Here is a 138,656-nt window from a genome sequence, read left to right on the forward strand (position 1 = left end):
TTGCTACGCTACCCCTAAAAAGTGTATTTTTGCGCTACCGCTAACGCTAACCGCCATTTTATTTAGCAATGGTTTGCTACGCTACGGAATTAGCGCCGCTAATGTAATTTAGCGTAATAGTTGGGGTGTTGATTGCACACATAGAAGCTGCATGTTGTTTGTTTATACTCACCCAATTTACTTGATTCCAAAGCTTGAATTATTTATTCATAAACTTCATGATCAAATAATCTATTCTTTGGAAGCAAAATACTAGCTGAGGTTTCCAGCATTCACCCACTCTGGAAAAGTCTGAGGTGATATATTGCACAAATTCCGCACATGAAATGGGAAAAACAGTGATTCAGTTCTGATTGGTGAGTCAGGTCATATGCCTAGGAAAAATGCCTGGAGAGATCATAGGCTCAGGTCTTATGCGTGAAATGCTAGAGCGCCGATTATCAAATGCTCTCGAGAGCCAGGCTGATTCAGACGAAAGTATGGGATCCGAAAGAAACACAAGGATACATGATGATCTACCAATCACCTCCATTGATCTAGGCGAGTGCAAAGAGGAAGACAAACTGGCCCTGGTGAAATCAATCCTTGATGAAGAGCTCTCAGAACATGAAGCCTTGATGGGATCCTGGGCTGGAGATGTCGTTGAACTCTGGAAAACTATTTATGGGCCAACCCCACTCGATCATCCTTGGTTCTCACTGGTGAATTCCCTTCCACCGCCGAGGTTTCATGCTACGGACAATGACGAAAGCAAAGACAGTTCAGAAGCTATACTTGCGGGAATTGACGAGGGTGAAGAGGACGCTGGCAGCAATGTAGATGGCGAAGAAATCAGCGCAGGTGACATGTTAAATCTCCTGAACATTGCTAACGAGAATCTGGCAACTAACAACAGTCACCAAGCTGATTAAGCAGAGGAAAAACCTTGTATAGTTTGTTGTTTCATTTTTCTCCTTGGCATCTGTGTGTTGTTTTTTACTTTTGTATAATTTTGGCCTCGCTGTGCTGCGCGAATTCATTTCCCTCCTTTCCAATCATGATCAAGATGATTGTTTCTTTTATTTTCTCACATGTGCAACAGTAAAACTATTGCGCCGAACGACAACAGAAAAAAATGTGATTGCAGCCAAGGTGTGAGTATCCCGCGTTCAAAAGCGAGGAGAAACACGTGTACGGTTGATTGGCCAAAACAAAACCTTTGGCCCATGGAACTTGATACTGCTGAGGGGGGGAGTGAGAAAGAATGAAAAAATGAAAACAAAAGGTGGCGGTGGGGGACCTCACTGCATTGCCTGAGTTTATCCGATCAAGAGTTGTACACTTTTCTCGGCCTGGGCTGCAAGCTTGTCGGACAAGCTCGGTCCGACAAGAGGCTCGGACCAAGTTGACCGATCAGATAGTTCGTGTACTTTGAGTTGGGTGGACTTTGGGAGGCGCCCGCGACCCAGATTCCGTGGAATCCATGGAATCCACGGAGCAAAAATGTCCCCCCAGAAAGGCTCTTTGAAGCCTCTCCTGTGCGCGAGTCTGAGGCTTCAACATACTATCTTATAGGCTGTTCACAGGTGCTCCAGTCGCGGATCGGTCCCAATGCGTAGCTGGAAACTATGTACCTGCCAAAAACAGGGCTCTGTGTCCTTCTGCCTCCCAGCCAAGAAAAAAAAAATGGGCCCCACAATCCAAGGTCAAACTATGTAACAGCACAGCAGCCGTCCGACGTAGGGATTGCAATCGAAAAGTGTAAGAATTTTGTGAAAATTTTGTGTTTTTGGCTCATTCATGTGGGGCTGCTTCCTCCGAAGCACCTGCCTGGCGCGCCGCCCCGAGTTGTTGGCACGCGTTCGGGAAATCCCAGCTTCAACTTTCGAGTCAGGAAGACCAACGTCATTCCTCGCGGATAGGTGCTTCGAAGGCCATCTTGTCTCGGCGGGACACAGCGAAGAACACACTATGGTCGGAGGCGTTGAGTCGATTCTTCTTGTGCAATGGACAGTCGTCTTGACCTGATTGTTGACCCACACAAATGCACCCACTACGGGTACTGGTTTCTTTTGAACAGAGAGAACTGACGATATATGCGATTGATGTCTCCCCGTCGATGTCCACGAAGAGGAGTGTCGTGGATCCAACCACTGGCGAAACCACATCGGTGACTAACTTGGAGCATGGGTTGGAAGTGGTCAAGCATCAAGTCGCAAACATGGTAGACTTCCCCCCTCCTCAAGATCCAACCCGTCAGTTTGAACCTGACCCATATTTCTGACTTCGTCGATTTTTTTTTTGTATGTGTAGCTTCTCGCTGGCTTGAAAACCGTTCACTGTGGAATCGTCCTTTTCGGAACAGACCGTGAGTGGACCGATGTTACTGTTTCTCGCACCCTTTTCCCTGCAGCTAATATTCTGCCCCTGCCTCCGAAGATACCGACAATTCGTTGTCGGATAGTGGATGTCAGTCGCTGCTCGTTCACAGAATCGGCTTGACCTTAGGGCTGATATGAACTCCTCAGATGAATACATTTGGGAGTATGTCGCCCCAACACAACCCCACGCCCTCACCCTTTCACGTATTACTACTATCCGGGATCATTTGACCACATCTGAGAAACCTTTCAAAGGAGATTGTACGCGGAAGAATTTTATCTTCTGATTGACACGTCTTTCAAACTCCTTTTTCTTACATGCGTCGTTGACTAGTGATTTTAATTTTTATTTCTTCTTTGGTCTGGTCTATTTGGCATTTTCATTTTACCCCAACAGTATTATCGGCCATCATTTTATGCAACCATCTCATGGGCGCAACTTTAGGAGCCAAAAAGTGGACTCGGAAGCTTGTCTTAGTCACAGATGCTCAAACCGAGACTGATTGGAACGGGTGGAAAGAACAAAGGGACCAAATGAAGTTGGATGATGTCAGATTGAACGTGATGTGAGTGGCTGGCGATCATGAAAGCCTTCGCGTTTTCTGTTGTTCTCACCCTTGTCGTTCAAGTAGTATCTGATTAGTCGAGCTGGTTGGGTTGGTGCGGTTTCGATGGCAGCGGCGTTGACTTTGACGACCCGGAATACGGTTATATCCAGCCTAACAAGCCGGAAACCAAGGCTAGTCAGATATGCTCTACTAGCATCCTTTATTACTTGCTTCTGACATCGCCATGCTTATGTGCAAAACAAATTTGACAACAGGGTATCAATGAAAAAATACTTTATAAACTATGTAGAGGTCTTGCCAATACTTCTAGCTGTTCGACAGCCGAGGCAGCCGTCCTGAGCGCTCAATCTCCCCAGCCGCGTGTCTCGAGCAGTGTCCCGGCTCCAGTGCTGCTTTCTCTGGGCTATCCTGACCAGGAGACTTCAGAAACCGAAGGCTATGATCCGCAAGAGACTCTTTTTATGAGGTGCGAGTTGCGGAAATGTACTACCATCGTAAGACCGATGTCTGCCAAGAAAATGAGCAAGTTTGGCGTTCCGAGCGAGATTGAACGGAGGCGCAAGGACTTGGAATCGATGAATGCAAGGAGCCAACCGGGACACCAGCTTCCGGCGGACGATGATGAGGACGATGAAGATGGTCTCCTGGGTCTCTTACAGGTCAATCGGAAACATGTCTACGTCGGCAAGAAAGCCCAAGATGGCCCGTCCAAAGGCGCCGGCCCGGGCGACGACAGCGATGACCTTGACATGCAAGACTCGAGTGACGAGGAGCCGGCGCCGACCGCAGGCCGAGAGGCCGATCGAGAAAACTTAGCCAAGGCTTATAAATATGGAGCAAGTCTGGTGATCGTCGATCAAGAAGACGAGGCAGCGATTCGCCAATCTTTCACGGAATCTCTGGAAATTACAGGATTCGTAAAACTTTCAAACGTTAGCATACTTCTGAGACTAATCATCAATCAGCTCTTAACTCTCAGAAGAAGCTAATATTCCCTATTTTAGGTCCCTCGGGATCACCTCCTGAACAATGTTTATTACCTATATACCATACGAACGGACTATGGCAGCCAGATCACCTTTTCTGCGATTGTCCGGGCCATGCACACCGCGAAGCGAGCGGCTATTGCTCGATATGTTAGTCGGTCAAAGACGGCCGAACCTAAGATGGTGCTCCTCATTCCGGTTGTCGAAGAGACGATTCGATATTTTCTATTCATCCAGGTAACGGCCACTCCACCCGAATCCAAGATGAATGATGGAGCGCAGCGAACACTGATGTCCACGATGGCGCTAGGTCCCCTTCGCAGAGGATCTGAGAGAATACGACTTTCCTGCGCTTGCATCAGTCACGATTCCGCCGGGCAGAAAAATTCCAAGCCAATACGTACCGACGGCGGAGATGCAAGAAGCCATGGATGATCTGGTGGACAAGATGGACCTATCGGTGGAGGATGTGCCGAGCACATCGGAGGAGTGAGCGAGCCAGAAACCCGTGACCCATATCCCAATAAGACTGGATGTTCTCTGACTAACCGAGTGTGCCTTCCAGCGACAGGACTCGACCATGGCTGAGGCTCGAAGAGACCTGCAATCCAGCCATCCACCATGTCAAGAACTGTGTCCTCTACCGACTCAGCCATCCCACATGCGTAGACTTGGCTCCCGTGCATCCGGAATTGGCCAAGTGCATGGCTCCACCTCCGCACGTTGCCCAACGGGCAGCCTCGAGTCTGGAACGCGTCAAACAGCTGATGGAGACCAAGACTGGTAAGCATCTTTTTTATAGGGTTTTCTCAGGCTGGGGACGGTTTTGTTGATGTGCTTTGGTCCGATCCCCGCAGTGCCCGCTCTACCTAAATCGCAGCGGAGGAAGGTCACTCGACAGACTGTTGCAGACGGCGATGATGAGATTGATCTGGATGACATCCTGGGAGATGCTTGAGAACAAACACAGTCTGCGGCTTATTTTAGACGTGAGCTCATTGGAGTTGGCGATGAGGATTGTTAGTGGTCGACCATGTGGAAAAACTTCGGGGATTTATGTGCTAATGTTGTGTTAGTTTTGACCATGCCAAGTATGATGCTTATATATACCTGTGTAATCTGTATGATCTCCAACTATCTTAATCAGGCATCACCACGCACAAGATGAGAAGAATAAGTGGCAGATGACATGAAGCCAACTTCAGCTATTATTCCCACCATATGCTTAGCACAAAGTGCTGGAATCTCTGATGATCCCAATGAGGCCATGAGGGGAGTGCTGTCAGAGTGCTGTGTGCTGGAGCTTGAACAGATGATAAGAAAGATCTGATGCATCCACGATTTCAGCAAAATAGCCTTTGTGTGGCACTTGCAGGCCAGGTGGTGTTACAGTTTCCTGGTGGTCCCCAAGGGTCATCCAAATCATCCAAATCACAACTTGATAATGACCATCCACCCAGCCTGAATATGTGCTGGCGCTGCATGGCCAGCAGCTTCTTTGCCTTCGCGGGCTGACTCAGGCTGGGATGTGTGTGTGAATCCATGGGATGGTTGCTGGCGTGCTGAGAAATAGAGTTTCGGAAGTTGCCCAGTTTTTGCCGAACTCGGTAACTTCATGACACCACCCCTCGATCCTCAGCATCTTCCACTTTTCCCATCAAACTCCCCTCGAAGCTCTCCAGCAGCGTAAGTCTCCATCTCTCTCCATGTCCCCATCACCAGCAGCCAGCGATCTAACCAAACTACCGCTCCAACTCACACAGACCATCCTCGCGTTTGCAGCCAATGGTACTCGCTATCCTTGCACCGGCGTAGAAGGAACGAACACATTCCAATCGAGCAGCAGGGGACCCTAGAGACCGCGTTCGATCAATAAGAGAAAGAAAGAAAGAAGAAAAAAAAACCAGCAAAACGATGCCATCGGCACCTTGGAAGGCGTACTGCAACACCTTCCTCGGCGAACTCTCCTCGCTTAGCTTCGATCCCTACACCGACCTACTCTGGACCGCCAACCCCAGCGGCACAGTCGTCTCACACTTCCTACCCACAAGCAGCCTCCCCTCCGATCAGGACCGACGCATCACCCGCTACACCTCCTTCAAATCCCACACCTATCGATCCTCGGCCACCGAACTCCTACTCGCCGAACGTGGCGTCTTGAGCTTGGCCGACAAGACCCTCAAGTTCACTAACCGGAGAGGCATTCCCTACTGGTTCCTATCGTTAGTTTCGCTCGCTAAATGCTCTCCAATTTCTGGCCAGGGCAGAAAGTGCTTTCTGTATTGACCTGAATTATTTTAGAACGGCCTTTCAAGATGCTTGCTCCATGGCATTCACCGCTCCCAAGTCCGCCGAACTCGTCGTCGGGGGCGCCAAACCGGAGCTGGTCCTCCTCAACGCCAGCACCGGTGCAGTCGTTCGCAGGATCGACATCAGTCAGCCAAGCACATCCACCCTCAGCTCAACGCAACCTTCCACCGGGTTCTCGCCCACGACCCACCTGCGGAGGTCTCAATCCCTCATGTGCTGTGGCGCGCGCTCGGGCACAGTCTCTCTACGCGATCCGGTCAGCCTCAAGGAGGAACACTCGATGATGGCCCATTATGCCGGCTTGGAACAGATGGAAACTGAAGGTAACTATCTCGTTACATGCGGATATTCACTCAAGTTCGTCATCCCACTCAGCCTCACAGTCTCAAAATTTTTTGATCGAAATCAGACATCCCCCACCCCCACCTCACCCTGCGTTTGTTCGAATTGTTTACCTCTCCTATCTCTCCCTCAGGCAGGGACACCCCGTACGTGACCCCCTGGTCAAGGTGTTTGATGTTCGGGCCCTCAGACCTCTACCACCCATCACCTTTTCCTCCAGTCCGGCCCATGTTCGCTTCCATCCTCGGATGTCATCCACCCTCTTCATCACCTCTTCGACCGGTCAACTTCAAATCATCGACTTGGCCCAGCCAATCCCAACCTCCTCCTTCTACCAGCTCGATGTCGCCACTTTCATCACCGACATGTCCATCTCGAGCTCGGGCGACGGGCTGGCGTATGTCGAGGCAGACGGCCTCGTTCACCTTTGGACAACTGCTGTGAGCGAAATGGATCTGGGGGACGAGAGTGTGCGAAGTAACGCAAAGCCCATCAAATGGAGTCGAGGCAATATGCCGATTGTCTTGCCAGATTCGATCGAGGAACCTGCGCCGGTCCAGTGGACAGACGAAACTCCGCTCAGTTCGATCGGAATGCCCTACTATTCAACCGAGCTATTCTCAGTCTTTCCCACCGAAAACTACATCACCCCATACTCACCTCTTCACCAGCGCAGAGCAGTCCCAGATACCGATCTCTCTCTGGCTCTCCAACGGGCCTCTCACCATCAGTCCTCCAATACGACCCATGAAGTCTTCGACGGGGGCGGGCAGAAATTCGAAGTGCAATATATCCCCAATCCGAAGAAGACCAAACGCTACCAAGCCAGTCTGCCCACCAACCCAGTTGTATCCTCCTCTGGCCGATCCGCAACTACCAGAGTCGGCTCACCCTCCCAGAACCTGGGCCAATTGGTCCCAAACTCGAAGCGGAAACTTAGCATCCCTCTCTTCAGAAGCGAGAAGGAGAAAGAAAAGGCCAAGACTCTCGGTCGGGGGAAGGCTCATATGGACGCCAGCCTCGTTGGAAACGAGTCCGAAAGAGATGATGAGATTTCGTTTGACATGAGTCTCGATGACTTTCATGAAATGCCTAAATGGTATCGTCAAGTCGAAATCAAATACAGTAAATTCGGCATCGAGGACTTCGACTTTGGGTGAGTCCCCTCCAAGTTCTCCTCAAGGGGATTAGCAGAAAAACACAACTGATCAATGACTCGTTCACTCTAGCTTTTATAATAATACTCAACATAGTGGCCTTGAGACTCACATTGTAAATTCATACACCAACTCGTTGTTGCAGGTTCTGTACCACACCCTCCCAGTTCGGAAAGTAGCAGAATCACACATTGCTTTATCATGCACGACGCCGAATTGTATGCTATGCGAACTAGGGTTCTTGTTCAAGATGCTCGATGACGCCCAAGGAGTAAATTGCCAGACCAGCAACTTTTCACGGGCTTTCTCGATCAATCAACGCGCTATCGCCTTGGAGCTAATGGACCACCAGCATCAAGAGTTTTGCTTACATCAAAGTCAAATTATGCCGCGACTGGGCGACCAATCGACGAATACCCAGAAGATCCCGATCTCAAGCAAATCATACTCGAGTCTGATCCAACTCTGTCACCACTTCTTGCTAGACCAAATCGCTGAGGACGCCAGTAAGATCTCAGCCGATCATCCCTTCGAGAGTCTGCGTTCCCATCCGGTCAACACGCAAATCAAGACGACCAATACGACGACTTCAGTGGCCACGATCTCCAACCATCTGCTGCCCTCACCGATCGCAGACATCTACACGACTCGCTGGCAGACCACCCAGAGCTGCCCGTCGTGCCACCACCAGATCTCACGGACCTCGTTCACCAAAGTGATCGAGATGACCTACCCGCGCAAGGCGCTCTCGAACGAGCCCAAGCCGAACACTGATTTCTGCTCGATCCTCAAAAACTCGATGATCCGCGAGACGACCGCCAAGTCGCTCTGTTCGAACTGCAACCAGTATACCCACCAGCGCTGGCGCAGACAGCCCGACGATCTCGGCGCCGGGAACAAGGCCCTCCCTGCCGTCCTTGCCCTCAACACCGGCGTGACCAACTCTGAACAGTTCGAGATCTGGCTCGATCGGCGCGCCAAACCGGCCGCTGTCCCCTCAACAACATCCAAGCCTGCACATCTTGAAGACGACAGCGCGGCCGCCAACGACCACTTCTTGCAGCCCGAGATCGGTATCTCTATCGAGCCCCTCCCCGATCTTCCGCAGGACACTACCTCCTCCCGCATCTCCGTCGGCGACAATCATCCCCTCAAGATGCCCCCGAACGCCGTCGTCTATGAGCTCAGAGGCTTGATTGTCCAGATCCAGGCCGACGACGAAACCCCCCATCTGGTCTCGTTGATCAAAGTCAACAATACTCACAAACTGGCTACTACTGCTACCCACAACGCCGAAGAGAAGCCGCGGCCTGATACCGGCGCCGGTGCAGGGTCGTGGTACCTGTTCAACGACTTCTTAGTCAAGAAAGTCTCCCAGGAAGAGGCCTTGAGTTTTCCTGCCTGTTGGAAGGTCGGCTTTTCCCCTCTATCACTGTTCTTTTCAGGACGTCATCTTACCACCTCATATTTTTCATGTTTTTCGGCTGTATGCGGCGTCATCAGGTGCCGTGTGTGCTCTACTACGTCCGGAAAGACTTCGAGGAGGTCGTCGACTTCGCCAAGCTGCCCGCAAACACCGTCGATAGATCGATCCTCCTCAACGAAATCAATTTGTCAAAGTAGGCTCCCCTCCTCACATCTATCTTCTCTCTTGCGTCCAGGCGATCACCAATTGATGGGTTTTCTTTGGTTCGGTGGTGCCCGTAGGTGTAGGGACGTCAATAAGATTCGACACGAGGTTTTGACTGAGGACGAGTTGCCGAAAAAAGGCGACCTGGTAGCGATCGATGCCGAATTCGTGTCTCTACAACAAGTCAATTGCCCCATAACCATACTTCCTACGATAACTATCACAGTGGTTTCTGAACAATCGCTGCGGTTTTGGTTTATTTTATTTTTTGTAGGAGGAAGTAGATTACAAATCCGACGGGACTCGCTTGGTGCGAAGGCCGAGCCAGATGACGCTTGCCAGAGTCTCAGTGCTCCGCGGCGAAGGCAGCAAGACGGGGGTGCCGTTCATCGACGACCACATCCAAACATTCGAGCCCGTTGCCGATTACTTGACCGAGTTCTCCGGCATCCGTCGTAAGTTCTTCTCCCTTCCTCCCTTCTTTTCCTTTCGAAGAAAGTTTGCTGAAAAGGGGCATGCTTCTTTTTTTTGGTGGGCGGGATTTAGCGGGCGATTTGGACCATAACGCGTCCCCGCATACCCTCGTCCCTCTGAAAGTTGCGTATAAAAAACTCAGATTGCTCGTCGACTTGGGCTGTATTTTTATCGGTCATGGGCTCTCGAAAGATTTCCGAATCATCAGTAAGTGCACCGAAGAATTCTCGATTAATCCTTTGCTGACCGTCTTTGCTGTTTGCTTCTAGACATTCATGTGCCGCCCTCTCAGATCATCGATACCGTGGACTTGTACTACATTGCCTCTCGACAGAGGAAGCTTTCGTTGAGGCTCCTGTCCTATCTGATCCTCAGACATGACATCCAAAACGCGGGCACTCATGACTCGATCGAAGACGCCCGGACGGCATTGCAGCTATACGATATCTACCGCCAATTGAACAACGAAGGCGTTTGGAAAGATGAGCTGGAGAGTGTTTACAGAAAGGGCAAAGAAATGGTCGGTGTTTTACTCTTTTTCCACTGAAATTATCGTTGTGTGTAGTAATAAATGCCATCTGATGATGTTTCTCGTTGCTCAAAGGGATGGAAAGTGCCCGCCGACAAGCTCCGCTCACCGCTTCCAGCTCCCGCCATCCCACCAGTGCCTTCTTCAGCCCCGTCGGCAACAGCGAAACCCGCATCAACAAGTTTATCTGGGTTGGGTAGGCGCAGTACATCAGTACAGGTCCCGCGGTTCACTCCATCGACACTATCAGCCGCATCTGCTACTTATTTTCCCCCCGGAGGTACTGCAGCCTCCAACTCTAGCAAAGCACGCCCCTTGCAACCTGTCGTGAGACAGCCCCTGTCCTCGACCACCACCACCTCCCCAGCGGTCGATCAAAGCCAAACACATTCCGAGCCGGCGGCCTCGTTCTATCGGTCTATCCCTCAAAACGCACAGACGAAAGCTTCGCCTCCAGCACCCAACTTCGGCCATGGCGTCCTTGGGACGATCAACCAGACCGGACCTACACCTTACAGTAACACCAGTAACTCGCGGACACTGGCAGCAACGGCAGTCTTCCAAAGATACGCCACTGCACCCCCGCCGGTCTTTGAGCCGAAGAAGAAGCCGCCTGGATTCAACCCGATGGCGCCCAGCTTTGTGCACTCTTCCTCCTCTTCCTCGTCCTCCTCTTCGACCACCTCGACCAATCGGCCGATGACGAACAGCGCCAATTCCGGGCCGGCCTACGCCCACAGCGGGGCTCAACACGAGCAGAAGAGCCATGCGGGGCTACCCTACCATAACCATCAGACCAGCCTGAGCCATTCGAGCATCGGCTCCGCCAGCCTGCCCGGCTCGTCCCTCGACACCCACTCGTCCGGCTCCTCGCTCGACTTTTATCCCGCTCCCAACCCGCTCATCGGCCATCCCCCCCGACCTAACGCCAACAACGAGCTCTACTCGTTCCACCATCTCCCCCACCATCCCCACCATCCCCAGCACCATCAACACCCTCACCAGCCGCCCCCGCCCCACGGCTATCCTTCCCCCAACCCGCCCCCGCCACACTCTCCACACCACGGACTCCACCACCATCCTAGCGAGTTCGCCTTCCATCACCACCATCCCCATCTCCCCCACCACCCCAACCATCTCCTCCATCAGGAACACTTCCCCATCCTCTCCTCCACTCCCGCTAATCCTCCCGCCTCCGCCGCCCTCTCGGGCCACCTCCATTCTCCCCCTTCCGCCACGCCTGCCTCGGCTAACCTGCCCTCGCTCATGCCTGGCTCTAATGAGTTCAACTTCGTCGGCTAACCCCCTTCCCCCTTCTCGTCGCTTTGTCATTGTGTGTGTGTGTTTGTAGTCTTGGTCGGTCTTGGTGCCTCGTCACACTCTCTTTTTCCTCGGCCGAGTTTGTCTTTGTCTGTGTCTCTCTTACGGTTCCTTTTCTCTCCTCCTCCTCTCTTCCCCATGCACCAGAAACCTCTCTCTTATCCCCATTTTTTCCTGCTAGCATGCTTCATCCGCCTGGTACTGTCCAAAGTGTGTGCGTGTGTTGTGTGGAGGCTACTGGTAGACACTGTGCGCTTGACCCAAAAAAGCTCAAGCGAAAATTTTCAAAACATTAGAACGGAGAGGGCGCGATGGATTGTCTGTTGGATCGGGCACGGGGCTGGGCTCCTTCTTGGGTGGTCTTTCATGCATTGCGATCTTGTGTTTTTCGCGGCTTTGGTGCGTGGGTAGGTTGTGCAGCAAGTATTGCAAGGTGGGGTCAGATCTTAGGGGCTGGTTCTGGTAGTGGCATATTGCAGTGTTTGGCAAGTTCATCCAATTCCATTCATGCACCCTCAATCACTAGCCATGAACAATGGAGTGGTGGAGGATCTAGATGGAAGTCCCAATATGTACAGTGTTTAATCCAAGCTTATCTATGCCTCTCTGATGGATTTATCACTTTTTGAAGCAGTTTGTCTAATTAACAATGCACTCTCTGCAAGTTTCAAGCTGGAGGTGATCACAAAATTGTCGATGATCTCTAGCGTGCAATCAATGTTCCCTGAGGCTGAGAATATTATGGTGGATTTTATGGCGGTCTTTTAATTAAAACAAACTTATAGGATTGAAACAACCATTTGCAAATGCAATGAAATACTTTACCAAAGAAAAGAAACTAAACTTCTTCTCTTGGCCATTAAAATTTGCATAAGGAGAAAGGAAAAAGCAGGAAAAACAGAGGAAAGAGTGACTCAACTGCAACAAGATTATTTTGTGACTTATTTTCTAAAGGCAGTCAGACTAGGATCTCTAAGAAGTTGATAATTGTCTAATCCTTCAGCAATTCTTCTGGTATGGTTTTCAATTGAGTAGTAGAAAATCATATTGAAAAATGTCTCGGCATATTTCATGTATTTCTTTTTTTTGGTTAGTAGATTGTGCAAACTTCTTCTATGAAGTTTCATCCAAAAATGGAGCAATTTCCACACAGCACTTTGTACGTCCATATAAGTGTATCGGGAGTGGATCCACTGTTCAATTTCAGTCCTTTTGTTGTGAAAAAGAGTTTCCTCCTGTGTTGGATGTTTGGATAGTGGAGCAAACATTGCTTCAATGAGTTCAGCTGCTTTTTGTAACTGATGGGCAACATTGCTCTCCTGTTTGATTGGGCTAATAACAGTTGCTGTGATCATCTCAACATTGAATAAGAATACCAGAACAAAAACCTGCCATCTATATTTTTCTACTCCAATCAAATTGCCAGGAAAATTTTCAAACTTGTACATTCCTAGCTTTTGCCAGTGGTCATACCAAATCAGTGACTTTTCAGAAATTGTTTTGTTTGCTTCTGATTTTAAGTGATCTCTTTCAGATTTGAGGGCTTGTTTCTCTAGATTGGTTTGTTTGTGTCCCCGTTTCCTTCCTTTCCTAGTTCCACACTTAAAGAGCTGATCTACAAGTGATTCATCCTCTTTCAGAAAAAGTTCTCCTTTCTTAGGTTCATCCAATATCATGGCTGAGAGCTCTTCAATCTTTTTGAGATCAACTTGCAGTGGTTTAGTGCCAGTCAACATCCCTTTATCAAACTTTAACTTGTGCGCTATGTTCTGAGATAGATGCACTTGACTGATGGAAGTTGAAAAGACTGGTGGAGTGGTTGTCAGCTCTTTGCTTGGATGATTGTACTTCATGTTTATCAACTTGGCCAGCTTTGCCTTAGTGGTCAGGGTAGCAGTTGCTTGGAAACTGGTTTGGCTGCTTGTCTTTCCAGATAATGATTTGTTTGGATTGGTTGTACTCCTCTTGTCTGCTTTTTCAGCAAGGAAGACATTTGGCTCTGGTTTGGAGGGTTTCCATGTTTCTTTAGTCTCCAGAATCTGTGGACCTGGTTCCCCACTAGTTACTATGTCAAAACCCATCAGTTGCAAGGTTTTTTTGGGTGGTTCTTCTGGAAGAGACGTAGTAGGCAGCACTAGAGAATTTGAATTGGGGTGATGGGATACCAATGTGGAGCTTTTGCGTTTTGAGTTTTGAGGGGTTTCTATTCTTGATGCTGGATCTATCACAAGGGGTTCTTGTGGAATCTTTTCTGTATCAAAATACATACTAAGTCCATTTCCTCTTTGTTCTAAATTATAGAAATTACTGATTGCTGGAGGTTCCCTGAATTGAAATAGTGGAGAAAAGCTAGCAGTACTTATGTCTGTTCCTTGAACATCTTTGGGAAGTGAAAGAAATTCATTATTCTTCAATTCTTGTCTGTTATAATTCAAGAATGGAATGTCTGTGGGATTAGGAGGCAAAGTTTGATTTTTGACCCTTGATGAGGGAACTCCCACTTGGCCATTATGTATGTTTTTTGCAGGATCACCTGAGAATTTTTCAAAGGCATAGCAGAAAGAAACTGAGTAAAAGACAAGCACCAGGTATCTTCTGAGGGATTCCATCCTATGTGCTCAGATGATCTATCGATTTCAAGATTATTATTGCAGGTTGGAGGGTCTTCCTTATGATAAAAGGTATTGAAGAACAGAAGATTGAATTCTGTGCAAATGAAGTGAAGTTGATTCATATCTGTACCATACACTGTAGGAGCAGCCTTGGAGATGAGTCTTAAAGCAGGCCAATAGCTGTTATAAGTGGAAGAAATATGCATAACTCCCAATCAGTTTGCTGCCCAGTTTTTTAAGAGCTCAGCCATCCAAACAAGGGGAGCTCTACAGCTGAAATATACACTCTCAGTGAAATCAGAAAGTTCTTGTTTTAGCAAGGCCAGGATTTCAATATGTAATGTAAGTGGTACTTACACTTGATGAGTGCTGTATGTACAGCCTACAAGATTTCTCACAAAGCAGATAGCAATTTAAGTCTTTGTGCTGTTACTGTTTATGAAAAGTCACACTTCAAAAATACATGTATGCATTTTCAAACCAATTAATTAAAACAGAATAAAATCACCTTTTTTTATAAAAAAAAATTGTCTGAGCCTGGTTCTCTTACGTGATGGCAGTATGAGGACACAAGAACTTCTAGGTGATTCTAGAGATATTTTAGGATACAAGATAAAAAAGAGAAGTAACAAAGAAGAAAGAGATGATTTAAATGATGATGATCTGAGTTTTATACATATAATTATGGGAACTAACATCCTCTGGAAATGTTAAAAGCTGAAGGGTTGGGTTTCAATCCATGTCAGAGACGCAACAGCCAACCCCTAATATCACATTGGCCCTACAGACTCAAGTTTTTCTTTTAAATGCCTGCTATTTTTTTCAACATTTTTTTGAGATAGTTTTTTGGAAGATTTCAGAGGGCTAATAAGAGATTAATTAGATAATATAATCTTCAAAAAATATTAAAAGAAAAAACAATAAAGTCTTGAGGTAGAGATTTACCTAAGATCAGACAAGAAGCCGCTCTCAACTGAGAAAATGTTGAGTGACAGAAATATAGGAAAAGTGCAAGTTTGCAAGTAAGTTCCTTCTGATCTAGCAATTGATCTGTACATAAGCAAGCAGCATTAGCTTTAGTTGGTAGACTCCTGGGTCCTTACCCAGAAGACGCCAAAGGCTCCCAAGATCTGGTTTATTGAGCTTTGTAGAAATGGTGTATGAGTCATGCAAATTTATCTGTTAAAGATTTTTTACTCTTCTAATCAGCTTCTTGTTTCTTTTTTCCAAGCTCAAAAGCCTAATTGCTTACCAATTTTTCCTCGTCCTTCTTGAGCCAAATTGGTTCAGAAATTCTCTTCCCTGTAATTTGTCTACAAGAATGGGATGAAGTGTTAGCTAAACATCTTGCCAGCAACAAGTGAGAATACCAGATGCTCAAATTTGGTGCTGGCTGATATTTTGTCTTTGAGTGACTGAAAATTGGGATTAACAGAGGTTTAAGCTCTTATACAACAGAGGTTGTATCTGCATGCACCATTGAGATGTCATGAGTTTCTTCATCCTTGCAAGTCAGGTCTCCCCGGTCATTTGGCTCGAGTCTGTAGAGCCAGACATGCCACATGCAAGTCCATCCTTGGGAGGTTTCTACGCTCCCCGAGGACAGTCTACTTGTGTTAAGTTTGAGTTTTTGTTGTGACTTGGGTCACTGGGTTACCTGGCTGCGGCTCTCTGCTGCGGAGAAGACTATGTCTCCTCGACCAGAGGCTCCAGTTGAGCCTGTTATCTTATTACAATCAGATTCTACCGCATCACCAGTGTTTCCAGAGCCCCAGTCTCCACTGTTATCTGTTCTTATCCGGTCATTCAATGTGACACCCGCTGGCAAGACTCAAACCAGAACTCGCAGGGCAGTTGGAATGGATTGCACCCATCTAGACATAAAGCTTCTAGGGAATGGTATACTCAGTCAGGCGGATCTTCATGGTGTCATGTCCGCGGAAATGATAGCCGTAGAACTGCTCGGCTGCTGGCCGGGTCCGTTTTGCTCTGCTTGAAAGGATCCTATGTTTGCTTAATCCAGCAGTCATCAATCCTTTTTCTTGGCAAATTTTAGTCAGGCAGTTGGGCAATTTACATACACACACAGCTGTAACATTGTTGTACATATTTATTTATCATCTCTCTTGTTTCCTTTGGGTCAGATGTGATTCTTGTCCGACCCTTGGGCGCGGACCACGACCGGTGGAAACAACTTCCAGAGGTGGCTCCTCTGGAATGGGTTTATGAAACGGACTACATAAAAAATACATAGCCCCCCCAAGGCAATACCCAAAGATGGAACGTTCTAGAGGAGATAATCAAGATCAGCTTGGTGAGGCTTGGTGGCGACGATATTTGCATCAACTTCCAACCGCGGCGGGTCACAGTGATGGGTCAGCAAGACGCGGGCTCGGGTACTCGATCACCCCGATGGTGCCCGCACGTTCGGGGCCGAGTATATATGCTCCCCAGCGGCCGCTGCGACCCAACTCCTCCCAGAGTCCAGACCAAGCCACCAAAAACCTTCACCTCCATATCCAACCAGCCACATATCCATCCAGCTCTGTTTAACGCGCTACGTCCAAGATGGTTGTCTTAGTAACGTGAGCCTCCCTCTTCCTGATCACCTGGACATATCAAATAATCGAGGGGTTCGCTTCGATCAGTGGCCAGCTCACCCATAAAAATCGGTTCCTTGTCCGATCGTCTGACTGCTCTTTCTCCCCAGATCTGATGGCGAGCAGTTCACCATTGACCGGGAAGTCGCGATCAGGAGTGTTCTGATCAAGAACATGATCGAAGGTCAATTGCTTATTCATTCCTCTTATCTTCGTTCGACTTGAATCAACTTCAACTCACTAGGCTCTTTCTTGAAAAAAATAAAACAACAGATGTTGGAGAGTCTGACAACCCGATCCCACTGCCCAACGTCTCAGCCAGTGTGCTGAAAAAGGTCATTGAATGGTGCGAGCACCATAAGAAGGATCCCGAGCCCTCCACCGAGGATCCCGACGACGCTCGGAAACGAGCTACTGAAATCAGCGATTGGGATACTAAATGTGAGACTGGTTCTCGGTCTCAGCTTGCCTTACTTGTTCCTCATGAATGCTCTCCACCCTCTCGTTGGATTATCAACAGTTATCAACGTTGATCAGGAGATGCTTTTCGAGATCATCTTGGCTGCGAACTACTTGGACATCAAGCCTTTACTGTTAGTCCGCTTCCTTCGCAACCTAACCGGTCGACATCAAATGTTAATTCTCCCTCCCTTCTTGATTGTAGGGATGTCGGCTGCAAGTCGGTCGCCAACATGATCAAAGGCAAGCAACCCGACGAGATCCGGAAGCTCTTCAACATCGTTAGTCCCGATCCATTTTTTTCTTACTCTGCTTGGGTGTATCCAGACTTTTTTAAAATCATCATCCTCCCTTTCAGACAAACGATTTCACGCCTGAAGAAGAGGCACAGATCAAGAAGGAAAACGAATGGGCAGAGGTGCAATCTGTTTCATTTTCTAAGACTCGTATCCCTTCATGTTGACTAACTCGTTGCCATCAATTCGATTTGCAGGACCGATGAACGTTTCTTTTCTTCGCGTTCATTTCTTTATTTTGTCTACACACAATCACGAAAAATAACAAAAAAAAACTGTCCAGGTTGTGGTTTGCTCGATAAGACTTGTTTGGAGTTTGACGGGAAAGAGACTGAATTTGCTGCCATGATTGATCATATCTATGATGTAGTAGAGACGCGATACTCCTTTTCACTTGTATTGGCCAATGAGAAGATAAATAACGACTTATCCCCTGTGGGGGTATACCCCATGATATGCAGTAGCTGTGACAAAGGCCCCGTTTGGCAGGGCCCAGCGTCATATGTGGGAATAAACCGCAGCGTAATAATCCGAATAAGCTTTACTAAACCTTATTTGTATTATTACTGGGCTTACGCAATTATAGAGGGCCGTTTGGGACGGCCATCGTAATATAGCGACAGCAGTCCTGTCTGTTTGGTGCGCCACTCAAAAACAAGTCCGGCCTGCGCTTCTCTCCTCCTCAAATCCGATGCCACGATGCCCCCACCGGGCTCCGCAACCCTCGACAACATCCGCCTCTCGCCTCGCTTCCAAGACGAACGCCAGCAGAAAATCATCAAGCTGGTCATCTTGATGGTGATTGTAGCCTCGCTTCGTTTGGGTCAGGAAGCGGAGGCGGGATTGAAGCCTCGGTCGATTGGGGGGGAGGTTTCGAGGATGGAGGTCTCTTGCGTTGGGGTGCCATTGAGTCGCACGGATTCGAGGCTGAAGGGAGCGATTATGACCGCAAATTTTGGGGTCAGGGTGAAATATCCCAAATGGCGGGGGGAATAATGGAGCGTGAACTCCTGTCGTCAACTTTATGACGCTCGGTGGGCTGCCAAACAGGGACAGGGGATAGCGTAATATCCCCTGTCCCCCCAAAAATAATCTGCAAGGTTTTTTATTACGCTCCCACATTTTTGTGGACAGCAGGACCCTGGAAACCCCCTATAAATGGGGGTAATGTAAAATCCAGAATTTTGCCAAAATTCATACATTTTTTGACTTGATTCATACACATTTCATGCCTACACTCAGGGGATTTTCCAGTTTTTCATACATTTTTAATGCCTACCATTGCTGCCGAGGGGGGGGGGGGGGGTGCAGAAGAATAAAATCTTGCTTCAATTTTGCAAAATTTCCATTTTTCTTGTCCTCTATGCAAAAAAGAAAACAATAGGAGGGTTCAATTGTGGGCTTAAGAATGCCTTCTGGTGATTTTCAGCTTAAGTTTTAAGAAGTATTGAGGGAAATAAAATTGGTAAAATTGACTTTTGATGCCCTATGCCAATGGTATAGGCCCTAAGACAAGGGGGGCTGCTGAGGGGGGGAAGGGGCTTTTCTGTTGCACTCTCAGGAATTTCATACATCTTAGTTACCACCCTCCCTTACCCAGGAAAAAATTCATACACTTGAAGTGCTTACCATTGAGGCCAAAAAAGCCCATTCATACCGTTTTTGTGCCTACCATTTTGGGTTTTTGCCAAAAAATTCATACATTTTCATTACCCCCATTTATAGGGGGTTTCCAGGGTCCTTGGACAGCCAAACGGAGCCAAAGTCAGCCACGCGTGCGATCTTCGATCCCGCAAAAGTTGTAGAGCACTGAGCTCGTTTTCCATCTGTCTCCTATACAAACATCCCCCAACTGAATGGATACACAATTAACAATAACTACTGCCATGCATGTGTGTAAGCGTGTTATTCATGCATATCATTTGTAGGCCTTTGAACCTCTTTGAACCACGCAATAACTGGGGAATTCTTCACGCACCAAGCTTTTGTGACATAACTATGATTATGTATTGTGTTTTGAATAATTCTTGGACATTTGGGTAATCCCCCCCTCCATCACAAAAACACCAACTTCACTTGATGTATGCCAAAAATGGGGTTCACTCACAGATTCTACTGGTATTCAGCTACAAATGCCTCCCAGACCCCAAAAGTGTAGCTTTTAAACTTTCCGGTGCAGAACTAGTTTTGGAAAAGTGTCCAAGCTTTTTTCAAAACACAATATTCTGTTGCTCCAATTTCATCTGCACCACCGCCACACATTAGGCCTGCCTTAGCGCTCCTGTGAGCGGCTGGAAAGCAATTCGGCTGGGGGTTGCTTGGTCAGCGAAACAATGTCCAAAGTTCTGGTTCCGCCGACCGTCTCAGGACGTCCGGAAACGGTCGCGGGGACACACTAACTTTGATAGTTGTGCCTCGAATGTTCGGGAGTCGTCACCAAGACGCAGGAACTAGCTGGCTTATGAATAAGGTGATTTGTGGGTATTTAGAGTGGGGCCAACTCTTTTCCTTCTCAGAGAATCGTATCTTTGGCAACGGTAGGTCAGAAACTACACATTTCCTTTGACAAAATTTTGTTACGGAGTGAACGAGGAGGATCTTAGGGAAGCGGTGACGCCGCGGTCCGCCTGCTCGGACATGGTCGTCCAGTGCCCGATCGGTCCCGCATCCACACAACGGGGAGGAGCGGCCTAGTAACCATGGGTCCGGGGCCGGTATGCAACCGCTACTACATAGCCAGCTTACCCCAGCTCAGCAGCTCAAAACTTGTCCTTGGAAAGGATCGGGCGCGACCCGCCCGGAGTCATGACGCGCTTCCAGCACAACCACGGGTCCATCTCACAAGGAAACAACTGGAAAGTTGTCGTCGAGGTATCTTGCTGAATGCAAGCACTTCTCGCGGTTGAAGCCCGGCTGGGGCCTGCTAAATCAATTTGGCAGCCACGCAAACCACTTCGGCAGTAGTGAGAAAAAAGCGTTAGGATCCGTCATCAGAAATCTGAGAAGCAGGAGTCGCCTTATTCACAAGATAAAACCTGAGGGTGGAGACCACTCAGAACCAAGTCGCGTTCCTCCCTGTCCCTGCATTTCCCGCCTCTTACAAACTACGTGTAGCGGTTCATTTCTCCAACTAACATTGAAATCACACAGCTTGCACCAGTCAGTAATCCTGAATCGCCATCAGTATTCTTTCACACTCTCATCAGCGCAGCCTCTTATTTCTTCAACCCTAGCCTGGAGGCAGGTAAAGCTTCAAAATGGTTTTGATATCCGCCACACTCCTCCTCCTCATTCTCCATGTCCAGGTGTTTACTTTCGGTCTTGGTAAAGAGCACTCTGCGAGCGGGAAATCAAAACTCAAACTGAAGGACTCTCAAACTGTACCCACGCCTCCTGGAGAAGCCCAGCAAGCGGCAGTACCTCTGCAGCTGGTAGCACCTCCAAGCGGTCAAAGACCCCCGAGTGCATTCGATCAGGACGAAGCTGGGAACAACTTGGTCGACCTGATGTCTAAGCTTAATGCGAACTTGGAGGGAATCACCAATTACGGAAGTGATATATCCGACATTCAGGACGGGGCTTCTAGAGTAATCCGCTTGCTCCCACAAGTCAACACCATAAGGACTGCTGTTTTAGCTACTGTTCCTAGCCCCAACGCAGGTCAGCTCAACAGCGACAATCAATTCGCTGGTGAGGCTGCTGAGCGATTAGCGTGAGTCGTCTCACGATCTTATCTTTGCCTTCAACTTCATAGGCTGATGCTTCTCCATCCGGGGGTTTTCTTCTCAGGCTATCAATGACAGAGATTTTAAACAATCCTTTCGATGCAAAGTAAGTTTTGTTCTTGAAATACTTACAGGCACGGTGAGGTTATAAGGGCAGATAATCTGAAGTACTGACATGCTCTCCATCTAAACTTAGCATAATTCGAAAGGAGTACCCACATATTCGCGAAAGCTTCAGGATAATTGCCGGTGGTATGTCAAAGTCCTTCGCTGGGGTTACACTCCAGCAAGACCTCTGACTGATGGTCGAAATTAAAATTAATTGTTTCTTTTTCCTCGACAGTTTTTGGGGAGCTCGCCGCCACAGCCAATCCGCAGGCCGCCGCCGGGAACGCACGAGTTCAAGGACTAGTGCCCGGGGGGGACACTGCTACGGACATTTCCGCAAACCAGCCGGGTTTGATTTCTGCGAAGGGACTGCTGCCATCGAAGGGACTATTAACGTCGAAGGGACTGCTAACATCTAAAGCCTTGAAAGAAAATTTCGCCGAAAGGAAAACCGCCAAGCTGACGGAAAAGGCGGAGCGACAAAATACTGAAGGGGGAAGAGCAAAAAACAGGGTCTCGCAAGAATCCTTTGAAAGGAAACGAATCGACCTCAAAGAAAAGGTGGAAAGATTAATTCCTGAGGAAGGGAAGTCAAAAGATAGAGGTTCAAAAGAATCTTTCAACCAGAAGGAGAAAATGAACCTGAAGGAGAAAACCACAAAACCCACATCCGAGGAGGGACGGAAAAATGATAAGCCCTTGGTACAAGCAGCCAAGCAATTTGGAGAAAATTCCACAGCAGACTCACCGGCCAGGCAACATACCGAAGGTCCGACCATGAAAGATCGGTTAAGGCAGTTAAGCGTGACAAAACCAGCACCGAAACCGATCTCAAAGGCGTGAAAATCATGGGGAGCAGCAACGGCATCGCACGAATCGACCGATCTTTTGGGGTTTAGCTCTGACTTCTTTGTAAAAAAAAACTAATTATCAATGCTTTCTATCAACCTCTCACTCTGTTTTCTCTTGGTTTGACTTACTGTATCTTTTGAAGCGGCATTGATAACATCATTTCTTATCAAAACAATCTGGGATTTTGTTGTCTTTATAGCCCGCACATGCTGGGCAAATTTATTAAACATTTTTATCCATTTGCAATTATTCTAAATTGGGTTTGATAATTGATTCAACGTAATTACTGCCAGTAAATAAAATATAGACAAATGTATAGCATTGCGCTTGCCATCTGATACTTTGTCAAGTTGACCAAGTGGGCTTCAACATTTAAGTTCCGGAGATTTGCTAGAAAATGTCTCAGCCTCTCATGCCATTCCGATTCTCGCACCGTATTTCCCGCTCAGTTGCTCCACCATTTTCCTCCCGCTCCCCGAGGCACTCTTCCTCCTTATTATACTCGCGTAATGCAAGCAAGAGGGTCGAGATTTTTATTAGATGTTTCCTGGAAATTGTTTCTAGAACATTCAAGTAGTAGACCCTACTCACAACAGTTCAAGACGAGGATTTTGTTGCGGGAATGTTCAGGTAGAGGAAAACATATGCGTTGAGATTGTGGATTGCAACGGATCTTGCTCTGAGTCTTGGGTGTTGTGTACCGCCACGAAATGCTGGTTCGAACGGGTGTCTGGCGGGTCCTGGAAGGTGCTGGCTCCGGTCCTGTGCTGTTCCGGGCCGTGAATGCTGGCACCTTCGGATTCTTGTGATGATGATGTCCGACTACTGCCCGGACCGTCGGATCCGAGCGATATTCCCGGTCCCGCGGTCTTGTGCCGATCCACTGTGAGGTCGAGCGGGGACTCGGCGGTATGTACCCGAATTGACCGACGGATATCCTGAACTCTTCAATCGACAAACAGGCCCCTACTTCGAATCGCGTTCCGGCATCACCAACGATATCCTTACACCACTCGACCCGCTTGGATACGTTACCTTAACCGACTCACTCACTTAAAATTGATATGGCCGACCCCGAGTTAGAGGCGATTCGACAGGCGAGTGGATAAATTATCTGTATGAAGCATTAGACGCTTGCCTATCTGATGCTGACCCAATCGCTCTATAGAAACGATTGGCAGAACTTGCTAGTCGAGAGGATGGCCCCAGTTTACCATCCTCAGTTATGTCGAAACTGGGTGGCCAGCCTGCAGGTGGCGGCGAAGAAGACGCGAAGAAGGCCGAAAACGAAGAGTAAGCTTACTACATATTTCGAACCTCATCGTCAGAACTCAAATAATTTGCTATCCTTTACAGGATTCGCAGAACAGCAGTAAGTCAGATAATCGATAACGATGCTCGCGAACGATGTGGGTAAAACTTTCTCTGAATCTGTCAACCAAAACATCTTATCAAAAAAGGTCGGAGGCATGCGTTAGTTAAACCAGCTCCGGTGAACAGTATCGCGCATTGCTTTGGTGCGACCCCAACGTGCACGACAAATTGAAGATATGCTCCTAAGGATGGCTCAATCTGGTCAGCTGAGAGGAAGGGTTACGGAGGAACAGCTGATCAGTGTTTTGGACCAACTGGAGCGTGCGGAAAGTGGCTCTACTGCATCTGCCAACGAACCCAAGAAAATTACTGTGCGTTTTTTAACCTCTTGTGATGATCATCCAACTTCTTCCAAACCATTGAGTTGACGGCCATGTGTTTTCTCCCTGGAAACAGTATGTGCGGAAAGATGCATTCGATGATGACGATTGGGATTTGTAAATGATACCAGTTCCCCAAGTTCTCACTATACCAAGACTTTTTTTCTTCTTGCAGATCAATCCAGCCTCTCCATACTGTCGGTCAGCCTCCCACGAAAAGCGACCCTATCCATATCTCTGAAAAAGAAAACATTACCGCAACGGTCCCTTTATTAACAAAATAGGCGGAACTTCAGGGATCAAATCCTAACTGAAAATGATCAAACTCTCCAGAAGTCGATGTCGAATGATTTTCAAAATGTCTTTCAACTCAATCTTACAACACACGAAGGACTGATTGGCTGGTTCAGCTGATGCCTCGGCGAATGTGATGCATGTCTTGTTTCTTCCTCATCGAAATGAAATACAGGCTAGGTCTAGCTTGTTGCTCTCGCCAAACAGAACCTCGCACTGGAGGTGTCCTCAGCCCGACAAGGATCGCAGATTCATTTGTTGGCTTGAGCCTACATGTTGGATATGTACTGCCTTTGGTGATTAGCTCAAGCCTGCCGCGGCAGGCTTGGATGTATCAGCGGCTAGCGAAGAGGCCACAGCATCAGCACGCTGCTGCCGTGAGAGCGATTGTCCATTAGGAATTGACTCGTGTACGAGTCCAATGTGTACCATATCTATCACATTGCGCTCAGCTCCGACTCAGTCAAGAGGCATCACTGAATGACTGGCACTCCGGGCCTCTCGCTCGCAAGATGATAAGTTGGGCTTGCCCATTGGGCGAGGCGCTGCGTTGCTTGAGTAGAGGGCGATTGAAAAATTCCAACAATAAACAGAAACTAATGAAAATGACTCTTTCCATCTGCCCCGACGGGCAGGTACATACATACATATTTACTTGGTAACCGAAGTGACGACCGGCCCGTAAACTAAGGCGACCGAGCTTTTTTGGAAACGTGAGAGCGGACAAAAGCCAGCTCTCACTCAACCAGAAGCTACCAGCATGAACCAATCCACCATATTGCCTTCAACAATGAGTCGCGATTTTTGTGCTGTCGAGGGCTGCTACCGTGAAGTTGTCAACTGGAATTATCCAAGTTCGAGTTCGACCTCGTCATGACAGCCCGATCCAGAAACAGTCCTGGTGGGAAAGGCCCCGAACAGCTGCTACAGCCTTCAATTGTGCAACCGTAGCGCCAAAAATCTGGAAAGCGATGGAGATGCTGCCGACGACCCCGCAAAAAAAATAAAAGGTCATTTATTCATCACATTTTACTTCAATTTGAAACCAAGGTCGGGTACAATGGATTAAATGAAGGATGCTGGGTGCTTCGAGGGTTACCTGACTGCCGAGTACACCGCAAGCTTTTCAATTTGTCACCTTTGGCATGCATGTAGACAAATTTTGCTCGATGGAAATTGGTGGACTTGTTGGATATATAAGCTCAGTAGATTGACGTTCTTACCTCCCCATCTCCATCATCAGCTAACGAGTTTTCAAGAACAGTTACACTTTTAAGATCTCTAAAACCAAAAATCAATCAATTCAATTTTCAAGAGGCTGGTCTCTTTGATCGTTAAGCTATTAGATATTACTTACCACTTAGTATAAATCGACAAGATGAACCCAACCACCTGCTTTTTTGTCAAGCTATCTATCCTAGTTGCTTTATCATGCCAAGTACTCGGATCTGACCACTTCGGCGGCGACGGCATCCTTTCTAAGCTCGAAGCCCTCCACCATGATGACCCAGCCCGAAGACTTCGTCGTCGACAGATCGAACTAGGTGGGGCGACTGACCCGAAAGTTGATGCCACCCAAGCGACCGCAGCAACAGCAAAGGATAACACCAAGGTTGATGCCAAGGGCGATTTACCCGCGCCAGCTGGCGCGAAGGATGCCAACAACAAGCCCCAAAACCTCTCCAAGGAGGAACAGCTTGCGACTAAGCTGTTCGAGGGAATCATCGAGATGGGCGTCGGCTTGGAAGGCGTGACCAACTTGGGAAGCAGCACGAAGGAAATCGTCGACCAGAGTAAAAAGGTCTCCCAGATGCTCCCAACGGTCAAGACTTTGACGACCGAGTTGCTCGGCGCCGCTCCGAAAAAGAGCGACGAGCTCAACAAGGCTGTTGAGGAGTCCACCAAAGCCGGCGAGGCAATCACGTAAGTAGACGCTTCTGGCAACACAGATTCGGACCCTTGCAGAAAAAGTCTAACACTTTTTTGCCGAACAATGTGAATGTAGTAAATCCCTCATAGCCATCGAAGCAAAAGTCGATGACGCCAAGTGCGTTCACCCATTTCGCCTGTGATGTGTTGATAGAGCGAACGAAGCTGACGTCTGCTCCTCACATCATCAGCGTCATAAAGCAGGAATACAAGAACTTGGAGAAATCGTTCTTGCAAATCCTCAAGAGTGAGTCGCGTCAGTTTCTGGAGAGCGTATGAGAGGGCTCAGCAGACTGACGGCGATGAAATGGCTTGATGGGATGCAGCTTCGGACGGCCTCGCGGTCGCGGCGATCCCGAAGCTCGCCGAGCAAGCGAACCAAGCGCATGTTGAAGAAGCGGGCGGCGCGGCAGTGAAGGTGGCGGGCCCGAGCGGCGAGGCGGCCGGGGGCGCGAACGCCGCGACAGCGTTGAGCAACAAGGACGAGGGGAAGAAGGCCGATGCGCCCAAGGATGCGGGCGACAAGGGCCTGGTGGCCGAGAAGAAGGGCGACGGAGCTAAGCTCGGCGAGCTCAAGGTGGACGAAAAGGCCGCCGCCCCCGCCGCCGCTCCCGCCGTCGCTCCGGCCGCCGGTGAGCCACAGACGGCCGCTCCGGCCGCCGTTGAGCCGAAGGCCGCGGCTCCTGAGGGGCCAATCGACACCGGCGTGGTCATCCCTGGACAGTAGTCTCTTCGCAAGAAGAAGAGAATCCTGCCTGGGAACTTCCTGCCCGGAATATATGTATCTATTTCTGAATCGTAGCATGCCTTGAGCCATCACACATGTAATTAGCTATGTTCTTCTAAGACTGGACTTCCATATTTTCAAGACTCGAATACAATAATTTTTATTAGTCAACGTTTGGAAGCCGCACTCAAGTGCAGGTTTCTTTGATTACTCCAGCTCATAAGCTGCACATGATTCATGGTAAACACATGGTCCTATTCATGCACAGATTTATCCAAAACTAGTCCCCAGCAGGAAGAAAAATTCTACAAGAAAACCTAAAAAGGAATGTCCCAAGTCAATGAAAGTGAGGCATGAATGAGGGGCAACAGCTGCTCAAGTGGTATACTTAAAACTAGGGAAATTGCGGCTGCGCCGCGGAACAAAAAATGCAAAATGCACAATTGGTTAAGTTGCAGCCATCGGAAAACTGTAAATACATTTACAGAAGCCTTAAATAGGGCTCAATTCCTAAAATATTAAATGAAATTTCATCAAAAAGATGAACAAATCAATTAATTCACATAGTGGAATCACCAGTAGGCCACTACGCTATGTAAGTGCTAAGTGTTAGCATAACAGCAATTTTTTTGAGCAGGAATTCACAATACTAGCAGGATTTTAGGCTGCTAGACTAAAAACATAGTTATGGTATTCAAAATTGCATAAGATCTTTTTACATAAAATCATAAACTGCAATTTTGGCTGGGAGATGTCACTTTGAGTTTTATGCACGCTGACATCTCCCAGCCAAAATTGGCTTTATGATTTTATGTAAACAGTGACATATGCAATTTTGAATACCATAAGTGTAGCTTGTTGTTTCTGCACTGACACTTTTTTTAGTGTTAAGGCAGCAACAAATTTGCTACACTGATGGATAGTGTAGCAGATTGGCTGCTAACAGATTTCCCCCCTCCTCCAGTAGCATAGCGGAACAAATTCACCACTATGCTAGTGCCCAAGAAAACAGGCAGAAACAACAGGCCATTGTTTCCCCTGTATTTTGTGACTACATGAAAAAATGACCTGTTATTTCTGCCCACTTTTATCCCTGCAGTTGCGCGGGGACAAAAGTGGACTTTTTCTGCCCAGTTTTGTGCCCAGGAGGCGTCAGCGTAGACAGAACTACGTTAACAGAAGCATAGCTTTATTCAACGCTAACGCTACCCATGAAACATTTTAGTGTCAGCGGCTGTTAAAAAACAACCACTCATGCTATGCTAGCACTTTGTTTGCACTTTTCTTTTTCTTTTTGAGTAGTGTTAGCAAGAAATTCCAGCAGCTAACAAGAGAACCACCGTGGTGTAGCATAAAAAAGCTAAAACTACACTAAACTTCAACCATTTGCAATCATCCCCCAGGAAAAAGGGACCTTTGGGTGGGGAAAATTGGTAACCAATTTTGCAAAAAAAATGCCAGAGGCAAAAATTCAGCTATGCTGATCAGCATGTTCAGCAAAAATAAAAAAACACAAACTGAGCAAAATGGATCTGTATTCAGTCTGGAAATTTTTGGGTTGGTGCTGAGCGTGCTCAGTACAGTCGTGATGATGTCCCATTGCATGACCGAGTGGCGCCAGTATGGCTCTGGGTGCCTGTCACGCCACCGCGGCGCATGGAGTGCTGGGACGCCATCTGGACGCATCGGCTTTTCCCGATCTGCCCCGCGGTGTAGAGCACACAATCCAATGGCCGGAGTCACGTAGAAAAGGGATGTATATGGCTCAAGTGACAAAGGAATGTGTATTGGATTGGGTAACAATTGCACCAAAAACATCATGGCTGCCAAAGGGGGCCTCAGTTTACCCTTGGCATACTTTAGGATGCGCTTGACACCAGAGTGGCACCTCCGTGGTGCCTATGTACTGGGAGTCCCTGGCAGCCAGACCGCCGATACGGGCGCGTCGTTTTTCGTCAACCACCTGCAGCAGGGTAGAGTGTCAGACCAAGCGGACGCAGCAAATAGCGCGAGTGTCCCAGAGTCTCCCGGACCTAGAGGCTCGACTTACGGGACTTGAAGAGACAAAGGCAGCAAGCAAAGCCACGAAGAGCAGGTGTGTGATTGACAGCATTCTGGGAACTGTTGGAGTGATGATTGGTCTGGAGGTTAGTGCTCTATTGCCCACAGAATGAGCTGCAAGACACAGTAACAATCCACTAGAGGCTTACGTTTCTGTGTCGGCGTTTGATGATGAAGTTGGGAGATAAGATCTCGTGAGGGTTTGCAAGTGAGTGATTTGTTGGAACGACCGTGTGCAGATGGGCTGGGGGGGGGTGAGAAATGGGGAGGGAGTTGGGATGAGTCGGGGCTTATACATGTAGACCTCTTGTCTTTTGTACCTCATCCCTCTCGCTTGCCTGTCTCAGACCTCTATGTACGTATTGTCTTCTCATCCCGAGATCATGTCAAACTCAGGCTCTTCCGGCCGGGGGCCCGGGGTCACATGCCAGGCCAGCTTTCCACAACCGTGGGCCGGTCATCGCTGGTACATGCGTAAGTACACACGAGCTTTACCAGGCTTTGCCATGCCACTCCCATGCCAGCTCGAGGGCCCCCCTTGCCTTCCACAACACCTGAGAGCGCGCACGCACACGCTGACGGCCATACAGCAAACGGCTGCAACTGGGCGACGGAATATGAATTTCGTAGTTGGCTACAGGCGCGCTCGCAGCGAATATTGGGCGCCTACACCCTGACGAGACAGAAGCCGCCCTGTCGGGCAGCCGAGCGAGCGCAGGCAAGCACGTCGTCGGGCTCTCGCAACGGCCAGTCGGCCGTGTGCCTCTCGACGACGGGAGGTGGGGCGGACTGGCGTCGGTCAAGCCGGCACAGGTCTGCCGGTCAGTTGCCGGGCGGTCCACTCTGTGGCTTGACCGCAAGAAGCGTCGGTTCATGAGCATCGTCATAGTCTTGAATGACCCTGACGCACGGAGGATCAGCAGCACTCCAGAGGAGTCTCGAGTGCCGCGCCGAACGACGAAGCCCAGAAGACCAGCGGATTGATTACAGGGGACACCGGATAGTAGTACAGATCTGCGCGCGGAAAGCCGCTGCGCATGGAAGCGGGCAGGGCGTCCGAGCGAGGCGGGATGCGAAGGGGGGCGCGGCCACGGGCGCGGATCAGTAGCCTCCGCCGGCGCCGTCTTCCCGATGGTGGCCGGCGCGTTCCCTCCGTTGGGAGTCTTCGCGCTTGGGACAGTTGAGAGCGGAGTGGCCGAGCCCTGGAGGCGAGAAAGGTCAGCAAGCGCGGCAAAGAAGGAGGGCAGGGGAGGGTACGGACCGCCGCAGAACTGGCAGCCGTTAGCGGCGGCGTTAGCGCCGGCGTTGGGGTCCTCGATGGTCTGGAGGAAGTGGGGGATCCTTTGCTTGGCCTCGAGCAGCAGATACTTGAGGTCGAGCAGGGTGGGCTCGGGCGAGTTCATGTTGATGAAGGTGGTCGCGATCCCCGTCTTTCCCGAGCGCCCCGTCCGGCCGATCTGGTGCACATAGTTCTCGATCTCTCCCGGCATCGTGAAGTTGATCACGTGCTGGATCTCGGCAAAGTCTAGGCCCTTCGAGGCTACCCCCGAGGCTACCATCACATCCTTCTTGCCTGACTTGAACGATTTGATCGCATACTCTCGCTCTTCTTGCGCTGTTTAATCATCCTCATCAGCTCTTTCTCCTCTCTCTGCTTTTTTTTTGAAGGTCCTTACTTTTGCTTCCGTGAATGGCGACGGCTTCGACCCCTTTGAGGAGCAAGTATTCCTGGATATCTGGCAAGTGTATCAAACGTCAGCCAATAGACACAGTTGAGTAACTATTCCGGGAATAAACAGGGTACCATCGACTTCGTTCTTGTTGTCACTGAAGATGATGACGGGCGGGGGGGTTTTCTGGAGACATTCGAGGAGGTAGACCATCTTAGCCTCTTGCTTGACGTATTCGACCTCCTGGATGACGTCGAGGTTAGCGGCCCCGGCTCTGCCGACGTTGACGACAACGGGATTGACGAGACTGTTCTCGGCGAAGTCTCTGATCGTCTTGGGCATGGTAGCGGAGAAGAGGAGGGTCTGTCTCTGGCGCTTGAAGAAGCTCATGATGTTGCGCACGTCGTCCTCGAAGCCCATGTCGACCATCCGGTCGGCCTCGTCGAGACACAGATAGGTGCAGTTGTCGAGGTTGAACTTGCGCTTCTCGAGCATGTCCTGCAGCCGGCCCGGGGTGGCGACGACGATGTGGAAGCCTTTGGACATCACGTGGGATTGGTCGGCCATCGAGATGCCGCCGATGCAGAGCAGGGTGCCCAGCTGGGGGTATTTGCCCGACTGGGCGCAGGCGAGGGCCATGGCCACTAGGCCTTCGTAGGTCTGTCGGGCCAGCTCGCGCTTTTTTTTTTTTTTATAACAAGGATCAGTCGCGCCCTTCCGGCAAAACAGAGCGAAGTTGTTGTGGTGTGGGCTCACCGATGGACAGACGATGATCCCCACCGGGCCCTCGCCCTGGATGAACGGCAGCTTCATCTCGGCCTCCAAGGCGAGGAGCAGGAGGGGCAGGGAGAAGGCGAGCGTCTTGCCGGAGCCGGTGAATGCGATCCCGATCATGTCTCGTCCGGAGAGGGCGACGGGGAGGCCCTGGAGCTGGATGGGCGTGGGCAGCTTGATCTTCTTCTCCTTGAGATACCTGAGCACGGGTGCGGGCAGACGCATGTCCTGGAAGTGCTCGATGGGCGGGGGACAGTGGAGGCCCTCGACCAGGATGCCGAGGCGCTCCCTAAGCCTTGAGTTTTCCTGAGCGGTGCGGTTGCGGATGTAGGCGGGGGGGCTCCAGCTGGTCTTCATGGACTGGGTGTATTCGACGCCCTTGGCCAGCTCCTGGGCGCCCCCGAGCTTCTTCTTCTGCGCCGCGATGGCCTCGATCACCTTGTGTTCCTCCTCGAGCTTCTTCTGCGCCTCCGTCTTGAACGCGTCGAGCTCGGCCTGCTTGCGCTTCACCACCTGGGCCTCCTGGAGCAGGGTGGTTGTGGACCGACTGGGCAGCTGCTCCTCCTCCTCCTCCTCCGACTCGTTCGGCCGCTCGTCGCCCGGTCCGTCCGCCGCTTTCGCCGTCTTCCGCCCCGTGCTCGTCGAGGTGGTCGTGGGGGTAGTCGTGGTGGTGGTGGTGGTGTGTTGGTGGCGCGTGTCGGCCTTGCGGCTCAGTTTCTTGTCGAGCAGCTTGTTGAGCTCGGCCTCCTTCCGCTTCTTGACGGGCACGTAGGGCACATATCCGTCCGACTCCTCTCCAGGGTCGGCGGTGCTGTCGAGCTTCCTGCGCTTGGGCGACTGGTCGGAGGCCATCCTGGGGTGGCTTCAGTTCTTCAGTGGCTGTGAGTGGCTGTGGCTGCGACTGTGGGGGTGGTCGGCTCTCCCCCCAATTCACTCCAACCCATCCTCAGAAAAAAACATGAACTGTTCACTGACCGAAAGCCAATCCGGGGGCAGGGCTCCCCGGGGGCTGTGGCTCGGAGGCCCCCGCCCCCGGGAGCCAGCTGGAGCCAGGCTAACATGAGTGCAAATAAGCCAGCCTGAGTCAGACTTTTTGTCCTTGCTAAGCGCACCCAACAGTCTGACTTGTAAAAACCCCGGGGAAGGAAGAAAAGGTACCACCCGACTACACGATCGTAGCGGGCCTCAACTCTCCCCCGGAGAGGTATACACCAGGCCATAACATGACTCACCTCCATCCCTAACTTGACACAAGTCCCCCCTGGTGGGAGGCTCGCTGTGGCTGGCCGCGAAGCGGCCCCTCCCGCAGGGAGGGACTTGTGCACAAAGTCAAAATTTTGGCTGAGAAAGAAATCACCAATGGCTGGAGGAAAAATACTTAGCATCACCCAGCCTCCCCCTCAGCTCCTGTGGACCTGCCCCAGAGCCAAATTACACTTCTCAATCTCAGCTTTCAAATGGCACTGGTCTCATCTCCCCAATCCTTATCATTTTTGCTGTACTAATGTTTTAAAAATGAAAAAAAAAAACACAAAGAAATGTAAACCAAGGAATTACAACCATCATGCCTTGTGGATATTGGATTCACAAGCCTGCAGATATCTGAAGATCCTACACCTGTGGCCATCCAATTGTTGCAGATAGGATATTCAATTGTGCATATTATCAGAAAATCCAAAACTGGATCTTCAGTGCAATGGAATATCCTCCAGGATTCCTTTGACCTCCAAAACGGATTCCTTCAATCAGTTTTGGAGTTTATGGCTCAAAAACTTGGGGGAGGGTGCCCATCAGTACTGCCAAGAAAACTGTCTATTCAGTTTTTCTTGTACATATTTTGGTGAATTTTAAATTGTGTTTTTGTGTTTTTAGGATTGAAAATCCTTCCTTTGTCTGCCAGCCTGCAGACATTATTCATAAGCCTCTCCTACGGAGAGCCCTCCGGGCGGGGTCCCCCGGACCCTCCGTTCGAGAGGCTTAGTTAAGCTAGCCTCCATCCGAGGCCAGATACATATGTACACACACCGGCGATTGTCTCCTGTTTACACACCAGCCGACTTCCAGGCAGTGATGTCAGGCAATCGCCCTCAGACAAACAAACAAATAGCCATGCTCCCAAAGGGGCGCACACATCCATGCTGATGCACTCCAGAAGGGAAGGCATCCTGAGCAAGATCGTCGGCCGAGCTATGGAGCCACATTTGGTTTACAAATGGCGTCGCCGAAGCGCACGCTTCGCCCCGCCCGCTTCCCAAGCCTGTCAGGCGGCCGAGCGCTCCAGGCCTGCCCAGCGCCCGCCAAGTTCGCATGTCTGTGTCGGGCTGGTTCGTGTCGCAGGCCTGGCTAGACACTCAACTGGAGCGCCGTCTCCCCCGTTGCGAACGGCTTGGCCACTCGAGGCCTTGTACAACACACTTGGAACGTGTTTGTGTCCCACTGCCTTGCGCAAGTTCAAACATTTCTGGCTTGCGTGTTTTGCGAAAGCGCTATCTCTCTCCACACTCCATCGCAGGCCTCGTCCAGACACGCACACCTCACACATACTCATCGGCACTCATCGGCTTGCAGGATCGATTGCAGACAAAGAAAAAAACAAAATCGCCAACATTGACGTGTCTCCTCCCCCGAGGAAACCCTTCTCGAAAAGTATCATAATTATTCAACTCAACACGTATTGTATATCTCTCCACCCTCCAATAATCTTCAACTTAATACGGCACTCGCGCACACATTACACTGCCAATCCACGGAGACACAACATCGATTGTGTTCAGAGGCACTCTCTTTCCAACAAACCGCGCTACACACACTCGCCGGAACACTTGGGTGTGCGATTGGCACCGCGTTAGCCTCCGTCCCCCGTCGGCCAACGTCACCCCCCAGCAGCAGCTCACAAAGCCCATCATCCCCCCGTCTGACACACCCCAGTTTGGGCAAAGCTCCTAGTGTCTTCGCGGCGTTTCACTCTGTCTCCGCCTCCCCTCTGCGTAGCACCCATAAATACATAGTCCCTTGAATACTGCTACGCTCGCTCGCATCAGGCCCACACTGCAACGATTCCCAGTGCAGACCAAGTCAGCTGCACCAAATATCTCTTAGAGCGACGGCCCGCAGCCGCCATTCCAACTTAGTTGCTGCAAAAACACCCCGACCGAGATCGGCCATCGGCAACCTCGAGAACACCCAGCTCCTGCCGACTGGCTTTCAAACCTTGCGCAGGCCAATCGATTGCCCCGACGAACCCCCCTGGTGACTGGGTCACTCCTCCACACTTATAGACCCTACCCCCATAGACAGACGTCTCCTCTTTGGCCACTCTCTTCCCAGCCAGCCAGCCACCGAGATTAACTTATTTGCAACAACAACAAAAAAAACAAAAAAAGCATGGCACTCAAGGAGGAGGATCCTCACCATCGGAGCCCCGCCGCCGAGCCCAGACAGTCCGCCAGCACGCCCACCTTCCCGCCCTCGGAGCGCGCGGCCTCCCTCAAGACGGCCGCCCCGAAGCTGTCCGCGCCGGAGAAGGCCGGGCTGGATGACGAGGACGTGTGGAAGGAGGAGGCCTCCGAGCCCGAAGACCTCGCCACCGTCCTCCGCTATCTCCAGCAAGTCCTCGCCGACAACGAGTAAGCATCCTTGCTCCCCACACGCCCAAGAAGAAGCCGCTGACTCGCTGCCGCTTCCGCCCGGCCCAGAGACGACCTCAACTTCCCCGCCCACCTCCTCGACCGGGCCACCGAGGCCCTCCAGCCCGGCGTCCCGCCCGAAACCGTGCTCGAGATCGCCGCCGCCATCCGCGCCGAGCTCAAGCTGGGCCTCGAGAACTCGCCGTACCCTGAAGTACCTTGGCCCCCTCTCCGCCTCCTTCCTCCCGCCGCTCACTCATCCCTTCTTGTGTGTGTGTGTGTGTGTTCAACCAGGTCAGGGCGATTGTGGATGCCTTCGACGACCCCACCACCCCGGTGACCACGTTCCGGTGCGTTTGCTTCTTGCAACAGTGTGACCACACCGGCTCATGGGTTTTGGTTGCACAGGATGTGGACGATCGGGATCTTCTTGGTGTTCCTGGGCACCGGCCTGAACCAGTTCTTTACCCCGCGCCTGCCGTCGATCAGTCTCAGCATCACCTTCGCCCAGCTCGTCGCCTATCCTCTCGGATGTCCGTCCCCCCCCCCCCCCCCCCCCCCCCCTCTCTCTCACCCCTCGTCCTTAGCTGATGATTGGCGCTTTTGCCGTGCTGGTCTATAGGCTTCATGGCGCGCGTGCTGCCCGCAAAGATGTTCCGCATTGCCGGCTACGAATTCACCCTCAACCCTGGACCCTTCAAGTAACTATCCTTGCTCATCCGTTCTCTCCCGGGCCGCATTGAGGCTGATTGTCGGTTGTTTGTACCCTGGCGCTTGTAGTATGAAGGAACACATGTTGATCAGCATCGTCAGTCTACAAAGGATATTCCCCGATGTGGTTAATGTCACCCACATGCTTATCATCTTTTGCTTCCCTTTCAGATGGCCAACGTATCTTTTGGAGGGGCCTACGTGCGTCTGCTCACTTCTTTGTCTGAAATATGCTAGCACTGAGCGAGAGAAGCTGTGAATAGGTCACGGACATCATAGCGGTGCTGAGGATCCCGAGATTCTACAACAACCAAGACCTGGGCCGAGACGTGGGCTTCCAGCTGACGATGGCGTTGAGCTCGCAGCTGATCGGGTACACCCTGGCCGGCCTGACTCGGGAGTGCGTCGTCGATGGTTGACTAACGGCGACATTGAAGGCATTGACGTCCTTTCCTACGCTCTGCCCTCGCAGATTCCTGGTTTATCCTTCAGAAATGGTCTGGTGGGGCAACCTCGTCGAGATCTCGGTCTTGAGAGCTCTGCACGTCAAGGACAACCAGCCCGCTAACGGATGGAAGATCTCCCAGATGCGCTTCTTCTCCCTCTGCATGGTAAGCCCCAGAACCTCCTCTTCCCTCCCCCTACGTTTGTCTCCCTACTGACTCTTTCGTTTGCTTGGGTAGGTTGGCTACGGAATTTGTAGGTTGACCAGCGGCCTTGTCTCGCCCGTCTATCGCCCGCTAATACCAGACTTGATCGGTTTTAGACTTCATCCTCCCCGACGTGTTCTTCCAGACATTGTCATTCTTCAAGTAAGCCTCATCTTCTAAAATCGCAACGCAACTTGTCTGATGAAGTATGGTGAATTGTGCAGTTGGACTACCTGGATTGCGCCGAACAATGTCAAGCTGGCCATGATCACAGGGACAGTGAGCGGACTAGGTCTGAATCCGTTTCCGACGTTGGACTGGAACTTCATGGCCATCAACCCCGTAGCAACGCCGCTCTGGTCTATTGTGAGCATCGATCAATGAGGTGATTCACGGGGTGTCCTCATCTGACACATTTCATCCTCCATTCAGATGAATTTGTATGGCGGCGCACTGGCGGCATTCGCGGCTATCTGTGGCATTTTTTTCGGCAACGTTGCTTACACCCAATACCTCCCGATCAATACCAATGGTAAGCCAGCCATCGTCGCTCCTCTAGAGCTTGTCGGAGTCCATCTGACGATCTTCTCGTCTCCATCACAGCCATCTTCGATCGCTTCGGGTATGTTGCCGAGGTCTCCTTCCAGCGAAAGGCGAGTGACTGATCGTGCCCTGCTCCATCCCCACCCATCGCCCCTCTAGAAAACGCTTCAACGCCTCCCGCATCCTTGACTCAGTTGGCGACCTTGACCCAGTGAGTGCCGGTTGCCTTCAGTTGCTCTGAAACAGCCAAGGATTCTCACAGGTCCTTCCCCCACAGGTCAAATACAAAGCCTATTCTCCCCCCTACATGTCTTCCGCCAGCATCGTCGGGTAAGCATCCTCCGAGTAGTCCATCCACCCCGCTAAGCGGCGCGTTGCTGACCCTGCTCGGGACTCCAGCTTCACCGCATTCTTCGGCCTGTATACGAGCACGATCGTCCACAGCGTGCTGTTCTATCGCAAGCATCTGTCAGGAGGATTCCGGCTTTTTTGGCGCCAGATGAAGATCAACATGCTTGCCCTCCCGCTCGTCTCGCGGCTGATAACCCGGCGCGAGGCCAAGTCGCTCAAGGCCAAGCGGCCGCCCATCGAGGAATTCACCACCGACGTCCATTGTCGCCTCATGAGCGTGTATCCAGAAGGTCCGATCTCTCCCCGCTCCCATCCACTTCCTCCGCTCATATCCTCATTGTTTTCGATCTTCCCAGTTCCTCAGTGGTGGTTCATGATCATTGGGCTCATTGCGACGGGAATGGCTGTCTTTATGATCGTCCACTAGTAAGTCACTCATCCTCTTCCTGCTCTTACTGATACCCGAGACTAATCTGCCCCCTGCCCGTAGCGAAACCCAGATGCCGGTCTGGGGATTAGTAAGTTTCTTGTTGAGCTCTACGGCGAGAACAAGGAGCCGGACTGACGATTTCTCTCCATAGGTATTCGCCTTCGCCATTGCAATCGTTTTGATTGTCCCCACTGGGATCGGTAAGCGCCGTGCCTGCCAGTCCATCTTTCCACGTGCACACCCAATCTAACTGTCACCTTTCCGTGTCTCTAGTCAGCGCTGTTGCCTCGATCGGCGCCCCGTTGAACGTCATCTCGGAGTTGGTTGGTGGCTACGCACTGGTGGGGAGGTGAGCTTTGGCGCCTGCTCGCAGCCTGCACCTTCTCTGATTGACTGACTGGCCTGCCCGTGTCTCTAGACCCCTCGGAAACATGCTGTTTAAGAGTCAGTCTAAAGTCCGCAGCAAGCTTCCTTGTGTATCCATCCTGACATGCTTCTTCCCGCAACATAGCGTACGGCTACATCACGACTGCACAGGCTATCAGTTATGCATCAGATCTTAAGGTATGTTGCCCCCCTCCTATCTGTTTGATCACACCATATTGACCTATCTTATGTCTCCCAGCTCGCCCACTATGTCAAAGTAAGCCTCCTCCGCGGCCTCCTCGTCCTCTGATCCGAATCTTAACCGAGCAAACCTTCCTTTTCCAGATCCCGCCTCGAGCCACGTTTGCCGCACAAACGGTGGGCACGATTCTCTCGGCCTTTATTTCGGTCGCAGGTGGGTACAAAATGGTCTTGCGTGTCGGGGCTCTGTTATTGATGGGTTCGGGATACCGCTCTGTAGTGCTGGATTGGCAGCTGGCAAGCTTTCCCGACTTGTGTTCCCCCACGCAACGCCTCCACTTCACGTGTCCCGGATACAACACCTTCTTCTCCTCCTCGATCATCTGGGGTGCCGTCGGGCCGTTGCGGCTGTTCTCCAAGGACGGACTGTACGGCTTTGCCATGTACGGATTCGCGTAAGTCGTGCACAGCTCGAGTCTCGGCACGTCTCTCATCCAGCTGATGTCTCCCTTGGATCATCATCCGCCCAGTCTGGGCGCAGTCGCCCCACTCATTCCCTGGCTCGCTCTCAAAAAGTGGCCCCGATCCGGCTGGAGACTTATCCACACCGTAAGACATCAACGCTTTCTTCTCCCAGGTTTTAATCAAGTCGGGATACGACTAACAGCCTGTCTTGCGGTCATACAGCCTGTCATGTTCGCCGGAGCCCTGTCCTTTGCGCCGCTAAACTTGGCATACTTGACGTAAGAACCACATTCATGCCCCGCTCTCCATCGTTGCGCTTTTTTGTTGTTGTGAAGTGGGCTGATGAGAGCGGCCCTCCAGACCGGCAATCCCTCTAGGAATATTCTTCCAGCGCTATCTCAAGTTCCGCTACACGGCCTGGTATGGTGCGTAGCCTTCATCGCCCCCACACTGTCCCGGATGTCCTCGACGAGACTAACGCCGAGCTGTGCACCGTGTCTCCAGAGAAATACGCCTTGACGCTTACGGCCGGGCTTGGCGCGGGGGTGGCCCTCTTCGGCCTGCTGTACTTCTTCGCCTTTCAATTCAGCGGACAGGAATGGGCATGGGTGCGTCTCCTCTCGCTCTCTATCCTATCTGCAAGCCCTCAGGAGCTGGCCTGGTTGACGTGTTCTTGCTCTCTTCAGGCTGGGAACACCAAGTTCTCGGAAGGCTGCGACGGATCGTCGTGTCGTCTGATAGAAGTCCCTGAAGGCGGATTCGGCCCCTCCTCATGGTCATAACCCCCCTCCCTCCCCCCACCACCGTTTGCCTTTTTGGAAGGGACGGCGTTCGCCCGGCCCCATTCTTTCTCTCGCGCGCCCAGAAGACGCGCATTCGCTCCCTGAACAATCTCTCGCTTATTCTTGAGGACTGGAATCGGTACCCCGACATAATTTTGTGTTTGCTTCCTTCTTCTTGCAACGTCCATCTGTAATTTTACTTCATTCTTTCCTCCCGCGTGTCTGTGTCTCTCCGCATCCCACGATGGTTATATATCCCTTGGTGCATCCGTATAGACCGCTATAGAAGCCGGCTCCTCCGTGCAGTGTAACCCCCGGCACCCCGTTGTATATAGGACTCCAGAGTCGTGTGTCATTGTGACGCATGGTGCCCCGCTCGGATATCCTGCTTGCCCGGACGCACTCGGCTGTCGCGAGAGCTGCCTGACTGCCGCTCGAGAGCCCTGGGCTCTGGAGTCCCCATTCGCCTCTCCTGTTTCGTGTGTGCTTTTTGGGCGCCCGGCCGGTTTCACACACTCGGGACATAGGGGGACGACAGCACCCGAGCTGGGCCAGAGCTGTGCGGGAAAGCGCGGCGGATCGCTCGCATGCCCCTGGCGCAGAATGTGGTCGTGGCCTGGTGGACTGGCTGGCTTCTTTTGGTGGGTGGGGGCTTTTGAGGGGGCTGGGTCGGGACAGCTCCTCGCCTGGCCGTCTTCCGGCCTTCCTTGATTGATGCTGCCGGGGGAATACGGCGCGGCGACTGGAGGAGACGCAATGGGATGCTTGCCATCTTGGGTGACCGCAAGCCCCGTTGGGGGTAGAAAATAGCACTGAAAGCACCTGGAAAAGGGCGCTTGGGATCGTGCTTCGGATGTCTAGCCGCGAGGGACTTGGTTAGACTGGCGTTGCTTGCTTTGAAGGGCCGAACAGGGGATGCAGAAGATAGCCCGTGACAGGACTGTGGAGTGTCCCCGGCTGGTTCACACGCCAGTCGCAAGCATGCCACGCTTCCGGCGCCCTTGGCCAATTTGTGGATGGTCAACAAGCGACACCTGGCCAGGAGGAAAACCAAAGCTTTAGAGGTGAGTTGTTGATATATACTAAGCCAGGTCCCTCAGATACTGATGTCGCATTCTATCTTGCCGACGTCCCCGCTACCCCCGCGTACGCCGTTGGTCGTTTGATCGTGGTCGTTTACATCTCATCCTTGCTGAAGGGAAATCGGTGGTAAATCAAGTCCGTGATAGTAAGACTGTGTGAGTTGTCTTGTTTGTATTAAATTCTGGCTTGTGTTCTCAGACGTTTTTTTGTTATCTTCGCTGACCAAGTGACCCTACTCAGACTCACCGCGCATGTCAAGAACAGGGGTTTCCCTCCATTATGTCAACTTTTACCACTCCTTACGGCGCGAAAGAACACCCGGAATCAATCTGGACGGCCCTTCAAGATTTATGCTACCAGTACCTCCCCCCAACGCTCGCCCATCAGCTCGCTCGGTTTCCAGTTCTGACAACCCTCTCAATCATTGTTCTTGCTTATGCATGCTGTTCTACTTGTCTCAAAGTCCAGAGGACGGCATCGCTGCCATTCAGGTTAATCAGTAGGGCATACGGCCTCTATGAGCTCATCATAAACACATTGCCATTCAGTCCAATAGGTTTCTCAACTTTTTCATCAAAACCACTCTCAAGAAACCAGGATCTCATCCACAGGAATCCAAATTACCCCCTATCCGTTCGTCTCAAACTCATGTCGCTCTAATTCTTCACTGAGGTCGCTAACTTTCTGCCATCAAATCCATCCTTCTAGAGCCGCGCTTCCCCCTCAATCATCAGACAGCCCAGCCACCTTAATCCTGACCCTCTGGCCCAACATTTCAAAGTTTACTATCCTGGCTTAATCAACTCGTCATCAAACTCATGCTTCATCAATGCCGTCTTGCAATCTCTAGCTTCCATGCCCCACATCATCCGCTATCTCGACCTGATTCAATCCTATGATCTCCCGTCTACACCTGTTGCGAACGCACTGGGAGAAATGCTACTCGCTCTGAATACCCCGCGGGATCATCCGGTTGTCCTCAAGACCTTTCCGGTTGCGCAGGCGCTACTCGATAACCCTAGTGCTCGGCGATCAATGCTATTCAATTCAGAACAGCAAGATGCTCAAGAATTTCTCGTGACGATGATTGATGCACTCGAGGCAGAAGCGAAACTGTTGGCAGATCAATTGCTCCTCGAATACCAATCCACACAATCCAGTGAACTCGAGAGGGATCAGTTTTGGATCCAAGCGCTTGAAATCTGCAGAAGCCCGTTCAGGGCTCTCATGGCCCATCGAATCGCTTGCGGAACTTGTGGCTTCACGTCTGTTATCCGACATTCTTTTGCCGATCATTTCTCTCTAAACGTCCCCCCAAAGGTATTCACATTTATCCTATTTTCTCCAGACCAAAGCAACCTACCCTTCGAGATCTTTAACTCCCTTGGTTCAATTCCAACTTTTCTTTTTATTTGATTCTTTTCTCCCCCTGAAACTGCTTTATTTGGCAAAGCTTAGACAACATGCCGGCTCGAATCATGTCTTCAAGAATACACCAAACTGGAAGTGCTTGATGACTACATCTGTCGAAAGTGTTCTCTGAAGAAGACTTGCGAAAAGTTGAACTCTCAACTCGGAGAAATCCAACGAGCGGCCAAAGTGACCAATAACAAAAAGAAGCAACTCCAGTTGATCAAAAAAAAGCTAGCAACGTTGAAGTCGGCCATTGATGAGGATCCCGAGCGAGAATTAACGCCTCAGATCACAGTTGAAAGGGTAGCTAGCTTGACTACCACGAAACAGACGATGTTCGCCCGAGTATGTAATTTCTTCCAGCTGATCGATTGATTGAAGTCATGAGAACCAGAAGTTTGACCGGTTGATTTTGTTTTTTGCGAAAAATTGGAAATTTTGCGAAAAGCCCCCAGATTCCCTCACATTCCATATATCAAGATCAACCGCCTATGCCCGAGGAGTGTCCTTCAAGAATCATTGCCAAGTGACATACCCTGAACATCTGATACTGGACCCTTATTGCACAACATTCGAGTTGTCTGGCGACGCGACCCAGCCGATCTCGAGCTATCGACGATCGAGTGACTATCGATATCGGCTCTTCTCGGTTGTTGTCCATTTCGGCTCCCATTCATTTGGGCACTACATCACCTACCGAAGGTCTCCCCTGTCTTCGTGTCCACCCCCGAGTGCAACCCCTATGGATGGCCCCGCGCTCGAAAAAGAGGCCCATGTGGATGGGGGGCAGGCGGATGGCCCAAGCGCCGACAGACACACTTGGTATCGGATCTCGGATGAGAACGTGCAGCTCTCTTCGATCGAAGACGCCATGAGATCCAATCCATTCTTGTTGATGTACGAACGGGTCTACGAGCCCGATCAAGAGCAAGCTCGGCATTCACCAGCCGATCAAACGAACGTCCGCCATCCCACCCTCCGCTCCTCTATTCATCATCAACCCTCCGAGCGTCCTCAGAATTCACCTCTTAAACCCATCGCTAGAGAGCTCTCTTGGTTTCAAATACCAAAATAACTTCATCCAGACTTCCTTTTTGTGCCACTCTTGTCCTCTCTAATCTTTAAACTCGATTTGTTGCGTATATGTCAGGATGAATGTCACGGCGATTTTGTGGATAGATCAGATCTAGTTGGTTTCCTTTTTTTCTTACATCACTGGTTCTCTTTCTTCAATTGAATAACTTGCATGAGTGACATACAGAAACATATTCTGCTTTTGGACTTTGTCTTCACATCAGCCCTGTTTAGAGCATCCGCATTGGTTGCGGATTACGGGAGGATTGGACTTCCCATCGCCTAAATGGCTTGACTCAGGCGATGGGAAGTCATATTTAGCGTAACTGGAGGGCTTCCTGTCACCTACAAGGGTGCTCGATCCTGTACGGCCCGACATACGCTCCTCCGAGGAGCGACTTGTGTTAAGTTTGACCTTACGTGTGGGCGTTGATGCTGAGAGTTTCCTTTTGCGATGGCAACAACAGCATCGGCACGGCTCGAATTGATCGGCCCAAGTCTCTTTTGTCTCCGTCAAAAGCTGATCTACATTTCTGTGCCGGAATGCTCACGGAGGCAACAGAACGATGGGAATAGCGAGCACAACAAAAAAACCTCTGGCAAGAGTGAACACAAAAGAAAGATGGAGAGTGCTTTTGTTCGCGACGGCAGATGCTCGCTTCGCAAGGGTATCGAGATTGGAGTATAATAAGCAAAGACGCAGAAAATCTGTGCCCAATTCTTATTATCATCTCGCACACATCCTATCGTTATCTTACCCACCAGGTTCTTTACCGTGGCACAAGTCATTCATTAAACCAACTGCTGTGCATACACCCAACCTTCCTTATTATAAATTATTCTTCAAAACGTCATCTACATAAATCGATTCAAGCATGGACAGTGGTAGCAATTTCTTGGCCGAGTTTGACCACTTATTGTGAGTACTTTCCTTCTTTTTCTTTTTACAGTGCTATTGATTATATCTTTGGCTATGCATCCTTGCCGAGTCTGAAGCACTGATTTTTTTTTCCGAACTTTAGAGGCATTCCGCCGCCAACAGTCGAGAATTCAAGCGTGGCGTCCAACACCTTCCCAGACTATGCTTCCCCTTCATTTGACCTGGACTTTTGGGGGTCCATTTCCAACGACAATACGCAGTCTTTCTTCACTGCTTCTCTGGATCCCATGATCACTCTGCCAGGACTTCAAGTAGATTACCAGCCCGGCACTACTACGGGCTCCCAAAGTACTGGACTCAGTCAGAACAACCTAGCGGTGTTCAACAGATTATCCGAGTCCCATGATCCCGCGCCCACGCAGGCTGCTGCGCCGGCCAAGCCAGAGTCGTCCACCACCTCGTCGAAGCCGCGTTTCTTGCCCCCGAAGGGCCCCCGCAAACAGCACCGGACCGGCTTCCGTCAACTGCCTGGAGCCAACGGAAAGATCAAACGAGGCCGGCCTTCGAAGAAGGAGTACCAGCTGGCGGGCGTGGAGGTGGACATGTATGCGCTCAAGGGCATCACTCTCCATGGGCCGGCCAAGTCTTGGAACGAAGTCAAGGGCGGCGAAGCAATCGCCAGAAGGGCCGGAGTGAGCAGGTCCAGCCGAAAATCAAAGAGCTCCGTCTCATCTGATGTCAAGTCAAAGCCCGCACCCGGACCATCCACTTTTCCCACAATCCCGGAAGAACCTCTCTCCGAGCAAGTTCCGAGCCAGAGCTACAGCGCCCTCCAAGATACGCTCCTCCCGCCATCCGCCCAGCCTCAGGGGAATTCCGCCTTCAACTACCAGTGGCCCAACTTGGCCGACAGCCAGAACTTGGCGGATCATGAATTCCTGCCAGCTGTTCGTCCCAACTTAGATTTCTCCCTCGGCAGGAATTGGGATAGCAGCCTTTCAAGCCAGTCGTACAGCACCACCAGTAATGCCGTTGGACTTGATGGTAATCTTCTGCCTAATATTACTTACCCAGACTCCCAATACAGCACTGGAGGCTCGTATAACCCCACTCTATATTCCGAGCAAGTTCCGAGCCAGAGCTACAGCGCCCTTCAAGATATGCTCTTCCCACCATCCGCCCAGCCTCAGGGGAATTCCGCCTTCAACGACCAGTGGCCCAACTTGGCCGATAGCCAGAACTTGGCGGATCTTGCATTCCTGTCAGCTGTTCATCCCAGTTCAGATTTCTCCCTCGGCACCAATGGGGATGGCCGCCTTTCGAGCCAGTCGTACAGCACCATCAGCAATGCCGTTGGACTTGATGGTAATCTTCTGCCTATTACTTACCCAGACTCCCAATACAGCACTGGAGGCTCGTATAACCCTAACGTATATAACCAGTCCACATACCCTTCGGAATTCCCGAATTTTCAACACTAACCGCCGGCCTGTTGGCAGAGCCTCCATGGTAAAACTCAACATATTCTTGTTGTATATACCCTTCCATCGGATTGTAATTGTCGCATTGTTTAATAGTCTGTCCTTTCGTCAGCATCCATGGGACTTTCAGCCCTGGTGTAATACCTCCTCTCACATAGACACTCATTGAAAGATCGTAAAAATGTTTTTGTTTTTATTGTATACATGTATTAATCATGTTGAACTAGAAATAATAAAATGTTTTTCTTTTTTCTCATTGAAATTTATGTAGGCGGGGTTGAGGCTGGCTGTGACTGTCACACCCCCTGTCACGTGCTCGACTTGAGCCATGCCGAGCCTGGGGCCAGCAAGCTCGGCGGCGAGTCGGCTATCTTGCTAAGCGCTGCGCAAGCCCGATGCATTTTATGTTGCGCAAGCCCCACGCAACACATTTTGTGTTGCACAATGCCTGCGTCAAAGATGCGCCAATGCACTTCCATTGCGCCGGCGTTGCGTCAAGAATGTGCCGACGGCTGACCTTGACACAAGGCCAGCATCGCAAGATATGCCGACTGCGGTTCCGATCGAACTTAACACAAGTCCCTCCCTGTGCTCGCGGGGCGCGAGCACCCTCCCGCTTGTGGGAGGGACTTGTGCCTAATGTCCGATATTTGGCCTGAGGCTGCCCAGCCAAACATCTAAAAATTCCTTATATCCCCCATATCACCGTATACCCATTGGATTTCTTCACAGCCTCTGGCATCATTAGAATCAGATTTTCTTTCTACATATTCTGGTGTGTTTAACACAACACCTACCCCCATCCCTTGAGAAAAAAAATGTTGTAAAAGCATGGCTTGCGAGGCCTTGCAAGGCTGAAACCGTGAGAAAGTGTCTGTACTTGACCTGCAAATGGCCCGGCGGGTCTGTCACATTGCTCAGAAAATGCCCTTACAAGAATGGCTGCTGAGCGGCCAGTTCTTGATGAATTTACTTGAAAAAACATGTACAAGACAGCTGAGATCAAGGGCTAGACATGGCCAACTGGGATTTGGATTATGAGGTGGTACCAAGTTGTAGAAGAGTTGTAAACACAAAATCACACATTTTCATTGAAAAAACCCGTCAGCCTCAGGCCAAATATGGGACATTAGTCCTAAGCCTCTGCTTCGGAGACGCTTCGCGCCTCCTCGGAGAGGCTTAGTTAAGCTCGGGTTCCGATGGCCTCCCGGGTAGAGACATCAGGTCGTGCCGTCGGCTACAATACTGGGTCGGGTGGACGCGATTCCCCGCGTCGATCATGCGTCGACTGCGAAGCGGGGTGTACTGTACCCGACCCCGACCCAGCATCTGACGGGCCTCGGGCCTCTGTCGGGTCGACCCGGCCCACCTGGATGGCTCGGCTCGTCCGTCTTGCGGGTCTTTCGCCCAACGGCCTTGGTCTATGGTATCATGCGAGTAAGTCCCCTAGGTCCCTCTCGTGCTTCTCTTTGCACCTTGCTAACACACACTGGATGCACGTTTCAGATTCTATGTGTCGCCGAAAAGCCCTCGATCGCGCGTGCAGTTACCGAGATTCTCTCAGGAAACCAATTCACAACGGTCAGTCGAAACTGCACTCTAGGCTTTCTCCCCCTCCCATGATCTTGGGCTGAAAGTGCACGTCTCTTCCGGGAACGGGATCTCAGCGCCAATCACCGAACCGATACACGAAGAATTTTGATTTTAATTATAGATTGCCGCCCTCGCCCCGCCTGGTCGACTTCACGGTGACTTCGGTCCTCGGACATCTGACCTCGACCGACTTCGACGAGCATTACAAAGGCTGGCACAACTGCGACCCATTCTCGCTCTTCGATGCGCCCATCAACCGGTTCGTCAATCCAGTGAGCATCTTTCCGGGGAGGTTTCAGCACCCGAACTCACATATGAGGCTTTTAGAACGATCTCTGAGAGCCTCCCTCGTCTCTAGGACCACCTAGGCATCGAACGCAATCTCAAGTCCGAGGCCCGGCGCGCAGACAAATTGATGATCTGGACCGATTGCGATAGAGAGGGGGAACATATCGGCTCCGAAATCGTCTCCGTCTGTCGCGCAGCCAAGCCGGACATCATCGTTCTTCGAGCAAGATTCAGCGCGATCATACCTGCGTGAGATCAACTTGTAATTGGGAGACTGGGCCTTTCTTTCCCGGACGTTGATCGCATTTATTTCTCGGATCAATCCCAAAAGTCAGATTCACAACGCGTGTCAGAATGCAGGGCAATTGGATATGAATCAGGTCTATGCGGTCCAAGCGAGAATGGAACTTGACCTTCGCATTGGAGCTGCTCTGACGAGATGTCAAACTATGGGTCTTCAGACACGATTTCAGCAACTAGCCGACAGTCTAATCAGCTACGGTTTGTCACCCCTGAATCAAAACTTCTTCTCCTAACGCAGACCTCAGTCCTTTAACTAACAACCTTCGCGACTTGATTAGGGCCGTGTCAATTTCCGACCTTAGGTTTCGTTGTTGACCAGTACGATAAAGTGAATGCATTTGTGGCTGAAGCCTTCTGGTACATCAGAGTATTGTTGGAACGAGATGATTCGAAAGTGGAGTTTCGGTGGAAGCGACACCATCTCTTCGATTACCATGCCGCGTTTGTGCTCCATGAGATGTGCACGGACGAGCCCGAGGCCACGGTCAAGGATGTGAATATCAAGCCGACTGTTAAATGGTAGCTGGCCTCTCTCTCGAACCCATATGTAGAACGATCCCTCGAACATCTCACCGATTCATCTTCTTTGCTTGGGTTTGGTTTCTGAACTAGGAAGCCGTTACCCCTCACCACAGTCGAGCTTCAGAAATCTGGCTCCCGGCTACTCCATCTCACACCAAAGACTGTCCTAGACGTGCGTATCTTGACTTCCTTCAGACATTTCCCTGCCACCAACTAATCAGCAAATGACATCTTCAGATTGCAGAAAAACTTTACCAGAAAGGTCTGGTCAGTTACCCACGAACTGAAACTGACCAGTTTGACCGAGAGTTTGATTTTATGGGGCTGATCGAGAAACAAATGAGCGACGCCCAATGGGGCGATTTTGCAACCAGGTGGGCATCGCACCCCTCTCACCGACTTCCATATACAGCTACTGACTAGTGTTTCTGTGCCAGACTGAAGGATGGCGACGGCTTCCAGACGCCACGGAACGGGCGCAAGAACGACAAAGCCCATCCGCCGATCCACCCCACCGCACATGCAAACAACCTGAGTGGGGACGAGAAACGAGTGTACGACTTCATCACTCGCCGATACTTGGCCTGTTGTTCGAAGAACGCGGTCGGCAAGACGACCACCGTCGTCATCGACATTGCCGATGAAGAATTCACGGCCACAGGTCCGTAATCGGCCCTCCCCAAAAAATTCAGGGGAAGGGATGTACCATTCAGCAGGCTGAGTGTGGATTGCGCTTTCTCTCCCCAGGCCTGGTCATCCTCGAGCGGAACTATCTGGAGGTGTATGTGTATGACAAGTGGAGCGGGATGCTGCTCCCGGACTTCCAGATCGGCGAGAAATTCATGCCAACGACGTGCGAGCTAAAAGAAGGCACGACAAGCCGGCCCAATCTGTTGACGGAAGCGGACTTGGTGGGGCTGATGGACCGAAACGGGATCGGTACGCACTCTTTGCTCCTCCCTCTCTGCACCGGACAGCTGTGTCTGTGTGTGTGTGTGTGTGTGAGTGTGAGAGAGAGAGCTGCATTGCTGACTACTGTCCGAGAGGTGATTGCGCTTGCACAGGCACCGACGCGACGATCGCCGAACACATCGCCAAGATCATCGACCGGAACTACGTGTTCAAGATCCATGAGGGAGCCACTCAATATCTGGTTCCGTCGACGTTGGGGATGGGATTAGTGGAAGGATACAACGCTATTGGGCTGGACAAGTCGTTGAGCAAGCCCCAGCTACGGCGCGAAGTAACTCCCCACCCCTCTTTTTCCCTCCATCCCTGCCTGCCTGGATCCAGCTCCATCCAGAGCCTGATGATCATGTGTGTGTTTAGACCGAGCAGCGGATGACGATGATCTGTGAGGGCTCGCGAAGCAAGGGCGATGTGCTCACGCAAACAATTGACGAGTACCGGGAGATGTTCATCCGGACGCGCCGGGCTTTCGGGACGATTGTCGAGCAAGTGGCGCGCTATATCAACTCCGCCGGAGACCCGGATGCCGACGAAGGCGATGGTGCCGACGGTGGTCCTGGGCCTGGCGGCGGCGGCGGCGGCGGTCGTGGTGGTAATCGCAGAGGAGGAGGTGGTGGAGGGGGTAGAAGGGGCGGCGGTGGGAGAGGAGGAGGGGGTGGCGGCGGGAGGAGAGAGGATGATGATGACGATGACGATGACGATGGAGACGGGGCAGGGGGGGGAGGGAACAGCAGAGGCGGCCGAGGGAGTAGTAGAGGAAGCCGCGGGGCCAGCCGAGCCAGAAAGACGGCACCATCTCGAGGGACGAAGCGGGGCCAAGGGACGCGGGCGACGACGGCCGCCGGGACGGGCCCGTCGCGAGGGAGCCACACGAGCACGGGAGGAGCCGGCACATCGAACTACACCTGCTTCTCGTGCAACCAGCAGGGCCATCTGTCGACCTCTTGTCCCAACAAGAACGGCGCCTCCTCCGGCGGGGGAACCAGCTCTGGGCCGAGCGGGGCAGGGCAGAAGTGCTTCCATTGCGACCAGCCCGGTACGCACTCTCTCTACTCTTTTTCTCGCCGGGGTTGGTTTTGCTGATTGGGATGATGGACAGGCCATTGGGCGAACGCGTGTCCCGCTAAAGGGACAGGCAAGCCCACCGGAGGCGTCGGCGGGCCGAGCACATCGGGCCAGAAGTGTTTCCACTGCGACCAGCCGGGTACGACCCTCTCTCTCTCTTTTCCACTGAATTATTGATTGTCTGACTCCTGGGATCATTGCCCGCGTGTGTGTATGCAGGCCACTGGGCAAACGCCTGTCCCGCCAAGGGCCTCGCCTCCACCTCCGCCGCCACTCGAGGCACAGGCGCGTCCTCACGGGCTAGAGGGGCCTCCTCCGCTCGCGGGGCTGGCGCTTCTAGGTCCCGGGCTAGGAAAAGATCAGGCCCTGGTACAACGACTACGCGGGCCTCCGCGAAGAGGAAAAAAAGCACCGGCACTTGATGACGCCTTCTCTTCCTTACCATCTATCCGCCTTTTCTATACCTTTGTTCTTCTGTTGTTGTTGTTGTTGTTTTGGGGTCTTGGGCTGGGTTATCTGGTCGGACTTTCGGGACTGTTGTGTAGCATGAATATACCATTGGAATTCTCGTTTACGTAGTTTTCACTCATAACACAGCCAATTTGGACTAGCAGGCATGCCCTTGTGATCCCGTCCGAACCTAACAAAGTCCCTTGAGACTTCGGGGCTGAACTCGCGAAGCGAGCCTTCGGCCTTTCACTCAGGGCATTGAATTTGGACGGGTAGTTTGGGCGCACTAGGCCTTCGGGTCCAAAAAAGGCTGGAAAAGCCACGGAACGCCCACACTCCCGAGCCGTGGCTGGCACTTCCCTCCCAAGCTCCTCTCTGATCGAGGGGATGGTGTTAAGCTGGGGCAATAGCGCCCTCCGGGCTATAACTACCTCCCGCCGAAAAGCTCAGCCCGGTCACTCCTATAACGGAGTGTGCTTTGGCACACTCCTATAACGGAGTATGCTTTGGCACACTCCTATAACGGAGTATGCTTTGGCACACTCCTATAACGGAGTATGCTTTGGCACATAACAGAGTCAAAAGAATTGGAATTCTATTCTTCACCACAACCGGATGAACAGATAAGCAATGTTATAATTTGGATGTAGCCTCATCAGGATGTCCTTTTCCCTGCTCAAATTGCATGTGAGTATTTTTCTGTACATTGAAGAGGAGAAAAATATTTTAAGTGTCAGCCAGGCTATCATTACAGAAGCCAGCAGACTTGATTAATATGTAAAACTGACTTAGCTGCGGAAGCGCAGGAGCCTGTGGATCCTCTCCAGTGCTGGATCCAACAGAAACAGTCTGGCAACACCCATGGCGCTGGATGTTCTATCCTGCCCAGGTGAGCTGAATATTCACCAAATCCTATATTTGATTTCATCTGATCAATCATTATATATTTTTAGCCACATTGGTAGATGTGGAGCAATCATTTAGTTTTGGTCACCATTATGTTTTGGCAAACAGACACCAACTTGCGCCTCAATCTTTGAGTAGAGGTATGACTGTTGCCTTCTACTCAAAGAACAATAAGATAAAACCGGGTACCTTGGCCACTTGGAAACAGGGACTTAAAAACAAAAACAAGACTAATCAGAAGACCAAAAGAAAGGTAGTAGTTTTAGATGACAAGGAATAGTTGTCATCAGCTTTGTAAATAGTTAGTCTAGCCAATATTATTTATGGAACATTTTTTTTATTGAAAGAATATTTATTAAGTGAGAAAAAGGCGCAAAGTACCGCCGGTACCCGCCCCAAGTACTGCTGGTACCCGCCCCAAGTACCGCTGGTACCCGCCAGGCGGTGCTGGTACCCGCCAGGCGGTGCTGGTACCCGCCAGGCGGTGCTGGTACCCGCCAGGCGGTGCTGGTACCCGCCAGGTGGTGCTGGTACCTGCCAGGCGGTGCTGGTACCCACCAGGCGGTGCTGGGTGCGGTAATTGGTCCCTGCTTTGGGAAAAAAATGTACCTGGTACCCAGGTGTAAACCGTACCCGGGTCCAAATTGTCATTCCCTAAAGATTGATGTCTTATCTCTGATTTTCAACTCAGCAGATTTTGCTGAAGATTCAGCAATCGTTAGAGATGGCCCCTGTGAACCCGGGTACCTGTTTGGGTGCGGGTACCCACCAACCTTTTTGCCAAAAATTGGACACCCGCACCCGCAGAGTGGGTCAGAGCGGGTACCTGCAGGTACCCGCACAGGTATCCGCAGGTACCCGCCCCTCAAAATCAACCGGAAGGCATTCCTTCCGGCCGGGAAGGTCGTGTTAGCCTCTGCAAACGGAAGGCATTCCTTCCAATCAAAGAGGTTGTGTAGCCTCTTTGATTGGAGGGAACCCCTTCCAGCTGAGGAGGTTGAGTAACCTCTTTGACTGGAAGGACTCATTTCGGCCGAGGAGGTTGTGTAACCTCTTCAACCGGAAGGCATTCCTTCTGATCAAAGAGGTTGTGTAGCCTCTTTGACCGGAAGGAACCCCCTCCGGCTAAGGAGGTTGCGTAACATCTTCAACTGGAAGAACTCCTTCCAGCCGAGGAGGGTGTGCAACCTCTTTGACCGGAAGGCATTCCTTCCGATCAAAGAGGTTGTGTAGCCTCCTCAATCGGAAGGAATTCCTTTGGGTTGTGGACGGTGGCAGCCTCCCCATGGCCAAATAAGGGCAGGTACCTGCTAAGGATACCCGGGTACCCGCTGGATTTCTCCCAGAAACCCAACATCCGCACCCAAACACGCACGCGCTGGCGGGTACCCGCAATGGGTTTGTTGGGGCCATCTCTAGCAATCGTGGATGCTTTGAAGGTAACTTGAGGAGGGTTTTAAGTTTTGCGGATAAGGCTTTTGATTGCAAAGTATAGCAGGCAAGGATAAATGGATTTTGCAACAAGGAAGGGATCCTTGTGACTACAAGCTGTACTTTTATATCTTACAACCTGAGCTTCTAGAATCATCAAAGAAGAAGAAACAAACAGAAAAAGAAAAGAAAAAGGAAAGAAAAGAAAAGAAAATTCTTTCTGGAAAACACAAGCTTTCCAGGAAAGTTCCTAGTTGAAAACCTGTGTGTCAAAGCCTAGGAACCCTTTCTTCTATTTTTCCTCTTCATCCGTTTGTTACAAAACATGACTTACCTATTGAACTTATTTTTCTTGGGGTCATTAACCTGGTTCCATTTTTCCAAACAAATTTGCAAGTAACTCTGCAAATAAGCTGGAATTCAACAAGGAACTACTGGCCATTGTTGCCGCTTTCAAAGAGTGGTGGCAGTACGTGGAAGGAAACCCACACCGTCTGACCGCAATTTTCTACACGGACCACCAGAACCTGGAAAGCTTCATGACCACAAAGGAGCTTACCCGGAGACAGGTGCGGTGGGTGGAGACTATGGGCTATTTTGATTTCAAAATCATATTCTGGCCGGGCCGCCAAGCCACCAAACCTGATTCACTTCTCAGAAGACCGGAACTGGCCCCTGCCCCTGGTGAAAAGCTGACCTTTGGACAGCTGCTGAAGCCAAGCAACATCACAGAGCGGACGTTTGCGGAGATATCAGAATTCAAAACCTGGTTTGAGGACGAGTCCGTTGACTTGGAGGACGCGGAGCACTGGTTTGAGGTTAATGTACTAGGGATGAACGCGGAGCACAGAGAGGAGGATGAACTGGAGATGTTGGATGCGGAGATCATCACACAAATCAGGGAATTTACCCCACTTGTCACCCAACTGACCAGATGGATAGAATCCTTGAAAACCCCCCGCAGGAAACCAGAACAGATACACGGAGGCAGATGGCATCTTGTATGACAAAGGGTGGATAGCGGTACCGGCGGACCCAGCATTGCGGACGCAAATATTAAAAAGCCAACACAACAGCAAAGCGGCGGGCCACCCAGGGCAATCCGGCACCCTTGCCCTGGTCCAACAAAGTTTTGTGTGGAACAGGAAGAAGAAATTCATCAATCAATATGTGGACGGATGTGACTCTTGCCAGCGGGTTAAAGCCTCAACACAACGGCCTTTTGGGACACTGGAGCCGCTCCCAATTCCAGAGGGGCCGTGGACAGACATCAGCTATGATTTAATCATAGAGCTGCCTGAATACCGCTCATGCAATAGCATACTGACCATTATTGACCTCCTGACAAAAATGGCACACTTGATTCCCTGCAGAAAGTCCATGAATGTGGAGCAACTGGTGGACCATGTTCAGAAACTACATGGCACTCTGAAGACTATTTTCTCCAACTGGGGAAGTGTTTTTATCTCCCAAATCACCCGCGAGTTGAACAACCAACTCAGTATCCGCCTCCACCCCTCAACGGCTTACGAAAATTGGTCCCCGCTCCTTGCAACAGCGGAGTTTGCCTACAACAACAAGGACCACACACAAATTGACTGGGTTGTCACCGTTCAAGGCAAACTATGGATTCAACCCTTTGTACAGCGGAGCAGTGCATACCATCCGTGGCAGAACAACTCCTCCAGCTTGCGGAGGTGCAGGAAAAGCTCAAACACTGCCTAGAATCAGCACAAGAGACCACAAAAAGCCAGTTTGAAAGAGGAGTGTGGGACACACCGGAATGGAACAGCGGAGACAAGGTTTGGCTAGATGGACACAATATTTTGACAACCCGCCCCAGCCCCAAATTGGGACACCACTGGCTAGGACCATTCCCAATAGCTACAAGAGTTTCAAACTCCACTTACAAACTGACCCTTCCGCTCTCCATGCAGGGAGTCCACCCAGTTTTCCATGTATTGGTACTCCGCAAACACAAACCGGACAAAATCGCCCACTGACAGCGGCAGACCCCGGAACTGGTGACAGTCAACAGTGGAGAAGAGTGGGAGGTTGGCAGCATCCTGGACAGTCGCCGGAGAGGGCGGACCACTCAATACCTTGTCAGCTGGCGTGGATTTTGACTGGCGGAGAATTCATGGGAACCAGAGGCAAACCTGAAGAACAGTGGAGCCCTATTGGCGGAGTTCAACTCAAAGTTTCCTGAGGGGGCAGCCAGGTATCAGAGGACGTGGAGACAAAAGTGAGAGGGCACGCTTTTTCCCACTGGTTTTTTAATGCTGCCCAGGGACAGAATGCAGAGCCAAAAGAGGAGGAATTTTTTTATTATTGTTCATTGATTAACACAAAAAAGGGGGTGGCTTAGGCATTCAAGGGGGGATAATGTTATGAGCTGTAGCGCGGGCTCCGCAGCGCAGACTCACATGTACATAGACTACACATACATTTCACGGACCATGCTCAAGGTTTGAGAGCCTGGAGATGCAAGCCTCTTCCTCATCCTGCAATCTACCATCTTGGATCCAGAACCCCTACAACCCCAGACCCCAGACTCCATCTTCCTCTCCACAGAACACACCATACACCAGGGGAGAATTTTACACACTCTCCAGAGAGTGCCTGACTGTAATTTTATGTTGTTCTGGTTCTGATGTCAGTCAGATGTGTATTAGGAAATGATTTATAAATTATTCAGAAGTCAATTGGAAGTCTGTCATAATTTATGAGGAAGTATCACAGGACCTCATGCAATGTTATATAGAACTGTTTCATTCTTTAAGGATACCCCAATTACAACCTATAATGAAATGATATTTACTGGGTCAGCCTAAATGCACTCCAAAAATTTACTTCATGCACTCCACATTTTTGGCTTTGGGAAATGGGTACTCCAAAAATATTGGAGTGCTGTGATTTTGCACTCCAAATTCATGGAGTCTCCATATGGGCACTCCATTTATGTTGGAGTACAGGCCAGGGTAAGCCAAAACTTACCAAAATAAGGGAGTGCAGCTAGATACACTCCAAAAAAAATGGAGTATACACCCAAGCACTCACTTTTTGAGCGAAAGGTTTTGGCTATGCACTCCAGTCGGCACAATTTCAACTGGAGTGCATTGGAGTACACTCCATTCCACTCTTTTGTGGAGTGCCCACCCGGCCCCAGACCGGCCATCAAGAGGAGTACAGACCCCACTTGATGACCAGTCATCAAGATGAAAGGTCAGCAAGCGGAGGACACATCCTGCTGGTTGACCGGTCATCGGGTGGGGTACACATCCCTCGATGACCGGCCATCAAGTGCACATCCCACTTGATGACCGGTCAACCAGTGGGGTGTGTGCTCCGCTTGATGACCGGCCATCGAGTGCACATCCCACTTGATGAACGGTCAACCAGCGGGATGTTTAACCACTCGATGACCGGCCATCGAGCGGAGTGCACGCCTCGCTTGATGACCGGCCATCGAGTGCACATCCCACTCGATGAACGGTCAACCAGCGGGATGTTTAACCCACTTGATGACCGGCCATCGAGCGGAGTGCACGCCTCGCTTGATGACCGGCCATTGAGTGCACACCCCACTCGATGAACGGTCAACCAGCGGGATGTTTAACCCACTCGATGACCGGCCATCGAGCGGAGTGCACACCTCGCTTGATGACCGGCCATCAAGTGCACATCCCACTCGAATCCGATGACCGGTCAACCAGCGGGATGTGTACCCCACTCGATGGCCGGTCATTGAGCAAGGCGTGTACTCCTCTCGATGGCCAGCCATCAAGTGCACATCCCACTCAATGACCGGTCAAACCATCCCAGTCGATGACCGGTCAACCAGCGGGGTGTGTGCTCCGCTCAATGACCGGCCATCAAGTGGGGTACACATCCCGCTGGTTGACCGGTCATCGAGCGGAGCACACCCCGCTGGTTGACCGGCGAGTGTGATGTGCACTTGATTGGCGATCATCAAGTGAGGTTAGGTGAGAGTGAGGTGTGTTCTCGGCTCAATGACCGGCGATTGGGCGGAATACACATCTCGCTCGATGACCGGCCATCGAGTGTGAACATCACACTCAATGGCCGGTCAGCAAACAAGGTGTGTACTCCGCTTGATGACCGGTCATTGGGGTACACATCCCACTCAATGACTGGTCATCAAGCGTGTGCTCTGCCCGATGACCGGCCATCGAGTGGAATGTGTCTGTCGATGGCCAGCCATTGAGCAGTATGCTCACTCTAGGAGTGCATATCCCACTCCACGACTAACCATAGAGTGGGGTGTGTACCTCACATGATGAGATGACTGGTCAAGCGGAGGGGTGTGCTCCAATAGATGGTTGGTCATTGATTGGGGTGTGTACCTACACACTTGATGGCTGGCATCTAGTGTACTCCACTGGATGCTGGAGTGTGCAGGGGGCACTCCTTTTTCAGGGAGTAAAACATCAGAAAGGGAGTGCTGGGTCCATGCACTCCAATTGTATGGAGTGAACTATTGGGACACTCATTAAATTTGGTGGCAAATGGAGTGCATGGTGGCTTACTCCAATTTCTTTGGCTTGCTGGGGCCCACACTCCAACTTTCTTGGAGTGCATGCTCCATGAACTCACTTTTGGAGTGCATGAAGTAAATTTATGGAGTGCATTTAGGCTGACCCTATTTACTCAATGCCTAATTATCAATCATTTCTGGTGAATTTATTTTGATCAATTTCTCTATGTGCAACGGTTTCACACAACATAAATGTGACTAGCTGGGGCTTTAATGGCTTTCTGACCAGTTTTTACTTGTCATGGAGCTGTGAAAGTCCCCTCTGGTGATCTGTCACCCCAATGTATGCGCGTACACAAAGGTGACATTGTCAAAATGCAAAACAGCTCACATGCATGTGTGCATGGAGACATTGGAAAACAAAAAACTATAAAAATGACTCACAAGCTTATATGTGTTAAGAAGCCAAGTTTTTTGGCTGAAATCTGGTATCACAAACCTCCAAGCTTGACTTGAAACATACTTTCACCCTATTTTCATCCTTTTTTGACTCAATTATAGATGCTACCTGCCTTTTTTTAGGGAAATGTGACAATTAAGGCGGGCCTTTCACATCATTCTTACCGGTGTGTACGTGTTGTTGATCTGAAAGAGGCCCAGCCTGCAATTTGTAACAACCTTTTATGAGCACACATGAGGGGAAAAAATTAGCAAAGTGAAAACAATTAACACCTTCATGAGTATGTGAATAATATGAATTGAACCCCAATGTCAGAAAAGAAATGGCTCCACCAGGACTCGAACCCGGGTTGGGCTAACTCTAGTTGCCTGCTTTACCACTAAGCTACAAAGCCTGAGTTTCCAGATTCATAATCTAACATCCTTGTGGAATCTGGATGCTCTAAGGCTCTCCTAGACCCACTGGTGTGCTCACTCCCCTGCAGTTACGCTTGGCTCTTTGAGCTCAAGACTGTAAATCTTTCAGAAAAGAAATGGCTCCACCAGGACTCAAACCCGGGTTGGGCTAACTCTAGGTGCCTGCTTTACCACTAAGCTACAAAGCCTAAGTTGCCAGATTCATAATCTAACAGAAATCATCCCAATCAACAAACAGGTCAAGTTGAGTTATGATTTAATTGCGGTAATTGTGTCTTAGTGGTTTCAACTGTGTTCTGATTGAGTTCCAGTTGAGTTCTGCATGACTTCTGGATGATTTATGGATGAATCCAGGATCAGTTTCAGAACAGTTGTGGATGAGTTCAAGCATTGTTCATCATTTTTTACACTACTTTCACCAAAAGCATCTAGCACAGTTCTGGAAAAAGGGTATGGTATGGCACACTCTGGTGAGTGCGTCAAAATCACCCCTGGTGATAACACCTGCAGAGTTGAATTCAACACCATACTGTTTTTCACAGGCAGTATAATACATGCAAGTCATGCAACTCAGAATACTCCAATAACACAAATTTTGAAGGGGCATAGAAAGAGAGTTGTTGGACCTTGAGGTACGTGCAGTGGCAAAAGATGGGGAAGAGTGAGACAAGTCTCATGGTTCAAATGGCATGCACAGGCTAACTTAACTAAGCCCCTCTATTAGAGGGGGGACACCATCCTGCAGGGACCCTCCAAAGGAGGTACTGATGCGCTATGTTGACCCCGTGGTAGTAGAGAATTAGAAAAATCATGTTTTTCAATCCTCTCTGGACGCACCATTTGTCACCAGGTAATAAAATTTTGGGGGATCAAAATGTGCACAACATCATGGAGTTTCTTTGTACATATTTTATAATTCTTTTGGGGCCTTGGTTGCCCCATGAAGTCCTTTTTTGTGACTGAAAAGTGTCCACTTTATTGTGCATTCCACATTTTGCACTGTACAGAATCTGAAATTGATAATGTTACAACTATGATTGCAGCTCAACCAGAGGAGTTGAGGATGAGAAAAAATAGTAGAAAGAAGGGGACAGCTTAAGCCATCCCAGAAATGTAAATTAGAGAAAAAAAGGTTCAGAAACAAAGACGGCAGATTGATTTTAAAAAAGTCTCTTCCAAAAGTGCTAATTCTCTACTGCCGTGGGGTTGACATAGCCTGTAAGTCCCTCCTTTGGAGGTTGCTTTGCTCCCCCAAAGAGGGAATTAGCTAAGTTAGATGCACAGAGCCCCTTGAAGTTTGGGATCAGGTTCAAAATTGAAAAGGCACAAAATTCCCTGCAAAATTGGATTGGGAGTCTGATCAGTTGGGACACATTAGTTCCAAGTCTCTCCTTTGGATGCTTGCTCCAGGAGGGGAGCATTTTGCCAGCCCAGGCTGTACCAGGACCCTCCAATGGGCTATCTCAAGAGTGTAATATTGCTATTATGGCACTGAAGATAGCCAAATATTCTGAATCTGATGGAAATATTGAGGAGATCAGTGGAGGACTCAATCTGGGACCCCCACAGATGTTGGGCTAGACCCAAAAAGTCTAGATTTTTGGAGGGAAATCTACCTTTTTGGGCTCTAGATCACTTCTGGCAGGCCCACAGATCCTGACAGGAAGTCATCCAGTTGTTCAACTTGCCTAAAAAAACATTTAGGTACCACATTTTGAATAGTTTGTTTTTTATTCAATGATTTGTGCAACATAACATTGATGCGTCCAAACAGGGCCTAAATCCAACACCAAGTTGTGATAAGCATTTGAACATTGCTGTCATATATATTCATGGCAACAAAAAGAAAGAGTACATATAACGAGTATAAAGAAGAGAACAACAACATGGAGAACGATTTTTTTCGAGACAGAGGGATTCAGAGAGAGAAGCCAAAGAAAGGGACAGAAATAGAAGGGGTAGAGAGGTTGTTGGGGTTGATACGGCGGCAACTGGATGAATACATAATTAGAACAGAGAAAGACGATGAGGAAACTTTGGGAGAGCGATGGAAGCAAGCATGTTGTTAGTTTGGTCACTAGAAGCAAAAATCCCAGATGCAGGAATAAGGCCGACGACTACGGCCTCATGATCGCATGTTGGCCAGGTGTTGGTAGAGTAGAAACCTTACATCTTCCGATGAACGGTTGAACGACAGTACATGTTTCTTTGTTTTCTTTTTTTGGTTGGTTTGGTTTATTGGAAGATTGCACGGGCGGATCCTAAGGTCGTCTTGACAAGAGAATGGCCCAGGTTGGCTTTCTCCTCGCGCGTTTTTTGGTCGTCTTCGCCCCACCAAACCACTGCAAAAACCGCCACCCAAACAAGAAAAAGAAAACATCACATGTGAATAACAAGATGTAAGAATTATGAGAAGTGAAAAAGGACGAACAGCCAGAGATGTGCCGGAATCCGAGCTCGTCGCGGTTGCTTTTGATCAGCTTTTGCCGCGCTCGCGTCAGCCCGGAAGGGTCATCTTTGGTCAGCGGGCCTTTGACATCCGCAGAACCCCAAGTAGTCTCGACCTCGAATTCGCCCTAAGTAGTCAATCAGAAAACAAACACCAAGAGAAGTTGGCACGATCCTTGGCCGCCTGTAGAGAAAAGAAATTGGTACAAACTTCATAGGCGGGCGCATGTTCAACGTGTGCACGGCCGTTGGTAGATTTCACGTAGCTGAATAGTTTCATATCAGCCGGATGCTCGACGTAGTTCACGGCGACTGCGCCATTGATAGTGGCAATATCTACGCTGACTGAAGGCTGATCATTGCTGCCGAAAGAGAAGGTTCGATTGGAGATTTCGGATGGAGTATGAAGGAGTGCATCAGATGATTTGTTGATCGGGAGAGCCAAAGCGACCTGGTTGTACGACAAGAGTTAAGCAATGACTTTGCGTGCGTGGGACGAGTAATATTGGGCTCACATTGGCAACGATGGCCCCATTAGTGGTGGCCAAGTTCAATGCCTTGCTGATCTTGAATGCACCTTCGATGTGTCCATTGTTCGTCCTGATCGTGATGGTCTCGCTGACGAGCGCCTCGATCCTGATCGGTGCTACTGCGGTGGTGATGTCCACTTGGGCGATCGAGAGCCCGGCTAAGTCGGCCGTGGTGAGCCCGAATTGATCCGCTTGGACTGACAGCTTGTCCATCAGTGCTACGTTCTTCGGCAGATTTACTTGAATATTAAATTCCAGATCCGAATCCGGATACGGTCCAACTTCGGGCGCAGGGGTCTTAAACCAACCAATGATACGTTTGTAAGGCTCTTGATGCAATGAACTCAATGGCTATAGCGAACGGATAAGAAAAAACTTACATAGATTCCCAAACCGACGTTCCGCCCACCACCCGAGAGTTGATTTTGAGCCGGGCTAGCACTGACATGACAAACGGTCATCAGATCGATCAAGGCCTCGTCGTTGGTCAAGGCGGCCAGCTGGATCTGGATATCTTGCGAGTCAGTGGTGCCGATGGAGATGCGACCTTTGGCAAAGCTGCCCTGGCCGTGAATGAAGAAGCTGTCTCGGTCACCGAGTGGGATGGAGAGGGTGGCCTTCGATCTCAGGGTCTCGCCTGGCATCCTCGACTTGCCCATGATCGCCTGGGGAGTGTCGAATTTCGCACACCAAATCGCTCGGCCATCCGATCGAGGTACCGATGGCTTTGCACCATAGTCAGCCTATTTTTTGAAGTAAACACGCGTGGTGACAAAAAGAAAAATCGGTGGATAAATAATCATGCGGAGGTTTTTGAGGAATTGGATGGTGTAGCCGGACAAGTGAACACCTACTCGATTGTTGCCTTGACTCCAACCAGCCCGATGTAACCCAGCCCAGCCGAAGACCAGGCCGACAACAATCCATAATCCGATTCCAACCAGCAGAGCTTTTAGGAAACTGGAAGTGAGGGTGGGAAGAGGTAAATTGGAAATATTGGGATGAGCTCTTTTTTTCACGGAGTGTTAAGGCGGAGTGAAGTACCGTGAGCGAGCTCTGCCGTCGGCTGCTTGCTTGGCCTGTCGGGTGAAGGGGTCGTTGACGGAGGGGTAGATGTTCGGGTTGTAACTCGGCCTTGGCAAAAAGAAGAAGCCAGTTAGCACCACTTTGAAATTTTACGGCAATGTTGTGGGGCTCACCCGAACGAAATCTGCCCGGAAAGCCCGGACCTCGTCGAACGACCGGAGAGGGCCCTGCGGTGATGTCTGACCGTGCGCGGTCTGTCGGCCGTGGATGCCGAGGTGGAGGCCTGGGCTGTTGTTGGAGCGGGCAATCAAGTGGTCAGTCTACGAGTATGACTCCAAGCGGAGGCAGGCGTGAGGACTGACGGAGTAGCGGTTCGTTCTCGGCTGGTTTCTTGCGGTCGATATCCTCCTGGGTGGGTTGTGGGTTGTCCGACATGATGATATCTGAATGATTCTTCCCTGCGAAAGTGATGCCGGCCGATGATGGTCAGAGAGGAGGCTGTTGACCGTCCGAGCTGTCACAGATCTAATCTAGACGTGACAGCCCAGGAACACCAGCCAAGCTTAGAGCATCTCCACCGCGGGTGCTAAACTGCGTTGCCAAATCTTTGAGTTCGGCGACTGGGGCGCAGTTTTAGCAACCTGCAGCGAGGCAGCTTTGCACCGCGAGTTGCCATGATTGGCAGCTTGCGGTTGTGAAATGTGTGCTTTTGTGTTGCTGTCGGGGGAGAAGGTCAGAGTAATACATGAGAGATGCGTGATACTCGCAAGGGTGGCGCGAGGTTGGGGTGCTATCCTGTTTCCAAATTTGCGAACAGGATAGCTCCCGAGAGGCGAGTTGGCAGATTTGATGTGTGTTTGGCACCCGCGGTGGCGTTGCTTAAGCGGGTTTGGGGTGCTATATCCAACCCGGTTTAGCACCCGCGGTGGAGATGCTCTTAGCTATAGCTTAACACAAGTGCCCCCGGGGCGAGCCCACAGTGAGTCCCCCGTGGCTCTTGCAGCCCCGGCAATCCCATCGGGCTTGGTCGGGATTCACCCCCGATTCCAAACTCCAACCCCGTATCCAGCTTCTGAAGTTCTAGCCCGTCTGAGGGTATTGATCCCGGCTAAAGTTGGATTTCAGACTTAGCCAGATCCAGCAGCCCGTGATCTCGAGCTTGATCCGCTCCAATCCTCCCCGCGGGTATATCTAACTTGGCACAAGTCCCGCCTGGTGGGAGTCGCTGTGGCTGGCCGCGAAGCGGCCCCTCCCGCAGGGAGGGACTTGTGCACAAAGTCAAAAAATTGGCTGAGAAAGAAATCACAAATGGCTGGAGGAAAAATACTTAGCATCACCCAGCCTCCCCCTCAGCTCCTGTGCACCTGACCCAGAGTCAAAATACACTTCTCGACCTCAGCTTTCAAATGGCGCTGGTCTCATCTCCCCATTCCTTACCATTTTTGCTGTACTGATATTTCAAAAATAAAAAAACACGAAGAAATGTAAAGTAAGGATCCACAGCCATCATGCCTGGTGCATCCTGGATCCGCAAGATCACAACCTCTGAAAATCTCTGCAGATACGACAGACAGAATTTATTTTGCTGGTATGTAGAGCCGTTGGCCTGCTAAGTACGCCGGAGTTTTCCAAATTCCTTACGCGCCTGTTCAGTTCACCCTTGATCCCTTGAGCAGAAACCACAAATCTTTACACTATGCAACCGATTCAAGATCAAGATCAAGAAAACTTACGATCAATCCCTCTTCATGTCCGAATCATAGATATCTGTGATAGAATAAATTTGCACCAATTAACTCCAAAGAAATTCGTGTTGGCACTTCTTACAAACTCGCACGAGTCTGTTGTTAAACGCCAAATGAAATGGTCAGGGAAAGGACTGCCAACAACAATGGAACTTCTCATGGAGCTTATATCACTAGTGAAAACAAACAAAGAAGGCCACCGTAGTAGGGACGAAAAAGACACCTGTCTTGGTGTTTTACCAGTGCTTTCAAATGGTGTTTCCCGCTTTCAACCAAGCCCCATGAATAGATCATGTGTGCTTCATCGACCACCACTAAGACAAGCTTGCTCTGGAACTGTGGCGATAGATATAGCTCCTTGAAGGACTTGTTGTTGAGGAATATTTCAGGACTAAGATAGACAAAGTTGTAAAGCCCGTTCTTCACTTCATCGGCGGTCTTTGCATTGAAGTTGAGCTTTTTTAGGTTGATCGCTGTATAGCCAGCAGCAATTTTCTCTTCGACTTGGTTGTTGCCCAGAGCATCCAGTGGGTTCAGTACCACAACCACACCAACAAATTCACCGTTACGATCTCGCGCAGTTAAGTTGAGGTACATTTCTGGGATTCTCGACTTTCCAAACCCAGTAGCCGCCAGGAGAAAGGTATTTCGACCGCGAACCAGATTAGCAACTGTGTCAACCTGAAGGGGTTTGCTTTCCTGGTTGTACTTATTGAATGATCCTTCTCTGATGTAAGTCTTCAGCTGCTCGTCGTCGAAATTTGTAATCTTCTGGGGGATCGGGACCATTTTGAAGGATTGCCAGGCGGAGTTTGGAACAGCACCTCGACCTCTTTTCTTATCACACAACGGGCAGGCGTACGGTTTTTTATGTTTACATTTGTTTACTTTCTGGTATATCATGAAAATTACAATCATCTTGAAGATGGTGATTTTCAAACCTGCAAATCCATCTGGAAAGTGGAAGATGGATTGTCAGAGCAATGGGACATCTTCCAGGAATTCTTCGAGCTCAAAATGGATTCCTTCCACCAGTTTTGAAGATTTGGCCTCAAAAACTTGGGTGAGGGTGCCCATCAGCACTGCCAAAAAGACTGTCTATTCAGTTTTTGTTGTACACATGTTGTTGAATTTTAAAATGTGATTTTGTGTTTTTAGGATTGAAAATCCTTCCTTTGTCTGCCAGCCTGCAGACATTATTCATAAGCCTCTCCTACGGAGAGCCCTCCGGGCGGGGTCCCCCGGACCCTCCGTTTGAGAGGCTTAGTTAAGCTAGCCCTAGGACCGTACCCGGCGGGAACACCGCGTTGTGTGCAGCTGAGGAGACGTCCCAGAGCCCCGCTCCGCGGAGTATGTCCCGGAGGTCCGGATACCGGCTCCAGCGGCAGGCTCCTCCTCCTCGTTGATGAAAGGAGGAAGTGTTTGGCTGTTTCCCCCTGACTTCCCAGCGCAGTGCTTGAAAGGTGGGTTGATAAATTACATAGAACTATCCGAATCGACCGGAGCTTTGTGCTGGTGTGTCGGCTTACATAATCCAATGCAAGTCTCCTTACGTCATCCCCTTCTCCGTTCAACCCGGCCTGGCTCAGCCTCTCCTCTTCAGCCGTCTTTCCCTTCTTTCTTGTGTCAACCAGTGCACCTTAAAACCGGTGCCGTCTTGTACAAAAGCCAATTCCCTCGATCAAAATATTGTTGTTGTCCATTACCACTGCACAGCCCTCAGCCTCTGACAATTGGTCGATAGCCTCCTATCTCTTCTTGCTTCTTATTCCATATCCACCGCTTGTATCATCGGCTTTGCTTGCATCGGCTCGCATTCAGATTTCGAGCAAGTTTTCTATCTTCTACTTGTATAGTTTCAAGTACAACCATGACCGGATCAATCAATGCAGGACAGTAGGTTGCCACTTCTTTTCATCGGGCATTAAAGCGGTGATGGCGGTCAGCAGCGGATCGACTGATTGTTTTTCTGCAACCATGTCCATCAGAAAATCGGCAAGTTTGATTGCAATCGAAAAAAAACTTCTCGAGGTGGAAGCTCGGATTGCGGCTGATAGGTCAATTTTTATGAATTTCTGGCTGATTTAACCGCAAAGGCGTATCCATCCTCACTTCTTTCTCGGGTTGGCTCTGTTAAATGTAAAAACAACAGGAAACGAAGAGAAGCAGAATTGAAGGCAGCCGTTGAACAAGCTGGGTAAGCACATTCACACCGCTCTTGAGTTCAAATTTTTGTTCAATCTGATAGATGCTCTGCGCCCTCAGACGTGATGCCGAAGCCATCAGACAGATGAAAGCTCGGCAAAAACCCCTACACTCGTCCAATCCCAGTACTCCCAATCCACCCAAGCCAATTCCGTCACCGTCGATCCCGAATTCTACCGGCCCTGCTCGTGGTGCCAAAGAACTCCCTGAACCGGCTCTGTTCTTGTTGAGAGACCTTTGGAGTCATCTCGGCTATAAAGGCGACCCATTCGTTGAGATGCAAATGGAGATCAGTCGTGAATTGGATCGTGCGGACTTCGCTAGGTTCGAGCGAGAGATGCTCTGCAATGAAGTTATTGGTGCCCGTGCTGAGGTTTGAGATAAACTGTCTACAAGCCGTCCGCTCGATGTATTGTCAACTGATTACGCCTCTTTTCTTCCGATACGCAGATTAACATGATGAAAGAAGAACGTATCCAGCTTGTGAAAAGACTCGAATTGAATCGGGAAAACATCAGCCAATTGGTAGAGACTGAAGACCGCACATACAAGACTTTGATGGCGGAACGCGCCACGTCTGAGAACGTAATCCGAGGGCTCGAGAATGAAATCAGGGACCTCAAGGGAGAACGGCACGGCGCCCAAGAACGGATCGCAGCGTTATCCAACGAGCTTGAGCGAGCAGAGAAGGCAAGGATTTCTGCCGTGCTATATGCGCAAGCAGCTGAAGATAGAGCCTCTGCCGCCAATGCCACTGCTCAAGCGGCAGTTGAAGTAGCTAACCGACAGAAGGAGGCGCCGCCACCACCACCACCTGCTCCAACGATCAACCCCATAATTCCATTTTGGCCGGCCGCGGATGATGAAGCGTTGAAGAACAAGTTGAAGGAGCGAATTCTAGCGGTGGAGGAAGAGAAGTTGGCGTCTCAGTTGGCCTCAGTCAAAGACGAAAGAGAGAAATTGGTAAGCCCAAAGAAAGAGCAACCAATTGTAGAAGCGGCAAAGGAATCGCCCCTTTTATCCGCCATTTCCCAATTAGTTCATGATGGGTTGTTCAATTGAGCTGTCTTGAGCTGCAATCCAACGGCCCTCCGCACCTCCCCGTTCCTCAAAATTCCATATTTCTTTTTATGATTTGATGATTTCTCATTTACCATTTCTTTGTTTTCTTCCTGCTTCTGTGAATTTAAATGACGATACTGGTCGGCCATCATTTCTTTCGGTGGACCATCCATTACGACACCCCTCACACTTTGTAACACGCGGGCTCATCGAACCAAAAAAAATAATGATAACACGAATCGCTTTTTCTTTGACTGGATTACATATCCAACTGGCCGCAATGTAAATCTTGACAACGACCGACTCGCACGAATTGCTACTCGGCTTTTGTTCCACCGTCATCTCATCCTCTCGATACGCGACAATCAATCACTCGAACGATAAGTTCGGGGCGAGCCAGAGAAATAACGACTCGAATGCTACGTCTAAGGATTCCAATAATCGGAAGGAAGAAGGGGCCAACAATCAACAGAAGGGCCAGCAAAACTCGGACAAAAACAACAAGAACAAAGATGGCGATAACAACAAAAATAAGAATAACAAGAATAATAGCGGCAACAAAGATAACAATACTAATAGCACCAACAATGATAATGGCAACAAAAAGAATAACCAAAACAACGCCGAATCGAACAAGCAAAACGGTAACAACAAGAATAACAATCAGAGTCATCAAGCCCGAAAAAGTAGCATCATGGATCTTTTCTGATTTGTATTTTTATCTGCATTTGGATTGAATATAATGAGCTTCTCCTCCCTTCCTGTTTTTTCATACCTCGGCTTACCGCGAATACATAACGTCCAGAAAGATTGGACTTGTTTTTAACTAGATCTCTCAACAAATTCCAATATCTTTGTCCCCATGAACACTTCAACTATTTATTCTCCTTAGACAGGCTTTCTTAAATATTCCCAAAATCATGTGACATATTTTTTGTTGTTTTCTTGACTTGAGATCACACTCGACGTGACCCGCCTGTTTCTTCAGATACCAGTCGCTTTGCATTCTAATACTCAACGGAACATAAGTTACAAGTTGTCTATCCCTAGAAAGTTTTTTGGTTGACTGGCTTAGTTTGTGTCCGTACAGCTTTTCGGGGTATCCCACTGGCCCAGTCAGGTTGAAACCAGGACACAAAGTGAGGGAAATGGAATGCTCTCATGCCCCAACAAAACTAAAGCTGATGGCCGGCGCGGCTCATCTGTAAACGAATCCCTGTTCATCACCGGAGCGAAGCAGAGGGATGTGAGTTCCACAGGGCTCCGAGTGAAGCAATGCTGACATTGGCGGACTTGTCACTAGGCCGGACGCTCCGTCTCCAACGAGAAAGAGATCCGTTTAGAGCTCCGGGTGAAATACTCGGATGGCCCGTATGACGACAACCCAAAAGTTTACCACTCCAGCGAGTAGGCAGTAGTCGTCGGCACAAGCTCAAATGTGTGATGACACTATGCAGACCAGCAGCTGAGCTCTTCGAAGGCAATCTGCCGGCACTCGACCTACCCCAGGAACTCATCGCTGGGAGGATTCGTTCTGGGTTTGATGAGGCTTGTTTTCAAATAGGGAAGGATGAATTCGCAGGATATTTTTACAAGCATAGTTTAATGATGGCCCTTCTCGACTGGGGCGCCTTTGGGCCACTCTTCATCTTCATTCCGAATCCCGACGATCCCTTCTTTGAATTCCCTTGCCCAAAGCATTGACGGGATCCATCGATTTGGGGCTTGCATTCGTTGCTAAGGATTGCCAGAAAAAATTGTCAATTTTCGTAAATTAACGTCCAGGTAGAAAAAATCCATGTGGAAGTCAAGTCTGCTGTCTTCGTATGGGTGAAAATAGCGAAAGCGTACTTCTCTATGGGCGCTGAGCTTGAAGACGCTATAAAACACGAGCGTGCTACCTGCGATAATGATTGCAGTATTAGATCTCCAATTAGTCGGTCGAGTCCACCAACCACCAGAGGGAGACCACACTTCTTTAGGATACGGATATTGTGCCTACGGGTGCGCAAAATTTCGAGATAATTTTTCCAATTAATGAGCGTGAAGTTAGTAGGCTATCGATCGAGACGCCAATCGAATTGACCACGAGGACGGAAAAAAATGAAAAGTCAATCGTGGAATTGGAAGGTTCGACTTACTCCTCCACCCATTTTCGCTAATTTATTCTTCCTGGTTTGTCAATGTCGAGTCGGGGTCCGCTGGTCTGCGTCCTGGTGTAGTTACGTTGGCTATGTCGATGTTGAGACGGAGGGAGAAGACGAACTGATCCAAGTCCCTCCGAGAGTCCGAGAGGGCCTTTCGGGCCGGGCCCCCGAACACTCCGGAGGGATTTCCCCGCGTCGGGAGCCAAGTATCGGGCCACCCCCAATTCTGCAAACACAAAATCACTACAAACGATAAAATGAGCAAGAAAGAGAGCGCCTACGGTGCACCATCTGTAAGCAAAACCCTTGAATGTTGTTTTCCTAGCCTCACGCTTAATGACCAGTCAACATGCTTCTTTGTTTTCTGACAGGCTGGGACTGACTTGTAGGTAGCATTCGGTTTGGAATCATAAATATGCCTTACTTACTGGATTTATGAACTGTATTCCCACAGTCGAAAAACATGGGATAAAGCTGAATATGAGGCCAAGGCCAAAAAAAGAGATGAGGAAGAACGCGAAAGGATGAAAGAAGCAGATGAAGCACTTCAGAAAGGTATGGAATCGAGTTTTACACGCCGTTAAAGCTGATAGATTCAACTAATCTTAAACTGGCTTAATGAAAACAACTTCTGCTAAGGTAAAAAGCCTCGCCGGAAGCAAGTAGATCTGCCTAAACCTACGGAACTTATGAAGCAACGAGAGGCGCCCCTGGAACTAAACAAAAATGTACGGGTTTTTTATATCTTGTCAGGGTTTTTTCTACACCTCCAAACTTATCGATCGCCGCGAATTTTGATTTATGCTCTTCAATTTTCACGTAGCAAAACAAAACAATGATCGTTCAAGGGAGTTTGCGAGGTCCAGGTGCCCCCGGATTTTACTGCGACGTGTGCAGCAGAACTTCCAAAGACTCGTCATCCTACCTCGACCATCTAAATTCCCGATTTCGTCAGTACCTTCATTTGGTTTCACAGTCCGGATATACGTGGCACATATTCAAATAACATATTTCTTTGTTTGTCAGACCTGCGGCAGCTTGGTCAAAAGACACAAGTGGCAAGATCGACGATAGACCAAGTAAGGGCCAAGATCGCTGAAATGCGAGAAGCTACCAAGCAACAGGCTGCTTCAAAACAGTATGATTTTACACAGCGATTGAAGGAGATCAAAGCGGCCGAGGAAGCCGAACGGGAAGCCAAGCGGCTTAAGAAGCTCCAGGCCCGTGAAGCTCAAGCAAAGGCCAAACCTCCGCCAGGTGTTTATCAACCCGCCGAATCAACCGAAACAACGGGTGAAAATGGTGGTGACGAGATGGCGAAACTGATGGGATTTTCGGGAGGATTTAAATCTCGGAAGTAGGCTGATTTAGTTTATCAAAACTCCCATCAAGTCAATCTGCAATGTGTAAAATAGCAGGAACTGTACATCTAAAGCTGCAAAAGCAGCTCCTACGACTCTCGCAACAATCGCTTGGGAATATGACGCGAATGCGGTTTGACAGCGAAGAAACTATAAGTATTGAGCAGTTGCTATTCACTGCCTAACAATCAAGGCCATGTATTGTTGGGTCTTCTAGATGGACCACAAGAAAGTGAGAGAAACTCTAGATTTGTGAAGAACAAGAATACTTCTTTCTTGATTGCTCATAATTAGGGCGGTTTCAGAAGATTACACATTAAGTTTAACAAAAATACAAGGTATCGTATAGCTAATGATGGCAAAGAACCATAGCTGTGTATGACTTCGACCTTCAAATCTAGCATTGCTGTGAACTTCAACTTCAGAAGTTGAAGCCAGCCAGCATCTCACGTGAATTTATTTTGCGGCCCTCAGCTTCCCCCATCGACACTGGCTTCCCTTTGCAATCTAACAGATGATGGAGGCGTGCTGCCATTGGCTTCAAAAAGAACATCTATCTCACCTTTCCTAATTTTCTTGGCAAAACCCTGCAAAACCTGCGTGCGGATTGTCCTTCTGTGAATTGTGTACGACGAGAGTGCCTGGATGCTTTCCACCCGACCGGTACCTGCCGCATCCTTTTCTCATGGATCCCGACAGACTGATTTTTGACCAGGTTGACCTGGACTTCGCCAGTCCAGCTGGAGTTCTGAACGTCTTTAAACATTTGTTTCTGTAACAGCAAGGGCCAAACCTGGCCAAAAAGTGGCGGCCAGTTCAGATGCGAACTGTACAAAGACTTGCAGTTCCAATTGAAACACGTTTGTTTGGACCAGTGTGTATTTTCGGTAACAAAAAATCGCCAAGCATCGTCACCGCTTACTTAAAAGGCTCCCTCTCAAACCTCTGCCTGGCTGAAGATTTGTCCTCATCATTATAGCACTTCCTGCTCCCCTTATACCAACACATCAGTCCCCAGTCGTCCGTCCGCCTTAATCAGTCCAAACCGTTTTCAACGCAAATCACAACCTAAGTATTAGCTCTCTTAACACCCGCCCCCCTTAAACCGAATTAAACCTTTCATCCTAGTAGCTGGCAAAACCATCGTGACTGAAGAACCGAAGAAGCAATCCAATCAACCCGAAGGAGCGCTCAAGTATGGCGAAGATGAATTCCAAAGCATCCAAGGGTCTAAATTCTAAATCATTTGTGGGTTTTCGCGACTCTTGCTATCCAACACGCTGAAATTCAAAGCTGATAGGTTATGGGTGTAACCTATATGGTATTGCAGAATCCTCTTAACTTAAAGTCTCTTATTAAAGCTTTACCTTCGCGAAAAGTCCTCAATTCAATCAATGGGTCTCTTAAGTCTGAATCCCTCTCAACGATAGATTTCAGCAGTTGCGTGAGTCACTCAGAGCTTCTATAATCTTGTAGTATCATCGTCCTCATCTGACTTCTACCTGCTGCCCCAAAACCACAAAACAATTTTAACCCACAGACGATTGAAAATCAATCAGATCACCAAGTTATCCAGAAGTCCTCACATCCAAACTTGCAAGTTCATGACGCGCCAACCCAGTCGGTGACTATGATGACGTTTTCGAAAGTGGTCGATATTTTTGAAGAACTGGGGCCTATTCAAGAAATCCCGAAACCCCGAAGTCGGACTCGCCGCAATTCATTTCTGAAATTGAAGACTAAAAAATCACCTCGACCAAATCCTGCCATCGAAGCCATAATCTCCAACGGACTTTTTGAATCTGACGAAGAAATTGCTGCTCCAGAAAACCGCCAAGTCAATTACTCTGAGCATTTGGTCCAAGCAAGGAACGAGGTTCTGCTCAAAAAAGAGACTTCAAAATCTTCCCATTTGAAAACGAAAACTCCGAGTGCTCGAGAAAGTCGTCTGAAATATCGGCTCTACAATCCCCCACTTGATTCATTTGAACTACGGCGAAGAGCGATTCGACAAGGCGGCGACGCAACCATTTTCTTACCCAGACTTGACCCGAGCAGCTACGCGCTTATCATGCAAAAAGAAAAGCATCGACGCCGAATTGAAAGCCTTGCTTATAAAAACAATCCATACCTTCTCAAATCCAACATTCCTGTTAACAACGGAGTCAGAAGTTTGAAGCTCGAATGTATTCCCGAATCCGTCGGGACCTGGATAGTCTCAAAAGATCCTCGCGATCCTCGACAACGTAGAACAAAGCTGGATTATGTTCTTACATCTTGGTAATAAATATGCCAAATAACCCCCCTCGAGTAGAAGTTCTCAAGGCTGTTTCATTTTTATAGCTTAATCCCATCGTTATTCTGAAAGAAGGCTTCTCCTGTCTTTCCGAAACCATCTTTTTCTCTCTCTCTTATTGCCCTCACTGGGACTTTCCTATTCTTGCCATTCTTCTTGATTTCATTAGGCCAGAGGCGCCTGCTCGCAATTGTCGTTCGGTCATTAATTGATCACTTTCAGACCACTGTATTCTTCATTCATTCCAACAGACACAATCATTTTCTACTTACGGTCTTTTGTTTAGTTGAGTTTAGTTTAGTTATGTATTGTATTTTGATTCATTCATTGTGAGCAATAAATCAAAATTGTGGGCTTTGAATTCACATGAAAGCCAAAGCAAACATCACAAGCTTGTGTCAATTATAGCAGCGGGCCTTCTCGGTATTAAGGCGCAAATTCATTGTTTTCCACCGGGACAGGCCTCTGTCCATCCAATAAACATCCTTACATAGCACTTCCAAAGGGCTTGGGACCTCCAGTTTCATGACTAGCAAATTTTCAAAACTTTGGCAAGGTGTTCAGATCTTGGCATTTCTTGGCAATCAGAACAACTACTTCATTTTTCCAAAAATTGTTGATGAACACCTTAAAATGGGCTTCAAACTTTTGTCAATTGTATTTGAACCTCCCTAACGAAACTAATTGAACACTGGAAGAATTCCCGTGGGATCTGCACCTCCCTACTAGACCAAAGGTCCACAGATCTGTCCTCCCGTAGGCAGAAGCGCCCTCTTCATGTCCTATTTGTGAGATCCCTGGCTGTGGGATTGTAGGAAGCTTATTCACGGAGCACCTCAAGTTGGATATCATAGTCCCCGCGTGTGGATGGAAGAATATATGTCGCAGACAGCGCAAGTTGTTGTATTATTACTGCGCAGAGTGCCACCCAAACCGCACCCCCAAATAAAACTTCTTTAATTGCTAAAAAAAGGGCCTGAGAACCCACACATGCTGATCTTGCAAAGATTGTCCCACCCAGCCCCTTCCCGGTGCAAGAATGCCTCCTCGGCCTTCAGTTACCCCTCCCAATGGCCGCCGATGTAATAGGTCATCAAAGGGAGAAGACAGTGGCCATCGAGAGGACTCTCCTCCTCTAGATGTGCAGTTGGACCGGCCATCAAAGGGAGTGTTTACTCCATTCAATGGCCAGTCTCATTGTCAAGCATGTACAAGTACCAAGGATTCTGCCCGGTGGGAATGAATCATTCTTGGCAAGCATATGTGCAGGTGCTTGCCGGGGAGCAACCTTGGCAAGGATGTAGACTAGCTGGTGCATTGTAAGGAGCAATATTCCCCCCGGGCCCGGCGAGCCAAGTGAATTACAAGGAGCGATATTCTCCCCGGGCCCGGTGAGCGAAGACACCTTCCGCCGTCCGGCCAGCCAATACACATAGCTGCTGTCCGCCTGGAGTAGCCTTCCTTGGCTAGCAGGTACGGACTGCTCCATGGTGGAATCCTTCCCGATGTGCAGGTGCTCACCAAAGAAGTTACCTTTTTTTACGCGGTTGTTGTTCTGGTGGAGACTGTTGCTGATTTGTCCTCGCAACTGGCTCTCTTTTCGGAAATAGAGAAGTTTTATTCAATTCCTCACCCAAACCTTGTGTACCACCAATACAAAGCTGTCATCAAGAAGTGTATAGGAGCTGCCAAAACCCCTTCAAAGAGGTCATCAAAGGTGTCAAATTGCCCATGGTATCCCACTGGCCACCCCAGATCAATATCAATCAAGCCCCATGTTAGTTGAATTGGCCCCCACAGAGCAATAAATACCAAAAGAACAACAAATCCCTGCAAAACAGAAAATCCTTCACATTTTCTACCATTTTAGTGGAAGTTGAATTTGTATTGTAATGATTTTGGCACATTTGTGTCTTAGTCTTGAGAGATCTTTCCTTATCATAACCAACAAAAGCAGAGTTGAAGTAAAAGTTTCCAAGAGTTGGGTAGTCCAACATAATTTGAAAGCACCAGTGTCCTCCGTATATCAGATGACCGCTCAAAACTTGGTAAAAATTCCCCCTCCCCCCAAAAAAATGGTTATATTAGGTAGTTGGGGTACTAAATTCAAATAAATTGAGCAGAGGTTGGTGGAAAGCTTTCAAGTGGTACAGGTATAAAAAATCCCAAGTTGAATAAATAATAAGTTAAATAGGAAACAATAGGTTTATAATTTTGGCCCAAATTACAATAGATTAGACATTGGTTACAGATTTTCACGTTGTATAGGTGCAAGAAATACCTTCCTATCCTAGGATGTATTTTTCTTCCTATTATTCCTTATTTATTATTTTTGAGATTATCCGGATGGCAAGCCGGAGTGTAAGTCTGATAGCTGCGGGTTAACACTTTCCGCATCAAAAGGGAGTATTGAGTTAGACTCCAGTAGCTCCTTGATAGTAGAGACCTTAGGAGCCTCAATAGCTGTCATCAAAAAACGATAGGAGTTGAAGTTTATTAGTTGGGACAGAAATTTTTGAATCATGTGTGTTTTTAGCTCAGCCTATAGGCAGCATTAAAATAAAATACCACATACATTTGAGTAAATGTAGACGGTTGAAGAGTGGGTTTACCCGAGAGATCAGCAGTATTATCGAGCCAGGAGGTGATGTTTCCTAAAGATGCAATGTTGATTGTGGCATGCCATATATTAGCACCGAAGTGGTAACATTATCATAGCAAAGGGATTTATCTGAGTAAGAAAGAACTTACCACAGGCTAAACGAGTAGTGTCGGGGCCATGAACAACGACGCTCCGGCCAAGGACACTTTGCTCTGCTGGGGAGAACTTCAAGAATGGCTCGATGTAGTGTACCGAAGCGGTATCTTGGGCACTTGATATCTTTCCAAACTTTCCAGATAAATCCTACAGGCGGAATCCGTGACGTTGGCGAATGTTGATCAGTATGTTTCTCAATCGGTAGGTGTCAATTGGATCTGCTAAAAAATCTAAACTGCCTTACTCCGGCTTCGCATAAATGAGGCTGATGGAAATCGCAAGGTGTTTTGGCGCCAGCGTGAAAAGGATCGAGATGTCCCTTAGTTGCTGCGCAATTGCCATCTGCGCCCACCGGATGTGTATGAACTGCGAAAGATAACCGGCTCAGCTTCCCACTGGATCCGTGATCGGGATGACAGCGCATCTTTGATAATAGAGCGCGTAATCGAAGCTTGGAGGCGCAAATTGCAGCAGCGGGGCAGCAAAGCTTACCATGATAAGTGTAGTCACCAAAACCTGCCGGTTTTTTCAAGCCCGAAAGATTGACATCAACCACCAAAAGCTGTGCGCCAGGAACCAATTGGAAGGTCACTCGTCCTGTGATGCCGAAATTTCCGTTCAGTATAGCGTTCGCGGTCAGGGGAACATGGCAGTCTCCAGTGCCACCAGAGGGGCGCGTTTGTCCGTTGGCGTAGGCTAGGAAGCAAGTCGCGGCCGATAAGTAGGTAGATTTTCGAAACACTACGTATCTCATTCTGTGTGTTTTCCTGAGGATGATTTTTCGCTGGGGGGATTGAAAGTTGTAGGTGCGCGAAATTATCGACAAGGATGCGGACGAAGAAAAATGCCTCAAGTTAAAAAAAGGTCACCACAACAGAGGCAATATGCAAAATATAACGGAATGACGAGTGAGGAATTTCTGCTCGACTTCCTCGGTCGAATGGAAGAAGCACATGTCCATCATTTGCATCCTTCTCTGTAGCCATAGCTTTCGTGTATGTATCCTTGATCCCGTGATACCAGGGGACAAATGCTCTAGGTCGCGTCAAGATCTGCAAGGGCTGGCGAGTGACGGTGGACATTTCTCATCCGCAGTGTGGTTTCTGTGTTGTTTTCAGGATGGCTGACTGTTCTAGTGACGGCCGCTTCGCCATCGACCTGGTAGCTATGGGAGCTGGCTGGAGCACCCCGCCGGGCATAACCAAGAGACCGGCGGACGGCCTAGCTATATTCCGATCATTCCCCCGGTCGCGGGCGGGCGGCTTGTCCAACTCTTGATTGCTGCCGATCAAGCGGCTGGAATCGACCTTGGGAATACAATGGACCCGGTGTTACTCTTGTCAATCCTTCACAGCTTGGCTCCTCGGGTAAAATTTGAAACATCTGGTTTCGGAGTTACTGGATTTCCATCATCCCATCATTTCAATCATGGCTCGACAGAGATATTCCAGGCGGAGATGTCACTCGCGTGGTGTGTGATAGCTCTGTACTTAAGTCCTCACGAGCTCTGGTGTCAGCGTGCCCAGGGCAATCACCCTCAATCACCACGGTCCACATTCCGCCTTCGAACTTGCCCTCAATGGTGGCTCCTAAGCGACTACCCCGTGTTTATTGCGTCCGGCATGGTCCCACCGAATGGCAAGTTTTCGTTTGTTCATCCATGCGTTGCTACATTTTACTTATGTAATCCTTCTTTCCTCATAGGAGCATCAATGGACGGCACGTAAGCGTTCTACCTATTTCACGGCGTGCTTTTTCCTATCTCTGAGTCCGTATTCATGTTGTGAGAATATCAACCTAGACCGGGACGACAGACCTGCCGCTCACTGAGGAAGGTGAAAAAATCGTTGCCGACTCATCGGGTAGACTTGTGGGGCCAAATAGTGAGCTAGATTTCAAAAACCCCGACTTTTTATTTCCGCAGCATGCTGACTGGCTATTCTTCAATATATATTTATTCTTCTATCAGAAATCATCGATCCACAACTTTTTACGAAAGTCTTAATATCACCTAGGCAACGTGCTAAGCGGACCTTCGAGCTTTTGTTCAAAGACAACGTACCTGCGTTTGAAATCGAGGAAAATGTTCGCGAATGGACCTACGGGGATTATGAAGGTAGGAAATACTTCTCTTGCCTAAGTGGATTCCGTCACGCTTATATCTACATTTTTGTCTTCCCGCTCAAGGTCTATGGAAACACGAAGTCGCTGAGATAAGAAAACAGAAAGGGCTGCCGAGTGGCCGCGGTGGTTGGGATATTTGGGTAAGAGCCATCTACCACCCTGTTGAGATTCCTGATATTCTGGGTGACCAAGATGCCCCGGGATCTCAACACTTCACAGGTAGATGGATGTGAAGGAGGGGAAAGTCCTGAGGAGATCACAGCACGAGTAGATTGCGTTGTGAGGAAAGTGAAAGACTTACACCGAGCGTGGGTTGAAGACCCCAATCGCAAGGCCGAAGATAAAGGAGGTGACGTGCTGATCGTTACTCATGGGTAAGAGGGACAAAAGCATTCCTTATTTCCCTGGATAACTTGCTGATTTTCAAACAAGCAGACACTTTTCTCGATGTTTTGTGGCTCGTTGGCTAGGATTGCCGCTGCCTCATGGAAGCCTTTTCACCGTTGAGACCGGATCAGTCACTATTGGTCAATACTACGGCGGTAGTCTAGACTATCCAATTCTTGGAGGTTTGAACATTGGCTCCGTATAAATCTTCCTTATCTTATATAACTTGCTCCCAACATTAGTTCGCAGCTTTTCACTCCCTCTCCTTCTTGTGCCTGCCATGATAAAGAAAGGTACCACGCAAGAGAAGTCCTGGGAAGATTCCACTGAAGCATCGTTAAGAATTGCAGGACAAAGCTAGAGATATTACGTCATAAGCTGCTTCATTGGTGTGATGGCGCTTTGATTGTAAAACGTGTCTTCCCTAAAATGATTATGTCTACATACTACTCTTGTTTCACCTGTTTCGTTCTGCTTCTTTTCGACATGTTTCTTTCTTACCTTGTTATTACTGTTGCCTTGAAATAAAGCTTTTTCATAAAGCTGTAACTATCCCTTCCTCAGTTTATGTCTAGCTCACCGGAATCCTACGAGGTTAAACTTCCTCAACTATCCTCAGCTCGGCGAATTGTTCACTTGAATAAAGTTGATAGTCATTTGATTACTAGGACGAGAAGGTGGTCACACTGGGGCCATGGTCTTGACACAGGACAGCGTCTCACATGCTATTCGACGATAAGACAGCAGACAGATGTATCCTATACGTACCATGGGAAGGTCCGCGCAGACGACCTCGAGTATCGTAGGACCGCAGGTACCCCTTCTTATGGAGACGATACAGCAAGCGAATCCGGACATCCTATAGAACGGGGCTCTCATGTTTCAGCGGCCGCAATATATATTCACCCCTTATTCCCTTAGTCCCTACAGGCATTGGACACAAAAACCATCTTGCGCTTTTTCTTGGTAACCATTTCTTTAACCGAATACCACAGACGCTAGAAGCACCTTTGAGTTGAAGACCATCATTACCAACGATGGAATACGACTACGTGATCGTGTAAGTCATGGTATACGCATATCAATCGTAGTACAACAAGAAAATGCTAACCAGCATTCCTACTGCCTGTCAATTTTTTTTTTGAAGGGGCGGTGGAACAGCAGGCTGTGTCCTAGCCCACCGTTTGTCCGAAGACCCAAACATCTCGGTATTGGTCATCGAAGGCGGACCGAGCGATCAAAATCTGGACTCCGTATTGCAACTGAAAAACTGGATCAACCTGTTGAATGGTCCCCTCGATTATAGCTATCCAATCAAGGAGCAATCTCGGGGGAACAGTCACATAATTCATAGCAGAGCAAAGGTTTTAGGTGGCTGTAGTAGCCACAATACCTTGATTAGTTTCTTCCCCTTCCCTGAAGACATGGATGATTGGGTCCAAGCTGGTGCTCAAGGCTGGGAATGGGACAAGTTCAAAGTATACGCCGGAAGAGTCAAATCTCACATCCAACCCGTTGCTAAAAAGGATCAGAATTCCCTCGCTGGAGCTTTCATAGATGCGACCCACGAAGCCCTCAACCTACCCAAAATCGCCGATTTCGCCCAATGGATGAAAGCCGGAGGTCAATCTCCTTGGCGAGAGGGTGTCGGATGGCTCAGCGTCGCGTACCATCCTGAGACTGGTACCAGATCTAGCGCCAGTGTGGCCTACGTCCACGAAATCCTTGGGAAGAGAAAAAACTTGACAATTTGGTTCGAAGCCTGGACTAGCAAGTTGGTTGTCTCTGGACCGCAGAAAGCTGTCACCGGCGTCGAAGTCGAACTCAAGGACGGGCGGAAGGTTTTTGTCAAAGCGAAGAAGGAAGTCTGCTTGTGCGCCGGGGCCATCGATTCGCCAAGACTCCTACTTTTATCGGGCATCGGGCCTCGAAAGCAATTGGAAGATCTCAACATTCCGGTTGTTCACCACCTTCCAGGGGTCGGTGAAAACTTACTCGACCACCCAGAAACAAGTAAGGACGCGTATTTACTGGCTGTCTGAAAGATAAACCGAGCATAGCATGCTCACACTCCCACCTGTTGCGCAGTAATCATGTGGAGGACCGGTCCTCAGCCTTTGCAGACCGTCATGAAGTCCGAGGTAGCCTATTTCAATCGCCGGCCTGTGGCCACAGACTCACGGCCGGACATGATGAGTCACATATGTTCGTCCAAAACAATTGCAATATCAGAAAATCCAGTCACCCAACAACTGACCTCGAGATTGACCTCTGACATCCAGACCAAATTCCGTTCGCCGAGAATACCGAGCGCCTAGGCTATCCTCGTCCAGAGCACGCATTTTGTGTCACTCCCAACATGTGAGCGATATATATTCGAGCCAGCACCTAGCTATCTAGAAACAAAAGTGATATCGTGCTAATCTGGCATTTTGGCCCCTCACAACTGGAATCAAAAAGACCAAGACCGAAATCGAAAGGGAAATTATATCTTACCACAAGCAATCCAAAAGTCAAACCTGAGTTGGACTTTCAATATTTCACGGATCCCGAGGACTACGATGCTCAAGTTTTAGTTGATGGGATCAAGCAAGCAAGACTAATAGCCAAGTCTGAACCCTTCAAAAGTTGGCTGTTAGAAGAAGTTGCCCCTGGCCCGAAGGTACAATCCGACGAGGATTTGAGTCTCTATGCTCGAAAAGCTTCGCATACTGTCTATCATCCAGCTGTAAGATTTGTGGTCTTCTTCTGCACCTGTTTCCCAGCCTTCATGCTTATTCAAGAGCTGACTGTATTACCTGACCTTCCGATCTTTCAGGGGACTTGCAAGATGGGGTCAGTTGAAGATGAAATGACAGTGGTCGACCCCAACATGAGAGTTAAAGGAATGAAGAATATCAGGATAATCGACGCCTCAATCTTTCCAGTTTAGTCATTTCTAATACTGCAGATCTTTGCCCCGCGTTCATTTTTTCGGCTAATATGTCAACTTGTCCAACAGAGCATGATCAGTGTCAATCCCATGATCACAGTCATGATGATCGGGGAAAAGGCAAGCGATTTAATCCTCCAGGACTACTACGACATTCCTAGCAAATTGTGAATACAACTCCCGACGTGCACTGGTGCATTTTGGCACATCTTAATTTTCCATTTATTTGCTCATTTTACCCATTTTTGGTCCACTTATCTGCCTAACCTTCTTGTCCTGATACGATACATTCATGTTGTCCTGCCTTGAAGTTGTACTGCCGCGATACATCATCTTGTCCTTCTCTGATGTATGCATCTTGACCTTTCCCCCGGAACAGAGCAAACTATACTTTTTTGCTTTCTCAAACAACCACGGCACTTGTTTTTTCATTCAAGGATTCACAATTGTGTTTTGGCAGCCATCAATTCAAAACCAAGATTATGTATCTGTGTGCAGTAAATGAGCAATAACAGGAGACAATGGAAACGTGGAGATGTGTATAGCAAAGATTTGTACATATATGGGGGATTGTTTTTTCGGTCGGGTATTGAAATAAGAGCCAACAAAATTGCCAATGAACTCCGAGGAATCACCAGGGCCAGTCATCATCATTGTTGTAGATCATTATTGTCAAGTAAAGCGCATGTTTCCATTTCTTTCAAACGTATTTGCCAAACATGGGTATCAAGCTTTGGGCCAACGTGAAGGAAAAAATCAGTTTCGGCCCAACGACCAAAACCTAGTTTTGGGGCGGGTGGTAAAGCAATCGCGGTCAGCGGAAAATGTATAGCGAGTGAAAAGTAATCAAGGAACAACGAAAGATGCGTACTTTGGGCGTCAAGCCTTTGAAGAAAGCACCGAATCCCTCGTGCTTCATGATGTCTTTGATGACCATGATTCCACCCTGCTTGGATTCAAAGTTTTGGTTCTGTATCCGAGTCTAATACAAAATTCCAAGGTGATGTAAGGCCATGGAACGGTTCTCTTTGCGACTGAAAAAGCCAGGTGAGATGGTTTTCAAGATTCATGGAAATACTGGCATACTTTGATGACGTCCAATGGCTGCGAAATGGCGATGGATGATATACTCCCGGCAATCGAACACACAAAATTTTGACTCCAAGTAGCTTTCGAATAATCTTCCAACTTGAACAGGTATTCCTTGGTGAAAGCTGACCCGCCAAAAAGCTGTTTTGGGTACGAACACGGAGGATCAGAAGCGATTTTTCAGTGGTTCGACTCATAAACTTTCCCTGTATTGTTTCATGGTCATGTTAAGCCTGCGTGGGGAGAAGGAAGTTGACTAACTGCAAAGGAGCCAGGTGCGTTACGTGCCGCCGTCCAGCCCCATCCCCGGTATAATGAAAATCCTTCGTCTGCCACAATTTTTAAGAAGCTTCTGGATCGAAATGCCTCCGGATTCGTCCTGGAGATTCGTGGGGGTTTGAGAGAATTTTATTTAATTCCCAAGTCGTATTGAAATCAATGATAGCAGAAACGGATGGGACAGTCATCCGATGAAACTCTACACAGAAGGAAGCCCCGAGCGAAGGTAAATCGGCTCACTGTCTCTTAATCTTAAGTACATCTAATGGTAAAAGGACGATTTCGCCGATTCCCGTTAAAGATCCTGCTGCGGCTTCAGTCATAGCCTTTCCATTCTTTTCGCCAAACATGGATACGAACTTCGATTTGTGGTGTTTGTTTAGATAATCTTTGAAATAAGGCTGGCCCCCGAACCTTTATCATATACGCGCAATTTAAGCCAACATGTGCATTGAATCTTAACATCAAATGGGTGAGAAATACTCAACTTGTATATCCTTTGGAGGATTTTATATCCAGCTGCATATCCTAAACCAGGAAATAGCGACAAAAATTTCTTTCCGATCGGAGCCTCTGCATAATTCTTGAACACGATTTGGTTGAAGTTTAGTGAACTCGATTTGTTGGACATCAATCTTTTTGCCAATGTATCGACCGGGTGGAAAATCATCAATTCAGCGACGCCTATAGAAGGAAAAGAAGTAGTAAGTTGCTTGTGCGCAAATTATTGTTTTCTCCCGTGAGTGAATTCTTCCATTCATGAGATGAGTTAACCTGAAGTGCCCGAGCCTAAGAATCGGGCAGCCCCGCTATCGCGATGCTGTGTTGAGGAGAGGGGGGGTGACATGGTTGTGTAAAATGGTTCGTTGGCCCTTGAATGCTTCTCTATCGTTCCGGGTCTGCTTGAGGTTCTTTCGAGATTTGAGGTCGGGAGATATTTAAGTACATATTATGGTTATGGTGGTCAAAATTGAATATGCAAAACAATTGCGCCGGCTCAATTCTGAAACTTATTTGCGTTGGTCCCGAACTTAACACAAGCCCCTCGCTGCTGCGGGCGTCAAGCCTCCGATAGCCCTCGGCAGGAGGGACTTGCGCGCTATCGCCCCTTTTTGGCGTGCCAAGATTCTGAGTTTGGCTGGGTGGTTTCTTCAAACCATCACAGTTTCCTGCTTTCAACATGTTTAACCTTAAAAATTTGCTTGGCATAAATCCTTGCTTCTTGCCTATCATCTCATATAATCTGAGTTATGTTAGACCTTTTCTTCTGGTACAAATAAATTATCCAAGAAAATCAAACCTTGGAGTTCACTGAAGTCGAGTAACAGACATCATCTGTGCTCAATGAAATCTACATGTAGTTTTTTTTTTTCAACTTACAGTTTGTTTTCATACCATACACCAGCATACACCCCACTCGATGACGGGTCATCGGCATTGGATGGAGTGCCACTCCACTCAATAACCCGTCATCAAGTGGAGTGTACACCTAATGGCCGGTAGGGTGGGGATCCCGTAATTAACCGGCCATTGAATGGTTGTGTTGTCCAGCTACATCACGACTTATGAGCACAGTCCTCAAATGAGGGTCCGTGCTCTAATCTCACAATTATGGTGTTCAAAGCTGGTTTGCATAATTTTATGCATGCATAAATCATAAAATAATAAAAATATTTTGGTGAGGAAATTTTGTATTACATAATCAGACAGTCATATCCCCTGCAAAAAAGATTTTATGATTTTATGATTTATGCCTGCATAAAATTATGCAAACCAACTTTGAACACCATATGAATGTCTGCAAATCTGGGTTACAGAGTTAGTAACGTTCATGAGGTTTGTTTCTCTTCTATAATTTCTCAGGATACATATGAGCCAGTACAAAAAGAAAAAAATACCAGAATCAGCAGTAGCATGTTGGGCTGAGCTGGAGCAAAAAATAATAACAAAAAGTTGTGGTATGTGAGATGTACAATGAAGAAAAGGAAAACAGACCTGAAAACCCCATTCTCCGTGCGCCAGAATGGGGAGGTACAGTATAAGTCCCTCCTGACAGAGGCTTGCTTTGCGAGTTCAGCCTACCCCCCAGGGGCCCGGAGTCTTGAGGGACTTTTCCAAGTTTGCGTTGGTCCGGCAGCGGGGTTGAAAATGAGTAAGCCTAACTTTGGGTAAGTCCCTGTGTAACAGGAGGCTAACAAAACTAAATCCCTCTGATATGGGGGCTCATGATTGAATTTTACTGGAGCTAAATTCAAGGCCTTTATGGACAAAGTTTTAAAATTTGGGTAAAATGCACAGCAGCAAGTGATACTGATCAATTGGTGCAATTTATCAATTTTTTATAAAATTGTTCATACCACCTTAAAATGTGTTCCAAAGTTTTTTGAATTTCAATTGCAAACCCTCCTGTTGGAGGGTGACGCTGTCCCACAGGGACCTTCCAAAGGAGGGACTTCTAGTAAGTCTAGACTCTACCCTGCAGCCTGAGAGAATCTGGAAAATAGCTTTTTTTTCAACTTGCTGTAGCAGCACCTGGCCACCATGGGTTCTGCTTCATTCCTCATTACACAACTTGCACTGTGCAAAATCCAAAAATCACAATGTTACCACAATGATTGTAGATCAAGGAAATGGGTTGAAGAGGTAGGAGAATTGTCAGCCACAAAATCCAAAAATCACAATGTTACCACAATGATTGTAGATCAAGGAAATGGGTTGAAGAGGTAGGAGAATTGTCAGCCTTAGAGATACATTAAGTATCCAAAAGACTGCAATAACTTAGTAAATAATAATAATTATTAAATTATTATTGCAGAATCAGATTCCTCATCATAAATTAAGGGGGGTCACCCACTTGAAGTACCCCCTTATTCCTATTCCTTCATGTACTAATTGTATAAATAAGAATTGGCCCCAGAAAGCGCCCAAAAATAGTATTACATACATAAATTTAGTAAAACAAACAATGTACATAAAATTAAACTGTTGTACATTAATGAGTAATATTACTTGTGTAAAAATACCCCGTGAAAGTATTATGTAGACTTCTACTGAAGCTCTTTCACATGACAATTGGTTATAAACATGTCATGTGACAGAGTCAGGGAAATTAGTCTATTACAATACAATTAAATTACCCACAGCCAAGCCCTTTTCACGGCTACTCCTCTGGATACTCCCATAGGGAGGAAAGGACTCAGTGATTACGCCCACTGAAGTCCCCTCTATAAATAGAGGCCTATTTGGCCCTCAGGAAAAGATCCCCCAGACCATTCACCGCCCATAAACTGTAAGTTTGCCGTGAATATTCTCCTCTGCTACATTTGTAGCCACTTTTCCTTATAAACCATCCCCAGCACGTAAAAATCCACTGGATTAAACCCTTTAAATCATCAAAAATCCCTTATTAGCATATTTAAAGCTTTATCCTTATAAGTAGTTGCCGTAAGACCACCGCCTCTGTCAAGCAGCCAATCAGTTTAAGCGCTTACCACCTACTTTCACGCCAAATTAATTCCCTGTAATTAATTACATAATTAATTCCCTGTAATTAATAATTACATATTATTAATTACATAATTAATTCCTCCTCTGTTACAGAGTGTTAAAACCCTTGTAGTGGCCATATTTGCCACGTAACAAGCTTGGTAATTTAAATTACCAGTGTTTACATCAGCACAGTTATAGTGCTAGGGCCCAAAACCCTTATTTTGACGGGTTTTTTGCCCTAAGCTTCATAAACAGAGCTGTCAAGAATACTACACAGATATGGATAGGTTGGGCCCTGAATCCTGATGGAAATGAAAACTAGATAAAAAAAGATTCAAGGACAAGGACAGGGATTTTGAAACAATTACCACAAAAATTATTAATTCTCTCAGGTCGCAGGTTCCACATAGCCCATAAACCTTCATTTGGCGCAACATCACAAGTATTTTCCCATAACCACTCTGAGATCAGGAGGGAGTTACTCAGTCAAGTTAGAGCTTAAACCGCCTCTCTGGAGGTGTTACTGGGGCAACATTCTTGTGCATAGAGAGAGGCTTAAGTACAAAGTGGGATTGCAGGAGTGGCACGATGTGTTGATTACTCTAATCACCTCCTTAAATAGGTATAAGAAAAACACCATACTCCAATGCAAGAAACTTGGGTCAGATAACTCACAAGCCCGCCATATTCAAGTCATACGTCACCACTAAAAAGTCACGATTTGTCGGTACGATGGAAACTTTGCGCAGCAAAAATTGATGTTTGTGGAATTCTTACCTTTGTCCTTGGGTGCATCCTTGTTGGTCAGGAAATACATTTGACTGTCATCATTGGTGACCAATAGGTAGTTGTTGCTGAACTCATTCACGATCTTTTGCCACTTCATCTCACTCGACAGGGGTTGAGAGGTCAGGTCGGCAACCCAGAGACGATTCGAGGGGTCGGTCTCCCTGCAACTCTCCAAAATGAGGTACTTGCCGCTAGAGGAACATGAATCAGGTGAATCCAGGTGGAATCAAGGGGGGTCAGACAATGAAAACCACCCACTCATCCGAAACTTCAGCTTCCCATAGGTAGGATGGATTTGCTGGGTCCTGTGAGTCGATGATATCAAAACAATATTAGAAAATCACCATCTGATCAGAGAAACCGATCCAAAAATTTCTCACCATGACTATCAATAAATCTTTAGTCTGCGGCTCGCCAAGTCGGTGAAAGTAGAGCTATAAACAGAAACCGATTGGATGAGTGTTTGCGATGTATTCAAGCCAGTGTGGAAGGAAGGGATGGATGCTTGCCATGTGATTGAGCTCAACCTTGGTATCTCTTCCGGTATCAGCTTCGCCTCCTCCTTGTTGATTTGTACCGGTCCCGGTAGGTGGAGGCTGTTTGTCAGGGAATCTTGTATAGAAGAAACCTGATCGTCGGGTCGATCACCATGTCGTCAACAAGCAGCTCATGAATCCATCTCGCATGAAGGACTGATAGTAATAATCGTCATCTCCTCTGCCCTCAGGAAATACAGCATTCATTTCACTGACCGGAATCGTCTTTCATCCAATTGACACCACCAATCTTCACATTCTCGACCACATCCTTCATCCGCCCAGGGTCCTCACCTCTCTTTCCGCCATCGGCAGCAGTCTTTTTATGGGGGCAGTCAGTGCGACGGACGTAGATAGTGTGAGTGTCGCTTCCAAGGCGGGAGACTCCATAGGCCATGTAAGTTCCCGACTCCGAAATGGCCGAGAAAGCGAGTGCGGAGGTGCTGTCGATGGAGAGCAGGTTAGGATCGAAAAAGAGCTCCCCCACAGGGTTTTTGGGGTCGGTAGCCCGCTTGAAGGCCTCCTCCTCCTCGCCTTTCTTGATCCGGTAGAAGATCGATTGAGATTGTAGGCCTGAGTTGAAGTAGAAGTAGTAGTATCCATCGGGCTTCAGCGATGGACTACTGATACTTCCGTAGTCCATACTCTTTGTCAATGTCCGATGGAGTAAGTCTCGATGCGAGTATTTGCTCAGGTAATCCTTCGTGAAGGCCTGTTGTCTGTTGATGAATTGCTATATCAGGAAGGTACATAACCAATCAGAACAATGCTGCGAATACGGGTTACCAATACATTCCTTCTTGTTATCAGGAAGAACGTACCTGTGTCTCTGTGCTCTGCTTGGACGGCTCCTCTAGCCATCTGTAAGGATCTGGGACAGTGACCGGTCCATTCTGTTTACTCTGGAAAATGTCCGATGAGCTTAGATCCCTACGAACGATTGGATATGGTGTTGCTTTTGGGTCCCAATGATTGGAGGAGTCGGTTGTAGGACAGGTATCTGGATGATCTGGAAATAGCTGAGTTACTGGGGATTCGGGGCAAGTGTGCAAGCTGTCTAAGGTGCGCTGAAGAGGTATACGAAACCTCAGAAAGGCTACGAACTTCGTGACTAAGTGCATTTTGAATTAAGATTGCAGGGAAAACAACCAGCAAGACAGGCCGGTGTTTATACCATGTAGCCATGAAAGAGAACAAGGTTGCAGCCTCAGGAGAGAAGACCTGAGGTTCTGAGACAAGCAGTATGAGTAGTGAAGCTATTGGCCGGTACGGGACAACCTGGGACAACCACAAGGGGTTGAAAGCCCCGAAAACGGAATGACGAGAAGGCAAAGAAGGATTAAGAATATGACCTTGTCCTTTGAAGTTTGAAAGTGTACATACACGGCGGGATGAAACGGCAACTGCCGGAGCGCCCCCGGCATGCACCAGCCTTTATCAGCAACCACGGCGTCACATCACACTTCCGGGGACCGCTGGTCAAAGCCGAACTCGAACCAACCTCCTGAATGCCCAAATTCACAATGCGGTGGGAGTCGAGGAAACAACGTTGGCGATGTTGTGAAAAATAAGACTGGCCTGGCTTCCACCGATGATAATGAATTCTTAGGGTGTATGTACTGCACCAAAATGCGGACCAACACACTCGCAAGCTGATTCGCTGCGACAACTGTTAGCTAAAGCCTCCTGGGACTGGGGGTGCAGAGCACCCCGATGCGAAGCATCTCCCATTGGTTGCGCTTCGCGCCAGCCCAGGCCACCAGGCCCCCCCGCAGCGAGGGACTTGTGATAGGTCATAACAGGCCGCGGCGACGAGAAGGCAGGGCCACTACCTCCTGCCACTAGACACCACAAAAGCAGCTCAGGGCCTGAACTTCTGGCCAGCCAGCCAAAACCTCCCTCTATCTCCTCACCCTCAAAGGATGAGACTGGGCAGCAGGAATCTCCGTGCGCAACATGATTGCGGCGCTTGCGGGGTCACCCACCACAACTTCAAGGGGGGGGGGGACCGGGCACAAAGTGATTCAGTGAACATTACTCAACCAAACTTCAATGCACAGTCACTGTGCACATTGCACATGACTGTGCACATTGCACAGTGACTGTTCACATTGCACATGACTGTTCACATTGCACATGACTGCGCACATTGCACATGACTGCGCACATTGCACATGACTGCGCACATTGCACATGACTGCGCACATTGCACATGACTGCGCACATTGCACAGTGACTGTGTACATTGGACATGACTGCGCACATTACACAGTGACTGTGCACATTGGACATGACTGCGCACATTGCACAGTGACTGTGCACATTGCACGTGACTGTGCAGGACTGTGCCTAAATGGCAATTGTGTAATTACAAGTGGGATCACAATGGCAGCTTGGTTGGAGCACCCTGCATGTTGCAGTGGAGGAATGTGAGAATGAGATTGGAGTTTGCAAGGGTGATAATTGATGGAGAGGCGGAGTCAGAGTGAAGGTTGAGTGAGTATAAGTTGAAGAGACGGGCCAAGAGAAAGAAAGGGGGTCAGTCTAGACAGTTTTCACGTGTGAGAGAGGTCTGAGGACTTTACAACATGCATTTTGTGCTGCACCATTTCACACATGCAAGTATATATCAAGATTCAGGCCCTGTTTGGGAGCATTAATGTTATGTGATCTCATGCACTCACATAATGTGATACACATCACTTGTGAATTCCATACATTGTGTTTTCCAAGAAGCTTGGACACTTTTTTTTAAAAAAAAGGTAGATCCTTTCAGATCCCATATCTTTCATGTTTACTCACCAGGGGTGTGGCACTCTCTAGAGAGTGCCAGACTGCAATTCTTTCAGTAAAGTAGTCTGATGTGAGTTCAATGTCATCTGTAAATCTGTGTCAAATTAAGTTCCCAATACAAGGATAACTGTGCATGAAGCTGTTGTGGAATTATCTGCAACTCAATAAAAACACACAAACATCTCTTAGTTGAAATTTTGTGTTTGGTTTATCATGATCACAATTTTGGGCAAGAACTTCAACGCACAAAGTTTTTGGCTAAGTCGAATTCAACTGTCCTTATTCTCAAACATAAAATTTATCAAGTGACAAGGAATATTTTTCAGAGATGAATTTATTATTCATAAAGCACATAAAATCATTTGACAAAACCATTATTTAGAATATAGCAACTTTGAAGGTTCAGCCAACTGTTATACAAATACTTGCATATTTCTGCCGTGCCTATTTCTGTATGAACTTGGGAGGAAATTTGTGTGAAAACAAATTTCTATTCTTTCAAACAGTGCCAAAGCTGGGAAAATTAGTGACCTGCAATCTCCCACCCGCAATATGAAATGTGAAAAATACTGGAGGCATTTTACCCTAACACTTTAACCAGGGGATGGACCATTTCATGAGGGTAAAGTTTGAAGTGCCATCAGCTGTCCATTTGGTACCACACGACTGGAATACATGAATACACATTGCAAAATTTTCATAACTTTACCTCAACCTGATTGCAAAATGCAGTGGCTAGGGGCAAAAAGACTTGAGCTTCTCCCGCAAAAGGGGGGTAGATTGGTGGATACCACCAGGTGCATCATAATATCTCAGTGATCCTGGCAGCAGAGGGAGAAATAATTCAAAGGCTGGCCTGAGAACTCCAAGTTTAACATCCAATTCTGGAATTCCCGTGAAGATCCCAGCAATATAAGTCACAAATTTTTCCTTTCAATTGTGCATATTCACATCTTTTACCTGAATGTTTTGTCAACTATTTTTTGGTTAGCATTCCTTCATCACAGGTACCATTGTGTCCATGTGTATTGTGAAACAACATTTTGTTGATTGCTCTAATTAAATTGTACTTCAGTAGTACTGGCTGTCAGATAATGATGATGCACTGTGGACATGTATTATCTGGACCAATGAAAATCATTTTCATTGAAGTAATGGAAGTGGTACACATTGGTGGTGAGAAAAATAAAATAAAAAATCTCAGGAAGCTTCAAGCCGGGCAGAAGTCAACTACGGTGGCGGGGTGGAAAGGTGGATCTGCTTGGTATCCCTGTGTTTCCCTGTGAAATGTCCACCCTGATGTTCGCGCGAACATCAGGGTGGACATTGACCAGTGGACTATGTAACCTGGACTCAATGGACACTGATTCATGTCATCAAGCTTGGAAAGCCCCGCTCATTCAACAGTACCAAATACTAGCTAGCTTAACAAAGCCTCTTGGGCGGAGGGTCCCGGGGACCCCGCCCGGAGGGCTCTCCGCAGGAGAGGCTTATGAGTTATGTCTTGATTTAAGCAGGAGCAGAAAGGATCTGCTACATTACAAATCCCAACTAATATAAAAAAACTGAATACACTGAGTTGTAGGTTCTGTTCTTGCAAGGAATTTGAGCCACTCATCTATCTTGTAGCCAGAAAAACCACTCCTGGAGTCCCAAACAAGTGGAGCCTCATTTGGAAGACTTGTGCATTTTTGATCTTTTGAAAAGGTCAACAGATTGTGATAGAAAAATTCTGAGTAGACCAAATTGTAGAGAAAGAAAAGTAGCATAGGGTACAGGTGGGGCATATTGGTGGAGAGGCTGGGGGAGGAGCTATAAAATTTTTAAAAACCTCTCAGCCAAATGAACTTTATGCTCCCGCGTGAAATTTGGGATAATGCGCAAGTCCTCCCTGCGGGAGGGGCGGCTTTGCCGCCAGACACAGCGCTCCCACCAGGGGGGACTTGTGTTAAGTTAGAAATACTGGTCATTGAGCCTGGCCTTTCTAGGCTCAATGACCAGTATGTACTGATTTTGAGGTCGGAAAAGCCCAGATCAATGACCAGTATGTGCTGGTCATTGGTCTGGGGCTCAAAAACTAAATTGCTAGTAAACCTGGTCATTGATCTGGGAGAGGCCGCGCTTTACAGCCATAATGCCCTTAATTTCATCAATCCACGGCCACCCCGAAATCAAATTTGATGACCAGTAAATACTTATCTTCAAAGCAGGCAGGCCCTAGCTCAATTACCAGCCCATGCTGGTAATTTAGAAGGCCTTTTGGAGTTTTTTAGCCTGCATATACTGGCCACCCAGCTTGGAAAACACCAGCTGGATGGTCAGTATGTACTGTCCATTGAGTCGGGACTTTCCCAGCGCGATGGACAGTACTTACTGGTAAGTCAAGCTGGGAAGGGGCTGGATCAAGGACCAAAATGGAGTAATGCTCATTGAACTGGGATTTTCCCAGCCAAGTGATCTGTAATAAAGTGGAGGGTTGTTGAATTTTGAATTAAATCCCGCAAGTCCGGCAAGAGTGTTGAGAAGAGAAGAGCACAGTGGCTCAAGAAAAATGGGTGGTGAGGATGAAGTATTCACCGGATGCGGCTCAGGTGGGTCACATGAATTTCTATCCACTCAGTGGCTGGTAATGTATATGGTCATTAGGTGGTGACACCCTCCACTCAATGGACATCCAAAAGTCAGGGTGTCTCCACTTGATTACTATACAGCCCATTGATTAAGTGTAGGGTGTCTCTACTTGATGGCCAGTACAATGTTGGTGTAGAATCCCAATGTGCACCAACCATGGAGTGGATGTACCCTCAAATCAATTAACAGTGTGGCCACCATTGGTTTGATCAAAGTTCAGCCTCAGTTGAACATAACATCAAATTATTTGAAGCCAAAATCAAACATGTTTGAACAGTTGATATCAGAAAGGGTTACAGAAAGAAAATATGGTATGGAACTCTCAACAGTGGGTCAGCTACGCTACCATAGCTGTTAGCGTAGCGTAGCGCAGCGCAAATGCGCTATTTTTTAGCGTAGTGTTAGCGCAATCGCGCGCATCTGCACTAACGCTACGCGCACAGGTTGCAAAGCTATTTTAGCTTTTAGCGTAGCATTAGCGCAGATTCGCGCAATGGCGCTAACGCTAAGAACGCAGGGCGCAAAAGAGCGTTCGCTACACTGCGCTACAGCGCTTTTTGAGGCAAAAAAGGCCTTTTTTTTCCGCTAAAAGCGCCTTAGCGCAACATAGCGCAGCGTCGCGGGTGTAGTGTAGCGCTAAAACTGAACAAAAATTGGCGTGCTTTTAGCGCCGCTGAAAATTAGTGCAGGGTAGCGGCGCTAACAGCGCGCTAACGCTATTCAAAAAAGGCCAGCGCTTTTTGCCACTACGCTAAACGTTAGGGCTATAATAGCGTAGTTTAGCGTAGCGGCCCACTGTTGGCACTCTCTAGAGAGTGCCACACATTCCCCCCTGGTGACTCCATGCTTAGTCTTGAGAGGTGTCAGATGAGAACCAAGGCTAAATTTAATCCCTGATAACCCATACCCATTGGTGGAATGTGTTAACAATGGACTAAGAGTGACTAAGGGTTAATAAGTTGTGTTTACCAGACATTTTCTAATTTTGGTGGATAACTTTCTCATGGGCTAATAGTAATAGGGACTATATATGGGTTAATATTAACTTGGCTGTATTTCAATAAAACTCAAGTTTTTGGCCACTCGAGTCATGTACTTTGATCTAAATCACAAGCTCGATGGCCCTGGTATATGCCAGCCATTGGAGTGTGTATTTACTTGGTATTCAAAACCTATAAATTTGCAGACCTCCAAGTGAAGATAATGGGATTTCACTATTTCACTTTGGTATAAATTCTTTTCCCATGAACAAGTCTAAATTTCTGTAACTCAAAATGGCCACACTTGCTCTTTTCATCCAATTCTTCATGTTTTCAGATTGCTCATTCAGGATTTGCCCAAATTCAAGTTTCTCTTTATCCCATGACTTTGAATCCGAAGGATCTCTTTGAAAAATCTTCTGGAAACTATCCATGAAACTAATTTTTTTGAGAGTCTGCTCCTTCTCTTCTCCATTGATTTTCTCTATAAGCTCGGGCTTGAAGTTCTTGCAATAATTCAAAATGTAGCCAGAAAATAGAAATTTTGTTTTTTCTATGTTTTCATTTTCAGAAAACGTTGGATTGCTTCCCTGAGAAATAATAGGAGGATTCTTGAAAAAATTTCCTGCATATTTTACTGCGTCAATAGTGCTTTGATTTTCATTTTGCTTGATCCCTCTTGCAAAAAATGGGTTCAAATTGGTAGTAAAATCTTCAAAAGGTTTAGATACGCGCCCAAGGTGTTTAATCTCCTTTGAATCCAATTCCTTCATCATGGCTTCCAGTTGGTTTTGCACCAAAACTCTCTTGTCTTCTTGATCAAGAGCTGTGCCGAGGCCAAAATACAGCATCCACAAAAACCAATCAAAATGTCAAGTCAGTTTCTTCCGCAGGATTTTTGAGTTTAAGGCAATCAAATTTAAATTCTGAAACCTCGAACTCAAAACAAACCTGCTATAGATCTATGGAAGGGATTGAGCTTTGGGTGGGTTGTTAAACATGCCAGGGTAGGGACTATTGCATCCCCACGAAGCCACAATAAAATATCCGCCCTATGAGTTTGCCTCTTGATCTGAAGAATACTAAGTTTGAGAGACTCTGCAAGAAAATCAGGTTGGAAAAGTGCATTATCCTTGAGGAGATCCAATGGCTTGAGGTTGTACTTTGTTACATAATCACCTATCGTGAACATTGTTTCCAATATCATCAACCTGGCACTGTTGCTCAATTGCGACTTCTTGTTGGGCTGTATGAGCGCTTTTTCCACCATGACCCAATTGCGTTCGAATGGGGATGGGCCCTGCAGGCACAAACCAGTTGGGGACGAATGGAACAACTGCTTCTCGCCGGTGGTTTCAGATGTTGGCCTGTGCAGTTCATTCACAGATGTTGTAGGCGGTTGACCCATTGCGCCCTGAGGTCTCTTCAAGGAAAGGTGAATCTCATTCAAATTGTCAGCCAATTTTGAAGCCTTTGAATTAGTGTCACCATTTGACTTGATTAATTCCTTAAGTGAATCAATCTTTTGGTGAATTATTTCTAAATCCATGGATAAACTCGCTGTATATGAACATCACAGGTCAGCTCCATGGGCAAGTTCAGGCAGGATGAAAACAAAGCAAGAGATTCACCTTCGGTCCCACTGGTAGTACCAAGCGGGCGCTCATCGATCGGATCATGTACCTCTCTCACGGAGGTGACTAATGAAACTGAAGAGATGAAAGTGGGTGAGTGAAGAAGAATCCGACAGAAAGTAAAATAGATCCGCCTGTTCGTACCTGAACCATTCATTGTTTCTCCCGCTAATTTCATGGCAGCCGAGTGGCCTGGCCAATTTGCCCCTGATAGACACACAGCTAGACAAACCAAAAACTTCTTTGGTGTAAGCATTGCCAAGCTGAAGGTCCAAGGGATCACGTTTAGTCAAAAATTCTGTCTAGCCAATCTATACTACTCAAATTTTGCGCTTCCTATGAAGAACTTAGACGTAGCTTTTCGAAGTGGTTGGTTGAAATGAGTCAATTTTCCTTCTACTTAAATGTAATAACTTCATGTTTCACTGAGTCAAAGGGCCTCGCTGAAATCTCATGCGCAATATTTAAATCTACAGCCTTACAAACAAGCTCCCCTCGTCCATCAAGAGTGGAGGCGACTCGTTGAAGAAGATGAGCAAGTCAGGACTGCGAATAAATACAATCCTGGTTCAAATCCGCATCGAGAGACACCTTAATGTCAGTATTTTCTTTTCTTTGCTTCACCAAAGTCTGGATAGGCTGTCACGGGCTATGTATCATTCTTATAAGGGCCTGTACCATAGACATCAGTTATTGAAAATTAACATGGGATTTTCATTTCCCAAAAATGGTATACCAAGTGTTGCTCCTTAGGAAGATGATCACCGCTGGTTTCAGAAGTACTGCAGCATGTGTGAATTTTGTATTTTGAAGAAATTCAAGTCCAAAACTGGAATTTGTTGCTATGGTACAGGCCCTAAGCTTCATGGAAGCGGCTATGTAAAGTTGAGAGACAAGCACTGTTGGTCCAACCAATGCCAAGTGGCAAGATGTTTCTGGTGTGAAATAACCAGCAATTTTGTCAGAAACCAGAATAGATGTGGACTACAGGAATTGAACCCTTGACCACATACTTCATGAGTGGATATTTAACAACTATCAGTACAGGCAAATAGGCAAGCTTTCTTGACCCAGGCAGTCACTGCTCTCCCCAAAATTAGGTGACACTCCGTGTGGAAACAACACCTGTCACTACAAGAAAAACTCAAATGGCTAGCAGTTGAGATGCAGAAGCTCAAAGGAAGCTTGAGGTGATACTCAAGCCTTTCTAAAAGCTTATTTCAACCAAGTTTGAACACACAGTTATTGCAATTTGCACAGTGACTAGAGATATTCATTCTGGACCCGGGGACCACACCACTTTCTGGCCCATTTCAGGTACCTAGTACCACACCCAGCACCGCCTGGGGGGTACCACAGGTATTGCCGGCGGGTACCACGGGTATTGCCTGTGCTATCTTTTGGTACGGCAGCATCCTGCTGGTTGCCGTCTTTTGAAACAAGCGGGAAGTGGGTCTATGCCGCTCCAAAGCCTGAGTTCCAACTGAACTCAAACCTTGGAGTTGGTGACATGTAGCAGACATCTCATCACAACCTAGCGCGCACGCGCGCGCGCTACAACAAACAAGACCAGAAACAAAAACAAGACAAAACAAAACAGAAATGACACAAAACCAAACCTCCTCATCCAAAACCTAACCAACACGCGCAAAGTGAAAGAGAAGATAACAGAACATGATGAAAAGAAAATAGTCCGGAAAACAAAATCATCAACAAAGAGACAAGAGAACAGGAGGGGAAAAAAAAAGTGGGAGGGAAGAAGGCCTGAAACGTCTTGAGGATGCGTGCCACGCTGCGCCATTGAACCTGAGGAAGTCTTGAAGGCTTAGAGCTTAAATTCTTGATGTCTTGAACCTTGAAGTCCTCCGCCGCGCGCCACCCGCAATAAAATCTTGATCCCTCCGTGTGTACCAAACTGTCCACCACAGCGGCGTGTAGGATCCCGGAATTATAGGCTAGAGGGGGCAGCAAAGCTATGGCAAGAGGAGCCCAACAGTGGGTAATGACGCTCGGCGAGGTTGAAAAGGAATTGGTGTGAGAGCAGAGTGGACATGTGAACTGCATGGCTTGGTGGTTTGCATGCGTGAGAGGTCAGAGGAGGCTGGTTTTTCTTTCTCTCATGTTTCCCTTTTCAAAGGAGGGGGGAGGGAGTTCCCCCCCCCCCCCCCCCCCCCCCCCCCCCCCCCCATCACTTCTGCAGACATTCATTCTTATGATTATTCTTTACTGCATGGATTCTTTACGTGCGGAGCTTTTTACTTACTTGTGGCCGAGTTAACTGACTTGTGGAGTTTTTCTTTTACTTTATGACGGATGTTACTGTATTTAGGGCGGGATTTTCTACATACTTGCGGCTATTTTATACTTTACTTCATTGCTTATTATGACTATTGCCTCTCAGAGTTGAGTTCTCCAGATCACCCAACTTTATCCAGGAACAATCTTGTAAGCGGCAGTGTCCTGCCAATTCTGTGCAGTGACCACTTTTGCTCACCACACCGTGCCTGGCCCAAGAAAAATGATTGTATTGCTTAGTCCGTCCTTCAAAAAACCCGTGCCCCCTCAAAAAGAATCTGGCAAGTTTGCCGCAAGTTAATGTCTGGACGCATTTTGACCCTGTGACCGGATAGCATGACCAATCCAATCCGACCGGATCATCTCCCTGCCCCAAATGCCGTCGGATGCGCCCCGGGCCATCTTGTCAGGAGTTTGCCCCCGGGACAAGCTTCACGTGACGGGTTCCGTCCCGTCGCGGACCGCGATGCACCTAGCTTAACTGAGCCTCTCAAACGGAGGGTCCGGGGGACCCCACCTGGAGGGCTCTCCGCAGGAGAGGCTTACACCTCATGTCTGAAGTATGGCAGGGAAAGGAAGGATATTCAACCCCAAAACCACTAAATATCTATTTAAAAATCAGCAAAATATGTACCAAAAAAAATGAATAGACAGTTTCATTGGCAGTGCTGATGCACACCCTCACCCAAAATTTTGAGAAAAAAATCTTCAAAACTGATCGAAGGAATCCGTTTTGAAGGTCAAAGGAATCCTGAAGGATATTACATTTCTCTGAAGATCCATTTTTGGATTTTCTGATAATATGCACAATTGACTTTCCTATCTGCAACAAAATGCAACACTACATGTGTACACCCTGGATGCACTTTTAATTTTTTCCTTTGGGTGACCTTCTAAGGGAGCGGTTACATTCAAAAAATCATCAAAGTGCACTCTCATCCAAAGTTTCCTCCAAAAATTGGGAAAAACTTTGGATCAATTTTGAAAGTATGACTTTATCCGGTCAAAATCTGCCCAACCAGCGGGTTTGGCCGGATCCTCTCTTTGGAGTTCAACTCCAAATGCCCTTTGAAAAGCCCTTGATAGAGAAAACAGCTCCGCCAAATGTCTTTTGAAGGGCATTTGCAAGTGTCATCCTCAGGGTTCTGCACCCAAGGATATTCAAAAGATTTTCAAAAATCATTCAAAGCTTGACCCCCCAACATTTTCCAATACAGCCTGGTGGGCCACAGAACATTTTCCAATACAATCTGGTGGGCCACAGTCCACAACAGCTCTCTTTTTCTTCCAACTCTGATTGGAAGCAGGAGGCACTTCACCCCCATTCTTGGTTGCATCTTTGCTTTGGTTATTGGAGCTCAATTTTTTAGAGCGGCTTGCCTGTCTTCGCATGTCAATACATCATTCTTTGCTGCCATCTCAAATCCGGTCAATCATGATATACCGAGTCTGGTCATTTTCCTCTACCTTGGCCAACTTTGGTCATCCACTTTCTCTCTCCTGCAAAACGTGATTGCCCCATTGTGCTGATGATGTTCTTTTGCCTAGGAATTATTGACCCGTGCAACACCGCAAAGCTGCTGTCTTTACTAGCTTTTTGATATAACCAGCTGGGTAATTGAAGAGGCTGCTCAACAAGCTTATCCAGAAGAAGAGGTCCAACCTTGCGCGGCCACCTTGGTGGAAGAACCAAATGAGGAAGTTGCTCTCAAAGATTAGCTGCGTTGCCTCTCATCTCTTGATCGCTCACCTCCCTCCTCACTGCCTCCCCATCTGTCTCTCTTGCTTGTTTCCCTGTCATTCTTCTTGCTTCCCTCACTCTCACAATACCATTGCTGCAATACACAAATGTTAGATATTATACAAATGCAATACACAATGAACACAAACTCCCCCTACATGTCAGGACTGTGACCCTGTTGTGGGTTGGTGAAACACTGGAATTGGACGCATCCAATACCTGGCAGTTTTTCAGATGAGGCTGCATTGGAGGCTCCCCAATACAGGGGCAGGGCCGCGCAGAGGAGCATTCCAAAGAACAACCGGCTCCAGATGGGTCCCAGCTTGAATAATATTTGAATAATATCCAATATTTTTTCAAAATTACGCACTCAAAGGACATTTGAATTCATTTGACTTTGGATGTCCTTTGAGATTGCTCCGGTGTGGTAGACAAAAAGTGGAAAAATAAAAAGTTTTTTCTATGCCACATAATTACTCATACTAGGCCTCAAGATACCATCAAATAGACCCCAGAAATGGATATTACGGCCAATTTCACCCCTAGTCACCACTGGAAGCACCCCTGGACCCCCTCTAGTGTGGAAGTTACACCTCATGGACACCTATCACACGGCCAGCCCCAGTAACCCAGCTGTCATCTGCCTCAACCCAAGTTTCACAGTAGTACACTTATACATATCACATGATACAAACATACATCTCCCTGTCAGGCTACACTCATTACATATTAGCTAAGTACACTCCTTTATATACATAGTATGACATCATTTACACTGTTTCTGCAGCCTCAGACTTTGTGTATACACTAATTACCCCTGTATTACAGCTCATGCAGTCTACTGACACCTTATTCATGCATTAGAATATTCTGTTATATATTCCAACATCATGTATGCACCACTGGCATGTTTAGAATGTTCTGTTGTATATTCTGACACCACTCATGCGCCCCTGAGGGGTTATGACATCATTTGTATCTACTCCCACCAGCTAAAATACCTCACCCTGTTTTCTAGATTAGCTGAAACCCTAACCCCCAAGCCCCTTTGGGGCTCCACTTTTGTCTATAAAAGGAGCTCTCTCCACCCCCAGTGGTCTGCTCCCCAGTTCCTCACCCAGAACTCACAAGTCACCCAACACTCATCCACACTCAAATCCTAAAACCCTTATAACAATAAATCAACCCTTATAACAACAATTCAACCCTTATAACAAAGTAATCAAAACACTTACACGTTGCCAGTCAAACAGATTTCATCTGGAACAGACCAGACCTATCACTTAATAAAACTTGCCAAGCTGAGCTTTGTGGGTCTTGTTGACTGATAACAGAAGGGCAGAGCTTGCAACTCCATCATACCCTTCACCATTCAGCAAAAGGGTTTCATTACCACTTTTGAGCCTTACACTGGATTTTTTCCAACTGGACTCCGAAGTCCAGTTGGGAGAGAACTCAAAGGGGATATCCACTTTGAGTTAACTCCAAAATGGATTTGAAGGACTCTGGGATTTGACTTCGGAGTCCCTTTGAAAGGCCGGTTTGACCCAACCAAACTTCGAAGGATCTCCGGAGTCAATCCGGAGCTCCTTTAAAGTTTTGCGTCTGGGGTGTAGGATCTGCGGGTTTGCAGATCCAGGATCCACCAGGCATGATGGTTGCGCATCCTTAGTTTACATTTCTTCATGTTTTTTTATTTTTAAAACATTAGTACAGTGCAAATGGTTTGGATTGAGGAGATGAGACCGGTGTCAAATGAAAGCTGAGGTCCAGAAGTATCTTTTGGCTCTGGGGCAGGTCCACAGGACCTGAGGGGGAGGCTGGCTGAGGCTTTCCCTCCAGCCATTTGTGATTTCTTTCCCAGCCAAAATTTTGACATTACGCGCAAGTCCCTCCCTGCGGGAGGGGCCGCTTCGCGGCCAGCCACAGCGAGCCTCCCACCAGGGGGGACTTGTGTTAAGTTAGGCGACGCACTGCGTCGTTATCTCATCGCAGGGTCGCGGCGACCATCCGGATTCCGGATGCGTCACCGATCGGTCGCCGTGGGCCAGCTGTGTAGCTGTAAATCAGTCAAAATATCGGATATTGGTGGGGGCTGATTGGCACTTGAAGTTCTTTACCTGAACGCCGTCCCGCTTACCGTCCGTTAGGTTTCTCTTCGGAGCCGAATCTTTGCAGGCTTGGCTTGGCTTGGCTGGAGTGGTTGTAAGGCGGTGCCACTGCTGGGCAGTGCAGGCTTTCCAATCTGAATGGGCGACGCGAATGGGGGTGAAGCCACATTCGCTTCCCCATCTCTAGTCCCTCAGCATGAAGCATATGACATGGCCCGGAAATCGCCACCAGTGTGAGAGATTTCCGATTACCTCGACATCCCACTTTTGAGCGATGATGATTGTTCTAACTGTTGGCCATGTCATGTTAACATGCCAAAATATTTCATGAGAAAATCGCCAATAATGGTGTGATGTTCATTGTTCATGTTGCGGAAAATGGCTTCTAGTGTTAGGCTGAATGCATTAATTCCGGCCACGAAGATGCTTTGACTTTTTCCTCTATTCATCCTAGTGTTTCCAGATAAGCATTAGCCCAAGTCGAAGGTCTTCCATCGGGATTTTTGGACTTGAGCACTAGTGGTCATAGCTCGTCGATCTTGCTTTGGTCATTTTCTTCGCGAACATGCATCAGCTTATCCGGCTTGGACTTGGCTCAAGCTGTTGTGGGAAAGGCTTGTGCCTGCGAGGATGTGAATCAAAGATCCTAGCTGGCCATTTGCATCTGTCTTGCTCTGCTCCTGACCTCGAAACCCTCAGAGACGAACATTACATTCGCTAACATCAAGCCTGTTTACAAACACAGACTATTCACTTTCGTTAATTTGTGATCTTATTGTCTGAAGTTCTTCGCTCAGTCTCGGAGACGAATACCCTTGACACTAATTCAACATGTCAGCTCCATCGACACCCAACGGATGGAACGCCCTCCGCGAGAAAGTGAAACAAAGCGTCATCCTCCAACGAACGCCGGCTCAAACAATCGAACTGAGGCTCTGTGCCTTGCTAACGTTCTTGAGTGGAGTCTTGTATGCCGCGAGCTTTGTAAAACGACGAAGTGGAGGAATGTGGATGGTCAAAAAAGATGCACAGGGATACTACCATCCCAACGTGCATACAGCTCTACCGCTTTTTGCGGCCCTCTATGCCATCTGTACGTCCAAGTATTTTTGCTGTCCTGTTGCTACCTAAGAAGAACTCTGATATGCCAGCATAGATCCTGAGAATGAAGCTGATGGTCTTTGGCGACTATTTCTTCAGTGGATGTTAGTGCCGTGCTATTTATTGAAAAGACTTTGAACCATCCGGTCGATCCGATACCTGTTGTATTGCAACTCGTTGCTTATCAGGCGCTCCAAGTTTTCGCCTGGGTAAAAAGTACGTCTTGAGTTACAAATCATCAGAATACAAGCTTCGATATATTGTATAGGAGACTGACCAGCGTATCCTGATGTCCGACTGCACATAGTATGGGCTACTTTATACGCTCTGCTATCTTCACGGCTGCGTCATCAAACAAACACTATTGCAGGCAACTTTTCACGAACTCGGAAGCTGGTTTCACCGCGGATCTTTAACACATTCCTTCTGGGCACAATCATTGTCGTCCTCATCGGACAGATACCGTTAATTGCTTTACTAAGCTTATCGATTGTGAAATTTAGGAGGCAGTTTTGGGCTTCGGACTCACTACTCGAGCAGGCCTCGTTCCTCTCGGCCGCTCCTAATACGGACGATCCTACGATCATCACTCTGACTGCAGTACAAACAATCCTCAATCTTCAGATTCTGGATGAAGAAGGCGGCAAAGCAAACAGGTTGCTACTCGCCTATATCATTTTCACCATCGCTTGGATGAGCTTCAATATTTTTATCTTTTCAGTGTCCACCACTTTCCTGTTACATGCCCTGCGAACTCAAAAAAACATTCTTTCGTCTGCGTTGGAAAACCGGAAGGTACTCAAGCTCATCCAAAAGAGTGAAAAAGAACAGATCAATGTCCGACACAGTTACAACAGCTGGGTCTTTTGTTCGAGTGACGAAGGCTGTACTAGGACAACCAGGCGAGATCAGAAATCTTTCGATCCTTGGACTTGGAAATCCTGGATTGATTTTGCTAAGGATGAAAGTCTGACTACTGGCGATGCATTTTGGAACCGGGTCAATATGTTGAACCTACCCGCACGCGCCTCGCGGGCAAACCTTGAAGACGCCTTTGTGGTCGGAGAACTTTCTAAGCAGGTAGACCATTCGGCCATTAATGATGCGGCACTCGAAATGCATTGCGCGACTACCACTCGTTACTGGTACAGCACTATGGGCCAAACGATCGTTGGAATAGGAATGTTTTCGGCTTACTTGATCATGGGTTGTCGATTGTGTATGGCGTACTTTCTAAAATTTTATTTTCAACAAACGGCAAACGCTCACTGTAAGGCGTTCTTTTAGTCATTAGAAGTCCACAGTCTTCGGGGAAAGACGAATTGATCGAAGCGTTCATATGGTCAAACTGGACATGGGGGTACGCTGATTTCTTCAAAGTTACATCTTATAAGATAAGCCCCCAGCTTGATAGCTGATCGAGTATCTTGTGGTTTGTAGAGGTGGACCTGGAATCTTACTAGGAATTGTCAGTGAAAGAGATTTGAAACACATTTGCGTGATGTTTTAAACTCGTCTCTCACTCATCTTGTTCCAGGTTGCTTGTATTGTGGCCTTCTCGTCCACTCCAACACTTCCCCAGGGTTCAAAACTTCAAGCTCTTGATGTATCTATTGGGGGAAATAATAATCGAGACTCTGCTACGCATCACGAAAGAGCCGAGACACAGAGATCCGGGGCTTTACCGATTTCGAAGAACGAATTGGAGAGTATTCTAGCCTCTGGCTCTCGGGCTACTCCCGCCCAGCAGGAAGACAACTTGAGTCTTTCGAGTTCCGCATGGAGGAATCCTTCGATCGACTCCTGCAGAACCGACAACAATCCTCAAGTCTTGGGGCGTCAGGCTTCATTCTCTTCTTCAATCTTTAGCTACCAAACAGCCCATCACGAATCTCTGTACAAGCCATCCAACGAGGACATGCCTTGGGGCGCAATCACCGACAGCTCACAGCAAGAGAATCTTGTCCAAACGGAATGGATGGGCAGTGGACATTTCAAAGCCATTAAAGGCCTAAGAGAGGCACAATGACCTGGGCATCTGTTTATGAAGTTGGTGAGCCTTTTCCCGGCATCACTTTGTCTCGTTGACTGCGACTGACAAGCTTTCGATCCAAGCTTTGGTCATTTTCAGCATTTGATGCTGGTTTTTTCTATTTTCCTACTTAGTTTTCCTTCCTTAACGCCCAGGCATGTTTATGTATCAGAGCTGAGCAGAAAGTATTATCTTTATCATTTTACATAAATACCATGAAAACCACCTTGTCTTAAAGCTATACAAGAGTTTGTAACTTATCATCAGCACTCACCCGTAGCAATATTGTGATTCACATCAAACCGCGGAGCCTTGTGAGACTGACTTCATTTCTCCCCTCATCAACGACCAAGTTGATCATGTTCTTGCCCCTCCTTACCCCAATTTTTTTTCTCTCCCCTTCACATTTGCCACTTTTTTGCCTTTAATCTCCGCACTACCCACCTATCCATGCTCGACACCATGTTCGCGTTTCTTGTCTTCTTCATCCTTGTTGTTGTGTAACTCACAACCTGTAGCACCAGGGCCCATGTGAGATGCGAGCCAGCTAGGGTTATATCACTGATATCCAACAAATTTCTTCCTCATCAACTCTGCTCACAAGAACCTGACAATTAGATATGTCGAATTTGATATGTTTGCTGGACAAGTAATGACATTTGCCATGCGCTTTCTAAATTTTTCTTTGGGCTTATCTACTTCAGCTGCATGACAACAAAAACCATCTACAATCTTTGGGAAATGAAAGGAGGACAAATGTAAACGAGAACGCGCGAAAGAAAGAAAGAGGGAATCATGATAAGCTACAACAACAGTAAAAAAAAGACAAGACAAGGTTTGACTGAGGGTGCGATACAGAATCGAAAGGAGTATAAGAGAAAGATATGGATTGGGTTAAGGGCGATGTCTCGAGGAGGTTTCCTGAAGGACGACGCGATGAGCCAAGGCGATGAAAGATTCGCCTGAGGAGAGACGGGAGGGTTCAGAGGCCTCCGAAGGGCCCGAGTTTTCATGACAGAGACGGTAGAGATGGAAGGTGGCCCTTAGAGAGTCGACGAGCTTGTCCTGGATTTCTTTTTGTGTTGAAGACGAAGCAGGACGAGAGCTGTGGAGTGGCTGATGGGAGGATGTTTCTGGAGGGTGGAGGGTAGTTTGAGGGTGTGAGCGGGAGTCGAGGGGTGCAGGTGGCGGCGGGAGGTTGACGATCCTTGCGGCGTCCAGCAGTCTGTGAAGATCGGCGTCGGTTTTGGTGGTTGACTGGGCCAATTCAGGGGGACTTTCGTCGACGGACGGGGCGCGTTTATAGAGCGGGGTCCTCGAGATCCTTGAGCGGAGGTCGACGGGGCCGGTGCCGCGAGCGGGCGTCCCGGGCGCCTCATGCAGAGCGGGATCATGCTGATCGGAATTGGTCGTTGACGACACCGACGGCGCCTTGGATCGATACAGCGGCGTATTCCGGATCCGCGCAACTAGGATTGGGTCGATCGGGATCGTGTCCCGGCCATCGTCCCGGCGGCCATCCGAGCCGGAGGTCAACGAGGACTCGTCCGAGCGGGACGAGAACCCCGCCCAATAATCTGACCCCTCGTCTCCCGAGCGTCTTCTTTCACTGAGACGGGGCGTTTGGGCCAGACGATGGACGGCCGCTTCGCTTGCCGAGTTGAACCATGGCCTGGTGTCTATTCCAGGGGTGACGAGATCCTGCAGGTCGAAGTATTTCCAGCTGATTTGTCCGCTCAAGGCTGTCCGATCCTCGTTGAGGTTCAAAGCTTGGTCGCGAGCCAGATCTCCTTCAAGCTTAAGAATCAGAGCCAACTTCTCCTTCGCGGGGACCACCTCGTCTGGCTCGTTGCGCATCTTCCATACCGTCACTCTGCAGAAGATTTCGCACAGCCCATTCGAATCGAGGCAGTGCTCATCGACCTTGTACTGCACCTCTCCAGGAGCACAGAATTGCCACGACGAAGGCCCTGCATGAATCAACTCCATTCTGAGGTCATGTACCCTCCCCGAAGCGCCATGATCAACCTATCGAAAGGCCACGAGGGAATCAGATTCAAGATAATCCGCTTGTATTCTCACAAAGAGCAGTTTCTTACCATGTTGTTGAAGTAGAGGTAGGATTCGTTTTCGTCTTCCAGGGAAGGTTTGATCCATTGGAGACGTTCGACCACTGGTGCCGACAGGGGAGCCTCGTAGAGAGAGCATGGGGAGACCAAGATATGTCTGATGATCTCGATCGCAGCCGGAACAGGGGCCGGCAGGTTTTCGTAAACTGTCTTGAATCGGCTCATCGTCAGTACTGGTTTTAAAATGTGGCATAAATTATTGACCATGTGCGCAGAGGCACCACTGCCGGTGTGCGGATATCCGCGCCAGTCGGGGAGAGGGCCGGACAAAAACAACATCATGGCACCCAGGGCTAATTGGACACTGCTGGAGTTGGCCACCAGCCACCAACTACGTAGACTGCATAAAAGAGCTTTCAACCGCTACATAACTGCACTGCAAATCAAGATTTTACCAACGACCCCCTGCCACCCAAATGAGCGTCAATGAGCCTCTCAGCAACCATGCGCGGAGTGCGACACCAGACATTTCATGATACACCTGGTGGACACTTGTGCCCAGAGTGTTTGGTGGCTAATTGTGGATGACATCCATCGGCCAGAGTGTTCAATTGATGCTGAACATGTCCGGCGGACACTCGTGATAAAGAGTGTCCGATGGACGGCAGTTTTGTGGCGTCCATTGGAAACTCTGGCCCTATGGATGCTGAGTGTTATAGACCCTCATGAGGTGGATTGAATAAAACTTCCTTAATTCCATTACGTTATGGTGCTCAAACCCAAAAGGTAACATGTTTCGAGGATAAAGATGAGCATTGGGGGAATCCTGGATGAGCTATGGTGGAATCCAGGATCCCATTTGGAACTAGAGATTATTAAGATGGGAAGTCTATCACCATGGAGCTCTCAAGTTGTATCGGAGTAATAATGCACGTACTTCAATTCTCCTCAAGTCAAACAATACCATGAGGACGCATGGTCATATAAAGCAGGAGAGTTGCTCCCATTCATTTTCCGTTGTATCTTTCCTCATCTAGGCCTGGGGCCCTTCCACTTCGCCATCTTTTCACTGCCTGTGGTGTATTCTCAAATTTCTCTTTTTATCACTCCTCCTTGATATTTCATTGACTCCTTTTGATTTTGATTGCTATTTCTTAGAGTCATACTCAAACAATCACCTTTGATTTAATTATAAACATCTTCATCACACTCCAATCTTGTCACCAACTTTTTGTCTTCTTGAACCTTCCACTTCTATCACTTCACAATGCAACCAACAAAACGGACTTGAAGCACTTATCAGCAAAGCAAGATGTCTTTTCCCCTTGTAGAAGATATCTACAGCATAGTGACATTGCCATTTGCACAGGATGTTCCAGCACCAGCGGGCTCAGAAGGTCTTCCCAATGCTTTACGACTTGTCCAATACCTTGGGGGCCGTCCCCCTCCTCTTCCGCACAGTCCATACACCTTCACAATTCCTGGCCACACCCGCAAGCATGCCAAAGACTTTGCCCATGCAATGGAAGGTACAGTGCGTTGGACAACTCAAAAGCAAGCCCCCAACAAAGACCTAACTCAATCCAGCTCAGCTGTAAAGGGCCTGGGTAGGCCAGCAATGAACGGCTTCAAACTTGAGTTCAAATGTCCACGCGCTGGCCAGCCACCCAATCATATCAACTCACGTAAGACACACAAATCCCAGAAGATCGGCTGCACCGCTTGCTATACAATCTCTTATCACATCTCAACCAACACGCTCCGGGTATTCTGGTTGTGGGAGCACAATCATGACCCTTTTTCAGCGGATGAGATGTCCATTTGCCGTGCTCCCCTAGCTGTTGAGAAGTGGCTCAACAATTGGGTTGTTGAGGGTCTGGGGTGGGAATCAATTGAACGTCTTTTGAACTCTCCTGACTTGTTTGATGATGTGGGTATCTTTTGCATTGACTCCTCTTTGATTACCGCTTTGGGTACGTATTGACAATTATCTATACTCATTCAGGAAAATAACCTCTCCGTCTTCATACCTGAAGCCTTTTGAGATAATATGTAGGACAAGGTGAAGAACTTGATTCGTAAACAAATCAATGTGCTGCCAAAGCGGGACCCGGATGTTTTCAGATCTGTATCTATGTGGAACAATGCGCTCATCAAGCTCGGCTGGCACACCTATCTCCCTTCTCCAGGCAATCCTTCCTTGGCAAACTATTTGTTTGCTTTTCAATCGCCATGGCAGAGAAAGATGCTCCTCAGCCACGGACAGAGCATGCTGATGATTGACAGCACACACAACTCGGTCAGTAATTACTGTTTCCATGATGGCCTCAAGATCAGCCTTTATACTATTGTTATTCGGGACCCAGTCACTGGTAAGGGACTGCCGGTTTGCTGGGCCTTTACTGCATCTGCAGCCGCGTAAGCACCCCATCCATATTCTCAAATTATCATATCTAACTTTCTCTGACATCTAACATGTGTTCCTGCTCAGTGAACCAATCGAGATGATTCTTCAATGGCTACAAAGCAGCACAGGGCTTGTGCCGCAAGCAATCATGAGTGATTGTGCGTTAGCTATCGCCAATGCTGTTGCCAACATTTATCTAGACCTCGGATCTCTCGGTCCAAAGCATCACTGGTGCATATTTCACGTCATCAAGGCCTACAAAGGAGTGTCAGGCCAATGCTTACAAGGACAAGGTCGTGATGATGAGGCAGTTTCAGAATTCTGCAATTTATTGTATTGCTGCTCGGCTCAGCCAGAGACTCGCTGGCAAGAATTTTCCGACAAGTGGAATGCTGTCAGCCTTGCGTTTGGGAAGTACTTGGAGGACCAGTGGCACTCTCACTACGAAAACTGGGCCATGTTCTATCGTACTGTACGTTGTACAAATGTTTCGGTCTTCCAAGATACACGACAGCCTTGCTAATGCAAACCTCACACTTATGTATTCATGCACAAAAATTAAACAGACTTTGCATCAAGGTGTCCATACAAACAACTATGTAGAAAGCTGGCACAACATATTAAAACCAAGTATATTCCCGGACCCGAACGCCGTCGAATCGATGCAGTCATCCAAATATTCAAGGACGAGGTGTTGCCAAGGTATCAGAAGGAGCACATTTGTGTTGAGATGGGGTTCCGCAAGCAGCGGACCAACAAATTCCAGTGCCATGCCAAAGTATTGGGCGAGGGCTATACCCGATTGTTCTTGGCTGGCATCGGTGTTGAATTCACTTGCTTCCCCACCTATGTAAGAAACAGTGCTTGCATGCACTAATTAAGGATTGATGCTGATCACACTCATCAATTCAGTATCAAATCAGCTCCTTTACCACTCCAACTGTTCTCCGATACATACACTGCAAGAAAAACTCTAGAAACTGCTTGCAGTTGAGATGCAAGAGCTCAAGGCAAGCTGTGCCTCATGCAAGAATCAAGCACTGGTTGATTACATGCAAATTGCATAATTTATGCAAGAGTCAGTATAAGCTCCAAAAAACTGATTACAGGCTCCAAAATACTGAGTTGATACCTGTGAAAATTCCCCTTTCATGTGCACATACCCCTTTCATGTGCACATACCCCTTTCATGTGCACATACCCCTTTCATGTGCACATATCCCTTTTTATGCATTCACCCCTTTCATAATGTGTACATACCCCTTTATGTGCACATACCCCTTTCATGTGCGTGTATCTCTTTCATGTGCATGTATCACTTTCACAATGTGTACATACCCCTTTCATCACGTGTTCATGAAGCTTTCATGTTTACATGTCCCCTTTGAGTTTTTCACATCCCTTCCAATACCCCTTTCATCATTCAGGTTTACATACCACTTTGATGTTAACATATCCCTTTCATGTGTAAATACCCCTTACTGCACATACTCCTTTCATAAATACAAACCCCTTTCATGCATACATGCCCCTTTCATCATGTATAAATATCCCTTTTATGTGTTAATACACCTTCTCACATTCCCCTTTCATGCTTACATATTCATTTCTTATGTACATATCCCTTTCATGTGTACACACCCTTTTTCTGTTATTCTGGCTGGATTCAATGGCACATGGAGTGTTTAATAAAATAAGATAAAAGGCTGCTCAGGGGGATTCTCATTTTCAAGGTTGAACATTTGCCTCAGCCTACTGCATGATCACTACAGAATGTTCAGCATTGGGATGCTGAACAAGGTATACACTCAAGGTTCACCAGGACAGAATTTGGATGCTTGACTCAAGCTTGAGCTGAGGCTTGATTCAAGCTTGCTGCATCTCAACTGCAAGCAGTTTCTAGAGTTTTTCTTGCAGTGATAGCTGCTTATCAATCAAGCGCAGGGACAAAGAAAGGCAGAATTACTAGTTGCACCTGCCCCCACTTTTCGCGGACTGGAAGTGCATGCAAGCATATGTTCTTCCTTGCGAAAGACCAGGACTTACTAGTGGTTGAACAAGTGGCTGCGCTGATTCAAACAGAGTATCCACAAGACCGGACAGGAGTGGAAATCAGACCAACTCATCCCATCCTGATCAAATCGGATGTTGAGGTGCTGCAGGGGGAATCAGATGTGGAGGTTTTGAATCCCACAAAGTCTCGGCAGTCACGGTACCAAACTGACAACTCGTACACAATGCCACCAGATTCTAACAATTGGGTTCCCGTTGCTTACCCACCAGTCTCTCTGGGTTCCCTCAACAGCACAATCTCCTGCAGTGAGGTTGAGAGAATAGTCAAACTTGACAACTACTCGGCATCTTCGGCGCTAGATCGGGCTGAGGTAATAATGAAGACTAAACTCAACCTTTGCGCAATGCTACAGACAGCATCAATCAAAGATATCGACGGGTTCAGAGAAGCCTGCAAAGATATACTAAAACTGGTTGAGTTGAAATGCAAAGGAATTGCTGCCAGCAAATTCCCTCCCACTATGCCAGTCGCAGATGTTGGGCTGTTGGGGCTTGTGGAAATGGATGGCCTTCTAGTCCGTTGGCAAGATGAAGGTTTCAAGTGGTTGAAGCAAACAACCACACTCTTGAAGGACGAGCGGCACAAGAAGGAATTTGTTGGTGGTTCGACTGTGGAGTCAATTGAGATGTTCAAAAGAAAGTCGTTTGAAGTAATTGATCTAGTCGAGAAGACTTGTGCTGGCGTGAAGAAGAGGACACAGATTCGTTAATGAGCTAATTTCACGGTGCAGGTGGCAATGGAGTCTGGACGGGTGGTAGGATGGTGGGAGGTACAGAGAACAGAGAAAGATGGCGAACATGGCTTCCTTATATATTAAAGCTGCTCATCACGGCAGAGTTGCACTTTGTATTATTCCCTCCTCTCTTGCCTCACGCTGTGTGGGCAGGACTCATCATCTCATCATCGCTTTTTTTTTCTGTGGTTCATCATCAATTTTGTTGTCTTCGCAACTGTCTTGATTGCTAATCTTTAGTTGTTAGGCTTTTTTTTTCTTGATTTACGTTTCATGTTTTGCGGCTTTGACAATGAATTCATTGTAATTAACAAAGTTTTATTCAGGGGTGCCCCTGGGTGTACCTGGGGCATTGAGAGGCTCAGGGGGGAGGGAGAACGTATAAATTTAATCAGTTCCATCGGCCATTTTAGAGACAAATCATCATTTTTTACGTTACTTGGCATGATCTACATGTGGCTACATCACAGTTGGACAGAAGAGCAGACAACAAAATCAAAAGCAAGAAAAACTTGGGGTAAAACGAGGAAAACAAAAGTGAGGAGGAGGAGAAACAGTAAGACAGTCAATGAAATGATGATTGTGGGGCTTAATTTTGTGAGGTTTTGGGCTCCGAACCCGCGCGCAAGAGGACAAGGGGCCAGGGTTCTAAACCTAACCCAACCAAGGAGAAAGGTCAGTGACCGCTCCCTAGGCGCATGCATATGCATGTTGCTCCCAGACAGATGAACTAAGCTTAAGCTGATTCATCTGATCCCAACAGCCACGTCATCCGACGAAGAGCCCATCCAGACCAAGCACCGCGAACTACCCGTAAGGTAAGTATCGTGGGCTGGTTCCAGTGTAGCTAGGGCCGAGAGCTGATAGTGACATTATCCTACAGACCCAAAGGCACCGACGCACACCTAGACCTTAACGGGTCCAGCCTCAGAGAGCGAATCACCTCGGTACCAACTGAAGGTGAGTAGCTCCTGCAGAGCCCTTGATTTCTCACTAGGTAGACGATACTGAGGTCGCTGGACTGTGTGACTTACCGCAGATCCTAGCGCACCCGACCGTCTTTCCCACCGCATTGCCGACCGTGAAGGCGCATAGCCGCACCTGGCACAGCGTAAGAGAGATCCCTCCAGAGTCCATGTGACTCAGCGATGACAGAGAAACTGATGCAAAGCACAGTTGTCTTTCAGTGCTACCAGCACCTATTCGATCATCGACTGAGCCCAGCTGCTTGACCGCAGCCCTTTTTCTTTTTATCTCCTATCTCCTTTTAACTAGAACCGGATAACGAACCGCTCTTAGGTAAAAACAAATCTCTATCTACTAATCTATAGTATTACAATTGTAGTTAGAGATAATATTCTAATCAGCAATATACTCTTAGTTGCTTGAATTCTTTTAGATTTACAGTCTCGAGTGCTTGAACTCGAACACCTCTTTACGCAACTAGGAGCGGCTCGACATGCCCACGAGATCCAACCGGAATCAGCCTGAGCCTGTCATTGAAGCTACCGCCGCTACTTCCGACGATAAGGACTACATCAAATGTCCTATCCTCACCGGCGAAAACTTCCCCATATGGCAGCGCAAAATCCGCAGCTACTTGAAGATCAAAAAGCTTCTTCAATGCATTCTGGAACCAATGGAAGAAGAGCCATCAGAAGACGAAGAACTCAAGTACGCCAGAGCTGCGCATATAATTGGCGGTCATGTTTCGGATACAATCTATAATCATATTATTACGGAGGAAAATGAGTCGGACGCCTACAGCATCTGGAACGAATTGACTGAGGAGTATGCTTCATCGTTGATCCTAGCCATCTACCGAGTCTGGTGCAAATGGGAGGACGTCCAATTCAACGACGACATTCCCAAGTACATAGCCGAGCTCGAATCTGTTCTTGCCGAATTCGCCTCCATGGGATTTGACGTGCCGCCAAAAATCATCAGCTGTGCAATAATTGCTCGAATCCACAAGAAACGCCCTACTTTGATGGAAACTCTGGTCAGCAACACAGAGCTACTCTCGCAGCCTCGCAAGATCATCGGCAAACTCCGTGACATTGCCCATCACGACGCAGTTGCCGCATCAAAGGCCGCACAACTCTACGTTCAAGGCACCTCCACGGCGTTGGCAACTTCCGCAGGCAGAAGCCATGACGAATCATCTGCTCCCAGAAAAAGGAAATATCCTTCCTGCCGCGGTGGCCACAATCCAGCTGCCACTAATCACACAGAGGCTACCTGCTGGACGCTCCATCCTAAACTTTACAAGAAAACTAAAGTAGCTGGTACCGGTCTCATCACAACCGTCTCTGATCCGGAACCAGTCTCTGAACCAATCATTAGACCTTCGTTTGGCTACCTGACTGGACCAAAGAGCGAGGGCGGCAAGCCTCACACGGTTCTCGACTCCGGAGCTAGTCATCACATGTTAAATTCGCTCGACTTCTTCGGCGACACGACATCAGTCTCTATTAGCATTGCAACGGGTAACAAGTCAGATCACCAAGAGCTCCTCGCTACCGCTAAAGGAGACGCAACCCTCACATTCTCAAACGGCGCAACAATCCTCCTTAAGGATGCACTCTATGTGCCGAACATCACCCGTAATCTGGTTTCGTTCGTGCAGCTAATGAACAACTCGGCCACCATTCTCCCTGCAAAGACTGGCTTCGAGGTTCAGATAGACAGCCTGAGCGCAATCACGGTCGATACTTCGAATCACATCTTTGAAATAGTCGGCATCCGAGATGTTCAGGACGTTCCGCAAGCAAATCTCACCGAAGCAAAAGCTGCGTCTAGCCCCAATGTGTTCGTGAAATGGCATAATTGACTAGGACATGCTAGTCGAAAACGAATTCAAACCATGGTCAACTGCGACATCCCGAAAGAGACGACGGTGACCTGCGATGCGTGCATGAAAGGAAAAATCACAAGGACCCCTTTTTCCAGTCACTTCAAACCTGCGTTGAGACCGCTGGAAGTCGTACATGCTGATCTCGTTGGTCCTATCAGTCCCGCTACAAACGCTGGCGCACGATATTTTCTGACTCTTGTGGATCAGTACACTGGTTACATACACACCAGCATCTTGAAGCTTAAAAACAAGGCGCAGACTGCTATTCAAGATTTCCGAACCTTCTTCGAAAAGCAGACCGGGTGTGAAATGAAAAAGCTGATCAGCGATGGAGGCGGTGAATTTGTTAACAAGGCCTTGAATGAAGTTCTCACTGAAGCCGGTATACAACACACTGTTTCCCCGCCGTACACGCCTCAGCACAACGGTTTCGCCGAGAGGGCGAATCGCACGGTCATCGAAATGACCCGGACCCAAATGATGCAAGCCAATCTTGCTCCGGAATGGTGGGCTGAAGCGGTTCGCACGGCAACGGCAATCACCAACTGCCTACCCTCGTTATCCAAGTCTAAAGCCTCACCAATGGAGCTTATGTTCAAAATAAAGCCGAACATGGGTTTCTTTCGGCCATTTGGATGCAGGGCATGGATTGTAAAGCCAAAGCAGCATTGAGAAACCAAGTTCGCCCCAATCTCCTGGGACGGAATTATGATCGGTTACGACAATGATTTCTCGGCTTACCGTATTTACTGGCCGCAAGACAAGTCATTTGTCACTACTAAGCATGCCCAGTTTGATGAGGCCGACTTTCCGCAATGTGGAGCAGTTCGTCAAAGCCTAAACTACTACGGTGTGAACAAGCTACCGTCATTTCAATTTAGTGAACCTCTACCCTACTCTGAAGAGCAAGATGTGGAAGACCGACTTCGAAATCAACTGATGGAAGATCAAGAAGTGCGTGAAATTCAGGAAATCCTAAGCGATCGATCAACACCGTCACCGGAGGGAGATCAGGACCAGAACGAGTCAAATCGGGGTCACTCGGATCAAGAGGATCAGGAAGAGACGGCGAGACCCAGTCGGCTAATCAAGGTTATTGGCCCAAGGCATCCAACCCTAATCTCAAGCGATATCGACGCCGCCAATATCAGGAGCTACAAGAGAAGGCAAGCCTACCTGACGAAAGCTCTTGACCCGGCGAACCATTGAGAAGCGATGACGGCCAAAGACAGTCAGCACTGGAAGGAAGCTGAACTTAAAGAGGTGGCGAACATGAAGTCCCATCAAGCATGGATTGAACGTGCAAAGCGGGATACCGACCGCCCAATTCCAGCAACTTGGGCTTTTCGAAAGAAACTCGGACCAGACAACCAGGTTGTCGAGTACAAGGCACGGATTTGTGCTCAGGGATTCCGTCAAATGCGGGGATTGCATTTCGGAGAGACTTACGCTCCAACGGGTCGCCCAGGATCGCTTCGTATCCTGCTATCATTTGCAGTGGACAACGACTACGAGATTCACCAACTCGATGTGCGGAGCGCCTTTCTCACATGCCCGCTAAACGAGGAGGTGACTCTCCTACCTCCACCAGGTCTTGATTATCCGCCTGGCACAGTTCTCGAGCTAAGAAAGGCTGTATATGGCTTGCGCCAGGCACCTCTGGTCTGGTACAAGAGGCTATTGGTTTTCCTCAAGAAAATCGGCTTCATCATCTCGCTGGCCAATCCCTGTGTCTACTATAGGGTGAACGTTCCCGGCAAAGAGAACACCTTCCTTTATGCCCATGTGGACGACTTAATAATTATCAGCAAGAAGCCTGAGTTCTTTCGGCGGGAAATGGAGGACGAGTTCAAGATAAAGTACCCAGGAGAGGCAACCTTCCTCCTGGGGATGAACATTGAAAAGATCAACAACGGCATACATGTTAATCAAGCCCAGTACACCGAGCGTAAATTGCATGAATTCGGCTTTCAAGATCTGTACCCCGCTTCCTGCCCGTTGAACCCGAAGGTCCACCTCAAAAAGGCGACGGCTGCTGAGATAGAAGAATTCAAGAAGCTCGGTGTTAATTATTGAGCGCTAGTCGGCTCCCTTAACTATCTTAGCGTATTCACTAGACCTGATATTGCTTACGCAGTCAGCGCGCTTTCCCAGTATCTCGAACACCCGGGGATACACCATTACCACGCCGCTAAGCAGGTTTTTCGCTATCTTCTCGGTACTAAGACACACGGCCTAACATATCAGAAGAACACCGACTCCAGTCTACAAGCATATGTCAATTCGGACTGGGGCAACTGCCCGGACACTAGACGTTCAACAACCGGCTTTGTGGTTCTAGCTGGCACTCATCTCCTGTCTTGGAAATCCTCAAAGCAGCCAACAGTTTCCCTTTCGACTGCGGAAGCGGAATACAAGGCTCTCTCTGATCTTGGGCGCGAACTGGCATGGTATCGAAATCTCATAGCCGAAGTGGGAACTCACTCAATACCAAAGGAAATAGATGTTCGAGTCGACAACAAAGGCGCGATTGATCTTGCCAACAGCGAAACTTCCCAAAATAGCTTCAGAACAAAGCACATGAGCATTCGACTTCACTTTGTCAGAGAACTCATAGCCGACAAGACCATCAAGCTCCGCTATGTACAGTCCAACGCCAACGCGGCCGATTTGCTCACCAAACCAACCGGACGGGCTACCATCAGAAGATCACTGGACACTATCGCGGTCTGGCCCATCATCCAAGTTTCCTCAAATCAGCAGATTCGAGGCAAGGTGGGCTGTGAGGTTTTGGGCTCCGAACCCGCGCGCAAGAGGACAAGGGGCCAGGGTTCTAAACCTAACCCAACCAAGGAGAAAGGTCAGTGACCGCTCCCTAGGCGCATGCATATGCATGTTGCTCCCAGACAGATGAACTAAGCTTAAGCTGATTCATCTGATCCCAACAGCCACGTCATCCGACGAAGAGCCCATCCAGACCAAGCACCGCGAACTACCCGTAAGGTAAGTATTGTGGGCTGGTTCCAGTGTAGCTAGGGCCGAGAGCTGATAGTGACATTATCCTACAGACCCAAAGGCACCGACGCACACCTAGACCTTAACGGGTCCAGCCTCAGAGAGCGAATCACCTCGGTACCAACTGAAGGTGAGTAGCTCCTGCAGAGCCCTTGATTTCTCACTAGGTAGACGATACTGAGGTCGCTGGACTGTGTGACTTACCGCAGATCCTAGCGCACCCGACCGTCTTTCCCACCGCATTGCTGACCGTGAAGGCGCATAGCCGCACCTGGCACAGCGTAAAAGAAATCCCTCCAGAGTCCATGTGACTCAGCGATGACAGAGAAACTGATGCAAAGCACAGTTGTCTTTCAGTGCTACCAGCACCTATTTGATCATCGACTGAGCCCAGCTGCTTGACCGCAGCCCTTTTTCTTTTTATCTCCTATCTCCTTTTAACTAGAACCGGATAACGAACCGCTCTTAGGTAAAAACAAATCTCTATCTACTAATCTATAGTATTACAATTGTAGTTAGAGATAATATTCTAATCAGCAATATACTCTTAGTTGCTTGAATTCTTTTAAATTTCATTCTTCCAGGAATCAATACCATTCCTTGAGGGACAAGATCTTCTCAACGGTATCAGGCTTGAGGGCAGAGCGCTGCCAAGAGAGTATGCGGCGGCCTTTGGAGAAAACTTGTTTGGATGCAGCACTGGTAGCTGGAATAGCTAAAAACTGACGGGCCATCTTGGATAAGATGGGGAAGCTGTTTTGATGACCAGCCCAGTAAGTTAGAATATCGACGCTGTTGGTTTCAACATCTTCTTTCAAATATTTCTTTATCTCTGATTTGACATCGTCAATCTCCGCGCTGGTTTGGTACAATGAAGCCGCAAAGAAACCAACAGAGGCTGATTTTCTTTGGTTTGTTTTGCTCCCTTCCTTCGCTGGTCTTGATACTATTGGCAAAGTCTTGAGCAACTTGATTAAACTGAGTTACTATTTGATTGACCGACATCGCGTAGTTCTCTGGATGATGAAGGAGATGTTGTTATTCCAGAAACTAGCTTTGAACTGAGGATCAAGTATCATTGCGCTGATGTAGACAGGTTTTTGAAGTGCTTCACGGAGATACTGATTGATTTTTTCAATCATTTGGGTAGCAGGAACGACACCTTGAGCATGATCAGAGAGACCTTGTTGGACAGTGTGAAGGTGTTTCATTAAAGCAATGTAAACTGGGAGAGCAGTATTCAAGGTGGGGTACTTGGATGCACAGAGAATCTTGGTGGCCTCAGAGAGTGGCTCAAGCAAATCCATGATCTTGGTCGCTTGGTCCCATTCGGCAGGCAATAAGACATATGACCGAGTTTCAGAATTCTCTTGGCAAAATTGGTCACATGATGGCTGAAGGAGGATCGCACGCCTGAACATATGGAAGGTGGAATTCCATTGAGTTGCAACATCAATTTCTAAGCACTTGATGTTTGTATCTTGAAGCTTGGGTTGAACAAAGTTTAAGACTTTTTTGAATCACTCACGTCATTGAGGCAAAAATTGTACAAAGGTACTCAAGCCATGTACCCGCTTGAGTACTGAGTTTGCATCAACTTTGGCTCCATCGTTTGCGGAGCTATCAGCTGATGGTGTTGGGGTGGTTGGACCACCCATGTCGGTCGTTGATAGTGGCTCTCCATCGCTGTTGACTTCAAGGCATCCAAGGACAGAGAGTCCTGCCTTTGCTGCAAGATTTATGACATGGGCAATACACCCAAGAAGGTGCTGAGGCCGGTTGAAGCCGGGAAGTTGAAGCTGAAGTTCCTGAGCCATTTTGTTGTTCATTGTTGCATTATCGGCCGTGATGGTGTGGATTTTCCCAAGGCAGCCAAAATTATGAAGTACATCATAGAACAGGTCGGCAAAATTCTTGCCAGTGTGACTCCCTGAAAACAAAAGTGTTAATTTAATCAGTTTTCCGTATAACTGAAACCAAATCAAAAAAAAATAAAAAACCAACACGACAGACCTTGAACATGGGGGATGGCAAGCATCAAGTCTTTCATCTTGAAATCCTCGGTAATGAAGTGCGCCGTCACTGAGATGAAAGCCGTGCAGTTTGGTGCAGTCCACGCATCTTGAGTGAAGCTTATTGAATCTTGTTTTGCAAGATATTCAAGCTTCATCACCTCTTGCTGTTGAAAGTATACCCTGGAGAGGTGTCTAGTAATACCCAAGCGGCAAGTATTATTGATGAGAGGCATAGCCCTTTTGTTGATAAGACAAAATAGATCCCAAAACGACTTTCTCTCAACAATGGCAAACGGTAGATCACACTGCACAACAAATCTCAGAAGGGCATTGTTCAATGATTCACTGTTGAGCTCAACCTGGAAAGCAAATCAATGCTTCATTAGCTTAGAAATACACAGAATGAATATGAGGATAGAAAAAGTACTTACTTTTGGGTTCACAGCACCTTCCTTGGCCCATTTTCTCATGTCGACCTGGGTCTTCATCTTTTCACTAATCTTCGGATCGACAAGCTGATGGATTTGCAGTAAGTGGCCGTGGAAGTTTTTAGTACTTCCACTTTTGTCCTTCTTCAAAGTAGCGCCACAAGCTTTACCACCCTTTTTAACAACCTTACAAACAGCCTGAGTACCGTCCTTGGATACTTCAAAGTGATTCCACACCCAACTTCGCCTAAGCCCAACATTTTTAGAAGAATCCTCCCAGTTGCTATTGTCATTGTCAATTTTGATTAGGGTTGATGGTGTGGATGGTATGGACACAGAGGATGAAGGAGCCTGGTTTCTCAGATGTTTGGGCTGAGTTTTACCCAAATCAGTGGATGGTTGCTTCATTTTAAGGTGATGTTGAGAACTAAGACTAGATCAAGTATTAAATATTAGCTATAGTTGGACTTGGAGGAATAGGGAAGGCAAGTTGAGGACTTGAGACATATGAAACTTTTGTCTTGTCAAAGCAGACAAGTTAAATACATTTGACCAATGCCCATGGGAAAAACCTCAGTCGGGTGAAACATGAGGAATAGAAAATCTATTTAAGACTAGATTTTGCTTGACTTTCAAATCATAGAAAATGCACGATACTACCCAACATTGCAATGTGAAATTCCATGCCATGAAGGCCAGCAACGAGCCGGTGCAACACATCTCCTTTTTTTGGGGGGGTATTCACCCGGGGCATGCTCCAAAACCCGCTTTTCACGGGGTCTGTGCTTCGGGATGAGGTCCTCACCCCGTCCCGAACCCCGGGTTACAGCCTTATACACATACCAGCTCACCGAGAGGAGCTCGCCGGGAGGAACTTCCCTCTTGGCCAGCTGGTATACATATACCAGCTCGCCAAGAGGAGAGTCCCTCTCGGCGAGCTGGTATACACATACCAGCTCGCCAAGAGGAGCTTCCCTCTTGGCGAGCTGGTAAACGTACATATACCAGCTCGCCGGGAGGAGCTTTCCTCTCGGCGAGCTGGTATACACATACCAGCTCGCCGGGGGGGCAAGTTCCTCCTGAGTCCCGGCGAGCTGGTGTATACATATACCAGCTTGCAGGAATTCCCGGTCGACATTGTATTGAGTGCCGACCGGGAGAGGCGTTGATAAACGCATGTCCCCCACGCCGATGCCCACGCCCTTCAAAGAAGGGCAAGGGGGCGGCACGCCCTTTTTTCCTATGCGTGCCCATTGTCGGGCGTGTACAGGCGTGGACGTGCACGCCCCAGAAGGGGTGTGTAGGGGCGTGCGAGGGATAGCCCCCGGCGAGCTGGTATACATGCCCCCGCTGGGCGTGTGTGGGAGTGTACAGCAGAGAAATCAAGGGCTTGCCCCTCAACAAGCCCTTTTTTGAAAGGTACATATGCCCTTGTTGACCCTTCCAGTTGACACGGGCGCGTATTCTTGGCGGGCAAAGGTATACCCTTGTTGACCAGGAGGGATTCCTCCTAGTCGACACGGGTGCGTGTTCTTGCCAATATGAGGGGCATTCATCCCAGGGGCTGGTCAACAAGGGCCAGTATGGATGTGTATGGATGACCAGTCAGCATTGTAGGTGATGAGGTTTACGGATCAGGACACCCTTAGCACATGCAAATACTGTGCTAAGTCCAAAGCTGAGCTACATATCTTCCTATGATGCTGAGCTAACCAGTGATAAACCATGAAATGAACCTGGATGAACTTGAAGTTTCAACCTGGATTGCGCATGTCAACTGACAGCGCTTTCTCAAGTTTTTTTCATAGTGTAAGTTAGCGGATTTTCATCAAAATCTCTTATCCCCTTGAATTCAAATTCTCCAAATAGTGGGAAATTGTCATTTTTTGACATCAAAAGATTATTGATTCATTTGAAAAATGTTTGATTTCTTGGTTTGTGAGGGGTTTTTGACCCGTTTGAACTGAAACATTCTCCCAGCACAATGTGACAAGCTCTCAATCCTACAATCAATCCATGGAGCTTGTTACTAATACTTATTTTGGGAAGTCTTTCTCCTCTATTTGTGTAAATAACAACTAATGCTGTGGATGAACATGCATTTGAGGAATAATTTGTCAATCTTAATCTGATTGGAATTTCATTGAGTTTCTTTAATGAACTTTTGATACACTTCTTGTTCCCCAAATAGAAAATTTGATCAAATTTCTGTAAAATTTCCTTTTCTTCCTTTTCAAGCTTGATCTTTAATTTGAATTTATGAATGGTGGGTTTCAAATTATCTGGAAAAGTGCTAAATGGGACAGTATTTAAATTTGCAGACTTGCTGAGAACATTGTTTAGAACTTCTACATCTTCATGTAATCTTAATTTTGATTCAGTAGCCATATATGTTAATATCTTCATTGATTGCTTCAGTTCATTATCCAAACCAAGTTGTCTCAATTTATTTACGGACTTACTTCGCGCACTGCGAAAAGCTCTTCGCGCACTGTGCAGTGCGCGAAGTTTGCAAACACTTCGCGCACTGCGCGTGAAGGGCGCAACTTTTTCAAATTATTTTTTGACCAATCAATAGACAAGCTTATTATTGTCCTCTGTGAATTTATTTGGAGTTTTTTGAAGCTTCCTTGTATGCTTAAAAATACCACCAATAAAAAAAACAAGTACAGCCATTTGGGGACCTGGAATTCATATTCCCACCAGTCAAAAAATCTAAATAATTTAGTGAATAATGATACATATGAATTCAAGCTTTTTAGAATTTTTTGGCCACTTTGTGCAAGAATAAGGCTTTCAAAAATTAGGAAAGTTCACCACTTACTGGCGCATTTTGGCATATCTTGAGAAACAGTTACTGGTTTTTGAAAGCCTTGTCCTTGTACAAAGTGGCCAAAAAGTTCTAAAACTTTTAAATACATGTTTAATATGATTCAATAAATTAATTGGATTTTTTGGCCTGTGGGAATATGAATTCCAGGTCCCCAAATGGCTGTACTTGTTTTTTTTATTGGTGGTATTTTTAAGCATACAAGGAAGCTTCAAAAAACTCCAAATAAATTCACAGAGGACAATAATAAGCTTGTCTATTGATTGGTCAAAAAATAATTTGAAAAAGTTGCGCCCTTCATGCGCAGTGCGCGAAGTGTTTGCAAACTTTGCGCACTGCACAGTGCGCGAAGAGCTTTTCGCAGTGCGCGAAGTAAGTCCGTTTATTTATAACTTTGGGATTAAAAGTTTCATAGTATATTTCAATGATTTCTAATGCTTGGTTAATTGATTTATTTGAATTCAGTTCACGTGATAGAAAACCAATTATTACAAACTGACATGGTCCAAAATTCATCTTCTCATCCATTATTTCAAAATTTCCGATTAAAGGAAGCCTTCCTTCACCAGGTTCAAAAGTCTCTTTAAAAAGCCACTGGACTATTAATTCATGGGCAATTTTTTCCTTGCTATAATTTCTTCCTCCAGGCTCAAGATGAACCAAGAGTGATGTATTGATCAAGAGAATTCATTCAATTAAAACATTGAATTTTTTGCACATAGCTCCTTGATGAGTGTGTTCTAGCTTTTCTCCTGGGGAAAATGCATGGATTGATAAAACTCTTATTGAATATAGTGGCTCCACTAGGCCTTTAGTTATCCTGATTGGTAATTCTTTCTTTTTACTCAAGTTGGTAGATTTTCCAGATATGTATTTTTTTGATAAAATATTGATTCTTTTGATGAATTTATCAGTAAATTCTAACAAAAACCTATCACTCATGCAATGAATTGGTTTAATTGGCCCCAAAAGCCATTTTTCCATTTTTTGTGACATTTTTTGTATCTTTGCTGCTTCCACAAATTGAAGCTGATGAGAGTATGCATGATTTGAATAATTTTAAATGCAAACCTGATCATGAAAAATGGGCAGTTTTTGACTTTGCCTATAAGCATGGTCGTTCTTCATAGTATAAAACTGATTCAATTTGAATAGTATGTTAGTAAAATGTCCTGGAGAGATATTTTCACAGCCCCCTTGATTCAATGATCCTGGGTCAGGAATGGGAAAAAAATGGTACATAAAATCAGATCAGATCAGATCTTCAAATTCAAATGCTGATTAGAATGGTTCAATTTGACTCTTACTCTGAATTCCAGGTTCTACTGGAGCACTGCACTGAAATTCAAGATGATTGTGACATTGTTCATGTATCAATCCTTTCACAGATTTATGTAAATTTTTATCCATTGGTTTAAACAAGTAATTTGAAGATTCTGGTTTATCAAGTCCTTTTGATAAAGATGATGGATCTGATATCAAGCATAGTTGGCTTTGTTCACTAGCAGCACCCATCCCATCCCCACTTATGCTCTTGTTGGAAAACCTTAGGTCTGGTGCTTCACAGCCTTGTTTTGATGTATTTGGGTGGTCTCCCAGTTGCTCAAACAATTCTGGCAAATTTAATTGGTCAAGTTCTCCCAATGCAGATGATGGGTCTAATAGCCAATAATTGGGGGCTTGTTCTTGAGTCCCAGCCAGCCCAATTTCTGGCATATACCCAAAACTTGATTCAGGTAATGCAAGTTTATAAGTTTGAACTTGAGTTACCAAGCCTTCATCATGGTGAGTATCAGAAGGCAGTGAAGAAATTTCAGATGTTTGACTTATGGGAAAGCTGGTAATTTTATATTGATCATGGTGCACTTGGTGGTTTTTTACCTCTGTTTTCAATATGAAATAAAGGAAAGAATTGGCAAGGTAGCTATTTTTAGCCATGTAATATCCAATTTAACTCAGAAAATGGAAATTAATCCTTCTCACCTTCCATCTCATCTTTTTTGAATATCTCATCATGAGAGGTACCAGTATCTGAAATATGTGTTTGAGAACACTCCTGGGAACTAATTCCACCAGAGTAATAATGGGCTATCTTTTTTCTTTTGGGTAGAGGTATGTCTGGGGCCCCTGTTTTCAAAAGAGCTGCCAGAGATCAGCCTTTAGAAAGATTTTTCATCTGAGACCCAGCCACACAAAACTTATATATCTTACTTTGGTATCCATCATAACCAGAAGGAATTTTTTGAAAGGCTGAAACTCTTGAGCAGTCTGGCTGATCCTCTATGGGGTGATTTTGGTTGATCAAGGATGTAAAATGTTCTAAATTGTTCCAATATTCTTCACTTGAATCAAGGCAGGGATCAAAACCCACATTGTGGGTTGAATGAAAGGCTGGATGAGCTAATACAATTTGAAAAGCTGTGTAGCAAAGTGATGATTGAACAAGCACTGCAAAAAAAACTGCATCAACTGTGAGCAGTTGACATGTGGTAACTCTGAGGAAGCGTGTGGTGTTACACCAGCCTTACTCAAGGTTTGACTCAACCCAAGCTTCAATGCACAGTCACTGGGCACCTTGCACAGTGACTGTGCCAACAAAGGCACTTGTGCATCCAGGTGGAGTTACAATGGCAGCTTGACTCAAGTATCCTGCTTGTCAACTGCAAGCAGTTGACCAAGTTTTTTTTGCAGTGAAGAGGATTGAAATTTGAAAACATCAAGCTATGTGATTTCTGTGAGCTGATAATAGTACTTAATCTGGCTTGTTTTATCAATGAGATCTGGGAGATTCTTCAATGCTACTTGACTTGACGTTTATGTTATGGCCATGTGAAATATATCATATGGGCCCTCTCCCCAATACAGGTTACTCCACACAACTCAAGAGAAATATGTAGACCGAAGTTGTGTCACAAATTAGAATTCTTGATTTCATTTGGAACTAAGCTGCTCCATTTTTCTGCCACTTTCATTTCATAAAAATAAGAGGCTGTAACCCAATTTCTGCCCTCCCTGGGGAGTTTCCCAGGTTTTTGATGTTTGGATTTCATTTCAATTCTCTAGGTGTACCCAGGGTATTTAGAGGCTCAAGAGGGAGCAAGGTACTTGGAGGAAGACATTTTTTCTACTACATTGATTATTTTGAATACAAACTATTATTGGAAAAAGCCAAATCAGAAGCTTCTTTGTTCAATGTAGAGAATGTTAAAGTAGACCCGGGTGCCAAACGGCACCCTTTTTTCATCAAACAGGTCATCAAGAGGTGGCCTTGATGGCTGGAATAGATCATTAATCAAGTGTTCTTCCCCTTGATGACCGGAACAGGTTGGTCATTGAGGGGAGGACCTCTTGATGACTGGCCATGGTCATCAAGGGCACACCCTTCAACAACCAGGAAAAACGGGTCATCAAGAGGAGTTGTTACTCCCCTCAATGAGCACACCAGGACTGTCCTTGATGACCTGTTGTCAGTCATTGAGGGCAGTTCAAAGCGGGCCAAGGGACGGGGGGGCAGGGGTTACCCGCATCCCCCAGCGGGGGCAAGCGGTACTTGGGGCGGTACCTGCTACCTCGTACTGCACCCCGCTGTGGTGTTCCATATGCGTGACAATGCCAAAAGCACATTGCAGAAGTATTATAGTATAGGGAGTGTGTAATACAGTGCGGGGGAAGAAGGGAAGAAGGAGCAAGATGGGAGGAGAGGCCTTGACCCCCAACATTGGGAATGGAACAGGTTAGACAGTGGATGCAGAGTGTGTGGAAGAGGACGGAAGATGGCTTGGTTGCATAGCAACACATGACATCATGCAGCGCAGTACATGCATGAAAGTGCTGTGTAGCTCAAGTGCCTCATGCAGCATATATCCCTCATTGTTTGTACGCATAGTACAGCATATGCAGGTAGATAAGCTGTACAGGAAGTGTCTCCCGCAGCATAAATCCCTCATTGTTTGTACATGTAGCACAGCATATGCAGGCAGATAAGCTGTACAGGAAGTGTCTCCTGCAGCATAAATCTCTCATTGTTTGTACATGAAGCACATCATATGCAGGTAGATAAGATGTACAGGAGGCGTCTCCTGCAGCATAAATCCCTCATTGTTTGTAAGGCAGTGCAGCACACGCATGCAGATGCTGTGTAGTTGAGTGTCTCCTGCAGCATAAACCCCTCGTTGTTTGTACATGCAGCGCAGTAAATGCATGAGAGGCTGTGTAGTTGAGATCCCCTGCAGCAATAATCCCTCATGGGGAGCTTCCCTGGAGCAAAAATCCCTCACCCTTCAATATATAAGAAGGCCCTTTCTCCCCTCATCAGACTTTTCCCCATCAGCCTACAGAGGTTTGGTCACAGTGGTTAGTTAGTTACGGTAGTTAGTTAGTGTTGCAATCAGCCTAGGAAGGTTTGGTCACATATGGTAGTTTAGTCAGCAGTGCGGTTATTAGCGGTATTAGTGGTTAGTGCAAGTAGCGTAGAAGTTTAGTAGCAGTATTAGTGTTTCAGCAGTAGTAGAACCAAGCATAACACAACAACAAGTTCGAGTTAAACAGCGTATTAGTAACATGTAGTACAAGTATAACAAAGTAAGTATATTGCCTGCAAGCGAAGAAGTTATAACAGATTTGCTAGCCTGTTGAATCAAGTGATCTAGGTCTGATAGAGATTACTATATGAAAGTAAGATCTATCTTGGAATCAGCCATATCTTTATAAATATTGATTACAAGACTCTTAGATATTTGCATAGTATTATTAGAGGGGCAGGTCTTTCAAACCACCCGTAAGTTGTAATAGCCTTTCAACCTATTAAGCAATTTATTTCCCCCTCAGCGGATATTTCACCAAATTATATTTAGTGTCCCACACGAGTCCTACACCGCCAAGCGGTGCCGACCGCCCAACGGGTCTACTTTGACATTCTCTAGTTCAATGTGCCTGTTTCACAGAATAGTCATCTTCACATGACTGGCAAAAATACAGTTGTGCGCAGCATTCCACTGTTCAAGGTTTTGGGCCGGTCCCAAATGTTGGGGCCCAAAACCTGGAAAAAATACAGTTTTTTCATATATTTTTGGGCGGCTGGGACATGGTATGGTGTCCCAGCTATGGTTTTAGACCCACCAGGCACTCCTGAAAGTACTGCATGACAGTTTCTGCCGTCATGTGTGGGTTTAGTGCCCCCAGGACGCATAAGTGTGGGTTTAGGACCCCATACATATGTACTTATGCCCGTATTTGGAGGTGGGTCCCAAAATATGGGCTGTGAACAAAAAAAAATTGGCTGGACCAAATTGGTTGCCACTTTAGATTTGGGATCTACGCACTCTGTAGACTCCAAAAATGTACTCTTTTAGAGTGCTGGACCCCCAACCCAGTCGGGGTTTTCCCCCGCGTAGCCCAACAAGTTTTGCGGGCAGCTCTGTACAGTAGAATGCTGCGCGCAACTGTATTCAAGATCTGCAGGGCATGTTACAATATGGTACAGTGAAAAAAAGTATACTTTATCCAGGGCAATGGATATGGATAACTATAGGTATCCAAAATTGACCCCATAATGTACCATAAAATATCTTCCCACCACTGCCACTGAGCCCTCAAGCTCTGCCTCATCAGGCTCATTATCTCATCTGCTCAGCCAATATCTTCTTGGGTTAAGCTTTTTGTTACTCTGACTGTGACATCTTCTGTACCCAAACCCATCAGTGGCAGGTGGGTCCTGGTCTTGCCAGCCATATGGGCTTGCAAGGCTTAATGGCAGCCCCATCTGAAACAGTCAGTATTACACTCGGAAGTTTTATGCCATCAAGTGTTAATCCTCGAATACTTGTATTGGCTGCGACCCGCGGGCTGCCCGCGGGCTAATCGGGTTCAGAAGCCTGCGGGCTGCCCGCAGGTCGCCCACGGGCTGCCCGCGAGCTAAACGGGCTGGGGGCGGGCAGCAATTTGACACAAATTGACCCGCCCGTTTCTGTGGCCCGACGCGGGCGACCCGCAGACGGCCCGAGCCCGCCCGATTGCCTTGCCTATGTAGCCGTTCAGAGCAATATTTAATGAAAGTTGGCAGCTCATTATCTGAAAAACACAGACACACAAGCACTACTGAATCGTGCATTTGTTTGGTAGTACACAACACCCAACACCGGCAACATACTAAACGATTTGATTTTTTGTTCTTACAACAATACAGCAAGAGTGGATGATAGGAATACATCTGACCGAGGGGTCAGGTATTCACGCGTAAACAAAGTGTCATACGGGAAGACGATGCAGCTGACAGATTCAAGGGAACAGTAGCTGCAGCACGCTCGCCAGCTGTCCAGCCAGACAAGCCAGACCAGATCCACCAAAACAGGTCGAAATGAAAGGAAGATGGGCCCGAATCAGTGATTGATTGATAATTGCCCATAAGAAGTAGAGTATGGATAGGAGGAAAGACTCAACGACGACTTTAGCGATGAGTGTCATTTGCAGGACATCGTACGATCCTCCAGCCGGTCCATCCTGCCCCTCATCATCATCATCATCATCCTCCGGACGATCGTCGAAGAACCGCGAGAATCGGTCGGACGATGTCAAGTGATGCGGGTTCCGGATCGCGTCGCCGATGCGCTCGAAGATCCGGACCGCGTCGGCAAAGCCGTTCTCGTGGAACGGCGCTTCGTCGGCGAGGCCAACTACAGAACACAGAGCCGCATGCGGGTCAGGAAAGCGACCCCAAATCTGGAGTGGTTTCTAGCAAGGAGCGAAGGGCCGCGCAACTCGTGCTGTTGCCCACGAGTAGCTCGGGTACATATAGGTTCGCGACCCGTCGGATGAACGCCAGCGATTCTGGAGACGGGCCCAGGGTGGAAAGGCCGATCTGAGCCGGCTCGCCTCTGACCCTATAACTAATCTAGGACGCTCGTAAAGCAAAAAAACATCAATGTGTGCTCCAGCCGTTCCTGCCCCTCGAGAAATCGCCCCACCATGTCCACATTCATCAGCAGTAAGATCGCCCGTCGACGGCCGGCTTCCGGGCCTGCTTCGTCTCGGAACTTCTCGGCTACTGATCGGGAGCCTAATAGGCCTTGTTCGGTCCCGGAGAAATGCACGAAAACTAGCTCGATCCGGCGTCCAACCCCCGGACTCTCGTTGGTCGCCATCGCTCTAATCAGGTTTTTACTTTCTTCTTCTTGCAGGATTTCGGCGATGGATAATAAAACCGCACATCCTATAGTGGACAATGAAAATATAACTTTTCGGTTGGGGGGAGAAGGGGAGGGGGAAACAAGTTTGCGATTACCTGATGCGTTATCGTCTACCCCAGGAGCACGAATCGAGCCGAACGAGCCTTGGGAGTCGTAATGAGCCGTGAGCACGACAGACTCGATGCCGCGTCCACCATCGTTGTCGTTGAGGTGGTGAGGATCAGGGGGGCCCAGAGTGCTGAGTTTGCATATCAGATTGGGCGCGACGCCGGGGAGATAATGGTCGAACTGGCAGCGTGCGCCGAGACGCTGGTAGCGCTCCTTGAGCCAATGTGCGGCCAGGAGCGCGCCTTCGGAGAAAGAGTGTCTGGTCCTCCAGCCCCCATCCGCTCCCTCCCCGCCGAGGGTCTCGATGTCTTTGAGCAGTTGGTCGGCGCTCATAAGGCCCAAGATCTGGTCGATTTGGGGCCTGTAGTGAAGCCTTGTCAGCCGTTCATCTAGCTTACTTCCCTGGAGTCCCAACGGAGACGGTGCCGGGCTGTCCGTCGGGCTCGATGGGTGGCGCACTGAGGCCACCTCTGCGGGCAAGAGATCCAAGAAGAGGCCGACGGATCCAAGAGACACCTCGACCAAGACGGCCGATGATTTTTCCGGCTCATCAAGCAGGATCCTGACCCCTGGAGCGGGGACTCCTGAAGGCTGCTGCGGTTCCAAGACCCACTGAGACGGCGATCCGGGCGCAGGGTTCCTAGGCGCGGCCGGGTGGATGGTGTGCTGGAGACTAGCGAGGAGGTTTGACAGCAATCGTTTCCCGGCGTGGTCGTTGCGATCGACCGCCAGAGAGTAGAGCAGCCCATCGTCCAGGGGTTGGTAGGACAGTGCGATGGCAGGGGGCTTGCCGGCGTGGGGACAGTCGGCTGGGTTGGATGAGAACAGGTGGTGGTTTCCGTCGGCCGTGGTTCCGAGGAACGTTGCACATGGTCTGTGGTCGCTGCTGGTTGCTGGCTGGAGGCTGAGCTGAAGCGGGGTTGTTGCGGATATCAGCTGGAGGAGGAAGATGGTCAGCAGCCTTGTGGTCTTCATCCTGATTTTATTGCCACGGCCAGTTCCTGTTGACCGTGAAAGGACAGGACATGACGTCATCGCACACTGCAATACGATGGATTTATAATCACTGAACAGCGGCCACGCTCATATAAAAGTGGGCGTCTTCTAATGGTTAGGAAATCTCGTTGTGGTGGTGTAGCCCGTTTCATCTGCACTCGCGATCCCGTGAAAATGTCGGTTCGATTCCGGCCGCCCACATTTTTGCCAGCCGGCTTGTTGATCAGCGAAGTCACGGTCTGGCACTGGTTTCGGCACTCGAGCCATGAAGTTGGATTTGAATACATAACATGGAATCCGACTCCTCTTCTGAATTTTTTGGGAGCATCCTTTTGCGGACGTCTGTTGTATCGAGATTCCGGGGCGGCTTGTCCAGGCTGCGGAGGACGAGATCTGATCTGGATTCTTATGCACGTCGAAAAACGGCGAGGCCTCTGATCCCACCATCCTTTTCGTAACCTTTGACACCCAGCTTACACGTTGAACACCATATGTATAAGAAACAGCAGGAGACAGCTCAATCATTGGCGGCGGCAGAGCCTTGTGACAGTGGACTTGGAGTTGACATCTATGTGTGTGAGAAAGGGAACGGGGCATGATTTATATTTGCAACTTGCTTGTGCCATGGGCACCCTCTCCCCATCATGGGCCCTCCCATCATGGGCACCCTCCTCCCATCAGCCCCCAGACTCACTGTCACGTACTCCACTCGCTCATCGATCCAACACCCGTTCTCACAACACCCCATAACCCAAAATTGTGAGTCTTTCCAACTGGCCATAGTACTCACCTCTCTTATACATGAATACGAGTCTAACTAGCTTGATGAACCAACTGCAATCAACTCTTTCAGCCAAGTTCATCATGACTCCATCGAAACCATCCATTTTGCTCGTCGTTGCGATTATTGCGGGCTGCTTGCCATCCCTGTTCATTTCGTCACCCGTGCCTGTGAGTTTGGATATCCCATCTATCTAATATCGAAACTAAACACCCGGCTTTCAGTTATTCAGCCTTCGCCTGATCTTCATCAATTAAAATTAACGATATTGTGTTGGAGCAGAGACCTTACGATGGGCCTAGGTATAATGGCCGTTTGACCCCTATATGTATTCCCGGGGAGGACCGTGGCTGTTGATCTGTGAGCGGGCACAGCGACCGACTGGCTGGCATCCCTTGCGAGTGGACACGAGTATGGATCATGGGCCTCAATTCGGCGCTAGTTGTTTATATTTCCCAGAGGTTTTCGCGCTCACGACTTCTTGACCAGTTGTTCTTGTCTACAAATGTTACATCCGCGCTTGCATTTGTCAACAGAGAAATATGATCATAAACACAAGTCTCATGCTTCTCTGAGCTGGACTAAGCCCCTCCGAGAAGGCGCAGAGAGTTTGCGAACGAGCGACTTGCCTGTTATTTTGGGTACATGGCTTGAAGAGATCGAGATCTCCAGGCCAGTTGGCTGTTTGTTGAGTTCAATAGGGGGATTCAAAGTTGGCCATGCATGACTTGCATGTACTTTTGCAAGTTGGTGTTCAAGGCTTTTCTTGAGCACCAACACTTAAAAAAACTATTCAAGAAGCTTTGGGGGGTGTAGTACAATGTGACTTGCATGTGTTGTAGCCTGAGGGGCTACGCATCCCAAGACTTGCCGCAGTCGCGGTATCAGCTTTACCTCGGACTCTGGTCCAAGGGATTCTGTTTCTGTTCATGATCAATACCATATTATTGTGCACAAGACCTCCTGTGCCACAATAGGTTATGAGCCCCTGACGCTCTTAAATTTTTTTTTCTCTTGATCATACCAATATCTTACTAATCATATATTGGTAGTCACCGTTCTAATTGTTTGGATACCCTCCAACCTTCTCTTTGTTTTGCTGAATCACCCATCCGACCTTCAAGATTAACCGTCTTGTCTATCCAATCCACCAACACTGCATTGGAAGGTCGGCTTTTTCAGCTTTTGCATTTGACAAACTTAATCCGTTTGGTCCTTTTTCTTGGAATATCAACCTTTCCGGCCGAGATCCGCAACTCTGGTGTGTTTGAGGTTAGAATTTGGAGGTTACTGAAGGCTAGAGGGACTAGCCATCCTTTTGAAAACAAGACTGTGGCCCAGTCTTGCCTGCCATAGGTAATTTTTAGGTTCTAATTTTGATTAGCATTGGGGTTTTGTTGGTGTTGTTTCCTCCTTCTCCAACTTGGATCTTCAACCTTCCCCTCTTCAACATCTGTCTATCTTTTTTTCTTACATACTATCTCCACAAAATCCTGTCAATCCCAGTTTTTTTTTCCCACTCTCTCTACCCAGAACCTTTTTCTCTCTTTTCCACCTATTCTCACTATTGCCTCTCTCACTCATATATCAAATCTCAAATGACCCCTCAACCCTGTTTTTCCTTTTCTCACCAATCTCACATATTTCCCCCCCTTTTTCTTCCTTTTTTTCCTTTCACTTCCAAACCCCACCTCCTTTCCCCGAGTTTCCGTTTTGCCATGTCACCTCCTTGACAATCAACCTCCGCCAGTGCCACCAACTGCCAAATCAAAGACTCCTCTCATTGGGACAGGCTGGCCAAAGACATTGCGGTACTGCAATCTCAGCTTGACAACCAACTCCCAAGTCCAGGAACAACAGGCAGTACGGTGAAGGGCAAAGAAAAGGTGTCGGTTTCTCGTGCTCCCAAGCCAGACATTCAGGCCTACAAATCGGCACCTCCCCACATGGACCCCAGACTACTGGTAGCTTCTAACTTAAGACAGGCCCCTAACACTGATCAGGTGTTTCCTCCCAGATGCCCTGATAACAGGATCACTGCCGAGGATGCCAGACAACAGAAGGAGATGGCAGACTTTGAAGAAGCAGAATTTCTTCTACAACAGAGCAAGCTGGTGGCAGGGTCAATCCAATCCGCCAAGAGCCTTTTCCAATTGGAGAATCTCCTGAAGGCCGATGGGCGGAGTTTTGGCGATTGGCACTGGAACCTGGCGGAAGTTGGGAGGGCGTGCTTGACTAGCGCAACCTTTTTTTTTCGAGAAATGCAGCAACTCCACTTTTGAAAAGATAGGCCGGGCCGTCCTAATCTCCAGCATCAACCAGTCGCTTGTGGCAGAGATGCAGAAATTCGTCACCTGCTATGAGATGTACATTGCCCTTTTTGACAAATTCAAGACGGCATCTCGAGCAGCCCAGATGAACATCTGGTACAAATTCAAGAGCTTCAAGATTGACCCGGAAGGACACAACGCGGGGATCTTGTCGTCTCTTAAAAATCTACTCGCCGAATGGACCTCAATAAGCATCACATTAAGCGCTGATGCTTTTCTCGGCTTCATCGTTCAAGCCGCTGTTATGGAGTCTGGGGCGCTGTACAGTTCAAATTTTGAGCTTTGAGTCAAAAACTTGGTCCAAGCTGATAAAAAAGGGACCTGTCCGACTTTTGACGTGATCATGAATGCGCTGGATGTTTGTAAGGAGCAGAATAGGAACGCCGCCAAAATCGCCTTGTCCGGGCAAGCGTTCGCGTCAAACCAGCCACCCTCAGCACTAGTAACGTCTGTCGATCAAGAGGATCTGTTCAACATCTCCGCTTTCCTCATGGACGTCAAGGAGGATCAATGGGTGGACGCATTGGACTTCTATGCTCTAACAGCAAGCACCTGTTGGCAGTGTGGGGGGACGGGCCATTATGCTTGGAACTGTCCGGATAAGTCAAAAGGCAATTCAAGCAAACAACAGTTTGGCCAACCACTTGGCACACTTGTTGGGACAATCTACAGCCACCTGCCCTGTGGTATGCCAGTCAGCTCCGGGCGTTTTCCCTGGATGAACTTCAGGAAATCAATGGCGGCTCCTTCGCGCAATCAAGAGCACGCAAGACAACTGGCCGATCACTACCGTCCGAGGTATGAGGGAGACCGCCAGAACAGGAATCAATCCCAGCAATCTGCCTCGTCAAGCAACAGCGCCGAGAAGCCAAGCGTATTGGCTCATGTTGTGGAAGTAAACGGTCTCCCGGATGATCTAGATGACCTAGACTTCCACTCAATCGCATTGGGAGAGGACCTTGTGAGCGACGTAGCTGTTTTGACACTGGTGCATTACACGGTTTTACTGGCTCTAAATTTCTGTTGCACGATTTCTGTACCCTGCCCAAACCTATTGGTGTTTCCGTAGCTACCAGTGGAGGAGGCTCCACAATCACTGGGGTGGGATCCCTGAAATTTCAGGCCCCTGATGGGTGAGTTATCGTGCTCAGGCAAGTCCTCTATTGTGAGCACGCTAAGGTCACCCTGATATCCATGGCTGCACTAAGGAAAGCTAATGCGCTTGTTGCTTATGATAACGCAACAGGCACCTTCCAGATCTCACAATCAAATGGTGAACGCTTGTACAATTGTGCTTTTGAGCCAACCAAGAATCAATGGTGCATGCCGGACCCAATGATCAAGGCAAATGTGGACTTACCAAGATCCGATACCGGCCTCAATTTCCTTGTTTCTCATGTCTCTCTGCCACTTCCTTCCTCACCAGTTCCACAACCTCTTCCTGCACCCGTTTCAACTTTATGCCCTCCCACAGACCAGATCATGCCTTAAACTTATCTTTCTCCCTCTCCATCGTCAGCATGTGATCTCAAGAAATGTCCAGAATATGCCAGAAATGACATAGCTATCCTTGCTTCCAGTTCCAAAGTGAAACCAGAGGATGATATATTCCAAGAGCCCTTATGCCAGACCTCAGATTACCAATGGAAGGCGGAACCCCTGAGCAAGGATGAATTGAAACTGCTCTACTACCACCAGACCTTTGGACATGCCAGCCTTAGGCATGTGCAAAGAATTATCAAATATCAAATGGGTAATGGGCTTCCACAAGAAATCCCTGCGGGCAAAATCCACTGCCCGGTATGTGCCATCAGCAAAAGCACCCAAATAAATCCTTTGGCATCAACTCTGCGCAAGAACAAGCGCCTAGATGTTATGGCCGTGGACCTGATGGGCCCATTCCAGGTGGACTCTGTTGATGGTGGCAAATACTTGCTTACCGTGCGGGACTTTGCCACCGGCTATGCGTTTGCAAAAGTCCTCAAAGCTAAGTCTGAGGCAAATGATCACATTATATTCATCATTTCACGGTTAGAGCTGATCACGGGGAAACGTCTTGGTACTCTGAGGAGTGACAATGGTGGAGAATTTGCTAACAAAAAACTTAGTGATTTTTTGAGTTCTAAAGGAATAGCAGCGGAGAAGGCGCTCCCGTATCATCACTACCAAAACAGGATGATAGAACGTTTCAACCGGACCATTGCGGATATGTGCTGGACAATACTGATTGACAGCCCTCTTGGCAAACAATTCTGAAGCTACACTTTTGTGTGGGCAGCTCATGTTTTGAACAGGATCCCGAACAAGTCAAGCGGCGACATGACCCCGTATGAAGCAATGTTCAAAAAGAAGCCTCAGTACAATCACTTCCAAGTCTTTGGAAGTACTGGGTACATCCATATTCCACACAAAAAAAGGAAAAAGCTAGATGAACGTGCTGTGAAAGGTTTGGTCATTGCGCATCTGGACTCCAGCAAAGGATGGCTGCTCTGGCTTCCTGAACAGAAGAAGTTTGTGTCCTCTGCCATGGTACGTTTTCCCCTTGAACTTGCAAATGTCCCAGTCAAGCAACTATCCAACAGTACTCCGGCGGCCACCGGTAAGGAAGTTCTGCCATGGGAGCCAAAACTTTCTGTGGACTACGTTATGAACTTACTCCAGCTTGGTGATTTCACCAAGGAGATTGAATTCACTAACCAGTAGTTAATAGTTGACAAGATCATTGACCTGTGCGAGTTTTATGCAATCACAGTGCCGAAGACCTTCAAACAAGCTATGAACTCTCCTGAGAAGGAATACTGGTCAAACGCGATAGTGGTCAAACTCACCAATCTGGAAGAGATGCAAGTCTGGGTTCTTGGCCTAAAGCCAGAAGATAAAAAAGCGTTGGGCAGGCGATGGGTCTTCACCACAAAACCGGATTCTAATGGCTCGGGGGTCAGGTTCAAAGCCCGGTATGTGGCAAAAGTTTTCACACAGGTCAAGGGGCAGGATTTCAATGCGACTTTCGCGCCGACTGCAACCTTTGTCTCGCTAAGACTACTCCTAACGGTGGCGGCGGAACACAACTGGCCGGTCCAAAGTTTCAACTTTGTTGCCGCATACCTCAACTCCAAAATCAATGAAGAGGTATGGGTAAAGCCTCTGGAGGGTATGAAGACCCCTCATGGGCATGCGCTGCTATTAAAGAAAGCCTTGTATGGTCCAAGGCAGGTGGCGTGGTGCTGGTGGCTGCATCTAAAAGAAGTCCTTGACCGCTTTGGCTACTCCCCCTCGCAGTACAACAACAGTCTTTATGTTCTCCGGCACCCAGACAAAGCAGGCGTTGTATGGTTACACGTTGACAATGGTGTGGCAACCACGTCAAATATGGCCTTGTTGAAGAAGTCAGAAACTGACCTGAAGGATATTTTGAAGATAAAGTGGTCTGACAGTTTAGATTCAATTTTTGGGCTTAATGTTTCACGTTCTCACAGAGGCTTTCAGATTTATCAAAAAGAACTAATAGCAGGGATACTCGGAGAACATTGGGACGGGGTTTCAACAGCTACAACACCTTTGCCAGCGGTTTTCAATGCAATCACTTATGAAAATGGGGTCAGCGCCGACTCAGGGCGCTATCTGTTGGTTATTGGATCTCTCAGTTACCTGGCTGTCAGCACACGGCTGGACATTTGCTTTGCAGTAAACTATCTGGCACGGTTTGCAGCAAAGCCAGGGCTCTTGCACTGGAAAGGTGTGCAACACCTGATCAACTATTTGGCTGGTAGCAAAAATGTGCGCCTGTCTCTTTTTCCGTCACGTGATCTTAAACCTTTGAAGACTTTTGCAGATGCATCGTGGGGAGGAGAGTTCTCCAGGTCCTTGTATGGG

The 138,656-nt window shown here is 48.0% G+C and overlaps 27 protein-coding genes across 27 annotated transcripts; 18 read left to right on the top strand and 9 right to left on the bottom strand.

Annotated features, from left to right (window-relative positions):
* Window positions 1-1,950: 1,950 nt before the first annotated feature.
* On the top strand, window positions 1,951-4,873 carry PtA15_9A605 (uncharacterized protein; the record flags this gene model as incomplete). Its single annotated transcript, XM_053172832.1, has 12 exons — window positions 1,951-1,962; window positions 2,060-2,203; window positions 2,293-2,347; window positions 2,419-2,448; window positions 2,508-2,621; window positions 2,758-2,926; window positions 3,039-3,099; window positions 3,184-3,861; window positions 3,934-4,152; window positions 4,226-4,404; window positions 4,481-4,698; window positions 4,773-4,873. 12 exons carry the CDS (start codon window positions 1,951-1,953, stop codon window positions 4,871-4,873), a joined length of 1,980 nt encoding a protein of 659 aa, XP_053024033.1.
* A 956-nt stretch (window positions 4,874-5,829) lies between these two features.
* PtA15_9A606 (uncharacterized protein) lies at window positions 5,830-11,659 on the top strand (the record flags this gene model as incomplete). Its single annotated transcript, XM_053172833.1, has 10 exons — window positions 5,830-6,137; window positions 6,217-6,582; window positions 6,701-7,723; window positions 7,797-9,135; window positions 9,228-9,343; window positions 9,432-9,537; window positions 9,629-9,809; window positions 9,901-10,035; window positions 10,098-10,348; window positions 10,433-11,659. The coding sequence occupies 10 exons, from the start codon at window positions 5,830-5,832 to the stop codon at window positions 11,657-11,659; spliced, it is 5,052 nt and encodes a 1,683-aa protein (XP_053024034.1).
* Window positions 11,660-16,857: 5,198 nt separating this feature from the next.
* PtA15_9A607 (uncharacterized protein) lies at window positions 16,858-17,850 on the top strand (the record flags this gene model as incomplete). Its single annotated transcript, XM_053172834.1, has 7 exons — window positions 16,858-16,874; window positions 17,000-17,073; window positions 17,163-17,330; window positions 17,410-17,482; window positions 17,554-17,629; window positions 17,707-17,766; window positions 17,842-17,850. 7 exons carry the CDS (start codon window positions 16,858-16,860, stop codon window positions 17,848-17,850), a joined length of 477 nt encoding a protein of 158 aa, XP_053024035.1.
* Window positions 17,851-20,901: 3,051 nt separating this feature from the next.
* On the top strand, window positions 20,902-22,320 carry PtA15_9A608 (uncharacterized protein; the record flags this gene model as incomplete). Its single annotated transcript, XM_053172835.1, has 4 exons — window positions 20,902-21,356; window positions 21,434-21,475; window positions 21,566-21,621; window positions 21,713-22,320. 4 exons carry the CDS (start codon window positions 20,902-20,904, stop codon window positions 22,318-22,320), a joined length of 1,161 nt encoding a protein of 386 aa, XP_053024036.1.
* Window positions 22,321-23,393: 1,073 nt separating this feature from the next.
* Window positions 23,394-24,144, top strand: PtA15_9A609 (uncharacterized protein; the record flags this gene model as incomplete). The annotated part of the gene is made up of 5 exons (XM_053172836.1): window positions 23,394-23,426; window positions 23,498-23,622; window positions 23,686-23,738; window positions 23,830-24,014; window positions 24,100-24,144. 5 exons carry the CDS (start codon window positions 23,394-23,396, stop codon window positions 24,142-24,144), a joined length of 441 nt encoding a protein of 146 aa, XP_053024037.1.
* A 1,551-nt stretch (window positions 24,145-25,695) lies between these two features.
* On the top strand, window positions 25,696-26,973 carry PtA15_9A610 (uncharacterized protein; the record flags this gene model as incomplete). The annotated part of the gene is made up of 5 exons (XM_053172838.1): window positions 25,696-26,240; window positions 26,323-26,364; window positions 26,438-26,493; window positions 26,573-26,823; window positions 26,914-26,973. 5 exons carry the CDS (start codon window positions 25,696-25,698, stop codon window positions 26,971-26,973), a joined length of 954 nt encoding a protein of 317 aa, XP_053024038.1.
* Window positions 26,974-30,135: 3,162 nt separating this feature from the next.
* PtA15_9A611 (uncharacterized protein) lies at window positions 30,136-32,330 on the bottom strand (the record flags this gene model as incomplete). The annotated part of the gene is made up of 6 exons (XM_053172839.1): window positions 30,136-30,236; window positions 30,296-30,649; window positions 30,711-30,770; window positions 30,839-31,382; window positions 31,461-32,000; window positions 32,181-32,330. The coding sequence occupies 6 exons, from the start codon at window positions 32,328-32,330 to the stop codon at window positions 30,136-30,138; spliced, it is 1,749 nt and encodes a 582-aa protein (XP_053024039.1).
* A 2,532-nt stretch (window positions 32,331-34,862) lies between these two features.
* PtA15_9A612 (uncharacterized protein) lies at window positions 34,863-39,603 on the top strand (the record flags this gene model as incomplete). Its single annotated transcript, XM_053172840.1, has 30 exons — window positions 34,863-35,104; window positions 35,174-35,308; window positions 35,513-35,637; window positions 35,727-35,805; window positions 35,885-35,912; window positions 35,987-36,016; window positions 36,079-36,215; window positions 36,288-36,426; window positions 36,499-36,514; window positions 36,582-36,627; window positions 36,690-36,831; window positions 36,898-36,997; window positions 37,069-37,087; window positions 37,168-37,219; window positions 37,286-37,338; window positions 37,408-37,649; window positions 37,716-37,785; window positions 37,850-37,877; window positions 37,941-37,989; window positions 38,063-38,138; window positions 38,208-38,233; window positions 38,301-38,353; window positions 38,415-38,432; window positions 38,501-38,570; window positions 38,637-38,811; window positions 38,887-38,965; window positions 39,044-39,099; window positions 39,182-39,246; window positions 39,326-39,429; window positions 39,508-39,603. 30 exons carry the CDS (start codon window positions 34,863-34,865, stop codon window positions 39,601-39,603), a joined length of 2,550 nt encoding a protein of 849 aa, XP_053024040.1.
* A 508-nt stretch (window positions 39,604-40,111) lies between these two features.
* On the bottom strand, window positions 40,112-40,790 carry PtA15_9A613 (uncharacterized protein; the record flags this gene model as incomplete). The annotated part of the gene is made up of 2 exons (XM_053172841.1): window positions 40,112-40,637; window positions 40,744-40,790. The coding sequence occupies 2 exons, from the start codon at window positions 40,788-40,790 to the stop codon at window positions 40,112-40,114; spliced, it is 573 nt and encodes a 190-aa protein (XP_053024041.1).
* A 175-nt stretch (window positions 40,791-40,965) lies between these two features.
* Window positions 40,966-43,174, top strand: PtA15_9A614 (uncharacterized protein; the record flags this gene model as incomplete). The annotated part of the gene is made up of 4 exons (XM_053172842.1): window positions 40,966-41,319; window positions 41,395-42,006; window positions 42,145-42,444; window positions 42,548-43,174. 4 exons carry the CDS (start codon window positions 40,966-40,968, stop codon window positions 43,172-43,174), a joined length of 1,893 nt encoding a protein of 630 aa, XP_053024042.1.
* An 874-nt stretch (window positions 43,175-44,048) lies between these two features.
* Window positions 44,049-45,534, top strand: PtA15_9A615 (uncharacterized protein; the record flags this gene model as incomplete). Its single annotated transcript, XM_053172843.1, has 2 exons — window positions 44,049-44,092; window positions 44,196-45,534. 2 exons carry the CDS (start codon window positions 44,049-44,051, stop codon window positions 45,532-45,534), a joined length of 1,383 nt encoding a protein of 460 aa, XP_053024043.1.
* A 1,373-nt stretch (window positions 45,535-46,907) lies between these two features.
* Window positions 46,908-47,236, top strand: PtA15_9A616 (uncharacterized protein; the record flags this gene model as incomplete). Its single annotated transcript, XM_053172844.1, has 3 exons — window positions 46,908-46,971; window positions 47,041-47,115; window positions 47,202-47,236. The coding sequence occupies 3 exons, from the start codon at window positions 46,908-46,910 to the stop codon at window positions 47,234-47,236; spliced, it is 174 nt and encodes a 57-aa protein (XP_053024044.1).
* Window positions 47,237-47,542: 306 nt separating this feature from the next.
* PtA15_9A617 (uncharacterized protein) lies at window positions 47,543-47,951 on the top strand (the record flags this gene model as incomplete). The annotated part of the gene is made up of 2 exons (XM_053172845.1): window positions 47,543-47,664; window positions 47,747-47,951. The coding sequence occupies 2 exons, from the start codon at window positions 47,543-47,545 to the stop codon at window positions 47,949-47,951; spliced, it is 327 nt and encodes a 108-aa protein (XP_053024045.1).
* Window positions 47,952-49,082: 1,131 nt separating this feature from the next.
* On the top strand, window positions 49,083-50,696 carry PtA15_9A618 (uncharacterized protein; the record flags this gene model as incomplete). The annotated part of the gene is made up of 6 exons (XM_053172846.1): window positions 49,083-49,179; window positions 49,305-49,483; window positions 49,570-49,750; window positions 50,012-50,245; window positions 50,309-50,413; window positions 50,494-50,696. The coding sequence occupies 6 exons, from the start codon at window positions 49,083-49,085 to the stop codon at window positions 50,694-50,696; spliced, it is 999 nt and encodes a 332-aa protein (XP_053024046.1).
* Window positions 50,697-60,670: 9,974 nt separating this feature from the next.
* Window positions 60,671-62,874, bottom strand: PtA15_9A619 (uncharacterized protein; the record flags this gene model as incomplete). Its single annotated transcript, XM_053172847.1, has 9 exons — window positions 60,671-60,777; window positions 60,867-61,011; window positions 61,095-61,334; window positions 61,399-61,710; window positions 61,794-62,156; window positions 62,268-62,373; window positions 62,458-62,547; window positions 62,613-62,727; window positions 62,802-62,874. The coding sequence occupies 9 exons, from the start codon at window positions 62,872-62,874 to the stop codon at window positions 60,671-60,673; spliced, it is 1,551 nt and encodes a 516-aa protein (XP_053024047.1).
* Window positions 62,875-66,054: 3,180 nt separating this feature from the next.
* Window positions 66,055-68,160, top strand: PtA15_9A620 (uncharacterized protein; the record flags this gene model as incomplete). The annotated part of the gene is made up of 6 exons (XM_053172849.1): window positions 66,055-66,080; window positions 66,173-66,241; window positions 66,337-66,381; window positions 66,450-66,762; window positions 66,840-67,352; window positions 67,837-68,160. 6 exons carry the CDS (start codon window positions 66,055-66,057, stop codon window positions 68,158-68,160), a joined length of 1,290 nt encoding a protein of 429 aa, XP_053024048.1.
* An 893-nt stretch (window positions 68,161-69,053) lies between these two features.
* PtA15_9A621 (uncharacterized protein) lies at window positions 69,054-69,604 on the bottom strand (the record flags this gene model as incomplete). The annotated part of the gene is made up of 3 exons (XM_053172850.1): window positions 69,054-69,188; window positions 69,303-69,449; window positions 69,593-69,604. The coding sequence occupies 3 exons, from the start codon at window positions 69,602-69,604 to the stop codon at window positions 69,054-69,056; spliced, it is 294 nt and encodes a 97-aa protein (XP_053024049.1).
* A 251-nt stretch (window positions 69,605-69,855) lies between these two features.
* On the top strand, window positions 69,856-70,959 carry PtA15_9A622 (uncharacterized protein; the record flags this gene model as incomplete). Its single annotated transcript, XM_053172851.1, has 6 exons — window positions 69,856-69,891; window positions 69,970-69,983; window positions 70,053-70,153; window positions 70,238-70,326; window positions 70,422-70,548; window positions 70,625-70,959. 6 exons carry the CDS (start codon window positions 69,856-69,858, stop codon window positions 70,957-70,959), a joined length of 702 nt encoding a protein of 233 aa, XP_053024050.1.
* A 1,197-nt stretch (window positions 70,960-72,156) lies between these two features.
* On the top strand, window positions 72,157-73,243 carry PtA15_9A623 (uncharacterized protein; the record flags this gene model as incomplete). Its single annotated transcript, XM_053172852.1, has 3 exons — window positions 72,157-72,207; window positions 72,290-72,403; window positions 72,500-73,243. The coding sequence occupies 3 exons, from the start codon at window positions 72,157-72,159 to the stop codon at window positions 73,241-73,243; spliced, it is 909 nt and encodes a 302-aa protein (XP_053024051.1).
* A 2,468-nt stretch (window positions 73,244-75,711) lies between these two features.
* On the bottom strand, window positions 75,712-76,767 carry PtA15_9A624 (uncharacterized protein; the record flags this gene model as incomplete). Its single annotated transcript, XM_053172853.1, has 5 exons — window positions 75,712-75,718; window positions 75,831-75,909; window positions 76,007-76,160; window positions 76,258-76,379; window positions 76,506-76,767. 5 exons carry the CDS (start codon window positions 76,765-76,767, stop codon window positions 75,712-75,714), a joined length of 624 nt encoding a protein of 207 aa, XP_053024052.1.
* Window positions 76,768-77,470: 703 nt separating this feature from the next.
* PtA15_9A625 (uncharacterized protein) lies at window positions 77,471-78,729 on the top strand (the record flags this gene model as incomplete). Its single annotated transcript, XM_053172854.1, has 7 exons — window positions 77,471-77,661; window positions 77,718-77,736; window positions 77,815-77,896; window positions 77,983-78,129; window positions 78,201-78,277; window positions 78,357-78,511; window positions 78,573-78,729. The coding sequence occupies 7 exons, from the start codon at window positions 77,471-77,473 to the stop codon at window positions 78,727-78,729; spliced, it is 828 nt and encodes a 275-aa protein (XP_053024053.1).
* Window positions 78,730-79,561: 832 nt separating this feature from the next.
* On the top strand, window positions 79,562-81,627 carry PtA15_9A626 (uncharacterized protein; the record flags this gene model as incomplete). Its single annotated transcript, XM_053172855.1, has 7 exons — window positions 79,562-79,584; window positions 79,672-80,537; window positions 80,613-80,729; window positions 80,807-80,885; window positions 80,985-81,252; window positions 81,343-81,450; window positions 81,526-81,627. The coding sequence occupies 7 exons, from the start codon at window positions 79,562-79,564 to the stop codon at window positions 81,625-81,627; spliced, it is 1,563 nt and encodes a 520-aa protein (XP_053024054.1).
* Window positions 81,628-82,156: 529 nt separating this feature from the next.
* On the bottom strand, window positions 82,157-83,671 carry PtA15_9A627 (uncharacterized protein; the record flags this gene model as incomplete). The annotated part of the gene is made up of 7 exons (XM_053172856.1): window positions 82,157-82,237; window positions 82,328-82,438; window positions 82,543-82,686; window positions 82,807-82,924; window positions 83,065-83,238; window positions 83,313-83,508; window positions 83,599-83,671. The coding sequence occupies 7 exons, from the start codon at window positions 83,669-83,671 to the stop codon at window positions 82,157-82,159; spliced, it is 897 nt and encodes a 298-aa protein (XP_053024055.1).
* A 3,313-nt stretch (window positions 83,672-86,984) lies between these two features.
* PtA15_9A628 (uncharacterized protein) lies at window positions 86,985-88,759 on the bottom strand (the record flags this gene model as incomplete). Its single annotated transcript, XM_053172857.1, has 7 exons — window positions 86,985-87,019; window positions 87,091-87,293; window positions 87,361-87,407; window positions 87,483-87,536; window positions 87,630-87,730; window positions 87,855-88,371; window positions 88,460-88,759. 7 exons carry the CDS (start codon window positions 88,757-88,759, stop codon window positions 86,985-86,987), a joined length of 1,257 nt encoding a protein of 418 aa, XP_053024056.1.
* A 13,895-nt stretch (window positions 88,760-102,654) lies between these two features.
* PtA15_9A629 (uncharacterized protein) lies at window positions 102,655-104,953 on the top strand (the record flags this gene model as incomplete). The annotated part of the gene is made up of 6 exons (XM_053172858.1): window positions 102,655-102,916; window positions 103,024-103,140; window positions 103,232-104,143; window positions 104,212-104,284; window positions 104,365-104,392; window positions 104,462-104,953. The coding sequence occupies 6 exons, from the start codon at window positions 102,655-102,657 to the stop codon at window positions 104,951-104,953; spliced, it is 1,884 nt and encodes a 627-aa protein (XP_053024057.1).
* An 897-nt stretch (window positions 104,954-105,850) lies between these two features.
* Window positions 105,851-107,367, bottom strand: PtA15_9A630 (uncharacterized protein; the record flags this gene model as incomplete). Its single annotated transcript, XM_053172860.1, has 2 exons — window positions 105,851-106,885; window positions 107,056-107,367. The coding sequence occupies 2 exons, from the start codon at window positions 107,365-107,367 to the stop codon at window positions 105,851-105,853; spliced, it is 1,347 nt and encodes a 448-aa protein (XP_053024058.1).
* A 22,293-nt stretch (window positions 107,368-129,660) lies between these two features.
* Window positions 129,661-131,711, bottom strand: PtA15_9A631 (uncharacterized protein; the record flags this gene model as incomplete). Its single annotated transcript, XM_053172861.1, has 5 exons — window positions 129,661-129,693; window positions 129,823-130,055; window positions 130,141-130,273; window positions 130,347-130,591; window positions 130,664-131,711. 5 exons carry the CDS (start codon window positions 131,709-131,711, stop codon window positions 129,661-129,663), a joined length of 1,692 nt encoding a protein of 563 aa, XP_053024059.1.
* Between the last annotated feature and the right edge of the window lie 6,945 nt (window positions 131,712-138,656).

Source organism: Puccinia triticina, chromosome 9A (assembly GCF_026914185.1).
Source record: "Puccinia triticina chromosome 9A, complete sequence".
Taxonomy (NCBI): Eukaryota; Fungi; Basidiomycota; class Pucciniomycetes; order Pucciniales; family Pucciniaceae; genus Puccinia; species Puccinia triticina.